This window comes from Eretmochelys imbricata, chromosome 2 (assembly GCF_965152235.1).
Source record: "Eretmochelys imbricata isolate rEreImb1 chromosome 2, rEreImb1.hap1, whole genome shotgun sequence".
Classification (NCBI taxonomy): Eukaryota; Metazoa; Chordata; order Testudines; family Cheloniidae; genus Eretmochelys; species Eretmochelys imbricata.
In genome coordinates, this window is record NC_135573.1 from 5270734 (window position 1) to 5414912 (window position 144179).

Below are 144179 nucleotides of genomic sequence, written 5' to 3' on the forward strand. Positions count from 1 at the left end.
AGGGGCTGGACTAGACGATTTCTCGAGGTCCCTTCCAGCCCAACTTTGCTATGATTCTGTGTAACTCTCCCCTGCTAGATGGCAGAAGGAAGCACATTGGAAAGCATAATCCCAACTATACATATACAATGATGGGGGCTAAATTAGCCATTACCACTCAAGAAAGAGATCTTGGAGTCATTGTGAAAACATCCACTCAATGTGCAGCGGCAGTCAAAAAAGCGAACAGAATGCTGGGAATCATTAAGAAAGGAATAGATAATAGGATGGAAAATATCATGTTGGCTCTATGTAAATCTATGGTATGCTCACATCTTGAATACTGTGTGCAGATGTGGTCGCCCCATCTCAAAAAAGATATATTGGAATTGGAAGAGGTTCAAAAAAGGGCAACAAAAATTATTAGGGGTATGGAACAGCTTCTGTATGAGAGGAGATTAATAAGACTGGGACTTTTCAGCTTGGAAAAGAGACAGCTAAGGGGAGATACGATTGAGGTCTATAAAATAATGACTGGTATAGAGAAAGTAGATAAGGAAGTGTTGTTTACTACTTCTCATAACACAAGAACTAGGGGTCATCAAATGAAATTAATAGGCAGCAGGTTTAAAACAAATAAAAGGAAGTATTTCTTCATACAATGCATAGTCAACCTGTGGAACTCCTTGCCAGAGGATGTTGTGAAGGCAAAGACCATACCAAGGTTCAAAAAAGAGCTAGATAAATTCATGGAGGATAGGTCCATCAATAACTATTAGCCAGGATGGACAGGGATGGTGTCCCTAGCCTCTGTTTGCCAGAAGCTGGGAATGGGCGACAGGGGATGGATCACTTGTGATTCCCTGTTCTGTTCATTCCCTCTGAAGCACCTGGCATTGGCCACTGTCGGAAGACAGGATATTGGGCTGAATGGACCTTTGCTCTGACCCAGTAGGCCATTCTTATGTTCTTAAACATGGTGCTGAGTACCTCTGCCCTGAGCATCCGAGCCTGGGTGGGCAAATAAGGCTACAGCGCACCCCCTGGCGGGGGCAGGGGAAGCATAGCCACCCATGGTGGAGGAGAACCATTCACATATGGCCTGGAGCTGTCCTGGTGAATGGATGGAGGAGCTGTTGCCCCAGAATTTGACATTCCTTCGCATACCCCAGAACTTGACAGTACTGCAGTCAGCCATTTTGTATGTGCAGCCACGGCCGGCTGAAAACCAAACATCACGTAGCTAGGAATAATCTTAGGCCTTTGTGAGACAAGGTCAGACAGCGGCAGACTTGCAGTTTGTTAATCAGAATGGGAGGATGGGCTAGAAAGTTATGGAGGAAAGTGAGTGAAGAGCGACCGTGGTTTTAGGTGCCCCTGACTTCTTGCTGTTATGGCTAGAAATACGAGCAATGTTTTGAGATAATGAGCAGTTTGTTGAAGTTAGGAGAATGGGTGAGCCAGTGGAGGTTATTAAGCTGACCCGCTAGGAGTCGCTATAGGTGAGGTGCTATTAGGGTTAACTATAAATGATTAGGTAAAAGTAAATACCTCGGACAGTCCAAGGGAGCTTTTCTTCGGGAAAGGAGCGAACATCTAAACTCCCGCTCCGGGAAAGAGCGCCCCTGGAAGTCCAGCTGGTGATTACTCAAAATCATCTCCGACTGTGGGTAACTATCTCGGGGATGTCCTAACCTGATTACTCATGTCTGTAGCTCACGAAAGCTCATGCTCAAATAAATTGGTTAGTCTCTAAGGTGCCACAAGTACTCCTTTTCTTTTTGCGAATACAGACTAACACGGCTGCTACTCTGAAACCTGTCATGTCTGTGTGTGCTTAATATCTAATACATTGTAGTTTTAGCTAAGAGCAAACTCACTTGTATCAATCTTTCATCAGGCAGAAAGCACTGTGTTCCCCCTGGTGTATTCCTAACCCCCCCTGGGGTGAAACAGTTACATGACCACTGCTTTGGGTTGTGAACCCCCCCTGGGTAACAGAGCCAGGCTGAGCCAGCTGTACGGTCTCCCCAGCCGAGCCCTAGCGAGGTCCCCAGTGGATTACTGTTAGGGTTTGGTGAAACTTTTTTCTCTTTTAAGTGGGAAATCGACAAAATGGATGTGTGGCTGCTGCTGTCTTGGGAAATAGTCACGTGTGCCAGGAAACCAGAACCTGAAAACACCATCTTGGGCCGAAAAAACTAAAATTAGGTTTTGGTTTTTTGATGAGAAAATCCCAACATGTCACAACTCCAGCTCACCATCGTCCCCGTTCTCTCTCCCCAGACTGTGCATTGCACAGGTGGATGCGTGGCCACTGGGCAACAAGGCACATTCAGACTGGAAACAAGGTGTACATTTTTAACAATGACAGCTATTAACCATTGGAACGACTTCCCAAGGGGCGTGGTGGATTGTCCCTCTCTGACAACTTTTAAATCAAGCCTGGCTGTTTTTCTAACAGATCTGCTCTTGGAATTACTTTCGGGCAGTTCTCTGGCCTGCGTTACACAAGGGGTCAGATGAAATGATCACAATGGTCCCTTCTGGCCTTGCAATCTCTGAAGCAATGAAGCTAAAAGGGGAATTCAGGTGTCCTGACTGAGCCTGCTGAACGCCAGTAGGACTGAGGCTCTGGTGATGTAGCCATATGTGCCACCAAGAACTGGACTGGGACTAGTGGCTCACTGGCCACGAACTTAAACCAGTTCCACCGGGGGTAACTAACACGCATGGGCACACATGGACAATAACCAGGCACCGACATGCATGCATGCAGGCCCACAACATCATGACAGGCACGTGGGGATGTACCTATGGGCACATGCACCCAGGCACCATGGACCTACACACACAGACACAAACTTGCAGTGGGAAGGAAGGCTGGCCCTTTAAGATATTCTTCTCTACCTCCTGCTATCTCTTACCTGCAGCTGAGTGACCATGCTGACCGGTGGGGATTCACTATAATTCTGCTGAGCCGCTCACATTTGCAACTGTGTTATCGACAGCAGCTCTGCAGAGTAACGTCCACGCTGCCAGACGGGAACAAACAAACAAGCAAACGGAAACACACACACACACACACCTCACTCACCACTCCGACATCACACTCAAGCACACCACACACGCTCCACGCCGACCGGTACTCTTTAAGCACACGCGTGCCCTCCACAAAACACCCCAGGACACACATGGCATCCGTCACAAAATCACACCCGCCCTGAACCACTCGCAAAAGTGCACGCCGAGAACACGGACACACAGGACAAAACCCACACAAGCCACGCCACTCACAAACACATACACACGCCTCTCATCGCTGCCAACAAACACACAGAACCACGTCTGCAATGCAGAGGCATAGACACACACTTCCCGTCCTGATCCCCTTTGTTTCTGCTGCACTGATCCACCCTCTCTTCCCAGACCCTGCACTCTGATATTAGCTGCTTAGTCCAGCCAATCCCTGGGTCTCGCCCATCTCGGACACGAAAAAAAATAATCCCCCAAAACAAACAAGCCCCCCCCCTTTCGGAGGTGAGCCGGGTGACGGGCACTGATTGATGTGGGGATCAAGGGAGGTTAGGGAAACTCAGTTGCTCTCTTCACACCCACCAGGCCGGCTAGCCACCTGGCAGGTTTTTCCCCGACTCGGCTGATTTTTCTCATGTTATTCAGGGAATTTCATGCTCGTGCCGGTGAAAGGCTCTGGATTGACAGCTCTGGAGACCCAAGGCCTCTCCATTTATCACCAAGCGAAGGCGGCCTGGGCACGGCAGGGCAAGCTCCCCTCCCCCTCCCAGCATGCTCGAACGCTGCCCTGGAAGGATCATCTTGAGGAGTTCAGTCCATGGCCCAGTCCATCCTCAGCCTCTCTGCTGGGGCTGCCAACGAGGGGCCAGTCAGAGCCGTGTTTGGGTGGAGAGCATTATGAGGTGGACGCTTACCCTACCAGGAAATGCACTGAGACCCGCCAAACTCATTTCATCCCCCAATCACCAAAGGAGTTGAGCGTTTACAAGTTGGATGCATAATCTGGGCTTGGAAACAGCCATGAGGTTATAAGAACATAAGAGCGGCCATATTGGGTCAGACCAATGGTCCATCTAGCCCAGCATCCTGTCTCTGACAGTGGCCAGTGCCAGAGCTTCAGGGGGAATGTACAGAACAAGGCAGTTTTGGAGAGATCTAACCCTCTCTACCCTTCCTGACCTCTGCCAGTCAGAGGTTTAGGGTTGCCCAGGGCATTGGATTGCATCCCTGACCATCTTGACTAACGGCCATCAATGGACCTGTCCTCCATGAACTTATCTAGTCTTTTTTTGAACACTCTTGAACTTTTGGCCCTCACTACATCCCAGGGCAGTGAGTTCCACAGGTTAATTGTGCATTATGTGAAAAAGTACTTCACCTTGTTTGTATTAAACCTGCTTCCTATTAATTTCATTGGGTGACCCCTGGTTTTTGTTTTGTGGGAAAGGGTAAATAATGCTTCCCTATTCCCTTTTCCCACACCAGTCATGATTTTATCAGATTCACCTTTAATCATTTCTTTTCTAAACTGACCAGCCCAAATCTTTTCAGTCTTTCTTCATATGGTAAGCCGTTTCAAACCCTTGATCATTTCTGACCTTTTTCCAGTTCCACTATCTTCTTTTTGAGATGGGGCGACAAGACCTGGACATAGTATTCAAAGGTGTGGGCACACCATGGATTTACATAGTGCTATTATGATATTTTCCGTCATATTTTCTATCCCTTTCCTACTAGTTCCTTCCTAACAGTCTGTTAACCTTTTTGACCACTGCTGTGCATTGAGCAGATGTTTTCAGAGAACTATCCAAGAGGACTCCAAAATCTTTGTCTTGAGTAGGGACAGATAATTTAGAAGCCATTATCATATATGTGTAGTTGGGGTTATTTTTTCCAATGTGCATTACTCTTCACTTATCAGTGTTGAATTTCTTCTGCAATTTCATTGCCCAGTCACCCAGTTTTGTCACTCCTGTAACTCTTCACAGTCCGTTTTGGCCTTGAATAATCTCGAATAATTTTGCATTATCTGAAAATTTTGCTACTGCACTGTTCATGCTCTTTTCCAGATCATTAATGACTATGTTGAACAGCACACATCTTGGTAGCGTTCCTTGGGGGACCCGGCTGTTTACCTCTCTGCATTGTGAAAACTGACCATTTAGTCCTTCCCCTTGTTCCTATCTTTTTACCAGTTACTGATCCAAGAGAGGACCTTCCCTCTTATCCCATGACTGCTTAGTTGCCTTAAGTGCCTTTGGTGAGGGACCTTGTCAAAGGCTGTCTGAATATCTAAGTACATTATATCAGCTGGATCACCCTTGTCCACATGCTAGTTGGTTCCCTGAAAAAATTCTAGTAGATTGGTGAGCCATGATGTCCCTTTACAAAAGCTCTGTTGACTCTTCCCCAACAAATGGTGTTCATCTACGTGTCTGATCATTCTGGCCTTTACTATAGTTTCTACCAATTTGCCCAGTACTGAAGTTAGGCTTACCGGGCTGTAATATCTGGGATCAACTCTAGAGCCCTTTTAAAATACCAATGTTACATTAGCCACCTTCAGGTCATCTGGTACAGAGTCTGATTTCAGCAATAGGTTACATCCCACAGTCAGTAATTCTGCAATTTCACATTTGAGTTCCTGCTGAACTCTTGGGCAAATCCTATCTGGTCTTGGTGACTTATTACAGTTTAATTTATCAGTTTGTTCTAAAACCTCTTTTATTGACACATCAGTTTGGAACAGTACCTCAGATTTATTGTCCCAAAAGAACAGCTCTGCTGTGGGTATCTCCCCCACAACCTCTGCAGTGAAGACCAATGCAAAGAATTCATTGAGCAATGCGGTGGCCTTGTCTTCCCTGAGTTATAATTTAATATATATCAAATGAACGCTTTTGGGCCTCATTCTGCCATTTTTATATGGGTGTAGCTGCTTTAACTTCCTTGGAGTTACTCTGATTTGCACTGGCAGGGGGCCGAGGAGAATCAGGTGCATTATCTCTGAATAACCACAGCAGCTGACTCATTATTGCCTTCTGTCTCGTGCAGTCATTACACCAGTGTGCAGAGGGCATAAAATGTCACTGGTGTAAATAACTTCCCAAGGTGCAGAGTGATCACAAATCAAGCTCATGAGCATTGCTCTGTCGATGTTTGCCAACAGTAGGAACAAAGTCCAAGCCAAAGTTACTTTAGCGGGGACGGAAATGGAAATGAACTGCCAATCCTTGGCTACTGGGCCTTGCACAGCTCCAGTCCGGTCTGCTTCTCAGACCTCATCTCTTATCATGTCCGCTCTGCCAATGATGCCTGCTTAGTTGCCCTGTTTGTTTCGTTCTCCCATCTCTGGGTCTCTTTGCACTCCTTGTATGGAGCGACAAGTGTATATGAGAGAAAAATGACGCCCTGTGCAAGCATGTTACTGCATACATGCTTGACAAGAGATAGGCCATCACTGGATCCCAACAGTCAGACCCTACAAAGCAGGAGCCCAGCCATCCCCGGTCCCAATCCTGGCTCTTGATGAGTGGCTAGTGATCTCCCAAGAGGGTCCCTGGATTCACAATCATGGCTTGAATTCTGACTCTGCCACAAAGCCCATTGTAGAGTTCCCACCCTGCTGGTATTCAATAGCTCCGCTAAGGATACCTCAGGACCAATTTCCTGATTAAAGCTGGTCAAACAAATGTAATCAAAACTTTTTTTGGACCAAAAGTGGCTTTTTGATTGAATGGACATTTTCTCTTTAAAAATCTCCATTGTTGTTGATTTTTTTTCTCCAGGTTTTCACAGAAAAACCAAAAAATGAAAACTCCAAATTCATGGTGTTTTCGAGGAGCAAGAACTGATTAGCTCGTTTTGTTTTCAGTAACCAAAAAACAATGCTTTTTGTTGGTTTTTCAGTTTTCAGATGAAAACCCCAACAATTCCATGAAAATTTTCATTTTCTTTGGAATTTTTCATGATAGAGAAAAAAACACATTTCCTGGGCAGTTCTCCTCCCAGTCCTGGGCTATAACCGTGTTTGTCTCTTTCTTCTTCTTCTTCTTCTTCTTTTTTTTAAATAATCTTTTCATTTAATACTTCTGAAGGACACCTACCCATTGTAGATCCCGTTAAGCTGTCCAAAAGCCACGAGTAACAGCCTCCCATTGCACAGTAATGGCCATCTGGCTTCCAATAACAACACCTCAAATGTATCCCTAAGGGGGGTGAAAATACAGAGATAATATCAGCTGTGAATCCCCTTCAGCAGGAGAGGTAACCACTTTATAACCAAGGAGGAGGATACAGGGAGAAAAATCAAATTGGAAAATGATGAGCAAAGGGAGATAGTGTAGCCACTGCATAAATACTCAGCCAGTTCAATGTGAGAGCAAGGCAGATCTGAATACCAAGAGCCCAGTTCTCCTCTGACTTACACCAGTTCAAAACCAGGGCAAACCGAGAGCAGCTGCCTTGCTGGGAGATATGCTTTAGCCAAAACACAAGCTGCTGGACTCTGTGCAGGGATGAAGGGGTGAAATGTAATGGCCTGTGGGATACCGGAGGTCAGACTCGATGATCACCGTGGTCCCTTCTGGCCTTAAATTCTATTATTCGATTAATTTCACTGGAGTCGTTCCTGATTTATACCAGTGTAAATGCTCAGGCAGCTTTCTATGCCACGGTGATGGGCACAGTGTGAAAAGCCTGCATGATTAGAATAGAATGGCAGGGTGGGACGCAGCGTGTTCCAATGAGCTTGGTCTAAGGCCAGGATTCCTGGGTTCCATTCCTACCACCCCAGTGTGGTCTTAATTGAGACACCAGGGCTTAAGTTTTCTAAAATGTCCATTTACCCTGATTTTTGGCAGCCAAACAAGAGACACCTAAGGGCCTGGTTTTCATCGATGCTGAGCCCCCACAGTCCTAGCAGGGGTCAGTGGGTACTCAGCACCCCAGAAAATCAGGTCCACAGCATCTCCAGATCAGCACCCCAAAAAAGAGACATCTGTTATTACTGGGTGAATAGGGCTTAACCCCCTCTCCGTGCCTCAGTTTACTAGACTGTAAAATGGGGCTAATGCTGTTTACGGCTCTTTGGGCTGAAGAGCTAGAAAGTAATAGCACTTTCTGGGAATAGATTCCCCCCCAATATTATAGAGTGGCTGTCAGGATGTTCTCTGTAAAGGTTCTGAGACCCTGGCCCTGGTCTATAATAGCCGGGATCATGGCACATGGTGGGACCTGGTCTTGGAAGAGAGGTAAGGGATTGAGGTACAGGCTGATGTGGAGGTGAGGGGGTGTCTCAGCATTTGCCTACGAGTTGCTGCGTGCCTCAAGGGATGAGCGGACTGAGTTTTCAATAGTTGGCAGGGTGCACTAGCCTGTGGACGGGGCCCTTTTTATTATTCCAAATCAAACCAGCTCCCTGATCACCGTGTGCTGGCAGGCACGGTGGATGCCGGTGGGTGCCGAGCCTGCTAGTTACAGAGCCGAACGGCTGCCCTAGATGTCAGCTCTTCTCTGCAGCTACAGAAGGAGGGGGAAATCGGAGGAGTTCCTATTGAGGATCCAGCCTGGATCAGAGGGGAGCAAGAGCTGGCCCCCCCACCCCTCCCCAAGGCTGTGAGGTGAAATGAGTTTGTTGGGTCTCAGCCCAGCTCCCAGTGGGCAGGTGTCCTCATCATAAAATGTTCTACCCCAACGGGCCCTAAAAGGCCACCTTATTAGCTATCCTCTCTCACCCCAGTTCTCTTGCCCCAATGGGGGATCCTCCGTGGCAGGGCTGAGGGGTGGTAGCAGGGCTGCGGGCATGCCTGCGTTCTGCCTGCTCTGTGGCCACTCCTTGATCTGGCACCTTTCAGCAGCACTCAAATCACCACCAGAAATAGGGAACCCCCAGCAGGGAGAGACATGCCAGCCACTGCCTTGTGCCCAGGGTGCTGCAGACTGGGCATCCCCCCAAGCCCTGAGCTACAGGGAGTGTACCATTCTAGGTCCACTCTATGGGGGCTCTGCCCCTCTCAGGCTAAATGCCTGGGCCAGCATCGACTCAGTGCTTGGCAATGATGTGTCAGCCAGCTCATGCTGATCCCTCTGCCTGTCTGAGGCATTTCTCCTCCCCGCCCCTCGCCAGCCCCTCTGGAGAGAGGACCAGTCGAGCTACTCACAGAGCAAGAACAAAAGAACTTCTCCAAGCGGGGCTGAGTGTGCAAGCAGCTCACTGGCAGGAGGAAAAGGGGAGAGGAGAGGGTGAGGAAGGGGTTAACAGTCCTAGGGGCTGCCCTGAGCACCCCGAGATGGGCATTCCCCCGGTTGGACATTCCCAGCTCCTGCCCAACTCCCCGGGCTGGCGCGAGGAGGCAAAGAGGGGCCCTGGGCTAAGCACACCCAGGGGAAGGCAGACTTCCTCACAGCCCATTTGTGCAGGCTTTTTCCAAGCCATCCTTTATTTACCTGTTCAATATCAGAGCAATTCCCACAGCAGCCCTAACATTACACGCTCAAGTGCTAACTCGGCAAAAGAAAACTCTCTCTTAAAGGGGAACACACACACAGAGTCTGCATATATTCCTTGTCTACACACACACACACACACACACACAGAATCTGCATATATTCCCTGTGTCCACACACATGTTGCAAACATGCATTGCATACTGCAAACCTGCACCAGACACACACCGCATACACATGCATGCTGCAGACCTGCACCAGACACACACCGCATACACATGCATGCTGCAGACATGCTGGCTCTGGAGCACTTTGCCAGAGCGGGATGGGGAAGCTTGCCCTGGCACTGCCCATACTGGAATGGTTTTGTGGGTAGATACAGCCCTTCTGACTCCAGGCCTTTCCCTTACAGGCAATCCAGCCAGACGCAGAAATCATGGACAGCCTCTGGCAGCAGAGAGAAGGGAGCTAGCAAAGAGCTAGGTCAATCAGGCTTGGCCATAAGGTGCATGGTTTGAATAAGCATCCTATAAGTGGATGTCCCCACGAGCGAAGGCTGGATCGAATCCAGCATCTCCGTTCTGACTCCCAGCAACTCTAGGAAGGATGCTAGGACATGGTTACAGTCAGCCTGAAGGCAAACTTTTTAATAAAGAATCCTCGGGCCAGGGAGCCTCTTTCATGGGGCGAGCACGTCACCTCAGGAGAGCTAGGGGATGGCCACCTGCCCCAATTTTGCTGGGAAGGTCCCCGTTTTATGGTCCTGCAGGTCTAGCTTGCAAGTCGCAGCCTGTGGTCACACCACCGCGGGCTGGGCCCTGGCCTTAGACTTGGAGACCCCTTGTGCCTTCGCTTTGCATCAGTGTGCAGCACCACTGCGGATTAGCCCCAGGGCGAACTAGCTCAGGGCTGTTTCACGGATGGCTCAGGGACAACCCCTGGGGAATTTGGCCACTATCCCACGGGCCTAGGAGATGGCGGGGCCCTGCAGTCAGACTGCCAGGAGCCCATTAGGCAATGTGACACCTCAGGAGACCTGGCAGCAACCACAGGATGCGTGGCATTTGTGGATAAAACAGGCCCGGGGAGGCGTGAGACGGAGAGGCGATTGGCCATGCTTACGGGGGAATGAGCTTTTGCTCAGAGAGACGCTCTCCCTCCCTCACACCTGCAATACATTTCACATCTCGGGCTAAATCCCATTTCCATTTCCCAGCCAGCCCCTTGATTTATTTAATTCTCCCCCTCCCCCACAGCCCTCCCCTGGTGAAGATCCCCTTGATTCCAGCTGAGCTGAGATTGGCAGCCGGGGACCAAGAAAAATCAGAGAGGAGACAGGCTTGAACTGTGGAAATTAATGCAATGGCTCCAAGGAACTTTAACTCCTGAGCGGAATAGACTTGGCTTCCTACAGGGACGTTACAGGGGGTTGGGTGTTACAGCGATAACTTGGAAATGAAATGGAGCCAGCCGGCAACTTGAATTCAGGGTGCAGCAGAGAAGAGGTGGCTGTATATAAAATACCTTATAGCCCTGCAGGAGCTCAGGTGTCTTTGGGCTGTGGTCACAGCAGTGCTTGCAAACTAAGCATCCAGAGCCTAGACAGAATATTCGTATGGGAGACTTGCAGGGGAAAACCCAGGATGCTGCATGAAGTGTTGCTGTGGATGATCCAATAGGTGGCACTTTCCCAGGTAGACGTCCTCCTCTGGGCCCTAGGTACAAGGCAGCTCATAGCTACCCTCCAATGCACCTGGGGCAGGAACTTGTCCTCAGGGCTTATGAGATTGCAAGATGCTCAGGGCAGAGAGCTGGTCATGCCCAAGCGCTGGGCATGCTGTCATAGCTCAAGAACGGATGCGTCTGTCGGCAAGACACCAGAGAAGGGTCTGAGCTGAACAGCCCTGACTGTTCCTATGAAAGAATCTGATTATAGAGCCCTCCACCCCACTGGGTCAGAGCAAAGCACCGGAGCCTAGGGGAGCCAGCCTGGATCTGAACTTTGCAGCTCAAGCCTGTGTATGATACATGTATGCACGCAGATGCACTCCTCACCACTGGCCTAGAGATCTGCTTGCCACGGAAAAACGCGGAATTTTCCTTTTTACAGAGAATCTTGAGGTTTTATGTTTTGTGAAAAAAATAAAAACATATCCAGTAACCCCATTTATCTGAGCCTCCATTACCCGGCTTGCCATATTCACCAAACCACCAGCTGCCCGGCTGGGTCTCAGGTGGTCAGCCTCTGGGTGGCTTGGGGTTCCGTTAATACGGAGAGCCAGATAACGGAGGCTCGGATAAAGTGGGGCTCTACCGTATATCAATAAAACATTGTGTTCAACTGATACCTATATATAGTGTGGCGAGGGACCCTGAAGGTCAGCGTTTTAACCGTAGAAAAATGTGGATTTTTACATTTTTTTTAGAGAATTTCAGGTTTTTTTGCCACAGAAAACACAGATCCCTGCTCATCGCATCTAATGTCTGAGAAAAGAGCAAGGCCGGGTGACAGAATGCTTCCTCCTTGCCGTCCAGCGTGGTCACAAGCCCTGGTACCACAGGAGACTCACTGCCCCTCTCCTAGGCACATCCTCCAAGGTGGTCAGGCTCTTAATTTCCAGCTGAAATCAGTGGAAGTTAGGAGCCTAAATACCTTCAGAGATCTGGGCCTGAGTCATAGACTCATAGAATCATAGAATATCAGGGTTGGAAGGGACCTCAGGAGCTCATCTAGTCCAACCCCCTGCTCAAAGCAGGACCAATCCCCAACTAAATCATCCCAGCCAGGGCTTTGTCAAGCCTGACCTTAAAAACTTCTAAGGAAGGAGATTCTACCACCTCCCTAGGTAACGCATTCCAGTGTTTCACCACCCTCCTAGTGAAAAAGTTTTTCCTAATATCCAACCTAAACCTCCCCCACTGCAACTTGAGACCATTACTCCTTGTTCTGTCATCTACCACCACTGAGAATAGTCTAGAACCATCCTCTCTGGAACCACCTCTCAGGTAGTTGAAAGCAGCTATCAAATCCCCCCTCATTCTTCTCTTCTGCAGAATAAACAATCCCAGTTCCCTCAGCCTCTCCTCATAACTCATGTGTTTCAGACCCCTAATCATTTTTGTTGTCCTTTGCTGGGCTCTCTCCAATTTCTCCACATCCTTCTTGTAGTGTGGGGCCCAAAATTGGACACAGTACTCCAGATGAGGCCTCACCAATGTCGAATAGAGGGGGACGATCACGTCTCTCGATCTGCTCGCTATGCCCCTACTTATACATCCCAAAATGCCATTGGCCTTCTTGGAGTCGCTCTCTCCTGCATGTCCCTGACAGGATGCTGGAGCCTGGGAGGAGGAAAATCCCCTCCCCAGGAAGAGAAGGCCTCTCTGTTGGTGGTGGCAGCTGTGTTAATCTGCCTGAGTCTAACACCGCTCCTCCTGGGTGATGAATGGCTCCCTCCAAAAGAAAAACATAATCTGTCAGCAGCAGGCCCCATCCATCAGCAGCTTTTCACTCGCCCAGGGGCTAGCACTGCCCACTTCTCCTTGGCTATTATCTGGCCGTGCTTGGCCCACTGAGCCATCTCTGCCCCTTCTGGGCTATCTGGCACCCTGGATGGACATTGGGCTGGGGGCAAAGAGGCGGGAGCTGCAGTGGGGAGACCTGACGTGGAGTTTGCAGGGACTCCCTCCCGCCTGGGGCAATAGAACCCAGCAACCCTGGCGCCTGGATTAGAGGTTTGGTAACTATTAAGAGAGGGACACTGGGAACAATCAGTGGGAATGGGACCCAGGTTGGCTCATTCCTCTGGTGTCAGTAGTGTTTACATGGTGAAAGCGTATTGGGTACCGCGCCTGCCAATCCGCCCCAAAGCTGGCCTATCACCCCACTGCTATTCCAGCCCTGAACTCCCAGTTATTGCCAATGGTCTCCAGTTCTGGCCCATTGTACTCCCTACTATTCCAGTTATGGTCTCTCCAAAGACCAAGTTCTCCCATGTTTTCTATTAAAGAACACGGGATCCTGTCCAGAGGACAAGTATAGAATAAGATGAGCCACAGCAAGGCCGCCTGATTTATCCCTCTGCCGGGTCGGCCGAGGGAGTCGGAAACCCTGCTCTGAAGCCCAACAGCAACGAATCTCTGTCTGTTTAATGCACATGACCACAGCTGCCATCTTTTCTGGACCTGTCCTGCTCGTAGCCTTGCTCCAGCCCTGAGCTGGCCTTGTTCCCAGCTTTGCTCCTGTTGTGCCTGTTCCGTCCCAGCCCTGCTGCCCTATGGGCTTCCTGACTCCGGCTCCATCCACTGTCTCCAGCTCCCGACTCACAACTCCTGCTGCACCCACTAGGCTTGACTGCCCATGTCCTGGTGCATGACACAAGGTGTTTGTCTGACCTGATTCAATTATAGGGATCCCACGGCCTCCCTTGGAGGGAGGGGACCTGAGCGCCGATCGCAGTGGAGGGTGAGCACTTAGCCCTAGGGGAGATTCCCCTCCCCAAAGGGGGCTGCAATGAGACCGTTCTGGATTAGGGAGACCCAGCACCCGCAGTGCAGGTGCTCAGTGCACAGATCCAGGCTGGGGAAGAGCTTGGAAACCTTCATCCTTTAACCCCTCTCCCTTCCCTACCCCTGGAGTCAGGGCTTCTGCCGTCACCTCCGCCTAGTGCGTCCTTGGGCGATAAAGCGTCCTGCTCTTTGACACCGGAGCTGAGCTGCCTGCGGTAGCTTGTCAGGCCTGGAGTACATCTTCTAGACGCACTCAAGCATCAGCGGCCTCCCTTCGCTCTCTATCATATCGCTTGCCACTGTTCCAACACGTCCCTACGTTGCTGGGTAATAAATTAACCCTTCGGTCGTGTGGCACCTGCCCATAGTGTAAACGGACTGGGTGGTGAATGGGAGCGCAAGAAAATAGAACCCAGCAGACTCGCCCCAAGCATGCAGAAGACACCTAAAATACCGTATTGCTGTATCTGAGAAAGACAGCAGCTGGCCGAACCCCTCGCCAGAGCCCTGGCGCTTGGCAGTACAAACAGTTTGATGAAGCTGGAAGATTTGCTGCTCCCATGTGCTGTTTCCTCCCGAGGAAAGAGGAAGGCCCTTTGGGTGCCTAGCAAGGTGCCCTTGTAGCCAGCAGTTGCCTCATAATAATTTAGATCTAGACCCCTTTGCCTCCCAAATGTCACGGCGTTGAGATTGGAGGGTGGGGGTGAGGGTTGATCTGGGACATTTTGCAGATTGGGGGCACCTGCAAAAATTCAGAGCCAGATCTGTGGGCAGATGCTGAACCTGCTTCGGCACTAGGGGGGTACTCAGATCTAGGGGGTGCATTTAGGCACCTCTCTACTTGAAATAAGTGTTGGGAAACTCCTCCAGCTCTGGTGTAACTCCCCTGAACTCAACTGGCCTCAGAGATGAGCTTGGCCCCATCTGTATGACCTGGGGATTCTGAATGTATGGAGATTCAGATGTGGACTCTGCCTAGACTATTAGGAGCTGAGGGACATCCACGGAGATGTCATTGCCCCACCTAGATGTGCAGATTTGACCCCTGACCTTTAAGCCACAAAGTCTCAAAAGTCACCATACAGGGAACAAACATGCAGGTGGTTGCATTGGATTTGTTTGACCATTATTCATTTGCCCACGCCAGGCTTGTTAATCTCCAGACACTGCATAGGTACGCACTCACTGTTCCCACACTGCAACGACCTCGCAGGGTGCAGACAGACGGGCACGGCAGTCATTCGCGGGGCTGGAACTCGGGACCTTCAGTTCTAGAAGACCCCATGCCTCTGCTACTTGAGTGAAAGGAGCATCTGCAGTAACTGCTCCTTGTAGCTGAGCATTTATCCTTTGCCCATGACCCACTATCAGGCCCCAGGATCCCATGCCCTTAAAGCCTGATCCTAAGTGCCTCTAGCTACTCTCCCATTGACGTCACTGTGAGCTTGGGGTGCTGAGGGCAATACACTGGCTTGGTGCATGAGATCATGGCTCTCTCTAGAGCCAGCTACCACACCCTACTCCTTACTCTCTGTTCACCGTCTCTTCTTTTTCTCCATTGGCACAAGACTGTTATGCTGGTGGTAAGTTTGAGCCATGCTATCAACAGCAGAGTCTGTACCGGGAGGGAAATGGCCAGAGTTAAAGGTATCATAGCACTTGGCAGATCCAGATCCTTGCTACCTAAGCAGATCCCTTCACAGATCCTGATTGGGCAGGAGAAGAAGCCCCGGTCTTCACTTTGTCTGGGGGCCCTTTATCCAAGCACAGGTGAGACGTCCATCCAAACCCATCCCTGCAGCTGCCCCAGGGCAATGCCCATTTCCTTACGCCATCGGGGATTTCCCGCCCTGTGCACGTGTCGCTCCCACCAACAGGGCTTTGAAACACGACATTTGTTCGTTAATCGATAAATATGAAAATAAAGAGCAGCAACAGAAGCAGTGCCCCGGGCCCTGTAAGGATAACGGATGGGGGGAACTCCAGATCACAGAGAGAAAAATCGATGGGCAAGGATTGGATGACATCATATCACCATTATTATATCATCAGGTCCTTGCCGCCAATTTATAACTTGGGTTATCACTCTCTCTCTGAATCTATTACCGCCAGCATGGCATCTCCCTCTATAGTTCCACCGTTTCTATTAACGGGACACCACTGGGTCAAAAGCTAACAGGCCCTAATCATGACCTCAAATGGGCGTCACTCCACTGATTTCCTCCTCATTCACACCAGCATGGACAAGAGGCAAATGAACTCCCATAAAATACAAGTTTCCTCATCTGTATTACACAGAAGCGCTTGGAGCATTAAAGGGGGAAGGACTTTGGAAAAAGAAATCAAATTGACTCTCCCTTATTTGTTCTGTTTGCTGTGTGGCAAATTCTCATGATTCTATTGTCAGTCTTGGAATATTTGGTGGTATTCTTACAAAATCCCAGCTCCTGGAGTCAAGTGATTAGGTGAGAATTTCAGTTTCCATTTTAAAAAAAGAGAGTAAATTTCTAGCTGTTACGGTTGCAGAGAAAAATTTGAAAACGTGACCCTAGAGCCGCCAAAGGGATCAAAAACCAGAAAGCAAATAAAAAGCAGCTAAAGCTTTTTTTGTTTTAAATTTCATGATTTTTAAGACAATCTCCTGCTGCCCAAGTCATGATTATTCACTCATTAGGGCTGGCAGAACTGTGTTTGTTTACTTTTTCTCTCCCTTGATTTCAGCACTGGGAATGGAAACAGCTTAGTCCATTTCAGTTTCGTGTAGCCTGAGTTTCTAATCAATTTCAGTTTCAAGCAGGGCCCTATTTAGGTTTCTAGCATGTCAGGAGAAGGCGCATTGGTTTATTTGAACCAAACCTCAGTTCCTGTTGGATTTTTCTTTTAAATCATGGAAATATTTCTATTCCTCTTTCGGCTTTCACCAAATTGGACAGGTCAGCATCCCTTTAAATACAACATAGCACCTTCTGTGTTGAAGGAGGTTGAGAGAATGTAAACCCGCATGCAGAATCAGGAAATTAAGGTGTTAGTCTCTACAGCGACATTAACTCGGTACCGTGACACAGGTATAGCATTTTAAATGACTGCTTATGCAATTAAACATGCACTTCAATATACAGGATGTGGAGGTTAAAAACATCTAGGCAGGGAGATGGTATCTTTTAACGCAGCGAGACTGAATACACAGTCCAGATTAAACTACCTATTAACACCACATAATTAACCAGGGAAACATCAACTCATAGCCCTCGGTAAGAACCCTGGTGTGGCGTTATTAGACAGGAAGAGTTACCTAGCAGTTAGAGGTGGCGACTGGGTAGCAGAACACCTGGGTTCTAGTCCCACCTCTGCTACTACCTAGCAGGGCTTGAGCCAAGTCATTTCACCTCCCTGTGTTTCAGTTCTCCCCACCTGTAGAATCGGGATGAGTCCAATTTCCCCCGCAGGCTGACTGTGGAGTTTAATTAATTGATGCTGGTAAAGTGCTTTGAGAACTTCAGATGTGGGGGGGGGGGGAAGAGGGATAAAGTATTAGCAGTATTTTTATGTGCAGAGGCTTCACTTCGGATCACAGCCCCATTGTGGTAGGTGTTGCACAAACATAAAGAAAGAGAGAATCCCTGTCCTGAAGAGTTCCCAATCTAAGTGGATCAGACAGGCAGAGGGTGGGAGAAAGGGGGCGTTATTATCCCCATTTTACAGATGGGGAATTGAGCCACAGAAATTATGGCCAGGATTTTTGCGTGTGGGTGTCTGTACTGAGACTCGTTAAAGGGTCCTAGTTTCCAGACAGTGCCGGACACTTGCCTTCAAAATCAGGCCCCTTTAAAGGGTCTTGAGTCTGGCACCCCAAAATCACTGGCCACTTCTGAACAATTGTGCCTTGAACTGACTCGCTCAGGGATCTCAAGTTCACTTTCCAGGTCTAGTGCAGATCTCCCGAATGCCAGGTCAGCACCTTAGCCACCAGGCCACCCTTCCTCTCATGATGTAAAACATAGATCAAAAGCAACCAGCACCTACACAGGTTCTGGTACCCTGAATTAGCCTGTCCGTCCCCAAGGCAAGTACCCCTCATGGGCGGTGCCAATGGCCGCTGATTCAGAAGTGAGTAATACCCATAATGCCTCTATGCAATGCTACATGAGGGGAAATCCCTTTTTGACCTCAGCAGCGATCAGCTGATACCCGGCAGCATGAGGTTTCATTATCCGTCTCCGAGACTGGGTGGCTGCAAACACAGACCTGTGCTCCTGGCACGGTCCAACGACCCAGCCCATTAGCACTTGTTCCTGGTGTCACTCAGGTCAAGTCTGTGGCTTAGCAGCAATGTTAGATTGGCCCTTTGGACTCCGTGCCCCCAGTGCAGGAACAGGACTTCACAAGCTGGCTAGATAAAAACCGTGCAGCTTTATTGGCTCTAAATTTACCAGGCATTAATGTGACCGAGCGACGCCTTTGTTCTTCTGTCATGGGACAGGCTCATCCGAAAGGAACCATAGTAGGAACGGATGTAAAGACCCTGTTAGATCATCTGTCCCAGCCCTGCCAATCCAGAGTGTACGAGGGGAAACAGTCATCAGAGTTCTAGCCTGTCTAATTTTAAATATCCCACGCTTCAGGGCTTTCTACGTCCCTGGACACCTGAGCAGTGGAACATTTTCCGACATGTTCCCACTCTCAGTTCCATCCTGTCCCCACTAGCCAGATCCCCTGGTGCCACCCGAAATAATTCCCCTCTCCCATTGAGGTTCACCCCCTTCTGACAGTCATCAACTGCTAGCATTTGGCTCTTTAGTTCTCTCTTAGGCCAGTGTCGGGGTGCTCGACTCACCGCCCAATGGTGCCTCCTCCTGGCCATTCGGGGGATTAGCTCTGCCAGGCCAACACCCCTTCCAGCAGTTACACTCTGCCGCTTTCTCAGTCCACAGGCCCCTCTCTCGCTCCCGAAACCGCAGCGTCCTCTTTGTGACATGGTCCTCTGGCCAGGTCACTGTGTGGTTTCCCTTTCTGGGAATGGGTATCAAAGTCCCTGCTCACCCGCAGTCTCAGGCAGTCCTCCCATTCACTGCCCCTGGTGCCACTCCCTCAGCGGCTGGCAGGGGAACCCAGCCCGCGCTCTGCTCTGGGGTCCGGCTCAGGGACCCTCTAAAGAGAAGCCATGGTGTGGTGTCCTCCTGCACCTCGCTGCCTTTCCCTGAGCCTCTTCCTTACCTCCTGGCCCTCCCCACTCCCTCCTCCCAGGGAGTAACCGTGGGCTACTTGTCTCTATAGCCCCCAAACACACCGCCCTTCTCCCAAGGAGTGACTGCAGGCTACCTCCCTGAACCCCCCCCCCCCATTCCAATTCCCTGTCTGTCTTTATACTAGCTGGCCTGTTCCACACAGGTGAGCGACCCCTAATCCGGGCTTTTCCCCCCAGGCTTAATTGCAGCCTGATTGGCTGGTTGGGCCCTTGTCCCAATTCTGCTCTTGCAAGGCTAGTGTGGGGAGTTTGCCCCATCACAGCAAGTGATATGTATTGAGCTTTGTTGGGTTTCAGTGGGGCTTAGATGAACAGCTGCATCTGATGCCCTTGATCATTCCTGATGGGATCCAGGGGCTGGACCTTGCATTGGTCCTGTTCTCTGAAGACTCTGCAGTTTGTCCAGGAGAAGCCAGGCCCTGAAAATGTTGCGCTCCAAGTCGAGTCTCACCCGAGAGAGATCAGAAGGGACCATTCACTCCGCCATGGGATGTGATTCTCTGGCTTTTTAATTCCCAGGTTGCCTCGCAAACTCATGTTCCATTTGCTCTCCAGTCTCAACCCAGGTCTCTCTCCGGCTCGCTGCTTGAATCTTTGCACCCCAAATTATTCCCCTGCTCTCTAGACCAATGTATTAGCTGGAGTTTTCTCAAGCATGATCTCATTGTTATTTCCTGTGAGCGTTTCTAGTTTCTCTGCATGTCAGTCCATCTGAGCAGTCCTTCCTCTGTGTGGTATTTGCCGCTGTGAATTTCACTAGCATGATGTTTAGTTCCTGTTCCAGAGGACTAGACAGGATGCTAAATAAGACCAGACCAAACTATTCCTTGCAGTACCCACTAAGCACATTCCTATAACATGATCCATTGATGTTAATCATCATCCTTTATTCACAGTCCTTGAGCCAGTTTTCAGCCGCACGCCATCCATCCTAACCAAGCCAACTGTAATTAATTTTTCAAGTCAGATTTTGCCAGGCGCCGTATCTAATCCCAAAATAGCACAATACAGCCTCCACTTTCCCTTCAGCCACTCATTTCGTTACTTGATTTAAAAGAGCAATCATATTTGTTTGGCAAAATGTATTTGTTATAAACTCCTCCACGCTGCTTCTTGTTCCTGGTTCCATCATCCTCTAGATATGAAGTGAGGGGTTTTTTTAGTCATCTCTGAGCCATTGTTTGACATGGGATAGGAGTTAGTCTTGGAATAGGAGTTGCCAGAAGCTGGGAGTGGATGACAGGAGATGGATGACTTGGTAATTGCCCAGTTCTGTTCATTCCTTCTGGAGCACCTGGCACTGGCCACTGTCGGAAGACATTGGTCTGACCCCGTATGGCCGTTCTTATGTACTTCAGGAGAGTAATTGCCAGGAGTACATCTCTGTCCTTTTCAGAAGCTTGGTACCACATTTGTTTTTCCTCCAGCCTTCCAGGGCCTCCTCAGTTCCCCAGGACTTTGCAAACACAGTGGTTAGTGATACACGAAACTCAGTAGTGAAGATGGGCTTGAACCAAAATCATGGATCAAAAAACCTATATGCTTTGGGGGCACTTGAAATGGGAACCTGGACCGAGATCAGAATTTTGCAAACGGATCATTAATGGGTCAGACCAAAACCTCTAATTCTAACACCCCAGTGTACAGGGATGGACAAAGTTCTGGGTCTAACTGTTTCACCCTGGTCCCATATCTCTTCATTAGCTAGTTCTCTTAACACTAGAATTCATCACCCTGATTGGGTCCTTAACAAAGCACTTTACAGCATTAATGAGGCTGAACTTAGCGTCCAGCCCTGTGTGGTAGGTCAGGCTCACGCGTCCTCTTTTATAGATGGGGAAGTCGCTCGGCTCGGATTCACAGTGAGACAATGACGGTCTGGGGAGGGGTAAGGCCTTTGCTCCTACCCCTAGACCCTGCTTCCTCCTAAACCACGATTGTCTTACTCATGCTGGAAGCCCACTCGAGACAGGAGAATTACCTGCATGAGTAAAGCGATCACCCTCTGGCCCTCGCAGAACTTATTCTGGTGCAGGATTCGCAGAGATGCCCAGATCCCACAGTGATGGGTGCCCAGATAAGAGCTCAGCCAGACGGAGTTCGTTCTGTAACTGGCATAGATGGACTCTCTCTGAGCACGCTCCTTTCCCCTTGGATCACTCACCCTCCATCTCCTAGCCCTTCCCCAGCCCTCCCATGCCCAGGGGGGAATTGCTGCTCCCAAGCGCTAGGGAGCACAGAGAACCACTGACACCTTCCCCCGCATCCCTTCCCACACGTCACCAGGTGACTCGCGTGCGCTGGGGAGCAGTTGGCCTCGGGCGTGGGGAGTCCCCTCATGCCTGGATCCGGCCCTGGGCACTTCTGTGTTTGACCACATCTCCCATGGCCTCATCCCTCCCCCCCCAGCCCAGGCTACAGCTGCTTCCACTGCCCAGGCCAACAGAGCCCCCTCTGCCAACGGGGGCAAAGCCCCCACACGCTTATCACACGCGGGCCTCCACACGCAGCACCACGCACCTCCCTGGCCTGGCCTCCGCTGGTGCCGGCGTCTATCCAGCTGCGCCCAGGCACTTGCTAGCGTGAGTAACGACGTGCGTTCCCCTGCCATGCTACCTACTGCACGGGCCTGCCCGCACCTGTCAGGCGGGGCTGGATGGGTCGACGCTGCCTGGGAATGGGGTCTTGGCTACTTCAACAGGAGGCCCCCGCCCTCTGCCACACACTGGTGGATCCTACTCCCACTGGCAGCACTCCCCGGTCTGCTCCCTGTGGCCATCGCCTGCCGAGGATTCATTTCCCAAGTGCCTGGCCTCAGTCCTCTCTTGTGGCAGGGGGTTCCAGAGGATATTTATCTATTGTGTGGAAGAGTATCTTGTTAAAATACTGGTGACACTGGTTGAGACTCTCTCCCTCTGTGGGATTCCCTGGTCAGAGGGTGCAAACCAGAGGGGGGTGAAAAGAACACCCTTAGAATATGAGACTCTTTGCTTTTCTATAGGAATTTAAAACATCTGGTGGATTGAAAATTGTGTAAAAATTTTAAGCTGTCACTTTTAAATTCTCAGGGAATTTCCTGGTCCAGCTTGCAGGCGTTGCAGGGAAGCAGGGGATCTGGATCTACCAAGCAACAGTCAGTCAGCAGCCAGCCCAGGGGAAGGTGGGGTGAACTGTGCCGCTCTGCTTCTGGGAGCAGCCTGATTTCTCTCTCTGTGCTTTTGAGTTCTTGTGTGCTACCATTCTGAATGGTCAGAAGTAAAGTCCTCTTGCACTGCAACCTTCCAGCAAGAGCCTTTGGCGCGTAACCCTTCTGCCAGGTGGAGCCAGCAGCAAGCGGGGCCGGGTTCAACATCTCGGGGTTCCTTTTCAACGATACAACACAGAACCGGCTCGAGCGGCCACCTGGAAAATTACACACACCCCCAGGGCGCCTGTGAGAGGCAATACTTCCCCTCTGGCAAGCACAGAGTTTGCGTGTAGAAAGGAAACTTTTAATGAAAGCAGGGAAGTCACCTGACATTAATGAGGGAAAAGGCCACAAGCAGGATTCATAAACCTAAAGCTGTGAGCAGGACGCCCACCCTCGAGTGCGTGGGGCAGAGCCGCTGGTGAGTTCTCCAACTCAGAGTTCCTGTTCTGTGCCCCGTCTGCTCCCTCACCGCACCCCACTCACAGTGGTTGTCCTTGGTCAGCGAGGTCCCGGGGTTCAGAGACGCATCTATGAGAGTTCCCCTCCCACCCGGGGAAGAAGGCACCTTGCTCTCTCTGCCATCTGAGCACTTGCTCTGGCTGGCCGCCCCGCCCGCCACTGTCCCTCGCCGCCTGGCCGCCCCGCCCGCCCCTCATTCCGCTCGCTGCCTGGCCAGCCGCTTGTTCACCAGCTAACTATCAGTCACCGTCTGCTGCCACCTGCTGCTCTGCTGCAACCTCTGCACATCCGTCTCTTAGTGATTTTCAGCTCTTTGCGAGCTGGGCAGAGACCCGGCCTCACCACAAGTGATTTCAGCTCTCATTTGAGCACTTTAACATAACAAAAAAGCTCCTCATGAAGCCTATTTAGCTATATCTTTGAACAGTAGGGGAGGAACAGGTTAAACCAGACTGTGGACCCTTAGGGAGAGTCCACGGCTCCTGGATAGCACACCTCTTCCCACCCTTCTTACTTTCACAGGGGTCAGGCATTCGAGTCCCTGGCTTAGCCAGTTCCTTTCAGCTGAGGGTGACCCCTCAACCAGGACACACTTGCTCAGCACAGGTCTGGTCCCTTTTAGTCATACAATGAAGATAACATTTCACTACCCCTACATTCAATACTAAAGTGATTTGTAACCCAGCACCAGCCAAAGTTGATCACTTGGAGCTACACAACTCCTGTCTGCTAGATACTTACACAGAGTTGGTGTGTTCATGTAAATACAGTTTGCTCCTGAAGTCTCTCTCCCTCCCCAACTAGCTGTCAGGGGAGAGTTCATTCAGACCCTGTTTACACCTGTTTTCATCCAACTTCTCTGTGTGCATGGCGTGAAGCAGAAGTGAGAGTGTGGAGGGCGCCGTTCTTCTGGCAGCAAAGAGCCTCCATTTTTAACGGTGCAAACCGGCTGGTTCCCGAGAAGTGGCTCTGCAGCGCACAGTCACGGCTTGGCCTGCTCTCTGCGGGCAAACCAGCATCTTGCCTAATTCCACGGGTGCACAAAGGCCCCTGAATGAAAGCTCTGGCGCAGGGGCCTGAGACCCACCACCTCACCCCTGAGCTAACAGTGCTGATGCAGCAGCGCAGACTTCGCGTGGGCCCACAAACCCGCCCCAGTTCCTGGAGCACCACTACTCCCCTTCCTGGCCCACCGCCCGAGCTGCCAGGTCTTTGCTGCTATTTTTAGCTGTGCTGCCTGCCCGAGCTGCAATCACCCCTCCGACTGGAGTGTAGACAGACCCGAAGGAAGTTACAGGCTGAGGATGCACTTAGCCCTCAGGCCATGCCCCGAAGGACTCGCAGCCCTGAAGGCAGAGACAGGATGCACTGAGCAGAGAAGGGAAGGGGAAAGGATGGTGTGAGGTGAGAGGGATTCGGGCAAAGAGAGGCCAGGGACCTGCCATCGCGGGCCAGGGGAGGAGAGGACAAAGGGAAGAGGAGGAATATCTTCATCAGCCTGCACGCACCCCCTCATTCTGGTGCCCACAATTCAAGAATGAGGTTGGTAAATTGGAGAGGGTGCAGAGAAGAGTCAGGATTAGAAAACCTGCCTTACCGTGAGAGGCTCAGAGAGCTCAATCTAGTTAGTTTAACAAAGAGACGGTGCTGGGGTGATCCGTGTCCATGTGGGGAACAGATATTTAATAACGGGCTCTTCAGTCTACCATAGGAAGGTCTAACACTGTCCAACAGCTGGAGTTGAAGCTAGACAAATTTAACCTGGAAATAAGGCGTAAATTAGGGTAATTGACCATTGGAATAATTTACCAAAGGTCGTGGTGGATTTTCCATCACTGGCAATTTTTAAATCCAGACTGGCTGTTTCTCTAACAGATCTGCTGTAGGAATGACTGAGGGGCAGTTCTCCAGTCTGCAGTATATAGGAGGTCAGACAAAATGATAACAGTGGTCCCTTCTGGTCTTGGAATCTATGAATCTCTCTCTCCCTCTTCTCTCGTCTCCCTCTGCATGCAGCCAGGCCAGGCCCGGCCCATCCCTCCTCTGCTCTCTGGCCCTGCAGGGGAAGGCGGTCTGCTGAGCCTGCAGTTTGCTAACATGACGAGCACCCTTACAGAAAGGCCTGGGCTGGTCTCGTGTCACTGCCTGTCAGGATGAGCTCTTAGCTTCCTGGCTTGCAGCCTGCCAAGGCCTAACATGTCAGAGCTTGTCTCCCTCAGCCGTCCTGGCTGGGGAATTCAGTAGGGATAGGAGGATGGTTTATCTGATGCCAGGTTACAAGGGTCCTCAGGTATAAGGGACTTGCCCAAGGCCAGGCAGTGAGACAGTGACAGACTAGAACCCAGAAGTCCAGATATCCAGTCTATTATTACACAGCAAGTCTGGTGGAGATAGGCTCATAACTTGGCAGCGTCCGGCAGAGCAAACCAGCTGGCCAGACCAGTCCCAGGCTCTTTCAAATATCCTTGTGACCTGGCCTCAGATTAACCCTCTCCATCTTAGATCATGGCAAGCACTGGAGGGACATAGACCAATGCATGCTCCACGCTACAGAAACCCTCCTGAGACCTTTCTGAACGCCCCTTTCATCTGGAAGGACCATGAGGCCACTCTGCTCTCAGCGACTCCAGTAGGAATCCAGATTAACGTCACCCGAGCGAAGCGAGTCAATGCGGATTTATACATGTGCGAAGGAGAACACACTTGGGCTCTGTAGATCCAGGGGTCTCTTCAGCCCTGGAGCAAGCACCCACTGCACCCTAGCCTAGAGGGTCTGAGCACAGTGGGAGCCGTATTGCCTAATCCCAGCTCCTGCACTTTTCATCTCTGCTACCAGGGGGTGCCAGGAGTAACGGGGTAAAGGATCCTGAACAGGGCTAAATCATTACAATTCGGAGAGTAAGCTCTTCGGGGCAGAGATGGCCATGCTGTGGTTGTACCATGCCTCTCTGCTGATCACCGGCACGACTGCAAAAACCATGGAGAAATATCATGATCCTGGGTGGAATGCAGCAGCCAGCAGCGGCCTGGGCGTGGGGGAGGGAGTTGGGGATGCAGGGCCAGGCCAGGTCCTCAGCATCAGTGGACCTGTGCTGATTTACACCCGGTGAGGTTCTGGCCCATCGTCTCACAGAGATCATTAGGGAGGCAGAATTACCCTGATTGGAATGGAGCCAGCTCACCTGCAGCACCTCTAAGTGATGGGAATGAGCGGCCCCATGAGAACCAGCAAACTCACTCCACTTGGGCCTGGCAGCCCAGTGCATCTGAGCGCTGCAGCCCTCGCCTCTCCAGAGAATCCGTAGGACTGAGGATGCAGGATCCCGCCTCCCACCCCTTCACCACCACCTCCGGAAGCCACTGATTTCCCCAAGCCCCAGCCAAGCAGGGTTTTGCATGCGCTGAGTTTTAATTAACGCAAGTGAAGCATGTGTGTTGGGAGAGGGGCGGGCTGGGGCTGGGAAATTGTCCCTCGGAGGGACAATCTCTGACAACCTTGTCGTCCCCAATTAGCGGGTAATTACCTCCATGACGTACATCTTTATTAATCCAATTAATAAAGCGGGTGGCAAGACCTCAGCAGATCCGCTGACTCAGCGCGAAGCTCACCAGGAGGGGCTCGAGGGGGAGTGGTGCAGGGGGAGAAAGCAGCAAAGGGGGGGGAATCCTAATTAAAATGATTGTTTACAAACAGACCAGCGACCGCCTGTGCTTCCTCCAACAGGCGCATCCCTGGCCTGCCCGGCAGCCACTGCTCTGCGCAGTTAGCCAAGGGGGAAGCAGAGCCCTCGCTGGTGAGATACTCTGGGAAGTTCAGCGGAGACTGAGGGGAGGGTATCGCGGGACCAGGTGGGAGGAACCAACTTAATTTCTGCCACAAATCTTGCAAAAAACTCAGCAAGGGTGGGGCTGCTGGAGTGGTGAGATCATTGCCTGGCCAGCTGACCCGTATTGCCTCATGGGTTCCTTGTGCTCCCCCGTCCATCTGGATCCACCTATCAGCTTTTGTCTTATACTTAATCTTCTCTGGGGCAGGGTCTGCCTTTTTGTTCTGGGTTCGAACAGCACCTGGCACAATGGAGACCAGGTCCAGGACTGGGGACCATAGGTCCTGCACTAACCCAAGGAATAAACAACAGTAATATGGTGAAATGGTTCAGACCAGCTCCAGCAGGCGATCATCTGTCTTTTGGAAGCAGAAACTTCTTCCACTGGGAAAAACCAGGCCTGTTCTGTTGCCAAGAGAAGACACAAAAAGACATACCTGCCATTCAGCACCTCACACTGTTCATCTGGGGCTCAGCACTGTTTGTTCCAGTCAACCCTTCGGCATCCTCAGGCCTCCTGCTGCGAGTTATCTCAGTTCTCCACAACTTCGCCTTGGCTGTCGTTAGCTGCAATGACCTCAGTATCAGTTTCCTTGGTGGGTCATGGATGGAGAGGAGCTCAGATACCACAGGTGACATGACGTGATGGGGAGGGGAGTGTACGGAGACAGACAGGAGACAGACAGACAGACAGGGTGTATGGGGATAGATAGATAGGTCAAGCGACTAAAAAATTAATCGTGATTAATCACACAAACAATAATAGAATGCCATCTATTTAAATATTTTTGGATGTTTTCTACATTTTCTAATATATTGATTTCAATTACAACACAGAATAGAAGGTGTACACTACTCACTTTATATTTATTTTTATTACAAATAGTTGCACTGTAAAAAAACAAAAGAAATAGTATTTTTCAATTCACCTCATACAAGTACTGTCGTGCAATCTCTCTATTATGAAAGTTGAACTTACAAATGTAGAATTATGTACAAAAAATAACAGCATTCAAAAATAAAACAATGTAAAACTTTAGAACCTACAAGTCCACTCAGTCCTACTTCAGCCATTCGCTCAGACAACCAAGTTTGGTTACAATTTGCAGGAGATAATGCTGCCCACGTCTTGTTTATAATGTCACCTGAAAGTGAGAACAGGCATTCGCATGGCACTGTTGTAGCTGGCATTGCAAGATATTTACATGTCAGATGCGCTAAAGATTCATATGTCCCTTCATGTTTCAACCACCATTCCAGAGGAGATGCGTCTGTGCTGATGTCCGGTTCTGCTGGATAACGATCCAAAGCAGAGCAGATGGACGCATGTTCATTTTCGTCATCAGAGTCAGATGCCACCTGCAGAAGGTTGAATTTCTTTTTTGGTGGTTCGGGTTCTGTAGTTTCCGCATCAGAGTATTGCTCTTTTAAGACATCTGAAAGCATGCTCCACACCCTGTCCCTCTCAGATTTTGGAAGGCACTTCAGATTCTTGAGCCTTGGGTCGAGTGCTGTAGCTATCTTTAGAAATCTCACATTGGTACCTTCTTTGCGTTTTGTCAAATCTGCTGTGAAAGTGTCTTAAAACTAAGATGCTGGGTCATCATCTGAGACTGCTATAACGTGAAATATACGACAGAATGCGGGTGAAACAGAGCAGGAGACATACAATTCTCCCCCAAGGGGTTCACTCACAAATCTAATTAACACATTGTTTTTTTAACACGTCATCAGCATGGAAGCGTGTCCTCTGGAATGGTGGCCGAAGCATGAAGGGGCATATGAATGTTTAGCATAGCTGGCACATAAATACCTTGCAACGGCTACAAAAGTGCCACGTGAACGTCTGTTCTCACTTTCTGGTGACATTGTAATAAGCAGCAGGCAGCATTATCTCTTGTACATCTAAACAAACTTGTTTGTCTTAGCGATTGGCTGAACAAGAAGTAGGACTGAGTGGACTCGTAGGCTCTAACGTTTTACATTGTTTTGTTTTTGAGAGCAGGTATGTAACACACAAAAAAAATTTACATTTGTAAGTTACACTTTCACCACAAAGAGATTGCACTGCAGTACTTGGATGAGGTGAATTGAAAAAATACTATTCCTTTTGTTCATCATTTTTACAGTGCAAATATTTGTAATAAAAATAATAATATAAAGTGAGCGCTGTGCACGTTGTATCCTGTGCTGTAATGTTTGAAAATGTAGAAAAACATCCAAACTATAAAATATATTTCAGTTGGTATTCTGTCGTTTAACTCTGCGATTAAACACGATTAATTTTTTTAATCGCAGTTCATTTCTTTGAGTTAATTGCATGAGTTAACTACGATTAATCATCAGCCCTAATAGATGCGGGGGGGATGTACGGGGATGGATAGATAGATAGATAGGGGGAGGGATGTACGGGGATGGATAGAGTCTCTGAGAAAATCTGGCCAAGAGAGTTTGTAGTATTGAAGCTCAATACCAACACCCTGCAATCAATGGAGCTCTATTGATTGACAGCAGTGAAAAATCTGGCCCAACATGGATAACTACTTCTGCCTTCAGCGGGGACTAGGCTGCACCACCACCAAGCTTTTACATAGTGTTCCTGGAGAGGATCCTTCTAAAGAAGCACCTCCCAACTTTCTGCCCAAGGGGCTGGATCCTCAGCTGGAGTAGCTCAGCATAGCCCTGTGATGACCTTGAAGACCACAGCTGAAGATCCGGCCCGTGGTCCTTCACTCCACACTGCAAGGGACACGGACGTAGCCCAGTTCTATGCAACACGGTGACGTCTCCAAAGGGCGGCTCTCACCAACCTGAATGAAACAGCTGGGAACGACTGGCACCTCCAGCCCCCTTCTCTTTGTAGCTCACATAGCACTAGGACGTGGGGTTCTTGCACATAAAGGGGGGGACTTTTGGGTGGGGGAAGTCCCTGGTTCAAACCTTGGCCGGGCCGGGCTTTGCGCTCAGGGCACTGGTATTTCTTCCTCCCTTCCCAGGGCAGGAGAAAGGTGGAGGCAGTGAGAGAGAGAGAGATGCTTTCATGGCTCTCCTGAGGGGTGACCTCGCCTCTCCTCCATCTCTCCCTACAGATGGAGCCTCAATTAAATTCGGAAATACATTTTTTAATAGGACTTTCACCTCAGCTCCCTCTTGGGCTATTAAAGCCATTATGGCAGAGTTAAGTAAAGAACTCGCGGCAAGGTAATAAGCCCGCGAGCCTCCTCTGCTGTCATCCCAGGTTTATGGCCTCGCCAATGTTTTCTTTATTAAAGATTCAGAAGCCATTTCCTAGCGGCTCGGTTCTGTCCCTTCCATTAAAGGCAGGGCTCCGGTGAAGGCGGCCTCTTAATGGCTGTGGGGAAAGAAGCAGGAGGACTTCTCTCTGTGTGGAGCTCGCTCTTCCCCGGGAGGGAGAGAGCAGGAATACTGACAGATTAGATAGATGACGGGGGTAAAGTCATGTCTTTTATTGGACCAATGTTGGGTGGGGGAGGAGACAAGACGAGTGCTGGGTGGCTCGAAAGCTCGTCTCTCTCACCACCAGAAGTTGGTCCAATAAAAGATATTCCCTCACTCACCTGGTCTCGCTAATAGCCTGGGACCAACATGGCTACAACCACACTGCATACGGACAGATGGGCTGCAGTGTCTTGATCTGTTTGCTACACATATCTAGCCAACCAACCATCGCTCCGTGTACTGGTGACATCCATCCATCTGCCTCTCCACCCACCCATCCTGTCTTTCCTTCTGTTGCCATTTATCCTATGTCATTGTTCTGCCATCTCTCTATCTATCAAGCTACAGTACCTCTGTCCATCTTTCTGTTCTCTCTGCAACTATCAATCCTCTCAGGTGCTTCCAAGGCACAAGGTATCTATGCGCCAAGCAGTAGCGGTGGGTAAATATTGACTGTTTAGTGGCAACCACAGGCAGAGAAAGAGGGATGAGAGAGCTAGGTATGAACAAAGCTTTCCATTGGCGGAAGTTGCGTGTAACCAATGTTTGGGAAGATGAGGTGGTTACTACCGATACTCTACCCCTGACTTTTCCACCTCTCCACATCAGACCAATGGGCCCATCTAGCCCAGTACTCTGCCACCAGCAATGGCCTGATGTTTCAGAGGAAGGTAAAACTCATCTACACTGCACCTGCATCCCCTATGCCATGCTGTACCAAAGGGAAGAAATTCCTTCCTGACCCTTGCTGGCCTGAAGCATGAGGCTAGATTTCCCTGTGTTACCAATTCACGCAGAACTACCCCACTAACTCATCTTTTTCCATGCTTCCCTCCTCCATGGCACCATCCCAAGCCCTTGGAAATCCCACAGATCCCTCAGGCCCTGCTGGGGGAGCCCTCGAGTTTCCCACCCCTTCCCCTTCCTCCTCACGCCGTCTGCGTGTGTCTCCCGCTCTCCCGCCACCACCTCAGCCCGTGTCACGCTGCTCTGGCTCAGGCCCCCTGGTTGCGCTGCTGTCCGGGCACAGGCCCTGGACAGGGGCTTTCTTACTCTCAGCCACCAAAACAGGGAATGAAATTCAAACCGATCAGCTCCAGTCTGCTCCCCCGTCTCTGACGGCGCCCGCGGCCCGCTGCACTAGGTGAATGGAAAAACCAGCCCCCTGGTGGGCAATTCTGGAACAACTGGACCCTGGGGTAGTTTCATCCCAGCCTCTGCGTTAACTAAACCCATCCCCAACCCTCCTCTCTTCCTGGGTCCTGCTGGCATCTCGCCAGGTGTCTGGCTGCCACAACCGGAGAGTGTCCCTGGGAGAACAGGGGTGCGGGTGGGTGTTGGGCTCCAGAATCCCTTCAGCCTCCTGTTTCAAAGCAGCAGGCCAGGCTGGGTGAAATGCCTCCAACACCCCCCACCCATCTTTGTAAGAAACAGCATCTGTAAAAATGAGCCAGTGGATTGAATCCCCAAGGCAGTGGGCTCCCTGTCCGGTACCTAGGCCCATGTCTCTTAACCCAAGCTCAACCAGGCACCAAGTTATAGAGAGCAACCAGAGGCAAGTGGCCAGTGAGCAAATCGAGGCCCTGGCCAGTCTGTCGCTGGCCCCATTGTACCAGACGGAGAGAGAGAGAGAGATCCAAGCTTCTCCAGTCACTTGCGTGGCCAGCCAGCCCCGCCTTTCCCCTCAGCCAGCCCCAGCCTCCAAACCATTTCTTCTCCGGTTGCTTATACACACACACGGAGCTAGGGTCATGCCTCACTTTGTCCAGACATGGGCCCACTGCGTATTCCATAGCCATGAACAGCCATTTTTCAAAGGCGTAACAAGCCAGCTCAGAGACCAGCCTGCCCGCCCTGCACGGTACTCCCAGGGCAGGTGGCTTTGCTCGGCTGGCTGGAGTTTATTCTCAAGCTGAAACGCGCCCCTCACCGCCCTCGGTTATTCAGTCTGCGTGTCGACAGACCTACCAAGTCTATGAGCCAGACAGAGTGGGTGAGGTGATCTCTTTTATTGGACCAACTTTTGGAGACCAGTTTTCGAGTTTGCGCACAGCTCTTCTCCAGGTCCTGAGGCTGGTCTCGCTCACCAACAGAAGTTGGCCTAATAAAAGATACTACCTCCCCCACCTTGTGTCTCTGATATCCCGACACAGCTCCACCAATGCCACCGATATTTCGTCTATCACTCTGTCGGTCAGTGAATGACCTATCCTATGCCATGAATCAGGACATTTATATCCCACACACACACACCCCTGCCAAATGCAAATCTGTCTGCTCTCATTAGCCATACAGATGTCTGAGCCTTTCTGGCATCTGGCCGCTGTGGTCTCTTGTGGCAGTGAGTTCCGCAGGCTAAACAGGTATTATGCAAAATAAAGTCTTTTCTTTGATCGTTTTGAAGGTGCTGCCCTTCAGTTTCATGAGACTGCCCCTTGTTCCCATGTTGTCAGACAGGGTAAACAGGAGTGTCCTGTCTAGCACTCTATCCATTCCCATTTGTTTTGTAGGTTTTGCTCATGGCCGCCCCATTTGACTCTCTATATTCAATAGTCCCAATCTCATCACTGTCCGCTCTCACAGAAGGCTCACCTGGTCTGTAGGCAGGCCATGGCCCAGCGCTGAACCCCGGCTACAGCTGCTGTGTCATTGTTCCAGACGGGGTGACTAGTCCCGCCCCAGTATTGCAGCTGGGGGCTCACCCTTGATTTGTATCTGAGCCCTTTAACAGTCTCGTTGTTACCCTCCCTTCCAGCCCGTAGGCATCCCACATTGGACCGGCTTTTCTGAGCACTGCTCTCCACTGGGAAGGGCTTTTCAGTGATCTGCCCATAATGATGCCCAAGAGTGGCAACGTGTGAATACGTCCCTCCCTCTCAAACCCCACCTCAGGGTCCGTCCGTCTGTCTGTCCATCCATCCGTATCCTTCCTGCTCTCCACCCTCACCCCCAGTCTGTGCCTGTGTCTCTAAAGCCAGTACCCTCACCATGGGAATTCACAGACCCCGTGAAGTGGCAGTCGGTTTCAAACAAGTGGAAGGAGCTCAGTCCCCAGCCTCAGTGGGTCATGCTGGCCTGCAGCAGAGTTGGGAGTGGGGGGAGGGGGGGGAACGTGGACGCTCAAGCCAGAGAGAAGTGAATTGGAGCTGGTTAGAGCAGCTTCAGGAAGGCAGGGCAGGAGAAGGGGATGGGGGCGGTGAGTGGAGCAGGGGGAAGCTGACCCTTTGGCATACACCTATGGATGGAGGGTCTGTAAAGCCCCAGTGAACTGCAGCTGAGCAAAGGGAGAATGGCCAAGGGGGACACACCTCATTCCTGTCCCGTGCCACTGGCTTCCTAGTATCTCTCCCCCAGCAACTGCATTTCAGAGCCATGCGAGGACACAGGGAAGTGGCTCAGCCTCCCACCCGCGTACACACCCACACACTCCACCCCATCGGACCCAGCATCCCCATTTTCCAGGTGTGATGAAGCGGGACTGTTCTTAATGTTTCCTCTGAATAGTGTGGGGGTGCCTCAGTTTCCCCTAGGCAGTTCTTAAGTCTCTAGGTGGGGGGATAAGGGTGTATGATCGTTGCAGAGCCCTAGAGGGCAGGTGTGTGCAGGGGTCTGGACACAGAGAATGGCCAACACCCTGTTTCCTGGCAACTGATGGCCTGGCCCTTCGCCCCTGCAAGGTGAGAGCTAAAGGGGTTGGAGAACAAAGGAATCAGGTGACCTCTTGGCCCAGGAAAGGGACAAAGCCCAGGGGAGGAGGAGCTGGAGAGAGTTTCAGTTTGGGGCTGGCCGGGACATGGAGTGAAGGGCAGACGTGGTTGTCTGACTCACTGCCCCCCAAAATGGACCTGGCTGAGGAGCTCTGTTTTAGACCATGTTCCTGTCATCTAATAAACCTTCTGTTTCCCTGGCTGGCTAAGAGTCCCGTCTGACTGCGGAGTTGGGGTGCAGGACCCTCTGGCTTCCCCAAGAGCCCGCCTGGGCGGACTCGTTGTGGGAAACACACGGAGGGGCAGAGGATGTTGAATGCTCCAAGGTCACACCCAGGAAGGTGGAAGTTGTGTGAGGTTCGTGTCCTGAAGACAGTCTGCTCACAGAAAGGAGACTTCCCCAGAGTCCAGCCTGGCTTTGTGGGGAGCAGTTCCAGAGCATCTCCTGGGGACTCTGTGACACCAGGCATAGCGATTCCCTGCCGCTAGGCTGCAGGCAGTGGGGTCGCAGAGGACATCTGCCATGCCTAGGCCAAGCCTGGCAGGTGCTTGGTCCTTGGCCCCCCCAAATCACTGGTCATGCTGGGAAATCTCAGTTCCAGTCTCCCTCCATCCTGCAGCTTGTTCTGACTGCTCAGAGACTGAAGGTGAGTGCAGGAGTGTTTGATCATCCCAAATCCAGATGCTCCAAGGTATTTATTTCAAGGAGAGTTGGGTACCTAAATCCCTTTGAGCAATCTGGCCTGAGGTGCTTGAAAGCCATTTGCTTTACGCTGGGTCCAGCTGCAGCTCCCTGTGCACGATAACCACAGTTGCACCCCCAGACTCTCAGTCTGGGAAGCTCAGCCCTTGTAGGCACAGATGCCAATACCACAAGGTTTCAAACTGGACAAATATTTTTTTTCCCCACTAGGTCTGCCAGCCTGGGAACTTCTGATTTGGTTTCGGCACATAGTTTGGCCCAGGGGAGGTGGAGAAGAGTTGAAACGTCATCGACTTTTAGAGGAAAATGAAGGCTAAATGGCAAATCCTTTGCAGGCACAATGGATGCTACCTCAGCAGGGATTGAACAAGGAACCTCCACAGCTAAAGGCAGGAACTGCTACAGCTAAAGAACCAGCCATTAATAGGGAGGGTGTAGCAAATTCATATCATTGGCAGATTGGGCACTGAGCGGGTTACAGACACTGATACAAAACAGCAGATATCAAGGTTTCATTTCTGTAAATTGAGAAAGGTGGGCGGTTTGGCTTGGGACTTTTTATCTGGTATATAGAGGTAAATCAGTTCCTTCGATTCACCCTATCTCATAATACAGGAGCAAGGAGACAGTCAAGGAAAGAAAAAGGAAGCCAAATTCTACACTGCTAAAAGGAAAGCTTTTAAAAAAACACAACATATAGTTAACCAGTGGAACTCATGGCCACATGAGAGCATTGAGGCCAAGAATTTAGTGATACTCAAAAGAAGAGGAGTCACTTATATGGATAACAACAACTAGCAGCATTATATTAGTGGGATAAAATATCTGAAAGATATAAACCCCTCAAGCGTCAGGGCAAAAACTAACCTCTGATGGATGGAGAAAGGTCTTGTGGTCAGGTTATTTCATAGCTGTTCTCAGCTGGGTCTTTTGCCCCTTCACGGACACTGTTCGTGGTGGCCACTTGGAGATGGAGATGGATCCCTGGTCCAGTCTAATGGTGCAATTCCTGCACTTCTATTGGGATGCTGCAGAGCGAGCCGATACCTCACAACGATCTCGGCAGGTATCAGTAGAGCGCCATGGAGGCCTGACAGAGGAGCAGCCGGCTCCGCTCATTCTTGCCAGGAGAGGCTGATGCTTGTAGATATTTTACCGCAGAATTAAATGTCTCGTCCCCAACTCTTGTGCCTTCTTGTCTCTCTTCCTCCCCCATTCAATAGAAACAGAGGCCAGCTCTTCAAGGAGCCACTCTTCTCCATCTCAAACCATCCGAGCCCAGGATCTCCCATGCGCTCTACCCAGCTGGGTTCTTACCCGTCCCTCATCACCACCTCGGGGGACCAGATGTCCTGTTTTTAAAGGGACATTCCCATATTTAAGCCCTTCTGCAGGTGTCCCGACTTTTTCTTACAAACAAGCAAATTGTCCCGTATTTTCTCCCCCCGCCCGCCATCAGCACTGACAGGTCCTGCTGCTGGCCGGATCCCTGCCCGCCAGCCGTCCGCTCACCAGCGGTGAGTGTGGGGGCGGGTCCAGTGACCAACGATGGGGGTGGGTGTGCAAGGCTGGTGGTGAGGCTGGCCGTTCCCCCTGCTGGTCCGTCAGCGTGGCCCCCACTGCGTGCCGGCTCTCGGCCAGCAGGGCCCCGTCCTGTTTCCGGCTGGCGCTGGCTGCGAGCTGGGGTGGCTGGTGTGTGCGGGCAGGCGGCAGCCGGTTACGTGTCACCTCTGCTGCCCACCCATGGGTCCTCTAAGTGCTCCCCCTCTCCCTCTCCTCTCCCTTCACCCCCACCGCCCCTGCTGTTCCTCCAGATCCCCCCCAGCGGGGCACGTCCCACTCCTGGCGCTGTGCGGAGAACCAGCCCCTGGTGGGAGCGCTCAGCTCAGCAGCAGGCCAGCCGGCAGGCTCCTTCCTTCCCCCACCGCCTCTGGCTGGGCTGGTGCCCCGGGAAAGCCCAAGACCCTCTGGCCCGGGGCACTGGCCAGGAGGAGCCGAGCCCTGCATGGGCCAAAGCCGCACACAGCGCTGGCATGGGAAGCCTCTCCGCCCCTCAGCCAAGCTGTGGAGTGGCAGGGGGGAAGCGATTTCCAGACTGCTTGCGCCCTGACCCTGCAGGCTCCACATCAGCCCCCTGGGCAGGTGCTAAGCACTCCTCTTCACCACCCCACCCCACCCTGGGTCCTGCCCCCAGGGAGTGCAGGGCTGCTCCAGCCCCTAGGCACCCTCTGACGCTGAGCCACCTCTCTGGCCGGCTTCGCTGAAGTCCCTGCAGTCAGGTTCCCTGGGCCCTGGTGCACAAAGCAGCCTTCAGGCTTAACCCCTTCCTTCCCACATTGGAGCTGGGGAACAGGAGGCAGCTGGGTTATGTCGATGGCCAGCAGCAGCCTGGAAGCGTTAGCTGCCTTTCAACACTGTGCGGGTAGGAAGGGACAAGCAGCTTCCAGCCACAGGGGAGTAGGGGCCAAGGGATGAGTTCTGTAAAGACACAGGCCACGTCATCCCTTCCCCCCTTGCCCTCCTCCCCTGCGGCTGGAAGCAGCTCCCGTCCCTTCCCGCCCGCACAGTGCCAAAAGGCTGCTGCTGGCCCCATTCCCCTGTGAACCCTGGCAGAAAACTGGGAGGGCATAGGACCCTGCATTCCCCCACCCCTCATATTTCCTCAGGAAGACACGATGCCAGGTACATACAATCCAACAAAATATTCCTGTCTAGCAGATCAAGACAGGTAGAATGATACCTCACAAGGCACTTTGTACAAAACATACCCTAATTACATGACAGTAGTGAATATTGGGGTGCCAGGGTGTCACAGGAAACTATTAGTAAAATTGGAGAAGATGGAGATTAATATGAGAATTGAAAGGTAGGTAAGGAACTGGTTAAAGGGGAGACTACAACAGGTCAGACTGAAAGGTGAACTGTCAGGTCAGAGGGAGGTTACTAGTGGAGTTCCCCAGGGATAGGTCTTGGGACCAATCTTAGTTAACATTTTCATTAATGACTTTGGCACAAAAAGTGGGAGTGCGCTAATAAAATTTGTGGATGACCCACAGTTGGGAGGTATTGCCACTAGGGAGGAGGATCGGAATATCATACAAGAAGATCTGGATGACCTTAAAAAGTGGAGTAACAGAAATGGGATGAAATGTAATAGTGCAAAGTCATGCACTTAGGGATTAACAAAATGATTTTTTGGTATAAGCTGGGGTAGCGTCAGTTGGAAGCAACAGAGGAGGAGAAAGACCCGGGTGTATTGGTGGATCTTGCCCACCAAGCTGCCAATGTGATTCAGCTGTGAAAAAAGGCGAATGCAGTCCTGGGATGGAAGAGGCGAGGTATTTCCAGTAGAGACAGGGAAGTGTTAGTACCATTATACGAGGCACTGGGGAGACCTCCTCTGGAATACTGTGCGCAGCTCTGGTCTCCCATGTTTAAGAAAGAGGAATTCAAACCAGAACAGGTGCAGAGAGGGACTACTAGGACAATCTGAGGAATGGAAAACCTACCTTAGGAGAGGAGACTTAAAGAGCTTGGCTTGTAGCCTAACCAAACAAGGGCTGAGGAGAAGGATGATTGCTCTCTATAAATATGTCAGAGGGATAAATACCAGGGAGGGAGAGGGGTTATTTAAGTTAAGCTCCACTGAGGACACAAGAACAAATGGATATAAACTGGCCATTAACAAGTTTAGGCTTGAAATTAGATGAAGGTTTCTAACCCTGAGAGCAGTGAAGTTCTGGAACAACCTTTCAAGGGGAGTGGTGGGGCCAAAAAACCTAACTAGCTTCAAGACTGAGTTTGATAAATTTGTGGAAGGGAGGGTATGATGGGACTGCCTGCAATGGCGTGTAGCCGATCTGCGACTGCAAGTGATGAGACACTAGATGGGGAGGGCTCTGAGTTACTACAGAGAATTTTCCCAGGTGTCTGCCTGGTGGATCTCGCCCACATGCTCAGGGTTTAACCGATCGCCATATTTGCTTCTCTCTATGGGTTGGGCACCTTGCTGACCCCTACCTCGAGCCTGTGGCCACCTCCTGAGCATGTCACCTCTTCAGCCTGGGTGGATGGCACAGGGCTGGAAATAAGGCAAATAGGACCCAACCCTCACCCTAAGCACCCTACCCCCATTCGTAATGCCTCCCAACAGCACTGGGAGCAAAGTCAAGTGCTATCCCCATTTCATAGATGGGGAAACTGAGGGAGAAACTGACCTGACAGAGTGAAGCAGGGAGAGAGCCAGGAACAGAACCCAGGAGGCTTGGCTCCCAGCACCCCACACAGACCAAACTCACTTCTGGCCATTAAAAAAGGAGCATTTCCAGAGTCCTGCCACACACCTGTGGTCCTCATAATGCAGCATACACGGGTAGCGATCAATGGCTCCATGTCTAGTTGGCAGCCGGTATCAAGTGGAGTGCCCCAAGGGTCGGTCCTGGGGCCGGTTTTGTTCAATATCTTCATAAATGATCTGGAGGATGGTGTGGATTGCACCCTCAGCAAGTTTACAGATGACACTAAACTGGGAGGAGAGGTAGATACGCTGGAGGGTAGGGATACGATACAGAGGGATCTAGACAAATTAGAGGATTGGGCCAAAAGAAATCTGATGGGGTTCAACAAGGACAAGTGCAGAGTCCTGCACTTAGGACGGAAGAATCCAATGCACCGCTACAGACTAGGGACTGAAAGGCTAGGCAGCAGTTCTGCAGAAAAGGACCTAGGGGTTACAGTGGACGAGAAGCTGGATATGAGTCAACAGTGTGCCCTTGTTGCCAAGAAGGCCAATGGCATTTTGGGCTGTATAAGTAGGGGCATAGCGAGCAGATCGAGGGACATGATCGTTCCCCTCTATTTGACATTGATGAGGCCTCATCTGGAGTACTGTGTCCAGTTTTGGGCCCCACACTACAAGAAGGATGTGGAAAAATTGGAAAGAGTCCAGCGAAGGGCAAGAAAAATGATTAGGGGACTGGAACACATGAGTTATGAGGAGAGGCTGAGGGAACTGGGATTGTTTAGTCTACGGAAGAGAAGAATGAGAGGGGATTTGATAGCTGCTTTCAACTACCTGAAAGGGGGTTCCAAAGAGGATGGATCTAGACTATTCTCAGTGGTGGAAGAGGACAGGACAAGGAGTAATGGTCTCAAGTTGCAGTGTGGGAGGTTTAGGTTGGATATTAGGAAAAAACTTTTTCACTAGGAGGGTGGTGAAACACTGGAATGCGTTACCTAGGGAGGTGGTAGAATCTCCTTCCTTAGAAGTTTTTAAGGTCAGGCTTGACAAAGCCCTGGCTGGGATGATTTAATTGGGGTTGGTCCTGCTTTGAGCAGGGGGTTGGACTAGGTGACCTCCTGAGGTCCCTTCCAGCCCTGATAGTCTATGATTCTATGCTAACCCAGGGTGCGCGCCCCCATGCCGTGTCGGTTAGGAGTATGTACGGGCGTTCACATGTATGTTTGTGTGTGTGTGGAGCAAACATGACCCCAGGCACACGCAAGCCCCAACAACCCCACAAACACGCAGGCATGGGGGCTTGCACGCCCACACCTGTGCACGCTTTGCACATCTGGGACCCACCACAGCACCCTGCTGCTTCCCTGCCACGTCCCAGCCCGCCCCAGGCTCCCGGCACAGCACAGGGACTTGTGCCCACAGGCTTTCCACCAGCTCCCGCCAGCTGGGAGTGAGGCCTGGGCTCTGTGATCCAGAGCTCCTGCCAGGCTCCGAGGGCACGGGTGTGTTTCGTGTGGGCCATCGCTGCCCTCCAGTGGCCGCTGCTGGGAGCGCACTGAGTGAAGGCCAGGCTGTGGGGGGGATGATTGATTTCTGGCAGGAATAGTGAACCTCTGGGATCAGATCCAGAGGCTCCTGGCCAGGGGATCCCATCCCAGGGCTCACAGGGATTGAGCTGAGCAAACAGCTTTTTCAGGCCCAGTTTCTTAAGCTGTAGCATAACTGCCATTGAAACACCCCGATGCCCTGCAAACCACCTGTTCAAAACCCAGCAGGGCCCCCCACTCCTTCACAAAGAGATCGTCTCAGTTCCTGGAGCTTGCTCGGGGTAGGAGGGCTTGGAGGAGACCTCAAAAAGCAAGGGATGGATCATGGGAACTCTTGCTGCATGGCTAAACGTCCTGCCCCCCTGGAAGTGGGAGCCAGCCGGCTCTGTGATCCCATTGTCCATGCCCTCTGGATGGGGGAATGTACATTGGTCTCCGTCAGCCCCTGGCAGCTGTGTTCACTTCCCCCCGTTCAGACAGAGCAAGGGCTGGCCAGAGATGAGGGTGTCCCAGGTAGCGCAGGTCCCAGGGACATTAAATGCCACAGCTTTTCACAGCTTGACTCCCTCGCCCAGGTTCCTCTGGCCAGGCTCTGACGTAGCGAGGGGGTTGCTCCATGCAGCCCGCCCTCCCAAGTGGCTGCCTGGAAGTGACCCTGAGCAGCGCTGTGGAACCCTGTGAAGGAAGAGGTGCTGTAGAAATTAGGCTACGATTAATTATCTAATGGGGAGCAGGCCCCGGGCTCCTGCACTGTCTCCTATGTGGACTAAAGGGGCTGCTGGACAACTGCAAAAGCAGCAGCTTGCCCTTTGCAATACAGACGTCTCCACTGCAGGGACACAAATCTAGCTGCAGCGGGCCCCTGGGAGGCAGGGCAGGAGCATAACCCCCCTTTTGTAACTGCGGCTGCTGAGGCTCGCGGAGGGGCAAGCTCTTATTCAGGGCAGGCTTGGGACGGAGCCCAGGAGCTCCCAGCCGCCTACTAGAGCCCGTTGCCTTTCGCCCAGATGGGAGAAAGGTGCTGGTGACTGGAGCACAGCACCCCGAGGGGGCTGGGGGTAGCAGGAGCTGCTGATCACACAGGAGCGCCAGCCGCGAGGCCTGCCATGGGCACGTGAAGAGATTCCAATAGCTTCCTCCCAGCGGGTGCCTGGGAGCCCAGGCCCTGAGGAGCAGAGGGCTCGGCCCAGCCCAGGATGGAGCAGAGAACACAGCAGTACCCCGAGATCGGGGTGAGCCAGGACCCGCCCGTGGGAGTGGAGCCTGGCAGGTGATTATGGTACAGGGGGTTAAGGAGGGATGGGGTAATAGGCTTTCCTGGGGCAGGGCCTGGGGGGCAGCCTTTGCCCAGGCATTAGACCCCCGTAGCGGCCCCGGGCACTGGTGTGGGCAGTAATTACACAGGGCTTCAGGTAGGGCCTGCCTTGCGCAGGTTCCTGCTGCCCTCCAGTGGCCAGAAGGGGGAACTGAAATCAGGGGGCACAGGTCAGGCCCAGCAGCCGATTATTGTTCCTAACAGGGGCTGCTTCCCGGCTGCGTTGGCACCTGGAGGATAAACGCCCTTTGGGCCTGCCCAGGGCCCCAGTAAATCTTCCAGCCCAGGGCCGGGCAGCACCAGGAACTGCTCCATGGAGGATGCCACCAACACCTGTCCTTTGGCTGGGGGCAACGGAGGGTGCTAGCCACGGGCCGGAGGGGCTGGCTGTAGAGAAGGATAAAAAACAAAAACAAAAAAAACCCCTTGAACACATTTGTCAGTTTTCATCCTGAACAGCTGCAGACACCAAGCTGGGCCCCAGGCTGAGCTGAGAGTAAGAGACCTTTGGTCCCGTGTGACTGCTCTGGCTCCGTGCCTCAGTTTCCCCAGCTATAAAACAGGGAGAGTAATGAACTATCCCTACCTCCTAGGTCAGGGCTGTTTGTGAGTTGTTCAGGTACCAGTGACTGGGGGATGGGGGTGGGAAGGACAGAGACCTACCTAGAGAGATGAACAAAGACCGGGTCATCCAGAGATCCTTTTAGGGGAAGATAACCCCAAAATCATCTGAGCCAGAAGCTGGAGCCAGGAAATACTGAGGTGTGATCCCAGCTGTGGAACAGATCTTGCCCCATGGCTTCGGGCATGGCCCTACCTTCCCTTCCTCAGTTTCCCTGTCTGTACTCACCTGTCTCCTAGCACTAGGAGCAAGGAGTGGTCACACAGGCAGCAGCAGACAGAGCCCTTGCTGGGTTAGTCCGAATGCAAACTCAGGTTGCTAGAGGAGGAAAGCGGGGGAGGGGAAGAAAACCCACAACAAGGAGCCTCACAGTTAAAGACCAATCTTGGCATTTCAATGGGCAGAATGAGCAGCGAAGGGGAGGGCAGGGAACTATTCAAATCCAGGCCCAGTTCGTACTGGCTCAGAACCCCATTACATGGGTAAAACCGCACTGAACCATAACAAACCACCTTAACTCTGCCCCTGCAGCCCCGCCCCTTGCTAGCCTACAGCCCAGGGAGAACACCTGCCCTACTATATGCATGTTTCCCCCAGGGGCTCCAGTTACATGCTTCCCCAGGCCCCAGTACGCCAGACTCCAGTTCACCTGCCTGCTACATTCAAAGGGACACCCACACCCGCCTCTTTCCCTCCACGCAGGGCAGGGGAGACCTAAGGGGCAGCAATACAATGAGCCTGTCCTTGCTCCTTCCTGCTTCCAACTCCAGTGCCCCTCCTCCTCCCCCAGCTGGGAGGGCAGGCAGAGCTCCAGGGCCCTACCATTACCCCCCTCACCAGTTCATTCACCCAATGGACCCAGGTCTTTAAATCAACCTCTGCCTCCGTCTGCAGGTCGGCAAAGGCACAGGCCTGGGCCAGAGCCTACAGTCACTAACGGGAGTCTTTCCACCAACCAGATGGCACATCATCCTCCCCCACTCCTTCATACAGCAGAAAGCCCAGCCTGCCCCTGCCCCTCCCTCCATGGGCTGGGCTGGCCACCCCACTATGCCCGCCCCCTTCGCCCGGGTGGCATGAGTCAGCCCCCAGCATCTGGCCACATCCCCGAGGCTGCAGACCGCAGAGCAAACGGTCACGCTCCCACAGCGGCTCAGGGGCAATGGAACCCAGGCTTGCACCCCGCGTCCTGGCCTGGGCCGCCTTGGGCATGCAGAGAGCAGGGAGGGCTACGTGCTGCAGCAGGAAGGCTGCGGGTGCTGCTGCTCTGCCAGCCCCTCCCCGAGTCCAGCACAGCTCAGAAGCACCTTCTCCTAAAGCCTGCAGCGAGGGCCAGAGCCTCAGCCGGGGTCAGTCAAGGGTGCTCCATCAATTCCACAGTCACCTTCCACCAGCCGAAGATCTTCGCCCGGAAGTGTTCCTTCCAGAGCTCAGCTCACAGCAGGTCCCGAGAGGATGGTAACTCAACAGCAGGTGCAGGAATGAAAGAGGGGAGCACAGGGGAAGCGTGTTTAGGACTCCACAGCCCAGTTCACTGCAGCATCTCAGCTCCCATCCTCCCCTGTACCTGGCCCTTGTGAGCATCAGCTCACTTGAAACCTTGTTCACCATTCAACATTGCCAGGGAACCTTGGCGTTTGATGCCTTTCTCCAAGAGCAAGTGCATTTCTTCACCCTTCTCCTGTCAGGGTCTGGAAGTGGCTATTGAAACAATCCTAATGAACAGCTGTTTCTGTTCCCTCTCTAGCCCGCTTCATTCAGGGCAGACTTGGGGGTGTCACTGAAGCGACTAGCTAGTGGTATGGGTTAGCGAACACCAAGCCTCGTTCTTTCACAAGGTTAGGGTGGAAAGGAGTTACCAAGAGAGGTTTAAGCTACAGTTTGACTCAGATTCAAATCTAGAGGGAAAAACATTAGAGACACTTCCTCTAATGGAAACATGATTGCAATCTTGACTTGCAAGATCCAGGGTTTTGCTAAAATTAAGGGCAAACCTAGAATCCAGTACCCAGCATAGCCATTGAACAGCTGCACAGGTCAAGACGAATTCACCAGGAGTTATTAGCTGCTGGCTGTTGGAGTAGCTTCAGCCCATTACCGTGAGGCTACGTATTTCCCCTGTAAACCACCAATGCCAGGGGTGACAATGGTTCCCCTTGCTGGCTGTATTGGTGGATGGGCCAAGGACTGAATGGGCTGTGAGACAGAACTCCCTCTTAGCCTCAGATGTGGACACGGTCGGAGATGCATGGATATTAGCCAGATCACATCAAGGCTCCAATGCTGTCAATCCAGGCCCGTTAGCAGCCTCTTTCCAAGCATGTGCAGCTGGCAGCTGCTTTCCATCAATTTTCCCAAGGATTTTGAGCACAGAGTCTAGATGCACAAATCGTAGCAGCTAAATTAATTCAAGAGCCTGGAATGGCTCCAAAGGAGCCATTATGGTTTATAGTGTCAATGATCCGTGAAGCAAGGAGTCAAGAATCTGCAGATTAAAGAGCACCCAGCTATGCCTCGCCGCGGCAGAGCAGAGTTGCTCCGCATCATGTCAGGGGGACGCGCATTAGACACGCGACAGGTAGTTTCTCTTACGTGTCTATTAAGGGATCAGTTGTGCACTTGACAGGGAAAAAAATCTGAGCAAGACGGAAGAGCTAATGCAGTGGCAGAGAGATTTTATCAAGTGTTACTGTAAGAAGCCATGAGAGGAGAAAAGTTAAAGCCACAAAGCCAGGAAATTCAGAGGCGAGACAATAAAACCTCTCCTCCCATCACAAACAGGATCAGCCCAAGGTGGTCTTCTGAGATGGCCCATCTAAATGCCACACTTGAAAGCGAGAATCTTCCCAGCCAGGGCTTTGTCAAGCCAGGCCTTAGAAATCTTTACAGATTGAGATTCCACCACTTCCCTAGGGAACCCATTCCAGTGCTTCACCACCCTCCTAGTGAAATAGTGTTTCCTAATATCCAACTTCGATCTCCCCCACTGCAACTTGAGACCGTTGCTCCTTGTTCTATCATCTGCCACCACTGAGAACATCCAAGCTCCATCCTCTTTGGAACCGCCCTTCAGGTAGTTGAAGGCTGCTATCAAATCCCCCCTCACTCTTCTCTTCTGAAGACTAAACAATCCCAGTTCCCTCAGCCTCTCCTTGTAAGTCACATGCCCCCAATTGTTTTTGTTGCCCTCCGTTGGACTCTCCAATTTGTCCACATCCTTTCTGTAGTGGGGGGACCAAAACTGGATGCAATACTCCGGATGTGGCCTCACCAGTGCCGAATAGAGGGGAATAATCACTTCCCTCGATCTGCTGGCAATGCTCCTACTAATGCAGCCAAATATGCCGTTAGCCTTCTTGGTAACAGGGCACACTGTTGACTCATATTGTTGGATCATATTAAAGAAGTTAGGTATTAAAATCACAAATGAGTTTGATTCCCCATAGTTTAAATTCCAGGGTATTACTAATTAAGAGGTCTCTTGGTTTTTGGTACTGTTTCTCTCCCTCTTTGTGTGAAACTTGCAAGCTGCTAATTGTGTTAGTATATTCTAAGACAGAGTCTGTTCTCAAAGCAATTCTTTGAAACAACAATTACTCACACAGGGAGAGACTCAAAGCAATACTCTGTAACAACAGAAACAGCACCCAGAGACTCCCCGCCCTTTTGTTGTATTAACAATTGTGATTAAAATAGAGATAGAGGATGTATGTGGATGGATGCTTGGTGTGGATAATAACTGAATGATCAGGGAGGTGCCAGCCTAAGAATCCAGTGTCCATCAGCTGAAGAAGGCGTCAAGTGGAAATAACCAGAGGACCCCCGGAGGGCAGACTGGAATCCACCCAACAGCCTCAAGAATGGGAGAACCAAAGAACAAGATAACATCTGGTAGCACGGAGCCATCAGGAATGTGCCATCTGCTGATTGATTCAGCAACAGCATGATGAAGCAATTCCCATAGACTGGCATAGGAAGAAATTCCTATAAAAATGGACTCTAGAAAGTGAGAACTTTGGGGTCTGATTCTGCAAACCAACTTCCAGGAGCATCAGATGAGTATCTGACAAGGCCCTGCTCCCTCCTCGTGTCCAGGCCACCTGGCCAGTGGCTTGGCATGAGCAACTCTAAGGCTGGTAACTATGAGAACAACCTTGCAGAACCTGTGTGTGTGTGTGTTTGTAGGAATGAATGTGTGAATAAATATGAGATTGAATGGAATGTTATAACTATAACTGCTTACTATGATACTTTCTGTATTCACAGTAAATGTGGCATTTTGCCTTTTCCCCTTTAATAAGATCCTGCTGGTTTTCATTTCATTGGTATAACAATATCCAGCTTCTCGCCCACTGTAATCCCCGGGTCCTTTTCTGCAAAACTGCCACTTAGCCAGTCGGTCCCCAGCCTGTAGCGGTGCATAGGATTCTTCCTTCCTAAATGCAGGACTCCGCACTTGTCCTTGTTGAACCTCATCAGATTTCTTTTAACCCAATCTTCCATTTGTCTAGGTCACTCTAGAACCTACCCCTAACCTCCAGCTCATCTACCTCTCCCCCCCTCCCCGACCATCTTAGTGTCATTCATGAACTTGCTGAAGGTGCAATCCATCCCATCATCCAGATCATTAATGAGGTAAACCCATTGCCTGTTGAGGGCTTCAGAGGGGTGGTGTACACCAGCCAGAGAACAGTTACTCACCTTATAGTAACTGGTTCTTTGAGATGTCTTCAGTGCTGATCCCACTTGACTTGTGTGTGTGCGCCTCAGGGATGCAACAGTGGAATAGGAGCGTTCACTGGGCTTGTGCTGGGCATGTCCTCGAACCGTCACCCCAGGGCAGAAAGGGCAAAGTGGCTGCAACCATTCCCCAGAGCCCTCACTAGTTCAGAATCTTGGGTAAGCAGGACTCTGATAAAGCATGGACAGAGGGCGGATCAGTGCGAGTCCCATGACACCAACGTTTGAAGAACCATGGTTACTGTACGTAACATTCGCTGAGTGCCTGGCAGTATGGATCCCACTCCAGGTGACTGACGAGCAGTGTCCCATCTGGCAGGTGGAGCTGCGGAGCGCTGAGTGACACTAACTGAACAAAAAGAAAAGGAGTACTTGTGGCACCTTAGAGACTAACCAATTTATTTGAGCATGAGCTTTCGTGAGCTACAGCTCACTCACGAAAGCTCATGCTCAAATAAATTGGTTAGTCTCTAAGGTGCCACAAGCCCTCCTTTTCTTTTTGCGAATACAGACTAACACGGCTGTTACTCTGAAAACTAACTGAACAGTGATTGGAACACTGCCCTCCTAGGCTCGGTATATGACCTGGTAGCTAGGACAAAGGCAGAATGCTGAATAAAAGTCAGGGTTACTTCATGTTACTGCCCTACAGCTTTCAGATATGGGAACGCTCCCGAAGCTTGCACATGGATGCAGCTTGCACACTAGAGAAGTGAGCTGCACTGTTTAGAAGGAGGGGGATAGCAGAGCTGTATGTACTGCATGAATCATTTTAATATCTTCTGGGAGCAGCAGAGATGGCAACGAAGAGATGAGACAACAATCTGAAGGGCTTTATTCCATCAAGCCCTGGAAATGTCCACAGCGTGGGGTTTCTTCTCTCGGGGAGCAGAATGAATGTAGGAAAGGAAACAGATAAACTGATGGATGGGTTCAAAGGAGATCTCCTAAGTTTATTCCTGAAGTGATTTTTGAAGGTCATCACCACCTGATCTCTGTGGAATGTTATGCATGTGTAGTGGTTGGAGGTCATGGACATTCCTAGCCAGTAGGATGGTGGCCAAGAGCACGGTCTAGAGTGCAAGGAACATTCCAAAAGTGGCTCAAAGAAGGGGACTCTCAGGTTTGCAAGGACAACATGAAGCTCCCAGGAAGGAGAGGATTCTTACAGGTGGGTAAACACAGTAACCCCTTCAGAAACGTGGATACCATGGGACGTGAGGAGACCTGAAGTGTCTCAGCTAGCATGGAGCTATTAGGATTAATGTGACTTTGCCCTGTCGGATTTTGCTTATCACCCCAGGAATCAGGGGAAATTAGTGGGAAAGTATGCATGAGACCTTGACTCCACAGTATGAGGAAGGCACCTTGCAATGAACCTGGGCACATGCTCTCGGAACAGAAGGCTGGACATTGTGTGTTGTCTTTGGGGGCAAACAAGTTATTCTGGGTTTTCCCCCAATGATTAAATATCAGGTTGATAATGGAGCTCTGCAGTGACCGCTTGTGACTGATGATGGATTGATGGTCTGCTTCGGAAGTCTGATAGGAGCCAGCAACAGCCTAGGAGGTGAAGAGCTCTGGGGGTTGTCCTGGGTTGATGCCACTTCTAAAGTTGATAGCTTCTTGACACAGGGTGATGAATGGGCTTGTTTATGTAGTACGCTGCAGACGTGCTCTCTGTCAAGGTCTGCACTGTGGAATTCTGCAGGACCAGCTGGAATGCCAGGAAAGCTAACTTGAGTGTTCACAGCTCCAGGATGGTTATGTGAAGGGTCCTGTCTTTCTGAGACTAGGTCCCTTATACCAGGAGAGGATTCAGGTGGGCACCTCTACCTTTTCCTAGCATGTCCTTGATCAGTATCATCATGGGATGAAAGCTTTCCCCTCTTCTGGGGTTTTTGGGATTTAACCACCAGATCAATTCTGATAGGACATATGTTAAGGCCATGATCCATGCTCCCTTGGTGCCTTGTAGGGGACTAGCTAGACCTTAGCCAGGCCTATAATGGATGCAGGTGAAGTCTGTAAGTGGCCTCAAATAAGAGCAGGCTGATCTATGGGCCAGCAGTCTGAGGCAGCTCCACACTGTAGTTGATGGGTTTGACCTGACATCAGTGATTATCAATTGTAGACACTGCCACATGTCTTCAGGAAGATAGACCTTTGCCAATTTGGAGTCTATCTTCTGTGCCAGAATGAGAGAGGCCTTTTTGTAGTTCCATAGAAGGTCCAGCTGGAGAACAGAAGGTTAGGTCAAGGAAGCCTCCTGCTGGGAGCTGCCTTTGTGCAGCCCATCGTCGAGGTATGGGGAGAGATGGATGCTCCATCTCCTCAGATGCGCCGCCACCCCAGCTAAGCATTTGTGGAGACTCTCAGTGTGAAGGACAGACTGAAGGGTTGCTCTTTTGTGGTGACAGTGATTGGGCACTGGTACTTCCTGTAGGCTGCGTGAATGGTAACATGGAAGGGCATGTTCTGTAAGTCAAGAGCCAGGAACCAATCTTGAGAGGAAGGAGAAGGAACAATGAAGGCAAGTGATACCATCCCAAATCCAAGATGGCATACGTATTTGTTCGTTCTACCCTGAAATGGAGAAGACTGAAGGCCCCCTTTTTTCCCTCTGGGATAAGGAAATATGGGGAGTAAAAGCTTCTTCCCCTGTGTCATGTGGCTTATTCTTTCACTCACTTACTTCCCTGGTCCTTCTTGCATGAACAGAGAGCAACAATACCCAAAGTCCAAAGGTGCAAACAATTCAATGTTTATTGGGGTGAACTTCCACCAAGCATGATTCCAGTTTCCTTCTTTAGTGTCCCCCTTCCCAGCTCTGACACCACAGAGCCTTACACCTGTGTCCCTGTTCCCATTTCTGCCCTTAGCTAAACATGATTCCAACTTCCCCACTCCCATTTTTCCCATTTCCCCCCCTCCACACCCACACCCACTTCCTGACTGACTGCAGATTACATAGTAAAACTTGAGTAGTGCTTAGCTATACCTTAACCAATCATTTTACTGAAATTTAACTAACCAATCCTAACATATTGTAACATGATTATGTAACCAGTACACTGCAGGGTTTGGAGGGCTGACTACATTACTTATAGGTTATCTCCATATGCAATGTAACACAAGTATTCGACACTGGTGAGGCCTCATCTGGAGTACTGTGTCCAGTTTTGGGCCCCACACTACAAGAAGGATGTGGAAAAATTGGAAAGAGTCCAGCAGAGGGCAACAAAAATGATTAGGGGACTGGAACACATGAGTTATGAGGAGAGGCTGAGGGAACTGGGGATGTTTAGTCTACGGAAGAGAAGAATGAGGGGGGATTTGATAGCTGCTTTCAACTACCTGAAAGGGGGTTCCAAAGAGGATGGCTCTAGACTGTTCTCAGTGGTAGCAGATGATAGAACAAGGAGTAATGGTCTCAAGTTGCAGTGGGGGAGATTTAGGTTGGATATTAGGAAAAACTTTTTCACTAGGAGGGTGGTGAAACACTGGAATGTGTTACCTAGGGAGGTGGTGGAATCTCCTTCCTTAGAAGTTTTTAAGGTCAGGCTTGACAAAGCCCTGGCTGGGATGATTTAGTCGGGGATCGGTCCTGCTTTGAGCAGGGGGTTGGACTAGATGACCTCCTGAGGTCCCTTCCAACCCTGATAGTCTAAGATTCTATGATACAGTTAACAATACAAAATCCACAGCAACACAGAGTCCTGACCACTGGTGAGCTATTACCAGCAGGAGGGCGGGGGGGGGGAGGATGGAGGACCTTTTGCAGTGACAATCAAGGTGGGCCACCTCCAGCAGCTGACAAGAACCTCTGAGGAACGGTGGGGGGTGGGTGGGGGGAATAAACAAGGGGAAACAGTCTTACCTTGGGTAATGACCCATCCACTCCCAGTCTCTAGTCAAGCCTAAGTTAATTGTATCCAGTTTGCAAATTAATTCCAATTCAGCAGTCTCTGGTTGGAGTCTGCTTCTGAAGTTTTCTTGTTGAAGAATTGCAACTTTTAGGTCTGTAATCGAGTGACCAAAGAGACCGAAGTTCTCCGACAGGTCCCCGAATGTCACAATTCTTGACGTCTGATTTGTGTCCATTTATTCTTTTACGTAGAGACTGTCCAGCTTGACCAATGTACACGGCAGAGGGGCATTGCCAGCACACGATGGCGTACATCACTCCGGCAGATGTGCAGGCGAATGAGCCTCCAACAGCGTGGCCAACGCGACCAGGCCCTACGATGGTGTCCCCCGAATAGACACGTGGACGCAGCTGGCAACAGGCTTTGCTATCATTAAACAAAAAACTTCCTTCTTGTAACACCACAACTGTTACTCTTTTACCATTTCCACAATTCCCAAATGTTTACTTTTCTGCAAACCCTGTATCATCAATTTTTGCAAAAGCTATTTGTAACTTTTCACTCACTTCTTTAAATCACTTACTCCTATATTTAGTTCTTTCAGGTGGTGCAATTTGTCTGTAACAACTTAGCCACCAAGTACAATTATTGCCACACAGCTGCCTTAACCTGTGCTGTCTTTACCTTGAGACTGTTCAAAGAGGCAGTAAAACATTTGTCTCCATGGATGCCCATGGATCTTTTACTTCAAAAATTCCAGTGGAATACAGCAGACCTCCCTCATACTTTGTCCAAAATAACAAAAACATCTCACATAAGTATCCAAAGTACCTTCCATTAAAACTTTAGAAAAACTAAAGTGTGGAAAGGCAGGGGGGAGAGGTGGAAAGAAACCAATTAAGCCTGTCAGGTCAGTTTAAAGTATAGGCTACCAGCAGCAAATTAAGTAAACTGAGGAAAAGAAGAAGGAAAAGAAGGAGAGGATATAGTTAGCTCTGAGCCAAGAGTAGGCTCCCTGGGTTGAAACAGTAGGGAACCCCTATCCCCAGGTTCTCATTCTGGCTCTGGGAGAAGAGTGGTGGTTGTTACCTGCTCCTGCAAACCCTGCCATTTTGCACTTTGAAATTTTTTTTTCTTCCCCTTCTTTCTCTCCACTCCCCCAGGACCAAGTCCCAGCTCCAGTCTCTAAAGGTCGTCTGTTAACTCTGCTTTTGACTTTAAATCCTGTTGTGCCAAATCATCTTTAACCACCCCTAACTAATTTACAACCCTTCAGCAGCCCTTGCTGAAGCAGCACCAAACTTGAAAGATTCCTGGCAGCTTCCCATAATGCTGCCCTTACTTCAAACCTCTCACAAGTGGACTGAAGTGCCTCCTTTCCCTGGAAGGCATTCAGTCCCCATGGGCAGGGACCTTCTTCCACTACCCATATACCAAAGAGGGTGGGCTGCTCAGCCACCCACCATCCCTATGGGTCCCCTAACACTTCCTCCATTTCCTTTTTAATCTCATCCCAGGTTGATCCCAGCACCTGGTATGGGCCCTGGTTCTTCCTTATCCTTTTATCCAAAAATTCCTTTACCCTGGCTTGCCAGAACCTGCAACTACCATCACAAGAGTTCACGATACCCCCTCCAAGCAGCTGCGCGGACTGTTGGGGAGGGGGACTTACAGGCTGCCACTCACCTATCCGATGTGATGCATCCAAGTCACTGGCACCAAGATGTTAGGGGGCTTATTCCTTCACCCACTTACTTCCCTGGTCCTTCTCGCATGAACAGAGAGCAACAATACCCAAAGTCCAAAGGTGCAAACAATCTGATGTTTATTGGGGTGAACTTCCAGCAAGCATGATTCCAGTTTCCTTCCTTAGTGTCCCCCTTCCCAGCTCTGACACCATACAGCCTTACACCTGTGTCCCTGTTCCCATTCCCCCCTTTAGCAAAACATGATTCCAATTTTCCCACCCCCATTCTCTGTTCCCTATTCCCCCCCACACACACCCACACCCACTTCCTAACTGACTGCAGACTATATAGTAAAACTTGGGTAGTGCTTAGCTATACCTTAACCAATCATTTTACTGAAATTTAACTAACCAATCCTAACATATTGTAACATGATTATGTAACCAATTATATCCCACCACCTTAATTAGTTTACACCCAGCAAAATTAATTATACAGCAGACAGAAAAAAATCACAGAACCAGACAGAGATTACACAGACAAACAATAGCAAAATGGGAACTATAATGACAAAACAATACAGAAGTGAGGATTTCACATCCCAGCTATTGATAAGTGAGTTCTTGCCAGACAGGATGCTATCAAACTAAGTTTCCTTTTATATCTTCTAGGCACTTCCCTTTCTCTGGAGACGATCGGGGTTATCAGGACAGGACTGTATCCTAACAGCCCAAGAGCACCTTCTTTCAATGTGACTAGGTTGGAATGCGAGGAGGTGACCGGTCGCTTCCCAGCTTATGGCTGCCTCTGCTGCTTAGCCACAGGCCTTAGCCTAAGAACAGGGCCTCAGACTGTCACAGTGAGAAAAGGCCTATACACTGGCAGACAGTGATTTTGATTCTTTCTTTTATACCTCTAGAACTAGCCGAGTGATAAGAATACACCTAAATTCTTAGAGTACAGGCCTTTACTGACAGGAATATCTATATCCTGAATATTTATATCCTAACACCCTGTATTATGAGGTACTTCCTCTATGGCTCCTAGGCAGCAGTAGTGATCCCGTCAATGGTACCCACATCAGTACCAGCCCTGATGTGGACACTGACTAGTTTTGAGACTGATGTCATGTCGTGCTTCTTTGGTGCCCAGGGAGACTGGGCCAGCACCATTAGCTTCCTGTAAGAAGAGGGGGCTTAGTGGCTTTCCTTGTGGAAAGCTAATGTTTAGCCTCTCCTTGTGGGAAGACTGTGTCTCAGCTCCAGCCTGCCCCACCTCTGGGAAGACGCGGCACTGGCTGATGGTGCCAGGTTTGACTTTGGTGCCAGATCTCTGACTTACTCCAGTCTCTTGCCAGTCCTGGGGGCTGTGCACCAGCTGCTCAGGGCACTGGCAGGAAGGGACTTCACGGGGGATCAGGTGTATTTTGGAGGCTGATCCTCTCTCTTCCTAGTGCAAGCTTACCCGCAGACTGCTTCAAGAAGCGGAGCTTGAAGTGGGAGTCTCTGGACTTCCATGGCCTTGTAGAGGATGAACACTGATCTGTAACATGACTCTCATTCAGGCAAAGCTAGCAATGGCTGTGGCCATAGGGGAGAGGAACTAAGCCATCACAATATGTGCAAGGTTTAAAGGTTTTGAGTCTGCTGTTTGGCATGGAAAGAAGTGCCGAGTAGCAAGTAGGAAAAAAAAATGTCCCGTCCCCCGCCCGCCTTGGAAGGTCCATATTGAAAAAGTGTAAAATAAAAGTTACCCAGGCTAAAGGAAGATAATTTGAACTTGTTCCAACTCGCTGCTACAGGTGGTCAGAGGGAATGAGGAACAGCTGTGACCACTCTGCCCTGGGGCAAAAGGCCATGCACATTGCAAGTGTGGTCCAATGGGCACTCTATGCAAACGACCGTGGTTTGGGGCATGAGGCGCATGCTGTGCACCTGATGAGAGATCCACACTGGCACATACTCGAAGGCTATGAGAACATACGAAGAAAGATGGTGTTGGGAGATTCCCTGATAACTGCATGCACTGGAAGAACTAGGCACAACAGGGACAGTTTTAGCTCCAGCTCCTTCACCTAGATTTCAAGGGGCCACCATTGCACTATAGACCTTGGGCTAGCAAAATCCATCCACTGCTCACCAAGGAATTTTAACTCCGCATTTGGGGGTTCAACTAGTCCCTTCTGGACATAGGAGCTATGAATTTATCTAGACCCAGACTCTTTCACAAGCTCATTTCACAGCCTTTGCAGAGGCACTGAGTGTGATCTACAGAAGTAGTGCACTAAGAAAGTTTAGTTTTCAAATCTGTTTTTTATAATCATTGAAAGGTGAGCATCAACATATAAACAACCACCAGTGTTAGAAAGACGCACAATGCATGTAAAACACAAACCTGATCATCTTGTGATACAAATGCGATATGCAGTCACATACATATTGCTTTAAATAAATAAGTCTCTGGCCCAGAGGCCTCAGTTATGGCAGCAAAGACAAGACATTTAAAAATTCCTACCGTTTCTAAGCTTGAAGCTCTGATTTCTATTTAAACCAACAATGGTGTCTCCCCATTAAGTTTATCACCTGGTGGCTGGGAAGTTTACCCCGGGTACTGTACTGGATGATTCAGGTCCGGTACAGCAGTTCCTATCAGACAATGGTCAGTACCAGCTGCTTCAGAGGAAGGTGCAAGGCGGCCCTTAGTGGACAATTATCAAGTAACCATCCCATGGGGAAGATTCCTAACTCCAGGCAGTTTAGTGGTTGGCTTATGCCCTGGAGTACGAAGGCTATCACCTCAATCCATGGGACGGATGGGGTCCTCAAGTAACAGTTAAAGAAAGCCATGTGGAGGGCAAATATCTGAATCTGCCTGTAGAGCAAATGCAGTTATGAGAATTGGGGGATGCATGAATGAAAAGATCTATCAGCAGCTAACGTGTTTCATAGAAATGCCTTTTTTCAGGAGAGGAAACCACTTTTTTTCTTAAATAACATAGGATCAACAGCTTGGCACATTAGCATTGCGCTACATGAAACAAAATAAGGTAAAATTCAAAGGAAGCCAATGAGAAGATATTCTGCTACCAGTCTAAGAGACATATGTGTTCAGTTTATTCCATTAAACTATTGATACAAATTATTCGTGACTTTAAAAAAGGAAGAAATAGACACCAACTATTACTTGTACAAAAATACAATTACATCTCTGAAGGGTATTTTATACCTACCAACAGCAATCAAGCACGCAGGAAGACTGGAGAGCTTGACAACCTCCACAAAAAAACCCAAATGCACAATACAGAAATGGGACTGAAAACTAACATGGTATATAATGTATATATTGATTTTTCCAGCATTGACAGTACAGATGTTAAGATGTATGCATCGTTCAGCTCAGCACCATTAAGAATGCTGGCAGCACAGAATTGGGATATTAGCAATGTGCCTGAGATCCAATACCAGGGCAAATTTTAGTAGTTTAATAATTTGGAGGAGTTATTTGCTTGGAATTTTAATCTCACACAGAAGAAGCAGGAGGCCCTTTGGCTGTTAGTGAATCCATCTCTGCTGGGGGAAAAAGGATAATGACTATGTGGATACAGCTTTTCCTTTCATAGAGAGGAGCAGGATATGCCCTGGCCAGGTGCTTGTTGAACAGCTGAAGGACAGCTATGTATCCATTACAGTAATGCACCCAGCACTGATTCAGCACAGTGCTTGAAACACATGTTTAAGTCTGTATTGGATCTTGCTTAAGTGCTTTGCTGAAGTGGGGACCGAGTCAGTATTGCTTGTGCACCCAATATTCTCAGTGACATCGACAGGATTCTTGGGTGCACAGACCAAACTCTGCCCCCCTAAACTGCACACCACTCTGAATGACTTGGAGCTTGATCCAGCACCCACTGAACAGGAGTGACACATATCTGGAGAGCAGGATATGGCTTCTGCTCTGACCAGATGGTCAGAAGGAGGCCTAGTTAATCCATTTGCTCTCGATGCACAATACTGACAACTTGAGGGCTGTGTGTTACCAATATGAAACATTCATTTCACATCCACAGATAATACTTAGTCCTGCCATGAGTGCAGGGAACTGGACTAGATGACCTTGCAAAGTCACCTTCCAATCCGACCATGCTATGACCTGTAGCAAAATGACAGCTGAGCTGCTCTGGGGTCACGCTACTGAGATTGTAAAATTTGCATCAGAAAAAGCAACAAAACACACAGGCAAAGCTGTGCTTCTGGAACATGGTCCGGAAAATCATTTGATTTGAAAATCACCACCCCTAATCTGAGCATGTAAATTCAGCACTCTGTCTTCTGTGTGCGCTCTCACCCTGCGCACTAAATGAAGCGGGAGACCAGCAGACATAGTAGGATGTGAGCATGTGCCTCAAGCCTCTGCCATGATGCTTGTGCACAAGGGGGCTCAGTTAAGGTTCCCTGTTCAACTTAAACAGTGACATTTCCTGACTTTTCAGCGCTTCACTCGGCAACCTTAACATTCCTTTAGTGTTTTTAGAAAATACACTTCGAATTTCTTCCCCAGCCCACCGCAGAGTAGCTGGAGACAGTCTCTGTTTTCTCTGCACTCAGCAGGCTGGCCTGCTATTCCTGCTTCTCCCCACCTTGGGATTGACAGCAGGCAGCTCCACTGGAATAAAAATCCTAAAACGTACCAAGGATCAGTTCGAGTTAGATCTCCATGTCTCACTCCTCATCTTTTCACTGATGACGTTCAGAAAATTCTACGCATTTCCTGCTTTGTGTATTCATGCTGACGAGCTCCTTGGCTAAGTAGGCAGCCATGAGCACAGGATTTTTACGCAGTAGATCAAGGCCTAAGAGATGGTACAGAACTTCACAGCATTTGGCTTGCCTGCTGGTGTTGACTATACCGGCACTTACTGATGCTGGTGAAAAGGCCATCTTGGTACTAGAGTATGAGCCCAAAAAAAAAAAAATATCAGTCCCTCCCCTCCCCAAACCATTCAGCGGAGGGCTTTTTACATGTAAGCTCCGATGGAGGAGCCTGCTGGTCACCAGCAACAAGAGCTCGACACTGGTCGGCCCACTCTGCTAGGAAAGAACCCAGCTCGATGCCATGCTCCACAGGCACCAAGGATCAGCTCTGGAGTCTTCTCCTTCCTCGGGGCTTGAACAACTGACTGCAATGACACCAGCGTAGCTCCCAGTGCCACGTAACTGCTGCTCTCTCCTCCTGCTCCCCAGCAACGCCAAGAGTTAACGTCAATAAGCCGGGACCCAGTCAGGCCGAGGGTTCAGTACATGGACTCGTCTCCCACAGTGGTGAAGGGAAGGCTGTAAGTGCTGCTCTTGCTGCGCTTACTCTTCTTGCTCCAGGCCAGCAGGGTGCTTGCGCTCTTGCTGTTCATGAGGCTCTTCCTGCTATTCTCCTTGTTGTTCTTCAGCAGCGCGCCCCCCGACGACATGGCTACCGACCTCCTGTCCGCCTGCCAGAAACCGAATTAAAACAAGAGCGTAAGATATAGCCCTGAGGGGGAGGAATAGAAATGAACACACAGCTTTTATTAAGGCCAATGCTGTATGTGGGGAAATGCCACTTACATATGTGCTGTAGGAACAGCGTGGCCTGGAGTACCGAACACATACAGAGACTGGTACTTCCAGAGTGCTGTACAAACGCTACGTCAATCCTCCCAACGCTCCAGGAGTCTGGGTAAGTTTCACCCCCATTCTGACCTTGCACTAGTTACACACTGGTGTGCTTCCATGCAAGCAACAGCAGAATCAGGCCCAGAGAGTTTAAGGGACTCGCCAAAGCAGCCTGGAGACCGAGCTGAGGCTGGAGGGCTCCAGGCTTGCAGTCCTGTGCTCAGACCACTAGTCAGTGCTGCTGATTATCCACTTTATTTTAACTATGTGCTTTTCCCCATATGAGGGACCATCCATGTCCTGCTCAGAATCCTGGGAATTCCTCCTTTTCTTTACAGTCCCCACTCTCCAGACACCACCATCTGACCCTAAATCTGCCTAACCAGCAGGACCTCAATCCTGAGCAATCAAGACTGGCTTTGCTTCCAAGCCCATCATCGCTACTTAACTGAACACCAGAGTGCACCCACTCTTTCCCATCTCCCCACAGCCGCCAGACCCCCAGACACTACTGGCCTAGGAAGCAAGAGACCACGATTGAAAATGGACTGTTCAATCTCCCACAGCCTGGTGCCAGAAACCAGTCTCTAGGCCAGCCCATGGAGAACGTATCAGAAGGAGAATAAAACCCAAGATGTTTCTAAAGGCAAAGCTTCAGGCCTGATTTTCAAAAGTGTGAAGTCAACGGGGAGCTGAGAGCCATGGGAGCTCAAGCACCTCTGGAAAAGTCAAGCCCTCACTCAGAGGACAGCAAAGCTTTGGCTCCCAGAAAGGTCCCTCTACACTCCCACAGGGTCACTAAAGTCTGGTATACGCTACAGAGTTAGGTCAACATAAGGCAGCTTACGTTGACCTACTTACGTCAGCGTACACACTACAGCCTTGCTCCCCACCGACGTAAGTACCCTATTACACTAACATAATAACTTCAAGTCCATGTGAGGCATAGGGCTTATGTCAGTGTTGTTAGGGTGAAGTGTAGGTGTAGACGCTGCCTTACTTACATCAGCTATTGGTTGTCATTGTCAATTTCACGGCTCCAGAAACTGACAAGAGTGTCTGAGGCTAGTAGTGGGTTCCAGCTACAGTCTGGCTGCCCCCCATCATGGCTTCCCCTCTCCCAGCTAGGCATCTGCCTGTGGTCCCTGCTCCCCACTGCCCCTGGGCTTCCAGCACCCAGCTCCCCCTCAGGGAGCAGAGAAGCCTGAGTGACTGCTCACCACTCTTGGCGGAGAGAGGGGAGGCAAGAAGAAAGGGTGGCTGCTGGGCTCTTGGCGGGGAGCAGAGCTGAGAGCCTGGCCAGCAGCTGAGCTCCTGGCGGGAAGCTGAGAGCCCCACGCTGTCCTCCTTCAGTTGGTGAAAGCGCTCCTGGGAAGGACACGCACCATCAACAGAAGGAGGACAGTGTGGACATCAGCCACCACATTAATTACTGCACTGTCTGCAAGTCGACCTAATATAGGTTGACTTAAGTTTGTAGTGTAGACATGCCCCCCTTAGGTCTCAGATGGAATCTGCCACATGATTTATTGTTTCCAGACTCCACTACCCAAAGTATCCTGAAGAGACAAAGCATCACTCAGCTTGGGTTGATCTCAGCAAGCTTCTCTTTGCCAGCCCTGGCTCTCCCTATATACATCCACCTAAGGGGCTTTTGCTAAGGTTCTGACAAAGCAAGAAGGTGAATTACAACGTTCTGTCCATCGGAACTCTGCAGGGTTACCACGCCAATGTCTACACCCTCTTCCCCGATGCTCTTCAGCAGCTGCACCACCTCAGCATGCTTGGACCACTTGCAGTCCTCGCTGTTCACAGAGACTATATAGTCTCCTTCCTTTAGCCCAGCTTCCTGCAAGAGAGTAAACAAAGGCATGTTTGGCCAAATGGAGCCTGTAATATCCCAGCATGGCTACAGAACAAGTCTTTCAGGAACTAGCAGAGACTCAGCTTTTCCTTCCCCAAAGTTCAATACAGCATGACCCTAGGACTCCGGTTGGACTATCTGAAGCATGGAGATGTTCCTAGGAAAATCCTCAGCCTGTTTAACTCAGTTTGCAGAGGCATTAAAGGAGACTACTTCTGCAAGATCTGGGGTAGGTCCAATCCAGCAAAGCACTTAAGCTATAAGTAGTTTCCATCTACTTCAACAGAGCTTAAAGCAAAGCACATGCTTACGTGCCTTACAAGACCGGGGTCATAGAGCCCAGACCAGTGAAGTCAGTGGAAAGACTCCCACTGATACAATGGGCACCAGATGAGACCAGTAGTGAATACACAGAACATTACTGGTTACCAGTCTGATCTTTCAAATAACCTATCAAAAGATCCAGTAGATAAATGTTCTTCTCCCATGCTTATTTCTGTGCGTCCTTCTATGCTTGCCCCCCGCATCCCTACCCCTCCAGAAAGCTTTTCCTTTGAGAAGCTCTTCTGCCCATTTCCCCCCAAGCTTGACCCCTTATGGCCCTTCCCTTTCAATCTGTTCAGTTTCTTCACCACCCCACACGACTCCCAGTCCAAATTCTTTTCCCAACCATTCTCAGTTCCCCCATCCCCACCCCGTTCCATCCCTCCACCCCACCCCCCACTTCAGCTTCCAGCCATCCTCTGCTCATGTTCCCAGTCTCCCTCCCTGGCCCCTCATCCAATTTCAGTATCTCTGCCCCCCCACCCCAGCTCCCTGTCTCAGTCTCTTTGCCCAGTCAGCTTCAATGCTTCCCCCACCCCTTGGCTCCACATATGACACTTCTCCCTCTCCTCCCCCTCACCGGTTCCCGAGCTTCTCTGTCCCATCCCCAGCTTCCAGTCCCCTTGTCCAGCCAGTCCCAATCTCTGCTGCCTGTCCAATTTCCCTTCCCACACTCCACTATGCCAGCCTCCAGTCCAAGCGTCTTCCCATCGCCAAGACGCCTTGTCTGGGTCTACTCCCCCGGATTCCCTGGATCCAGTTCTGGTCCCCCCTACATTCAATTCAGGTGGCTGCCCCCCTTCTCACGACACATTACCTGCGGGGGCACTGAACACAGGAAAGAGTCCCCTTGCTCTCAGTTCTGGTGTCTGGATCTAGCAGAGCCCAGAGTAGCCACGAACTGCAACTGCAGGGACAGTCCCACTAGCCCTGGGTGCTAGAGCATGCTTAGTGTGTACAGAATTTTTTGGGAACTAAGCTGACATGTTCTAGTGAGTCTCTATTGAGTATGTGCCAAATATGATTTTTCAGAGACTTGTAACTCAGCCAGATTGGGGAGGACTTTCGTGACGATGACAAAAGATGCATCCTTGACACAAAGGCCAACCCTCCTGCCAAATTTCAAGTGTCTGCTCCAAAGCATGGAGGCGCTAAAGCTTCCCAAAGAAAAAAAGTCTCCAGAATGTTTTAACGTGGGCAAACCAAAGAATTTTCCCTCAGCTCATCCTCAAAGGGCTGAATATATTTTTTGGAAGAGGGGTGGGTGTGGGGGGATTCAGTCTGAGACTGACATCCAGCATGGGAAATATCAGCCCAAACGGTTCCAGTTTGGCCCAAGTTATTAGCAGCTAAGAGTGTGCTCTCACACAGGGAAATGCCAGGCCCCCTGAATAGAGGCGGTGCTACTAACTCTGTCTGTATCTCCACCGAGGTGAGCATTAGCTACTTACGGATGCACAGCCCCCAGGTATCACTCCTGCAATCAGGACGGGAGAATCCCCTCTGAGCGTCAATCCAAAGCCATTTTCCCCTCTGGCCAGGTGAACTCGCCGTGCAGGGCACCACTTGTTTTTGACTGAAAATACTGACAGAGGGCCCTGGACAAACAGACATATGACAATGTGTTTCAGTGCAGTGGTCCTCTTGACAGTTCAGCCCTAGTCCCCTGGCTCACAGAGATCCCACTGACTGACTCATTGTTCAAGGAAGAGCGAAGCTGGATCACGTGTCTTCCGCAGACAATCCTTGGTTTGGGCCCACCAAGCAGTGTATACACTGACTAGATGTCAGAGTAACTGCAAACATTCGGTTGCCCAAAAGCCAGGGAGGTATTTTGGGGCTGGCAGTGCTTAACTGAATGACATTCAACCAATTCCTTGCAAGGAGGGAGGGCAAGATCTAGCCATCGAGAGCAGCTGTCAGAAACTGGGAGCTTCTGTCAATTTAAAGAACGTCTGTGGTTAGATTCAGACCTTCATCCAAAATTAGAAGAACACAAAGACCCAGATCTACTTACCATTAGTGCATGGAATGGACTCTTCAACTCCCTCCCTTGACAACAAAGTCCCACCACCGGGGGGAATGGGGTGTGTGGGCTCTAGCTCAAGACTTTAGTCTGGGAACTGCAATCTAGTAGCCATGGAGGATGAAATCCACCGTCTGCAACACCAGTCCAGGTGGTGCTCACATGGATCCAAAGCGGGGCACAGTGCCAGCCCTCTGCACAGAGATGGATTTCATCCTTAAAGTCAGATCCTACTGCCGATGAAATCAATGCCAAAGCTTCCCTCAGCTTCAGCAGGAGTTGCAAGTGTTCCTGGTTCCTCTGCTGTGGCTCCCCAGCTGTCTGGAGTGCAGATGCCTGTAATATTCTGCTGCTCTGAAGTCCCCCTGGAAGCTGTGTGCTACACACATCCTGGGTACCCTGCACAAATTGTTCCAGTGGAAGCTGGTCGTGCTGTGCTATTCAATTAACAACTGCAAACGGGATCACATTAGGGAATAGGGAGAAGCTGACATTAAGCGGTTTGTTTCCCTGAGCTGGGAAGTGCCCGCCCCACTGGCACAACTGCTGCTGGCCACTACTTACACCAAGAGCCTTCACTGAATCAATGGGAAGCCTTCTGGAACCAGTCTGAGACGCTAGCATGTTGGTTGACATCCACACAACCTTCATCTAGCTTTACTCTGGCTTGCTGGTGGCATGAATCTACAGGCAGCCTTGGTCTCATTTTAAATCATACTCTCTCCCTTTGCCAGGGAAGGTGCCTTCCTAAGCCTGGAAGCAGCAAGAGCATCGCTTAGTTCCCAGATGAAGTGTCTGAATGAGGAGAGGTGACAAAGACTCAAGTGTCCCCATTAATTCTCATGGCAGTATGCACTGAGCTGGCTTTGTCAGCTTCCCCCGTGACTGCTGTCTGTCTGTATCCACTTGTCTCTTGTCTTGTACATAAGTGGTCAGCTCGTTGGGGCAAGGATGGTCTTTTAGTCCTGTCTTGGTTTGTACAGCGCATAGCACAATGGATCCTGGTCCCTGGCTGGGACTCGTAGGAACAAGGATCACACAAAAAATAATTAAGACCTATTACCACAAAGCTGAGGCAACTGCATATTGTGAAACTGCTCTCAGCCCACACTGGGCCATGTTCACTATTGCTTTAGGAAACCCTCTACAGTCCAAGAAATAAAAGAAGGAGACAACATACCAAAGAGAATTAAGCCTTGTGCCACCTACTGGTTTTGCATTAGGGGTGGTCTGCACTCAGGCTGAGGACGATTTCCAGCTTGGGCAGACGAAGGCATGCTAGCTCTGATCCAGCTAACACCGCAGTGGAGCTGCAGCAGCATGGGTGGTGGGATGGGCGAGCTGCCCCAAGCACAGTCCCACCCTACATCCTTATCTGGGCTGCTGCAGCTACACTTCTGTTCTTAGCACACTAGCTCAATGAAAACTGGTGCGCATGAGTCTACCTGAGCTGGAAATTACACCTTCAGCTCAAGTGTAGCCATACTCGTGGATGGGCTGCCTAGCTCTCAGGACCTGCTCAGAGCATCACGGAGACACCTCTAGATGCTGCACGCAATGGTCCCCCCATTGCATGACCTCACAGCAATTTCATCATGGGTTTTGATAGGTATTAGGCACTGGCCCACGTGCTGGCCTGTTTCCTCTCATCACTGTTACATACCAGTCTATGGAAGATGTCTGTCACCTTCACCTGGGAGAAGTTGGGAGATTTTATTTCTGGTCTCTGATTCGTTTTGGCTAAGAGTAAAAGAAAAAACAAAGACGTTCCATTCTTGCACAAGTGAACCAGGAGCTGTTGCTTATGTATGTATCTAGGGGGGCCAAGCAGACACAGCCTATCATGCTGACCAATACTGTTTCCTTGTGCTGCCCCGTCTGTCTGCGTCCATCTGTTGCCTCTTGTCTTATACTCAGATTGTAAGCTCTTTGGGGCAAGCACCATCTTTTTGATCTGTGTTTGTACAGCACCTAGACAATAGGGACCTGGGCCACAACTTGTCTCCTAGGTGCTATGGTAACACATGATTAGTAATGTCAGGACAGCAACAGTGTATTCAGTAGAAAAAGCCCAACCCTGCTCAGGTGACAGACCAGCATGACAGGCCCAGTCTCCCAGCTGGTGTAAATCAGTCTAGCTCCATTTAAGTCATTGGAGCCATGCCTGTTTACTCCAGCTGATGGCTTGGCCCACAATTTGCAGCACCACATAACTGCGCTTCAGGAAATTGCTGCATAATACCAGAACGTATTAAACAAACCATCTGATCTGGGTGTGTCTGTGTCTAATCCTAACTCTGCCACCAGCTTGCTGTGTGATCCTGGGCAAGTCACATCCCTCCTTTGTGCTGTAGTTTCCCCCTCTGTAAAATACCTTCCAAACCCACTTAGGTGGTGGGGTAGATGGAAGAAATATAGCTTAACGTTTATGAAGTGCATCAAATTTCTTGGATTAGTAGTGCCACAAAAATACAAATTCTTCTCTCATCCTTCAGAATGGAGGAAAGAGCTAGGCTTTCACACTATGTCTGTCACCATGGTCTGCGACAAAATCTGAATCTTTAGGACATTATCAATGAGTAATAACTCTCCCAACATGGCTCCTGCAAGCGCACATGCCAATTTAATTTGAGAGGAGATAATTTAGCAGAGAAAAGGACTAAGGGAGGAGGAGCCTGAAGGACCAAAGATACCGTAAGAAGACTGTCAACAGTGCTCCCCACTTACGATGAATGTCGGGAGCATCTCCAGTTTCGAAGAAGTCTTCCTCATGATCGATTTCTGAGTATTTGCTAAGCGAGCGCTTGTGAGCGAAGGAGAGGACCTCCTGGAGGATGTCCATCTTCCTCAGGATCTTACACAGGCTGTGGATCCTCATGGCTTCCTCGTGTCGCATGATAGCTTTTTTCAAATGAGCCTTGCCTATAAAGTACAAAATTCATAACACGCCCGTCACTGACAGGACAGATAATTCAAGCAGCAGTATGTTCCCTCCAAGCCACTAGCAGATCAGCAGAAAGCAGTCCCAGTAACTTCACTGCTACTTTTGGTGAGGTAGCTCGATGAAAGCTAAGTCAGGAGGGCCTATACAGGCTGCAACCGCAACTCCCAAATGCAGCACAGACCTGCCCAAGCATGCAGTGCTCCATTTTGATCTGAGTGGAGGTAGCACCAATCATGGACATGCAGGCCTCACCTCTATGTCTCACAGGAGTAGTTGTGCTCAATGGGCCTGGGCAACGACATGGAGTTTTCAATTCAATTCTTTATTGGTATAGGGTTTCCCCCTCTGTCCCCATGCAGGGCTATTGCTCAGCCCAACATGGGTTCAGTTACGATTTAGGACGCGTCATTTAAGATCTGCTGTAGCCAAACAAGTTATTGGGCTCTTTACAGGAGTAACTGTGTGGGCTTTAGAAGTTTGAATTATATACGTGGTCAGACTAGGTCCCTAAATCCTTTCTGGCTTTAAGCCGTGAATTTATTAACACAGATGCAAAGAGTCAAGAAGCTACCTGTGGCCAGCGATAAACCACAGAATAAACAATCTTCTGGTAGCTCCAGTTTAAAGACACATGATGGGAACACAGTTCAGTAAATTAACTCTGGATTTACAAGTGTAAGAGATCAGAACCTGACATACCAGGTTCTATGCTATACGTTTCTCAGAAGTGAATATTTGTTCTGTAGGATCTTAACAAGGCAAGTATCTTTAGGCCCTGTTCTCTACTAGGAGAAAGAAATTCATTAAAATTAGTATTTTTCATTTTCTGTCTAACAGATCAATCTATATTAAAAACACACACCACTATTTGGAATTCGTAGATTCTTGATCACTGGAGTGAACTTGGTTTTGTAAGTGCTATAATGGACTTCCTGCTTTTTCCTATCATGTACAGAAACACATAGGGATGGTCTGTCTGGATTTCGTGATCAAAGGATTAGTCAAAATATAATAGCAATTAAGAAATATACAAGCCTAGGCATGTCCTGAAAAGTTCTCAGATAATTATGTTGCTTTCTAATTAATCTTTACATTGGGACATAAAAGAGTCTCCCTCCACTCCCCAGAGAGCCTTAAGTCATGTTTTAGAACTAGAGTCAACTATCTGAACTGGCATTTCTGCCTAGAATATTACTTAGTTGAAGATGAAGGTGTGCTGACTCCTGACAAGGTGGTACAACATCTTACACGGTTGGTCTAAAAATCAGTGGTTTTCAACCTTTTTTCATTTGTGGACCCCTATAAAATTTCAAATGCAGGGTGCAGAGGATCCTTTTGGAAATCTTCGACAGTCTGCAGAACCCCAGGAGTCCGCGGACCACAGGTTGAAAACCACTGGTCTAAATGCATTGAAGTTACAACCCAATGCGCCACAGATGCGGCGAGGAAGACTGCTCTTTTGTGAGAAAGGAAAGAGGGACCTTCCTGTGGATACGTTTTAACCTCTGGACCCTGGGAACATACAAGAGCAGAGACTGGGGTCTTCGCTTTCCTTTATTTATAAGGATTAACAGGGCCAGCTTGTCTTCTTGGTAGAGAAGAGCAATAGAGCCAGATTCCCAGCTGGTGTAAATCAACTGGAGCCACATACCAACTTACACCAGCTGTGGAACTGGCCCCCTAAATCTTAGCAAGACGTCATTTGGAATAGCTGGTTTGTGATGTTCTGTTGGGAACACTTAAGGTTCTCATCTGTCTCACTAGTACAATGATAAGATCTAAACCCTCTTACTTGGAACATTTCAAAACTAAACTAGGCAAAGCAGCTAGTAGGGAACAATCCAGCCTTGGGCTGAAGATGAATTTATTCCCAGCAGGTCTTTGTCTCTTGGTTTTTCATGCTTTCTAAATCATAGCAGGTTTAGATGCACAATGACCCAAAAGGGGGTGGGGAGGAGAGGCAAAGCAGATATGACAAACTAGAGCTTAAGACCCAGGCTTTCTATTGTTCCAGTCGCTTCAGGGATGGTTGTTAGAATAGAACAAAAAAACAACACACATGTAGCTGAAAAAGCAAGTGACAAAATTTGCCTTTTTTATGACAATCAGTATCAAAGGGAGCAAGAGATAGGAGTTATAGCCCCTCAGTATCCTCTGTGATCAGGTTCATAACCTGAAAACTAGGAGTCAACCTGCATTTGAAACTTGCAGTTAAGACAAATCTGCTTGGATTTACCGAGTCGCGTTTTGTTAAAAGACTTGTTAAAAGCACCACAGACCATTGATGTGATAAGAGCCATATTCAATAGCTTTTTAAAGACAACTAGGTACTTGGGTCTCTTTCCTAAACCTGAACTATAAACCGACTTAGTTTTTATAAAAAAATTCTGCTTTCGATAGATAATACTGGTGTTTACTATTAGGCACTTTTTCTATTTTTATCTATTTAAGTTTTCAGTTCAGGGACGTTATGGGACGAGTCAGACAAATTATTAAACAACAGAAGCAGGGATGGCATGGTGTTTACCAGAGCTGGTTTTTACCACTCTGTCCCACTTTAAGTCATTTTCTATTTTGAAAACTGTTTCATTAACACATACTACATTACACTTTGAATATGTAAGGAAAACTAATTGTGGTTACATAAGGAGGTAGATTCAGAGATTAAATTTAGGATTGTATGAATAAAAAAAATTCTAGTGGGCATAATTATATTGCTGAACATCAGAAGGTCTATACATTTTTGGTCTGGTATTGTCCTCAAAGAAGAAGTTATACAAGTTGTGACTCATTTCAGTTTTCAATATTTAAATAAACAAAAGTCAAACACGTTCGATTATATGAAAACAATAATGCAGAGTTGTAGGGTTTTAGTGTTGAGCAATCAGAAGCATGCCAAGTCGTAGACTAGCAGTCCAGGTCCATTTGGCCATCCTGCATTCTACAGCAAGAGACAAAATTTGATGCAGCAGATAGATTAAGCCTGTTCCTAAATTCTGAATTGATGTATTCAGAGTTTGAAAAGAGATTTTTTTCTGTGATTGCTGAACTTGCTGGACACTGATGCAATAGCACCAACAGGTCTATGAAGTCGGATGGAATATCAATATTCAGGGTTTTTTTTTTAAATCTGTGACAAGGGAATCTTTTTCCTTGATAGTGGACAAAAACACTGATTTGGATCTGAAGCTTCTTGAACTTTAAACACAAGTAAATATGGCAAAAAAAAATATCTACCATCCTGATTTTACAGGGGGGATTTCTTTATTTCTATTTACTTCTATTTTTATTAAAAGTAATTAGAGTAAATATGGCAAAAAATTGTAAGATATTACAGGGTAATTAGATTCAAAAACAGAGAACCCCTCTAGGCAAAACCTTAAGTTACAAAAAAGATACACAGACAGAAATAGTTATTCTATTCAGCACAATTCTTTTCTCAGCCATTTAAAGAAATCATAATCTAACACATACCTAGCAAGATTACTTACTAAAAGTTCTAAGACTCCATTCCTGGTCTATCCCCGACAGAAACCCAGTGTAAGACAGACACACAGACCCTTTGTTTCTCTCCCTCCTCCCAGCTTTTGAAAGTATCTTGTCTCCTCATTGGTCATTTTGGTCAGGTGCCAGCGAGGTTACCTTTAGCTTCTTAACCCTTTACAGGTGAGAGGAGCTTTCCCCTGGCCAGGAGGGATTTCAAAGGGGTTTACCCTTCCCTTTATATTTATGACAGGGTTGAAGATTTTCTTGGTGCCAAGGACATAGTGGGTGCTGAAAAGGATGTCGGCATTAGTAGGGTTGTCGGTGCTGGCAATTTTGTTGGCGCTGTGATGCCCGGAGTAGGTCTGGTTGGTACACCTGGCACTGGTTTCAGAGGTCTTGCATCTTAGTCTTTAACGTCTAGGGACAATGCTGAGGGCTGCAAATCTGCCAGAGTAGGGTCTTTAGATTGTTGGTTGACATCAGTACGAGAGGTACTCAGGTGAGACCTGGAACCATGTCCCCTCTCTGAGGATGTTGAGGCAACCGAGCTCACTGGGGATGGAGTTCTGGCACGCGGTGTCTCAGTAGGTGACGAGGGAGCCGTTTCTTTGTGTTAGAGTGGGGAGAAGATTTTATTTTGGAAAGACACAGCAAATGGGTCAGTAGACAACCTGGCAGAGTGTGAGGGCTGTAAAGGGGAAGTGTCTGGGCTGGGTTCTGAAGCTGAACACAGTGATTTCTCCATGAAGAGAAGTCACAAGCAAATGCCCCAGTCTTTTCTGGCCCTGGCAGTGAGCACACACTTTTGTGGAATATGTCCCTTCCCCAGGGAGTGAATGTACTGCTGGTGACAGTCAGTTACTGGGAAGGCATTCTAGCAGGATACGCCCCTCTTGAATCTGGGAGTGCCAGGCATAAGGGTGAGGGAAAAGCTTCCCAGTTGGGAAGGGCAGGAAGCGGGAAATGAAAACTTAAACTACGAACTAATGAGGAGGCGAAGGAGGTGGAAAAGTGGAGATTTTTCTTCTTCTTTTTTTTTTTTTAAATTGGGAGAGTCGGAAGGAAAGAACTAACAAATAAACTCCTAACAGGTAAGGCACTATCAAAGGTAAAGGAGAAGCAGGTTCTGCTGCGGATTCCATCCCAGACCAAAGGCGGTAGAGAAGGAACTGGGGGCAGTTGGAACCCACAGTGCTATATATGCACGTCCTGCTCACAGCACGAGACAGAGCAGATGCCCATGTGCAGTCCAACAGCCATGGCTGACGAAGATCTCCAAAGCTGGGTGCAGGGGGTGCTGCTGCATGCACAGTGGAGCACCCATAGGGGCATCACTCAAAGAAAAGCCATGACTCTTCCTCCTTGACGTCTTTAATTGACTTGGACCTGGCTTTCTTTTGAGGTACTTGGCAATGACAGTGCAGTATTATCAGTACCTTCATCCTCACAGTCCGAGTCTAACACTCAAGTGCATTTAACCAAAGTCATTGGTCCGGTGTCTCTTTGTTCTTTCCACTGCATTTTGCAGTCTGCCCACCTGATCACTTTTTCTTTGCCATTTCTACATCTAAGAAACTTTGCCATCTTCGTAGCTTTCTCAAAATAGCCATGAATTGGGTCAGTTGGGGTCCACTTTTGCTCAAGTTGAAATATTTTGACGTGAGTTCCTGTACTGAATGCAGCTGCAACTGCTGTATGCCAGCAGCCACATCAAGAGACAGTACTGGACCGGACAGTTAGTTTTGCAGTTTACCTCAGACTGAAGTGTTGGTATCTGGGAATTCCCTTTCTTTGTTTGGTAAACGAACATGTCATTTTCATAGCTAAACAAAGAAGGGGGAATCCCCAGATTCCAAAGTTTCAGTTTGAGGTAGCCAAGGCAATAGATTACAGTTTTAGGCTGAGGATTTTTTTGGTCTTATTTAGTTTCCTTTCATTAAAATTAAACACACCACATTACTACAAAATCATCATCAAATTGCTAAATATTTTTAGTAATGAGCATTAGTATATTCTCATAATAATTTTATTTTTTTTCCAGTTTAGACTGACATTTACCAGCGTTCTGTCCTAACCTAGTTTTCCCTGGGAAAATTGCCAACCTTGAGTAGATGCTGAGATTCAAAAAGTTAAAGCTTTATAAGCCATTAAAGCACACTGTATATTTTGACATGTGATGTTGACAAAGTAAATATCCCTAAACTCTAATAAGTTCTCAAGCAGCATATTTCTTACTTTGCCTAGCTGTAAATTGTGATCATCGTTGATGGAAACAGTCGGCAGTTTGTGTGCATACAGTGAAATCAACGTTTCCCAACATTTACTAATAAAAGTCTAATGCTTCGAAGCCTAATGCTAAGACACCTCCCGCTCAAGTTCTGGGTTCCACTACAGATTCGCAGCCCAGCCCAACTCCCATTACATCCTGTGAAAGAAACCCATTGAATGCAGTGCAAGAGGGCCATTAAAGTGAGTCCAACTCTGAAAAGCACCTACACTTAGAGCTTCTCCCGGGATGTATTCGAGTGATAACTACTGACTTCAATGTGTGAAGTAAACTTCCCTCTTTTTGCTTCCAATTAGCCTTGGAGAGCCAACCCCACTACGTTAGAGAGCTGGATTCCATCCTGGTTCATGCATCACCAGCAGTATTTGTAACTAAGTACCGAGTGCAGAACTTTTTTTGTTGGCTATTTGCAAGCCAGAAAGAGCCCTGCTTGGCTCTCTGATCCTAGGGGCACTTGCAGCATTGGCAGTTAAAAAAACTTCTTTAGTGTGTAAAATAAGCAGATACAATGCAGCGTTATTGAGAGAAGAACATAGGACCCCACAAAATGCTATTTCCTCTCACAGATACAGTCACTGGAGAATGTCTGTTACCCTGCCCCTGAAAGTAGCTGTAGTGTCTGCTTCTATCATAGAATTTCCAACCAGAAGAGTTAAAGTGACAGGATTCTCTTCATTTTCATACTGCCCTCGGGGCTCTGAGGCACTAGAAATGTCTGCAGGCTCAGGAAGACAGAGCTACATCCAGTCACGGTTGGAAGGGTCTTTGCAACCAGAAAATCTAAAACCTGTTTGTTTTTGTTTGGTTTTAAATGACAACTTAAATTTCTACAGAAGTCTATGGACTTAATTCAAGGAAAAGGTGAGGGAGTACATACTTTTTTCATGCCCTGGTCTTATCTTCAAGACATCAAAGCAGGATTGAGGTGTTGAGAAGTGAAGCAACAAACCTCCAAGACACCCTGCCTGATAAATATCCCCCCTACCTGGCTGGTGTAGGATTTATAGTTAAAAGTCTGACTATAGAAAGGAAGACACCTGGCATGTTCCAGTCACAGCTTCCCAGAAGAGGCCCCTTTCAAGCCACCACCACGGAAAAGGCAGACCTGGGGAGGGGAGCGTGTTCAACATGGTTTCTCGATACATCTTCACCATGCCCTCATGGATGCTGTCCACAGAGGGAAGTAGCGGGACTACACTGGGGCTTTTCACGAATCAAAACTTGTCTCCTGGCTAATGCCTGACGAGGTTCACTACGCTGAAGGATAGTTACCCAGTTTCCTTCGCTCCTCCTGGTCTTGCAGCACAAGACGAAGTGATGGTCCCTCCGGCACGGTGACGTGGAACTGGACAAAGGCCTTTTCGTGCTCTGGGAGGTCAGCAACAGACACGGCTGTGTGAAACAAGCAGGTATACACACGCTCAGTGGAGTATTCAAAGCATTACTCATCCATAAATAGCTGGAATTTCCCAGGCAGATGAGAGAAGAACCTGGATAGCCTGTCTGCAGCAGCACTTGGATCTACATTGCTCCAACAGCTTAAAGGGTCGGTGTTTTTAATTACACTAGAGCCTCTGTACTAACGGATCCAAATGCAGGGTAGGGGGCCTGTGTATTTAATGGGGCAGCCTACAAAATCACCAAACATATGAAAAATTTCAAGTTTTTGGCCAGCTCTAGGGTTTATGCTGCACCCATCACTGTGGTATCTGGGCACCTTCTAGGTCTCCCAATTTCCTTAGTTCCTTTTTAAAGTAGGCATGAAAATAAAAAAAAGTGTCCGAGAGATATACCACGGTCACAAATACAGAGGGTATGGCTACATTGCGATCAGGAGGGGTGACTGCAGCAAACAAACACAGTCAAACTAGCTTTGGGCTAGCTAGGGTAACAACAGCAGTGGAGCCAGGGAACCATGGGTGGCGGCATGGGCTAGCCACTCTAGTATGTGCTATGGGTCCTGGACAGACTTGTACTTGGGAGGCTGGCCCATGCCACCACTCCTGTTGCCACAGCTGCACTGCTGTTATCGAGCTAGATCAAAGCACTATCTTGGTGAGGCTGAAACAAACAAGTCTTGTCACAAGCCCTTCGAGCACCGGATCTAGTCTGTTTGTGTTGGCTTTTTTTTTTTGTAATTAGTCCTCAGCCAAAGCAGTGGCTAATCTTTTCAGGTCTGGATGAACTTCAGGATTACAGCATAAGCTCCTCTCTAGGGAATAGGAGGTGATAACGAGAGATTGGGAGGGCTCCTGAATTGAGAGAGTCCTGGGGCTCAAATGATCTGGAGCAACAGAAGGGCTTAAAAAAATAATAAATATTAATAATAAAATAATAATAATAATAATAATAAAGCCAGTGTGTTCCCAGAACACTAACTGGAAGCTCCTGCTGAAGCCTGTTTAATCTGAAGTCAGCCAATGTCATGATGGCATTATGGATACTGATTCTTTCTGTGCAAGTACTGTACCAGTCAGGGATTAATCTTGGCATAAAGAGTTTATTGATGGCTTGTTGCACTGGCTAAGGATGTGTTACTCTGAACAACAGAGCTAGATTATACCTAGGCTGTGGCATCTGAACTGCAGAGACATGCTGCTTTCCCAAAAGCCAGAATGGGCATGACGTGGCAACGTGGGGACTCTCCTGTTGATTCTTGCTTTCCCCCTCCGCCAGCTGTTACTGTTAAGACAGTCAGTGCGAAAGCCACACACCATTTGAGTGCTTAGAAAAACGCTTGCTTTGCCCCCATTGCCCTATAACGATGCCAGTCATTATATCCTCCTCACCTGCTACTCCTACAGCCTTCTCCAAGCCTTCCCCCCACCCCTCCCCATCATCACCCCCTATTCATGGAGCTTCCTCCCAACTCGGGCCCACTAACCCAGCACCCTCTCCTCATTCCGATTGCTAAAGACTCGCTTTCTTCTGAGACACCCGTGTGGAATGAGCCAATAAAGACGACCTTGGGGGGCAGGAAGAGAGAGAACAGACGACAACTGAACCAGATGCGTGCACACACCCCTGAACCCCAACCACATTGCTGCAAACCTCTTCCTTCCTCATCTTACCCCTCCCTATCACTTGTTAGGCAGTACTCCACAAGTGGGATTACAGTGTAAGCTTTTTGGGATAGAAACCAGGCCTGACTATCCTGTAAAGCCCATTGGGTAGGCCCCACAGAGATGTGCGGACTATAGGCGGGGCGGAGGGGAGGGATCCTAGTTTCAGCTCTCACCAGCTGGTGCTGTGCTGTTTCCTTGGGCCTGCAGGGGCCACTGAGGGCTAGGCTCCTAATCGCCATATTGTCAGCGCCACCCCCCTCTCCTGCTGGGCAGGAAACAGCAGTGGCAGCCTGGGCCAGAGCCAAGTGTGGAATGCACCAGGCCCCAACCCCTTGTTTATCAACATGCTCAGCTGGCTCTCTCTGCTCAGCCAGGTGGCGATCGTCATACTGGCCGTCGGTGAGACACACCCCTGGCCAAACCCTGCCAACCTGACCTGAACCAGAGCGTGTCAAGTTATTTGCATACCTGACTCAAACCCTACATTTGTAGTCGGCTCCTGTTGGTTTGCAAGGGTCTAATCCCCCGTTCAAGTTCTCCCTCTGCTTGATGAGAGGAAGGGATCTGAACAGGGATCTGCCATCTCTCATGTAAGTGCCTGAACCAAGAGAGTCACTCTAACTCTTTGTCATGCCCAATTAATATTTAAATGATCCAGTCATTTAATTAAAGTGGAATAACTTCAATAGCAGAGTGAGGGAGACCTGCATCAGAATACCCTCTAGGCAACTAGTTTGGAGACTCACCTGCAAGGTAGAAGATCCCTGTTCAAATCCCTTCTTGTCAGGCAGAGGGGAGACTTGAACGGGAGGGAGTCTCCCACATTCTGAGTGAGCACATTAACCATAGGAATAAAGGAGGTTTTCCTCCATCCCAACCCCGCTGTTTTACATGGAGTTAGGCAGCCTCTGATGAGGCTCCACATGCGACCTAGGCGACCAAATGCCGGTCTCGGTTAGTAATTCAATAACTGGGGGAGAACAGGAATTGAACTCAGAGGGGGTGGGGCTTAGAACACACCCCTCTTGTTGGCTTTGTGGACCCCATTCTAAGGTACCTATCTGATCATTCATTATATAGGCTTTGTAGATCCCAGCCTTGTTCCTGTCATTTTCTTGGCACCCCGAAGTTAGGTGTTGTGATGCTCAGTGTTGCAGTGTCTAAGCCCCTTTTGTGGAGCTGTGCCATTGTAAAAATATTACTTACACCTTGATTTTTGAAATGTATGTTTTCTGAAATCAGCTGTTTATATTACTGTACTGTCTGGAGGCCCCAAACAAGATTGGTGCTCCACTGTGCAAGGCACTGTGTATATACACATAACAGACAAGCCAGGCAGAAGGTAGCAGAAAAGAAATATTCTCCTTTTGACAGATGGGGAATGGCGACAGAGATATTAAGTGACTTGCCTCGAGACATACAGGGAGTCTGTGTCAGAGCTGGGATTTGAACTGAGGTCTCCCAAGTCCCAGACCAGGGCCTCACTGAACTTTCCTCAAGCTGTCTCTCTGTACTGTCCTTACCCCTTCACTCTGAGGGCACAGTGCACCCACAGGCAGTGCTAGGTACAGAATGCTAAGTGGAATACTTCTTATTGCAGCCTTAGAGATACCACACTGATTGGCAAGTGCTAGATCAACACTCCACGAGCCCTCTCCTCGCTGTTTACTCCCATGTCTCTGTTGCAACTCTGAAACAGAGAGCATATTGCATTCCTATTGCACTTTTTAGCCAGTGCTCTCAAAGACCTTTACAAACATTGTACAAGAAGTAGGCAGGCAGTGTATCAAGTTTACCTCCGCTGCACACCCTGTCCCCAGTTTCAGATTAAGTGAGGTTTCAAATAGTTCTGTTTATGTTAAGTGTCCCACAATGCATTATGCTTCCTGCACTGTTATTTTTGTGTCCCCCTCATTTTTGCGTCCCCCTCATTTTTGCTCATGTCCCACATTTGAACCTTGAGGGGCCAAGTGCTGAGCTGTTGCTTTGATGAATGCTACAAAAAGATGTAAGATAAACAAGCGTTTAGGTGAGAGCACAGCTGCCTTTGGGCTGCTGGTCAGCTGTAGGATTGATACTCACAAGGGCAGTCACAAAGTGCAACGGCAGCATAGTAGTGGGAGAGGGCCTTGAAATGCTCAGATTTGACATGGACCATGGTAGCCCATGAGAAAGGTACATAATCCTTCACATGAGCCTGGGTCATGGTCTGATGCACCAAGGAGTAGACTTCTTCAACCTGCAACCATCAAAACACACGTTATTAATGAGAAGATTCCAATCAGACAACAGTCTAACTGTGAGGCTGTGGATTAAGAACAAAAGAACGGCCACACTAGGTCAGACCAATGGTCCATCTAGCCCAGAATCCTGTCTTCCGACAGAGGCCAATGCCAGATGCTTCAGAGGTAATCAACAGACCAGACAATCATTGAGTGATCCATCCCCTTTTGTCCACTCCCATTTTCTGGCAATCAGAGGCTAAATAGTCTTCTGAGGGATGGGGTGGAAGCCTCATCGCTTGAGACAAAGATTAGAGTTGCCAAATCAACAGAAAACATTTGGCAGAGAACAATCCTGTACTAGCAGGGAGTGGGTCAGGCAACCTAGCAGGCTTTTTCCAGCTCTAACTTCTGTCGCACAACTACTTGTGTTTGTTACAATAAAACGCAGTACAATTAAAATCATAACAGTACGTCAAACTTATATCACATTTGTATCTCTAGATTTCAAAGACTGTAAAGATCATTATCCTCTCTTTACGCTTCGGAAAACTAAGTCACAGAGATGTTAAGTGACTTGACCAAGGCCACACACAATAAACCCCAGGTCTCCTAAATCCCAGAACTAAGGCAGTTTAGTCCCTGACTTGTTCCACCCAGTGCATTCACAGCAGCTGAAGGAACAGCATTAATAATCCCAAGCTAAGATATCATCCTGGCTTCACCCCGGGGCGTCATCTTAGTAGAGCTGTAAAACTCTTCAGAAATTAGGGAGGGCTCTATGGAGTCATAGCTGGAGAGCGAGCATCTTTTAAACAAACAATATATTCTTGGTCTATATTTAGCACCTGGATGGGAGTTTAACACCACATGTGGATAACATTACTAACTGCTGTGGTGCAAAGTGGAATGATTTAGGAGCTTAACCACTGTTTATGAAGAGAATTAGCAAATTATCCTTAAGTAAGATTAGAAAATGAAGTTATGTCACCACAGAAACATAGGAATGGAAGGGACCTCAACAGATCATCAAGTCCAGCCCCCCTGAACTGAGGCAGGACCAAGTAAACCTAGACAATCCCTGACAGGTGTGTGTCCAACCTGTTCTTGAAACCCTCCAATGATGGGGATTCCACAACCTCCCTTGGAAACCTATTCCAGAATTTAGCTACCCTTATAGTCAAAATCTTTTCCCCCAAAATCTAACCTGAATCTCCTTTGCTGCAGATTAAGCCCATTACTTCTTGTCCTACCTTCATGGCCACGGAGAAAAATTGATTACTGTCCTCTTTATAACAGCCTTTAACCTATCTGAAGATTTATCAGTTCTCCCCTTCCCCGCTTCTCTCAAGACTAAACATACCCCCCCCGCCTTTTTCCTACTATACACACACACTAAACCTTTTATCATTTTTGCTGCTCTTCTCTGGACTCTTTCCAATTTGTCCACCTCTTTCCTCGAGCATGATGCCAAAAATTGGACATAGTACTTCAGCTGAGGCCTCACCAATGCCGTGTCTGACATGACATCCCTGTTAAATACACCCCAGAATGATATTAGCCTTTTTCACAACTGCACCACATTACTGCCTCACTCAACTGGTGATCCACTATAACCCCCTGTTCCTTTCAGCAGTACTACCACCTAGCCAGTCATTCTCCCATTTTGTATTTGATTTTTTCCTTCTTAACTGTAGTACTTTGCACTTGTTTTAACTGACTTTCATCTTGTTGCTTTCAGACCAATTCTCCAATTTGTCAAGGTGACTTTGAGTTCTAATCCTGTCCTCCAAAATGTTTGCAATCCCTCCCAACTGGGTGACATCCACAAATTTTATAACCACCCTCTCCACTCTGTTACCCAGGTCATTAGTGAAATATTGACTAGTACTGGACCCAGGATCAGACCCACTAGATATGCCTCCCCGCCAGATGGCCAGCAAGCCATTGATAACTACTCTGAGTATAGTCTTTCAACCAGTTGTACACCTGCCGTATTGTAATTTCATCTAGACCACATTTCCCTAGTTTGGTTATGAGAATGTCATGTGCGACTGTTAAAATCTTACTAAGATCAAGATATATCATGTCAACTGCTTCCCCTCCCCATTCTCTAGCCCAGTAGCTCCTTCAAAGGAAGGCATTCATGCCAAGCCAGTATAATCCATTCCTTATAACCTTATTATCCTCTAGGTGCTTACAAACTGACTGTTTAATAATTTGTTCCAGTATTTTTCTAGGTATCAAAGTTTGGCTGACTAGTCTATAATTAATTCCCTGGGTCCTTCTCGTTCCCATTTTTAAAGACAGGTACTACGTTTGCCCTTCTCCAGGCCTCTGGGACCCCACTCATCCCCCCACACGTTCTCTTAAGAGCACAAGAACAGCCATACTGGGTTCATCTAGCCCACTGCCAGACACTTCAGAGGGAGTGAAGAGAACAGGGTAACTGAGTGATCCATCCCCTGTCACTCAGTTCCAGTCACAAAATTGTTTCAGCTAAGGACTCATGTGTGACTTAACCCCAATTCTTGCAGAGGATTCTTTATTTTTTGGAAATATGGATTAAGATTTAGCAATATTTACAACTGCTCAGCTCACTATTCAGGCGTGGAGTACCCAGGAAACCGATGGCTGCCCCTCCCGACAGCAGTGACTAATGGTTGCATTTCACCCAGTGGGACAACGAGTGTGCACAGCCTGCAGTGCCTCCCTTGCTCATTGCAGCAATGACGGCTCCATGTAGTCCCATACCATCCCATCGCTTCCCCACAGGGAATGCCTCATCCCTAACTCCAAGCCAGCTGTGCTTCCTCCTAGATCTCCCTTGCTCAAGGGTTCTGCTTGTCCCTCCCTGCTGGTTTTCTTCTCTTCCCGCCACACCCCAGACAGCTCTGCTAAGTAAAGCCAAGAGATATGGGCAGCTTTGCTGGGTTCAAACAGAAGCTGTGCAGTGATGTGTACCCTGGCTGCTTCTTGTGCAATCTGCAGCTGAGTGAAGAAGTCATTCTGGGTGCTGGTCAGGGTGACCTTCTCAAAGACACACTCCTGCACCTGGGCAATCATCAGTCTCACAAGCATGTTCAGCGAGGCAGTGCTCATGTCCAGGCTGGGGGCGTTGGAGAAGTTCTCCTTCAGGTAGTTAAAGGCACCTGCATGAATAGAAGCAGCTGGAGAGAGACATTGCGAAAGGCCCTTCTGCTTACAACTCTAAAATCAAGTGGAGGACTGGCAAATGTAGGTAGGAGTGAGCATCACCTCCACCACTCAGTGGGATTAGCAGAGCAGTAGATGATGGCCATTGATATGCCTGGCACTTCACATTGTTAGGACTCATTCTCAGTGCTCTCCAAACTCTGCCTGCCTCGCCTCGGTACATTGCTCCTGCCTGCCTCGACTGTGTGTGCTCTAGAGACTCCATCAGTGCTTAAGCATCTCTGAATCATGGGTGACAGCTGATTAGGATGTGCTCGTGAAGCCAAGGTCTGATTCTGGTAAATGAGTGCAGCTGTCCAGAGGGCTTAGACTAGAGGCAATACCAATCACACATGCCTCAGAATGATGCACTTTCCATACTGGTCATGAGGTTTTCTCACAGGGTCAGGCTTGAGAGACGCATTAGCAAAGCTTGGGATTTGGTGGGTTATTATTCTGGTTCTATAGCAGAGCAGGGGGCTACAGGTCAGGATTAGGGGGCATCGGCCAGGCTCAATGCACCTACGAAGCATACGCTCAACTCCAAAGTCTCTCACTCGAAATGAGCAACAAGTCCTCCTGCCATTTTTTCCTGAAAACAAAACAAAAACAAAAAATCACCAAGAAAGCTCCAAACAGCTGACTTACCGGCTGCCTTTTGAAAAGCATCTATAGCCCTGTCGATCCCTTGCAGGGTCGTGCGATCCTGCCTTGCCCCAATCTGAGTGTGCAGAGCTCCAATGTTGAAGAGCACGCTTCCCTTCTCAAAAGCCAGAGCGCGCTGATGGGAAGGGACTCCAGTTAGTGAGTCATACCTAGAGACAGAGGGGAGAAGACAAATGTGTAGCTTAAAATGCAGATTTTCCAGTATGCACTGGATACCACTGGAGCATGATTTACAAACCTACCAAAAGTGGAACAGCCTTTTCAGCAGCTTGAAAAACCACCCACTTTCAATGCCTATATTGGTAGAAGGGCTAGCCACAGAGATGAGGCCTGAAATTTCATAGATTCCAAGGCTAGAAGGGACCACTGTGATCATCTAGCCTGACCTCCTCTGTAACGCAGGCCAGAGAACTGCCCCAAAATAATTCCTAGAGCAGATCTTTTAGAAAGGTATCCAATCTTGATTTGAAAATTGTCAGCAGTGGACAATCCACCACAAAGGGAACAATGCCATTGCAGAGTGTTCCACAAGGCAGTCGATGCCTTGGTGCCTGCCAGACCTGAAAACATCCAAACAAGATTTGGCATGAACAAGGAGGCCTCTGGGGCACTGATGTTTAAAAAACACAAGCCTCTCTCCATTTATTATGCTCTGGATTCCTTTGCTGCTCACTGTGTGTTCATGTTTTGCTCAACTTGAAACACAAACTGTGAATGCTGTGATCACACTTTGCATTGACTGTACATACATCACATGCTGGAAAGGATTTCAAAGCACTTACAGACAGTAATGAGGTTACAATGCCTTTAAAGATACATGACCATTAAAATTCCCATTTTGTAGACTTCACTGAGTTTAAGTGATTTGCCTAAGGTCACATGGAATGTAGTGCTGGAACCCAACTTCTAGTGATGAGGACAGAGAGAAAAGGCCAGATTTTTGAAATACTTCAGAGGAACAAGCTCTAGAGAAGGCCTAGGGGTCTAGATCTATTTAACCTCAACCCCAAAATCAGCAATATTAAGACTACACATACAATTAGAGGTCAGAACAAAAAACCCCTCACTAACCAGTGAAAGAAGACACCCAAGTTTTTATTGGGAGGGAAGAATCTGTTATCAAGAAAGTAAAGCTGGTTGTAATATTCCATCAGAAGTTCTAGCCCCGCTTCATTCCGGCTGGGAGTCCGCATGGCCTGTGGAAGAGGAGGGAAAGGAGTAAACACATGCAGCTGTGGCTTTTAGACATCAAGAGGGGTGAAACAGTGGCAAGCGCACCAACAATTAACGTGAAACACTCCCTGCTGATCAGAGAGAGCATAAGCTTATGCGTCACTCATTGCCACTTCAGCACTATTCTGAGGGCACAGAAGTGGGATTTAAGAGGTGCAGAGGCCTTGCCTTTGGCATGGGGGATGAATTTCATCCTATATGAACACATCCGAGATTCTTTTCCCATGATAGAAAATAACAGTACACCTATACAGTGAATGAAGTAAGGATCCCAGAGGAAAAAAAAAATAGAATATGATGATGATTCAAGTCTGTGCTCTGTGCATTTTGATAAAAGAGGGCTGAAGTAAGATTTACTAGCAAAGCATCTCCTAACTTTTGAGTGCTTGACTTTGAAACCTTAAACTCCTTTTAATATAAAATGTTTGGATCTAACCATATAGGTCTATAGTTGGCACCACTTCACCCATATGATGCCTAATATGAGAGGAAAGGCAAGTGCGATAATGTCCAGCTCTGGGCTGGATTATTAAGACTGACCTCAGCAAACTGAAAGCTAAGGGTGTTTTTACTGCAGCCTTGCTGAGGCAACTACATTAATCTACCAAAGCTTGGGAAAAATAGGAGATCTGGTCAAATGCAGGTGTGGGAAGCAGCTCAAAGGTAATTTAAGGTGATAGGTTTTAATAGATATGGGGTGGAACCGTAGAGTTCCATTATTAATTAACAGATAAAAAATTAGTCTTTTTCCATTCTAGCACTTTTTCCATTCAGCAGCCTGCCATTAAAAATCGGCTCGCTTGCAGTCTTTGGCACACCTGCCATAGGTTGCCGACCCGTTTTAGATAAATAATTCTGATGGTTGAACCATGGTCCAATTTTAAACTTTGCTCACTATGGCCCCAGTCCTAAAGCTTGACTCACAAGGGCAGACACTTGCACCAACGCAGTATTTTGTAACCTATAAACTGAAGCCGCAACATTTTCAACATGTGCTCCAGGGAATTCCATACCCCAATGATATAAAGCACACACAGCGCTACAGAACAGTTCTTGAAGATAAGTGTAAAGTTCACCCACAGAAGAATTAATGATTTGCAAAGAAGCCCCGTTTTCCTCCTGAATCAGCCAAAACAGGATGGATTTTCCTTTTTAAACATGAGGCGCACAAACCTGCCGCAGCTCCATGAGCTCTTTGATTTCCTTTTCAAATGAGATGCCATCTTCTCCATAATGTTCACAGATGAGATCCTGGAAAGGGGAGGGTAAGGGGAGAGACAGGGAAAAAATATAAGCTTTTGGTTTAGTTTGTTGGGTGACTGATTTCTGTGGCTACTGAACAAGCAGCTCACCATCTCTCTTAGCAAAGGAGTAGATGCCTTTTGTAAACACATGGCAAACAATGCCAGGAGACAGCTCTGCAGTTCTACCACACCCCCTAACCCTGCAAAGCTTCAAACAAAACCATGTTTATGCACAGGGGCTCCTGGAGAACTGGTTGGGCTCCCATCCGCAACAGATTTCAGGAGAGTTTGTTGGTAGCTTTTCCGCTGCTTTCATCCCCTCTGTAAGTAAAAGCCCAGGGGATGTGATCTGGCCTATTATTTGCGAGGCTTTATAAACTGGTGTTACTGCAACACATAGGCCTTTTGGCAACGGGTCCCCTATTCTTTGCAAACAACTCATCTCAGACCTGACAAACTCACTATATCAAATACATTACTTATAGGGTATTTTTGTCCATAAAGGATAACATGTAAGGTCTCTGTTGAAAACTTGCAACTTACTGATATTCATAATCATGGCATGATGTGTGTACATTCAATATTTAAGGAATAATGTAACTATACTGAAGTTTATGCCTTTATGTTCTTAAGGTTAAAAGGAGTCAGCAGGATGACAGCTGACTCATACAGGTGGGAGGTGCCACCCCACCCTAGTCAGCATGTCAACTCAAATAACCTTAAGCAGGCTTACCTTTAATGGGGCCATTAAATCCATTTCCTTAGTCTCCTTTAGCCCTAAAGGAATCATAGGGACGCTGATAGATTCACTAAAACAAAATATGACAGACAAGCAAAGTTTATATTTCCAGTTACTATTATCTTATATGTGTAAAGGATCCTCATGCTTCAGGCCATAAGTAATCACCAGCTGGGGTCAGGAAAAAATGCTACCTCTGATTAGAAGGGCAAAAGGTGCAGTATGTGGGTTTTCACTACTGGCCGGTGTCTGAGACTAGTCGGGTCATTAATATGATCCGTTGGGGCATTTCTTATATTCTTCTCTGGCCTACTTCAATGGCAGCTCAAATGCTATAGGCCCGAGTGCCTCAGGTTAATGGTCACTTTACCACGGTCCTGATTAGAATTCCATTAAAGTTGAAGACAAAACTCCCACCTGACTTAAAAAGGACCAGGCTGTGAGGGAGCACACAGAAGCCAGACACGAACGTTCTCAGCTGTGAAGGTAGTTTTGAAAGAACTCACAGCAGGAACAGCATTTTAGTTTATGAGGGCTTTGGGCTCACCCGTAGGTCCTGTCATGATTTTCAGTGAATGGGTAAGGATCTAGTGCTTTTAGGTTGCACTTTTAAATTTTAAAAAAGCAGCCAAAAGATCAGAAGCTGTATTGGCTGCAATGGTCTAAGGTGTTTTAATGAATAGCTCTTGGGAGACAGGCAAAGATCAGGGATCCAGCAACTCCTGGGTTCCAATCCCAGTTTTGACACTGTAAAGTGACTTGCCAAAGGGGGTGGAAGTTAGGATGGCTTAGGTTCCTGCCACCTATAAAATGGGGATATAACACTGGCCTACATCACAGGATCAGTTAATGTCTGTAAAGCACTCTGAAGATGGAAAGTGTTCATTAATATGTATCTTGTAAATGGTTTACAACACCAACATTTAAAAAGAGGATTCCTGCCAAGTAGTTTAGGGCCAGCATTTCAATGCTTACAAGATAACTATCAAGCCAGGGCTGCCTTTTAAAATTTGAAAAATCTGAATTTTAATTCCGTATCTTTATAGCAGCAACAGGTCACTGTGTCTGCAGCACATGATGGCACCTTCGCCACACTGCAGTTTGGCAAAGAGACCACCCCAATCTAGATTCAGATCAGTTTGCGCAAAGCTCAAGTCTCTTCCTATAGTGGGCAGGATCTGAACACTAAAACCAAGAACTCCAATGCTGGGTAAGTTCAGATTGTGACCTGGATACCGAATCTCCATATTTGGAAGCATTTGCATCCAGAGACTTGGTTTTGCCTATTAGAGATACAGGGCCCAATTCTGCACTCAGTGCTGTAATTCCACTGACTTGTAGAGTAACTCCTAGTAACCAGGTGAGAGAGCAGAATCAGGCCCTCAAAGTACAGCGCTCGATTAGCAAGGTTTGGTTTGGGACCCTCTCCCCCATCTCTAGAGAGAGTATTAACCAAATACAAGTGTCCCTTCGAAGTCCACAGTTATATCTGCAAATACGATTCCCGTACAGATGAGAAAGCACAGCAAAGTGAGCTCCGAGCAATTATAATCCCACTTCTAGCTGCTTCAGTGATGGTCCCTTTGCGGTGTAAATCAGTAGATTGAGATTTTTCCATCAGACCTCCTCTTTTGCACATTACCCTATCAAACTACAACTTGCCTAATGGACCTACAGTTGTTTATTTAAAGTTAGGAATTTATCTAATCCTCTTTACAGGGACATGCTAGGCAAACACACAGAGCCTCCCAAAGGACTGGTTCAAAGAGGCAGGAAAGGCAGTGGAGTGAGATCTGGAGGGGGTCACACAGGGTCAGGACTATTACAATCCATGTTTACACAATAGCAGGTTATTTAACCCAGGTCTGTCATTAACACCAAGAGCTTATCAGCAGTTTCTGAAATATCACATGGTCATGAAAAATGGGGGGGGGGGGGGGAGGAGAGGGAAAGAAAAACAAACATGCACAACTAGGTCTGTTCATACTTACTCAGTCACTGAATAAACAGCCTCCTGAGAGCTATAATGAGTGTGGAAAAGGGGTTATCACTTTTTCCTCTAATGAGATTTCAGTTTGATCCAAAATGCCACAAAATAAACTAAGAGGGTTTTGTTTGGTGTTTTTTAAAACTACAGAAAACAGGGCCTTTGAGGTCAGTTATGAAAACGAAGTGGCTATGTCTACACTGGCAACTGAACGACAAAACTTTTGTCTTTCAGGGGTGTTTAAAAAAAAAACACAAGCCAAAAGACAAAACAGTTTTGCCAACAAGCAGTGCCAGTGTGAACAACGCTTTGCTGGCAGAAGCACTCTCCTGCCAACAAAGCTAACGCCGCTTGTTGGGGGTAGAAGTTTTTTGTTGGCAGGAGAGCCGACAAACAGTGGCTACACTGCGCGCCTTTTAGCAGCACAGCTGTAGCGACACAGCCGTGTCGCTAAAAGCTATGTAGTGTAGACGTAGCTTAAGGGTATGTCTTCACTACGCAGCAGCACTTTAACGTGGCTGGGTAGTTGTGGAACCAGGGCTGGGAGAGAGTTCTCCCTGCATTGTAAAAAACCCACCTCCACGAGCGGAGTGGCTCCCAGCACTGGTGCACTGTCTATACCACCACTTTACAGTGCTGAAACTTGTAGCACCGGGGGGTGGGGGGGGGGGGGTGGGTTCACACCCCTGAGCGAGAAAGTTTCAGTGCTGTAAAGTGGTAGTGTAGATAAGGCCTAGAAGTACTTGCCAGGAAGTCACGCTAGCACAGGAGCAGAACGATGTTCCCCTGCCTGCCTGGGGTGGTTAGGAATCACCTGTATCGTTTACTAATTTGGATGACTGAGTCAAGGGATAGATTCTGCAACCCTTATTCACCTCAAGGAGCTTTTATGCAAGTAGCCTCAATTCAGCTGCCCTGAATCAGGTGAGTAATCACCTGACCAAGCACTAAAGGGGGAAAAGGCTGCAACATCTGGCCCTTTGATATTAGTGGTTGCATATTACCGGGGAAGAGGAAAAAACTCCACAGTCTGATATGGTTAGCTGCATTCAGAGGCCACCACGTGGCCCCTGATGGGAGATGAGGGTGCTCAGCACATTGCAGGGGTGAGCTCACGGTGCTTCCCTACATTATTAAATCTAGCTCGTGTGTGCCCAGCATACAGGCAGGCCACCAAGTCAGACGCTGGGGGAGAGGTTCTGTTTTACTTTCACTATCTCTATAATGAGCTGCAAACTGAGAGCAGCTCATACTTGACCATTGCTTTCAGGCAACCCTCTTGGAGCATAAAACCTCCCCTCTGCTAACTTCACCCTATTCGAAACACAAGTATTAGGAAGGCCCAAGGGACAGCTACACAGGCAGCACCCGCTGAACTGCTGTATAGCGAACCAGGGTGTGCGCCTATGTGAGGGGGGTGCATGTCAAGCTCGGAGACTGCTGCAGCGTCCCTGATATTTAGACCTCAGGCAGTGCTTCCCTTCTCACCCAGATAAACAGCTCCGCTGAGAAGTTCCAGCATGCCAGCTTGCTGCTGGCTAGGGTGCTAGGACTACCTCTACTGTGAGTCAAGCAGATGAGGTTGCTGGGTAAGCATTTCACAGCAACCGGGCGCTGCAATTAATAAAAGGTCTGGCCTCTTAAACAAAATCAAATGGGGAAATAAACGCGTGTGAATAATCCAGTTCACGAGAAGCAAAGCAGCAAGAAAAGGAGGCTAAGCACGTAGGCAGGAATGTTTTTAATTACTTTCATTACACACTCAAGCTTCACTTACAGTGCAAATCATGTGCTGTGGGGGATTTTGCTTACATACCCCGCAGTTTGAGGAGAGATTATTTGATACATTTAAGACCTGCATTCCTCCTCCTGTATCAGCCTTCCATACCTGTAAAGCACCATCCATCTCAAAACACTTTACAGACATTAGCTGATAAAGCCCCAGTGTTATCTCCATTTTACAGATGGAAAAACCAAGGCAGGGAGAGAATATAAAGGACACCCTCAAGGCTACAGAGCAAGCATTGGAAGGGCTGATCCAGACCCCAGATCTCCCAACTCTCAGTCCTGTGGTACCCACTGGATGGAACACGGAAGCGAGACAACACTGACATCCCAAACATGCAAAGAGCAGGAACTGTATTAATAAGGCCAGTGCAATCTCCCCAAATCTCAGCTTCCTTGCCTGCTGTATTCCAAGTAGGTGCAGAGGTATAGTTTGTGTGGGAGAGCGTGTAGGGACCCTTGCTTGTATGGGCAGCTGTATATACAATATCTATTCACAGACCATATCCACTTCACCCATAGCCACACACCCACAATGTCTACTGTGAAGGAGGTATGGGGTAAGAAGGCCTCTCCACAACTTTCCTGAGAAATGGGCCCCAGCTTCCACTGTGCAAACATACTGAGGCTTACTGTAGCATATTGCTAGTTAGGTATTTATATTATGCCCATCACCGTGGTGTCTTGGCACCTACTTGCCCAGCGCACCTGATTTTCAAGGGCTTTGACCAGTGTTCCTTCTAATTTTTTAGATCATTGTGCAGAATGAATTTTGTTACGTGTGGCGGGGGTGGAGCCAAGGGTTCGGAGTGTGGGATGGGGCTCAGGGCAGAGGGTTGGGGTGCAGGGGGTGAGGGCTCTGGCTGGGGATACGGGGTTTGGGGTGCAGGCTGCACCAGGGCTGTGGCAGTGAGCGAGGACTCCCACCAGCCCTCTCCCCGCTGCAGCAGCCCCAGGCTCGGAGGAGAGGCACTTCTCCCTGCCGCAGCTCTGCACACTCCAACTTGTTCCCCGCCCACCCTCTACCTCTCTCTTCTCCAGGCCCCTTAGAAGGAACTTAGGCTTTGACCACTTTCTCCATTTTCCTGGGCCCTGCAACTCTAGCAACCTTCCTGCTCAACTTGGTGACCCACCCCCCCATACACCTTACCTGTCATTCTGGTATACGTCCACAGAGCTGTTCAGTTCTTCTAGTTCTTCCTTCAGTAACTGCAGATTGGAATTAACATAGCTAAGCTCCAAGGCTACTGTTTCTTTTACTTTGTGATTACTTGTGGCCCTGAAAATAAAAAGGAGACAGAGCACAGGAGGAATTGTCTTAGGAAGTGGTCCACAAAATAAAATCCACTGATCTACCACATTCAAACCACAAGCCTTCAGCTCCCAACAGAACGACATTCGCCACTTTATGCCTATAGGCCATTTCAGAGTCTCACAAGGTGCCTTCCAAACTAATGAGTTAAGCTTCCAAATACTCCAGCAAGGTAGGGAAATATTATTCCTATTTTAGAGTGAGAAACAGAGACCCAGATCTTTGAAATGAGCTAGATGCCCAGATCTCTCTCTCTGGGTCAGTGACAGAGCTGGAGAGAACCCAGGAAGCATGCCTGCTCTTGGACTCCTGCTCTAACCACTACATAATCTTTGGTATTTCCACTGAGCTTCACAAAATGCATTTTAGAACAAAAGCTTTCCAGAGCCTGAAGGCTTTCCACCTATGATCAATGATGATGGAAAGATAGGCATTAACAGGCAGAGACGGAGAGGTTAAAAGAGAAAAGAGCAACTCTTTTGAGAGAGGGCGGGGGGTCAGGAGGAAGAAAAGGCTCTGTGACACGCAGCTGGGCCTGCAGTGGGACATGGCATCCTGACTCCCTTCTGCTTCTCTTAGGAGATATTTATTTCTAGCCATGTCTCACGCCTAGCAACTAGGACAGTGCCCAGCAGCCTCAGTGGTGTGTTCTGCTAGGGACAGCAGCAAAGCAGCTTTCAGACTGCTTCCAAGTGAGGCTGCACACAATCTCAAATTGAAGTCTTTAGTTTAAAAAGTCAGACAAAAACATAGCCAAGGATTGGTATTTAACTCTGTGGGAGCCTCAGAGTTCCACAGTGTGGTCTAGGGCAGCGATTCTCAACCTTTCCAGACTACTGTACCCCTTTCAGGAATCTGACTTGTCTTGCATACCCCAAGTTCCACCTCACTTAAACTACTTACTTACAAAATCAGACAAATACAAAAAGCATCAGAGCCCACTGTTACTGAACAATTGCTTACTTTATCATATAATTATAAAATAAAATCAATTGGGATGTAAATATTGTACTTCCATTTCTGTGTAATACTTGAGCCTGGTTTTCACTTGTGAGCCTTGTCATTCGGCGGCCGGAGAGCAGCAGCTGCTGGCTGGGCACCCAGCTCTGAAGGCAACACTGCCGCCCTCACCACAAGCAGAGCAGAAATATGGTATGGTATTGCCACTCTTATTTTTGCACTGTTGCTGGTGGAGGCACTGCTTTCAGAGCTGGGCGGCCGGAGAGCAGCAGCTGCTAGACGGGGCATTCATGTTGTTTGCAGTGCGGGAGGATTATTTTTTTTTAAATCCCGCTCTGGTCCCACCCTGCAATACTCATGCCCACTCAGTCCCGCATCGTTTGTTGAATTGTTATCTTGCTCCTGCTATTATGGCAGCAGGTCCTGCAGGACCCCAGTCCTACTGCAGGGCTCTAGAGCCTGTTACAAAACTAAGCAAATATCCAGATGAGCTTATGTACCTCTGGAAAGAACTCTGCGTACGCCTGGGGTACACATACCCCTGGTTGAAAACCACTGGTCTAGGGCCACACAGTACATGGGATAGGGACAAGCTCAACTTTTTTAAAAAAAAGGAAGAAAAAGAAAGAAAGAAAATGAAGTTTCCTGACATTTTAAAATCATGCTTTTTTCCCCACATAACATCAGGTTTGAACATATGACAGAATGCAAACTGGAGGGGGATGGAGCCAGGGAACATGCTGGGTCCTTACAGATAAGTATGAAGGCATACTCTTATTATCATTAAATTATTCCTAACACACTAATGCCCAGAGTCCTCAAGCAAGATTGGGCCCCATTGAGCTGGGTGCTGTATGAAAGAAAAACAAAAACAAAAAAACACCACACTCCCTGCCCTAAAGAGCTTACAATCCAAATAGACAAGAGAGGATGGGAAGGGAAAGAGAGGCTCTGGAAGGTGAAGTGAGTAGCCCAAGGTCACAGCAAGTCAGTTGTAGAGCCAGAAACAGAACCCAGTTCTCCTAAATTCTAATCCAGTGACCTTCCTATTAGAAAACATTGTCGTCTTGTCCCTATATGCATAATTACATACAAAAATTACTAAGAGAACATTCAGGTTGCAAAGTCAAGCCCTCATGAGTTAGAAAACATCAGAATTAAGTTTGCCTGTGCCTCCTTATTTCATCCCTTTGTGTGCATGCACCATGATTAACCTTGGCAGAAGTCAATTTGTTTTTTTATAATTTTAACAGATGTGTTTATTTTTAAGCATTTTTTTTCTATTTATCAATTTAAATTTTCTTAGTTGTGAAAAATTATGGGGGAGCAGATAATGACAACTGATGTTGAGATTCAAATCTTACAACACAAACATGTTGAAATATACAAAGTAAATATCTAAGTTCAAACATTTTTTCTTTGCCTATCTCTAAATTTCTATGATTGATGGACTTTTTGCTGATGTGTGTGTGTATGGTGAAATTGACATTTACCAATAAAACCCTAATCCTTCCACATGGAATTATGAGAGTCTTTAATTACATGATCGTACACTATTTTTTCAACAGGACCCCTGCCTTACTCAGTGAACAGGATGGGCCTGCTCTGGGGATTAGTCTGTAGGACCTCTGACTTCATTTGCCGCAGTAGTTAGAAGGTGTGTGGTGAAGGAGGCAGGGGATTTCAGGAAGATAAAGCATGGTCTCACAATCAAGGCACTGAATGCTTTCCTGGAGAACTGGATTCTGTCCCTGCCTCTGCCACAGAGTTCCTGTGATACTAGACAAGCCAATATCTCCAATACAGGCTCAAATCTTATTCCACGTACACACTTTCAACCAAGATTTCACACATACACTTAAAAGAGCTAAAAATAAAGTAATTCTTAGATATGAAAAGTGCAGCTTTTCCAGTACAAATAGCAACATATTGCAGCTCAAAGCCTGTTCTTTGGTCACTCAATAGCAGCATCCTGCTGAATAGCCTGCTTTTTCTCCCATGTATTTTATATCAGCAGATGTAAACATGAAGGATGGATTTAAGCTGCAATGAGTCACCTGCTTTGATGAGACAGCTTTTCAAACCAATTGCACCTTTCTCATTGGCTCATGAGAAAAAAAACAAAAACAAAAAAAACAGGAAGAGAGAACCTGATGGCAGGGGAAAGCTGACAACACCCAAATTGTCTGCTGAAACATGTCCTAGTCTCTCACCTTAAATCAAGTTGGGCCTCTATTTAGCTGAGTGCAGTCAAAAAAAAGGACACGGCCATACTTCAGCTTGGCTCAGGGCTAAAGCCTTTTCAAGCCTCTGGCAAGTTGTGTTCACAAACACCACGATCCAGTAACAGCTAAAACAGGGGTCCGGAAACTTTTTGACCCCAGGGCCAGATCAGGGTTGCAAAACTGTATGGAGGGCTGGTAGGGAAGGCTGTGCCTCCCCCAACAGCCTGGCCCCTGCCCCCTATCCGCCCCCTCCCTCTTAACCAGGATGGATTCATAACGAAAGAGAGAGACCTTGTTTTGTGAATGAAGAATTGGTTGGGGGGGGGGGGGGGGAGGTTGGACATTTGAAAACACTTAACTCAGTTTTCACTTGCATTTTTACATCTAAATGTTTACTCCCAGTGAATTTTGCTCATAATTTTTTTCAGCTTTGGGAAAGGTCAGCCTTTTAAAAAGCCAAGTGTATAGTTTACAGGTCAGACTATATTCTGTTTGCAAATGAAATTAATTAGTTAGGCAGCAGCACTTCAGAAAGGTCTGGTATTGAATCTATCCATCTTAGCTAGGACATGGCACCTTCCATATATTGGTGTAACCCCCTAGGCAATGGCCAAGGGTTCATTAAGGGTGAAATTTACCTTTGTGCAGAAAGTCAGCACAAGGACGATGCACTGCTTAAAACAGAACTTAAAACAGTTTCTAGTTTTCATACTTGACGCTGCACAAGGGTGCATTTTGATCTCATTAAGAATATACCTTATATAACCATGAGTCTTGATCAATCTGAGGAGTTATCAAATGTTTGCTTAGTTAATTCTTTGTACAGAGATATTAAAAATATGGTTTATTGCCAACCCCTTAATCGCTTCAATTACTTTGCTGAGTCAGTGGTATTTGAACAAGACGGGAAAAGACTTTCATTGCTTAACTGTCTCAGTCAGTTTATTTATCCATCAAACAAAAGCTACTACACTGTCCAACAAAACTGCATTTTATTTCAAACACACCATTCACTGTAGCTTCTTAGGAAAGAGGAATGACGCTCCAAACAGATCATTTTAAGGAGTATGGTTCTGTCTACAATGGGAACTTGTCCTGACTCCAACAGCTAATGTCCAGCCACCCACATAGCTGAAACCCTGCTTAACAGTAAGCTCCACCAACCAGTACTAATCACAGCTTTCCTTGACTACATTTTCGGTTTGCAGTGGTAGACGAGGCCTAGAAGTCTTCAGTGCTAACCACTGGAGAACAAAAAGAAAAGGAGTACTTGTGGCACCTTAGAGACTAAAATTTATTTGAGCATAAGCTTTCGTGAGCTACAGCTCACTTCATTGGATGCATTCAGTGGAAAACAAGGTTACATCCTTAAAGCCATGGAAAAATAGCAATATTTTACTAAATGACTTTTAATTTCAGCTGATTTTATGAGTAAAGCTTTGGTTTTCCATTAACTCCAAAACTTCATGAAATCTTGGATGTCCTGGCCAACCTCTGCTGAGAGTGGACCTGTTTAATCTCAAAAACAGGCTCACCAAAGAAAGTTACCAATGGGAAAAGTGTTCAAACTGCTGATCCAAATGTTTCAGCAGCCTGAAAAAGAACATCAGAGTGTTTTGTTTTCTAACTTAGCCCAGGTGCTCCTCACACTCCCCAACGAAGTAATTAAGTTGCCTGTGTTTTGCCTTGCATTCCTTCTAGCTCCCCCACCCTTTTTGCCCTATGCCGGATTTGAAATGCCTATGTTAGGAGGATGGGAACTACTTGCTGTCCACATTCTTGGATGCCCTATGAATAGCAGGTATCATCACTCTGATTCATGATTTTGATATAAACAGCACACCTAGGCACATTCCTGCTTACATGGAACATTTCTCCTTGGTTTTATGAAGCAGGGTCGTGCAGAAAAGGACACAGAAAGATATCAAGTCTTTTAATTAGATGAGGCATAACATCCAGGAGCAGACGTAGGGCTTGTCTATATGGTGGGGTAATGAGCACTATGGGGGTGTGATTTCAACACACACTAACGTGTTACGCATTAATTGGTCTGTGTAGACCCTGCTGGTGCAGACTAAGAGTTCCCTAGTGAGCAGCAGCAGGGTCTACACAGACCAATTAAAGCACAACATATTAGTACGCTTAGAAATCACTTCCCCATGGTGCGCATTACCCCACCATGCAGAAGTGGAGAGTGAGAAGTGGCCAGAAGTTGAAGCCACCAGTAAAGCGTTATCAGGGCAGCAGCACAGCACAGGGTTATGTTCTTCCTTTCTGGTTTCTAGTCATGCTGCAAAAGGAGGTAGGGGAAAAGACGTAGCCACACCAACAGACTCATAATTAACAGGGAGAGTCTTAGTCAGTCACCTTATCTATCCCCCAATTGACCAGTATAGGAAACAATGACAGAATATCCAGAATATACTCTTCCCCTCTCCAATACACGTAGCCTAGTAACACCAAGTCACTAGTCTTTGTAAGCGAGCAAACTGACATGTTTCTAGTGCAAGTCATTGTCTCTTGCTAGAGAGGAGAATAATCAGCCTAAACCAAGAAGCAATTCAGAATGCTAGCACACAGGTGTTCTAGCATTGGAGATGGACCAGTGCTCACTTGAAGAGGTTTTCTGCCCCAGCTCGCATTCTCATCTCCTTGTTGATCTGTTGGTTAATTCGTGCGCGGCGGTGCTGCAGTTTGCTGCGCTGGGTCTGTGCAAAGGGATCGCAGCCCTGCTAAGAGAAAAAAGATTGTCACAACATATCCTGTTCAAACAGAACATCTTCACCAAACTTAGAACATCCTTTCTATCCCACCCTCCTGTACCACCAGCCTCATCTGTTTCTTTTTCAAATCTGCTCTGGAGAACCATTAATTCTGGACAGCCCACAAGCAGCGAGTCAACAGATTATAGCTTAACACAAAAGCCTCTGCTATTCTTTCCTCCAGGTTTGATCATCTTTCTTTGCTTTGTGTCAAAGTGCCGAGGACAATGACATGGCTTAATAATAAACATATATGGTGTGAAGTGTAGTTTTAGTTCATAACATGTCGACACAGCCGACGTTAAAGCGCTGCGGCTCCAGCGCTGGGAGCGCTGTCTACATTGCCGCTTTACAGCGCTGAAACTTGCATGGCTCAGGGGTGTGTTTTTTCACACCCTTGAGAGAAAAAAAGTTTCAGTGCTGAAAGTGGCAGTGTAGTCAAGGCCTTAGCTCCACTTGCACGTTATACCGCAATGAAGCCGCCCAGAGCGCTCTAACTCACTCCCCGTCCACACTGGCAAGGCATGTAGAGCGCTCCGACTCCCTGGCTAGAGCGCTGCCGATACTCCATCTCCCAGAGAGGGATACAGTTTCCTGCGTATTGGGTGAGACGCTACAGTGTCAGTGTGAACGAGGGCTTATGTTACAGCGCTGCGATTGCCCTCCAGAAAGGTTCCATAATCCCATTAACTGAAGTGGCCTCTCTTGTTTTTGTTGTGAACTCTGGCAGGAATGTGGAAGTGGCCCTTTCAAAGCTCCAATTTGGAGTGCTGGCTGCTTATCAGCTCAGAGAAAAAAAAACTAACAGCTAATGTTTGCTTTCAGTGAGTGAGAGAGAGGCAGGGAGGGAGGGAGGGAGGGAGGGGGATCTGTACTTACAAGACAGCATGCTGACACTCAACACCCCAAAAACCCACTCTCTCTCCCCCCACATACACACAACACACTCCCCCCTCCTCCCCATTTGAAAAGCACATTGCAGCCCCTTGAACGCTGGGATAGCTGCCCATAATGAACTGCTCCCAATGCAGCTGCAAGTGCCGCAAATGTGGCCACACCAGTGCGCTTTCAGCTGTCAGTGTGGACAGACTGGAGCGCTTTTCCTAATGCACTGTACGAAGGCTGGTTTAACCCAAAGCGCTCTACATCTGCAAGTGTAGCCAAGCCCTTAGCAAACTCTTGTGAAACTATCTGCTACCTACTGAATAGTTCAGTCCCCCTCCCCCTTTTCCCTTTATCTGCACCATTCTTAGAGATCTGCATCTGACCCAGACAGCAGCTGAAATATTCCAGCTATCATTTAATTACAATCACTTGCTCTCCCTTAGCACTCCTTTCTACAATACTGAATGACTCCACTTGCTGACCTCCGTTCCCTTGATACCAACACTAGCACTATATTTCAAATGCCTCATTCCTTTCAGCAAATGACAATAAGTAGTCACACTGACTATCACTACAGTAAGCCACCTACTGAGGTTATTCAGCAATTCAAGCACTCTGGGAAACAACGAAGCCTTTTGAAAATGCGTTATAGTGGTCTGGTACCATTGTTGCTTAGATTGCCTGGATTACTAGGTAGAAATCCAGATAGTTTTAAAAACATGGGATCTCTCAAGAGTGGAATAATATATGTTGTCTCCTTTACAGGACTTTATTGGATGGACACAGCATGAAAGATTTAGGATGCCAGCCCGAGGAGCCTCAGATCACAGTAAATCTATAACTGCAGCCTGGACACTAGCATACTGATTTTCCATGGGTGATGAGCTCCTGCTGAATTCAGGATTTGAGCTTGCTCAGCAACTCTGAAAATCAGGGCATTACTTTTAAATGTAATCCATTTATCACTTTTACTCTCTTCTCCACTCCCTTCCCTCCCAAAACAATTTTTTTCTTTGAGTCAGTCTCTTTATAGGCAGGGAATTGTTATGAGTTTAATCATCACTTTGGGGAATCACAAATATATATTATCTTGAAGTTTCACAAGGGGAGGGAAAGAAATATTAGCGGGTACTCCCAACAAACACTGTTAGGAGGAGGATCTCAGATTCCACAGTGACACAAAAAGCTCTACCCACACAGAAAGATTGAATTGCTCCTCACACAATAGAAAATAAATTGTGAAATGTGCTCCCTAGGAGTGCCAAGGACCTAAATAAAGAGCCCTTTTTGGAGGGGTCCAAGGCAGGGGAGTTGTGTTAAGATGGAGACATGGAAGTCTGCTATTCTTATGTTAATATCAGATAATCTGCAACAACAAAACCACCCATGCCAGCAAGCTAAATTTTAGTTTACACAAATAGGGTGAATTTCACCCCAGTGCAGCCAGCACAAGTCTTACTTCAGTTCTGCCTAGGCCACGTACTGGCCCCCAGAACCGGGACTGGGTGGAATTCACTCAAATCTCTCGTGAAGTTCTTTAGAGCAACAGAATGACCTTATTTCTAGCCACCACCTACAGCCAAAGCTTTAGAATAAAAGACTAACTCCTCTTCCTCTTTTCAGAACCTCTCAACACTTACTATAGCTCTGATTAGGTCAAAACCCCAAAAAAGCCACTACTTTTATTAATTTTTTTAAGCCACTAAAACTAGCTTACATTTGCTTCTCATGTGGCATCATCTTATTTCACTTGTCTTCTCCTGATCACCACAGGGTGGGGATAGGGACAGGGCATCATCTCCTTGCCCTCACCTAGGCAGCAGACTCTGGTGGGTAGGGAATCTGTGTTGGTCTGTGAGGTGCCATGCTTATCTGTAAAGATGGACACATTTTCTACAGCACTCATCATGGTACCTGGGTACGTGCTTGGATGATGATAAAGTTAAATTTGCATGGAGAAGTCCGCAGTGGACTTTGTGAAGTCTTGTCTCTCCTCCTTGCTTAAAGGAGGTATTGCTTGGGGAATATACGGATTATAGAATAGGTGATAATGTGCTTCTTGCTGAGAGGAGGCAGGGGTCTTATAAATGCAGGCTAAGACTGCTATGTGACCAACACAGCTGCAAGAAAGTCTCTAAGCGTATGTCTACACTACGGAATTAGGTCGAATTTATAGAAGTCGTTTTTTTAGAAATCGGTTTTATATACTCGAGTGTGTGTCCCCCCACAGAAAATGCTCTAAGTGCATTAACTCGGAGTGCTTCCACAGTACCGAGGCAAGCATCGACTTCCGGAGTGTTGCACTGTGGGTAGCTATCCCACAGTTCCCGCAGTCTCCGCTGCCCATTGGAATTCAGCTCTGGTTCAGGGGCCAATAAAAACCTAATTCTTGACTGCAAAAGAGATAATGTGGATTTGGAAACCTGCCCTAGTTAAAAAAATGAAAGATGGACAGTAAATAAGTGCAACTTATTTAGGAATGGGAAAATAATGAGATCATATTTGTTTTGATTAATAACTGAGGTGGCGGTGGGAAATGTTGCTTGTGAAAAGCTACAAGGTAATTCATAATCTATTGGGGACTAACTGTTCTGGATATTTTGAAATCATACAAAAAGACTGACTTGAGTGAAAAGAAAAGGAGTACTTGTGGCACCTTAGAGACTAACCAATTTATTTGAGCATGAGCTTTCGTGAGCTACAGCTCACTTGAGTTACTGCTATAAGCATGGACGTTTGTGATTACTGTAGAGCAAAATTCAGCCTGCAGACTAACATAGTAGATGGCATGACCTCTGTTGCTCAGCTTCTAATACTCTGATTAATGCTCAAATGTGACATATAAAGTAATCTGTGCATGCATTACAAAGATTGGAGAAAGGCAGAGAAGGGGATCATGAATCATCTGAATGAATTAAATGGGTCACTAGGACTGAAAACTAGCTGTCCCACAAGTCTCATGTGTGAGATGCTGAAAACAAATAACTCCGAGGACTATTGCGTTAAGGAGCAAATGCTGAGCTCTCAAAAGGTCCACACCCATTTTGCAGACACTCTGCTTCTTCACCAAAGTGAATTTAATTTAAGAGATTGAATCTTGCCATTCTTAGCAAGAATGAGGAATATTGCAGCCACAGAGCCCTATTTGGCGATTGTGCCAGTTATTCCAAGCGAAGATGGAGCAGGCTGGGGGACCTTAAAGGAGCATCTAGATCAGAGGTGGGCAAACTACGGCCTGCAGGCCATATCGGGCCCATGGGACCCTCCTGCCCGGCCCCTGAGCTCCTGGCCCAGGAGGCACGCCCCCTCCCCGCAGCCTCAGCTCACTGCGCCACCGGCACAATGCTCTGGGCGGTGGGGCTGCAAACTCCTGGGGCAACGCAGCTGCAGAGCCCGGCCTGACCTGGTGCTCTGTGCTGCGCGGCGGTACGGCTGTAGCGCCTCCAGCCGCCAGTGCTCCAGGCAGTGCAATAAGGAGGCAGAGAGCATGGGGGTTGGATAGAGGGCAGGGAGGTTTGAGGGGGTGGTCAGAGGGTGGGGAACGGGGTTGAATGGGGGCAGGGTTCCCGGGGGGCAGTCAGGAATGAGAGGAGGGGTTGGATGGGACAGTGGGGGGGCAGTTGGGGCGGAGGGTCTGGGGGCGGTCAGGGGACAGGTGCCTGGGGCAAGAGTCCCGGGGGGGGGCTGTAAGGGGGCAAGAAGCGGGGGGGGGTCAGATAGGGGTTGGGCCACGCCTGGCTGTTTGGAGTGGCACAGCCTCCCCTAACCAGCCCTCTGTACAATTTTGGAAACCTAACGTGGCCCTCAGGCCAAAAAGTTTGCCAGCCGCTGATCTAGGTGCTAGTCAAGTGGAGGAAAACAGAGTCACTAAAAACAGACAAGCAAGCCTCAGAGTTGATGACAATTTCTAAGAGAACCTGTTAAAAATCATCACAGCAGATTCAAGGAGACTAAAATGTCTAAAAGAAATTGGTTCAGAAGGAATGTAAGACTCTTATGGATCCCTTAAAATGGATATCAGATACTGCTACATTCATGAAAAATCCCATCCCTAACCATAAGAACTTTAATTAACCAAATCCATATGTACCTCTTTGAAGGGACAGAGGTGAGGCAAACAGAACAGAGGTGGGGATGCTGACATATATACACATGGCAAAAGGAGACCGAGCTCTAAGAAGCCCACCTTAATTGATTAGTCTCATGACAGTTGGTATGGCAACACCCATTTTTTCACGGGGGGGGGGGGGGGTGTGTGTGTGTGTGTGTGTGTAATCTTCCTACTGTATTTTCCACTCCATGCATCCGATGAAGCGGGTTTTAGCCCACGAAAGCTCATGCCCAAATAAATTGGTTAGTCTCTAAAGTGCCACAAGTAGTTGTGTTTTTTTTTTTTTTTTTTAAAAAGGAGCCAGAGTCTCAAAACATGCCGAGCACCCACACTCTTAATATCCAACCCCTTTAAGGGGTCTCCAATCAAGCACCCAAAATCGGTAGTCACTTTGGGAAACTCTGGCCTTCCTGTCTGCCTCCAGGAACATCCTAACCACAGATGTGAGATGAGGCAAGGCAGCATTAAACTTAATTTTTTTGTTATACAGCGGCCTAGGAAGTTGCACTCTTTGGATTTGCCCAAAATACTATGCCCAAAATACTATGTAGTTTCTGATAAGAAAGATGCACCGTGCTGCTCGCAGAGTCATGAGTTTATAAAAGCAAGCATTTGAACAAGCGCTCATGTTTACTGTCTTTTTAGTTGAATATTACATCTCACCATTTAAACAATCAAGTTTCTTGAGATAGTTTTTAATTCCCACCCATGCTCCTCAGTCAGAAAATGCAGTAAAATTGTACTGGAAAGATGGGTATTAAACTTGGATCATGTAGCACAGGGTTATGGGAGGGGTGGCTTAAGCACAAAAATGCAAGTCAGGATCTTGAGACTTACTGCTTTTAGGAAATTCATTTGATCTCTCTGCCTCATCTTCCTCCACCCACTGTAAAAACTGAGTAACCCTCCCACCTCCCTGTGAGATACTGAGTAAAGCCTTTTGAAGATTAGAAGTACTATCACAAAGAACCATTACTGAACAGTTTGTTAGAATGAGCACTTTGCAACAACTACAACAGGTACTAACTAAGGTCTAGATTCTAGTCTCTAGCCGCTCCTGCCATTTTAAAATGCAATTAATGTTAAACTGAAGGAAAGAAGGAAATTCTGCCAGCATTTTACCTCAAGACATTTTTACCAATGGGAAAACAAGCAGATAATCTAAAATGAAGGTTCTTCAGATTTAAAGTGAGAGAACACCACAAGAATAACTCAGTCAGGCACTTTTGGAAAAATCTTACCCGTAGTGTGCATCTCCTCGGACAGTCTGCACTAAATGAACAAAGAACAGTTGCCTGTTTCTGCTGACCAGAGTCCCTGGAGATTTAAAAGTGCAATATAAAGAAAAACAAAAACTGCACTACAGTTTTCAGTGAGGACATTTCTTCCAAAGCCCGTCAGTTACTTGGGCAAGAGGGACACAAGGGATGGCTTTTAAACTTCAGTACAAATTTTCTTACTTGATTTGCTGCATAACCTTAAACCCAATCCTGAAACATAATGAGCAACTGTAATTAAATGAAAGGTTTCCGTGTTTGTCTGTATTCGCAAAAAGAAAAGGAGGACTTGTGGCACCTTAGAGACTAACAAATGCATCCGATGAAGTGAGCTGTAGCTCACAAAAGCTTATGCTAAAATAAATTTGTTAGTCTCCAAGGTGCCACAAGTCCTCCTTTTCTTTTTGTCATTAAATGAAGTTAGTGTTAACCTCTCAGGCCTTTACTGAATATTAAAGGCATTTCCGGGTGCAGTTGCTACAGTTGCACAAGTCACATTTTGAGTGAAATTCAAGGTTTAACTCAAGATTTCTTAGCCATCCTTTGCAGTGGACTCAAACCAGGTAAGTAAACATACAGCATCTCCTCTGTCAACAGGTGTCCATAATCTTTGTTGCATGCATAGGTCAGAACGCAGAACAGATTGTATGTACTTAGAGTACAGCATGTTAAGAAAGCTATGGGAATGAATAAGATATGGGTCATTAAGTTACACGAGTTGTGTCCAGCACTGAAGTTTATTGCCTCTGACAAACCAGGATTAGAGCCAGTATTATTCTAGCAAGTCCATTCTAGGCCCCAAAAGCCTGCCAAACATTACATTCAGTGTCCAACACAAAAGGAAAACAAAGTGTTCTGCAGAAATGTGCTAGAGCTATGTTTCAGTGTTGTGAAAGAGTGAGAGGCTGGTCTCATGCAAAGTGAAGGGGACAAAAGATAGACAAGGCCCCTTACATGTCAACTGGTAACTGCTGCTGACTTAAGATTTGTCTACATGGGGACATTTACAAGCATAATTATACTTTTGTAGGTTTCAGAGTAACAGCGGTGTTAGTCTGTATTCGCAAAAAGAAAAGGAGTACTTGTGGCACCTTAGAGACTAACGAATTTATTTGAGCATAAGCTTTCGTGAGCTACAGCTCACTTCATCGGATGCATACTGTGGAAAGTATAGAAGATCTTTTTATACACACAAAGCATGAAAAAATGGGTGTTTACCACTACAAAAGGTTTTCTCTCCCCCCACCACACTCTCCTGCTGGTAACAGCTTATCTAATGTGATCACTCTCCTTACAATGTGTATGATAATCCAAGTTGGGCCATTTCCAGCACAAATCCAGGGTTTAACAAGAACGTCTGGGGAGGGGTGGGGGGGTAGGAAAAAACAAGGGGAAATAGGTTACCTTGCATAATGACTTAGCCATTCCCAGTCTCTATTTTAAGCCTAAGTTAATTGTATCCAATTTGCAAATGAATTCCAATTCAACAGTCTCTCGCTGGAGTCTGGTTTTGAAGTTTTTTTGGTTCTAATATCGCAACTTTCATGTCTGTAATCGTGTGACCAGAGAGATTGAAGTGTTCTCCGAGTGGTTTATGAATATTATAATTCTTGACATCTGATTTGTGTCCATTTATTCTTTTACGTAGAGACTGTCCAGTTTGGCCAATGTACATGGCAGAGGGGCATTGCTGGCACATATCACATTGGTGGATGTGCAGGTGAATGAGCCTCCGATAGTGTGGCTGATGTTATTAGGCCCTGTGATGGTGTCCCCTGAATAGATATGTGGACACAGATGACAACGGGCTTTGTTGCAAGGATAGGTTCCTGGGTTAGTGATTCTGTTGTGTGGTATGTGGTTGCTGGTGAGTATTTGCTTCAGGTTGGGGGCTGTCTGTAGGCAAGGACTGGCCTGTCTCCCAAGATTTGTGAGTGTGTTGGGTCATCCTTCAGGATAGGTTGTAGATCCTTAATAATGTGTTGGAGGGGTTTTAGTTGGGGGCTGAAGGTGACGGCTAGTGGCGTTCTGTTATTTTCTTTGTTAGGCCTGTCCTGTAGTAGGGAAGTCCTCTGGCTCTATCAATCTGTTTCTTCACTTCCGCAGGTGGGTATTGTAGTTGTAAGAATGCTTGATAGAGATCTTGTAGGTGTTTCTCTGTCTGAGGGGTTGGAGCAAATGCGGTTGTATCGTAGAGCTTGGCTGTAGACGGTGGATCGTGTGGTGTGGTCAGGGTGAAAGCTGGAGGCATGTAGGTAGGAATAGCGGTCAGTAGGTTTCCGGTATAGGATGGTGTTTATGTGACCATCGTTTATTAGCACTGTAGTGTCCGGGAAGTGGATCTCTTGTGTGGACTGGACCAGGTTGAGGTTGATGGTGGGATGGAAATTTGTTGAAATCGTGGTGGAATTCCTCAAGGGCTTCTTTTCCATGGGTCTAGATGATGATGTCATCAATATAGCGCAAGTAGAGTGGGGCGCTAGGGGACGAGAGCTGAGGAAGCGTTGTTCTAAGTCAGCCATAAAAATGCCCATTGCCAACTGTACCCACATATCTGTTCAGGGGACACCATCACAGGGCCTAATAACATCAGCCACACTATCGGAGGCTCATTCACCTGCACATCCACCAATGTGATATGTGCCAGCAATGCCCCTCTGCCATGTACATTGGCCAAACTGGACAGTCTCTACGTAAAAGAATAAATGGACACAAATCAGATGTCAAGAATTATAACATTCATAAACCACTCGGAGAACACTTCAATCTCTCTGGTCACACGATTACAGACATGAAAGTTGCGATATTAGAACAAAAAAAACTTCAAAACCAGACTCCAGCGAGAGACTGTTGAATTGGAATTCATTTGCAAATTGGATACAATTAACTTAGGCTTAAAATAGAGACTGGGAATGGCTAAGTCATTATGCAAGGTAACCTATTTCCCCTTGTTTTTTCCTACCCCCCCACCCCTCCCCAGACGTTCTTGTTAAACCCTGGATTTGTGCTGGAAATGGCCCAACTTGGATTATCATACACATTGTAAGGAGAGTGATCACTTTAGATAAGCTGTTACCAGCAGGAGAGTGTGGTGGGGGGAGAGAAAACCTTTTGTAGTGGTAAACACCCATTTTTTCATGCTTTGTGTGTATAAAAAGATCTTCTATACTTTCCACAGTATGCATCCGATGAAGTGAGCTGTAGCTCACGAAAGCTTATGCTCAAATAAATTCGTTAGTCTCTAAGGTGCCACAAGTACTCCTTTTCTTTTTGCGTATACTTTTGTAGTTATACTGGTATAAATCCTCACATGGACACTTATTCTATTACAGGAGCATCTACATAGGGAGATATACTAACAAGTAAATTTGGCAAAAATCAGATATTTTTAAAATCATTTTGATGGATAATATCGATGTTTACTTTTAACCATTTTTATCAATTTAAATGTTCACAGTTTGGGAACTTATGGAGGGAATCAGACAACTTAATGACAGTAGATGTTGAGATTCAAAAAGTTAAAGCTTTGTAACCATTAAAGTTCAAATTGTCATCACATCAAAATATACAAAGTAAATATCCTTAAATCAAACTAATAAGTTCTCAAGCAGCATTTTCTTACTTTGCCTATCTGTAAATTTCTATTATTGATGGATATATTTTTCTGTCTGTTTGGGTGTCGGGGTGGGAGGGCGTGAAATCAACATTTACTGATAAAAATCTAATTGTTTGAAGCCAAAGTATGCTGGTAACTTTCCTCATGCAGACAAGCCCTTATCAATGCTTTGTTTTGACATAGTCATCAAACACCATACTTTGCACCTTAATGCTTATGGATGCTTCCTAGACAACACTGATAGGTGTGGTATCAGAAAGCACACCTATGAGGCTGGTGCTGACTAACCATAGCTCCAGCTGGAGCACAACATTCAGACATGATGCGAATTCGCAGGTCTGAAGGAGTCTAAACTCCCACTTAACAGTTAAAGCGTAAGGGAGCCAATGTTAGTACAACTCAAAAAAAGTTGCCGGTGGAGGACTATAGCAATGATAATTCTACCCATGTGACCCTCTGCCTGTGAGTAATGTCAACATTAAAGTGCTGCCGTGGTAGCCTCTAAAGTGGTTTGTGTAATCGTGGCAGACCCCACCTCCATGAGGGGAATAGCTCCCAGTGCTGGTCACTGTCTACGCTGGCACTTCACAGCGCTGAAACTTGCAGCACTCAGGGGGGTGTCTTTTCACACCCCTGAGCGAGAAAGTTGCAGCGCTGTAAAGTGCCAGTGTAGACAAGCCCTATGAAATGATGCATAACGGAGAATAGGTTGCACATTGAGAAGCGTGAAGATGCATGTAGATGTTGAAGAGGAAGCCAGGATGTACACTCCAGTAAAGGTTCGAAACTTTCACCCTTCAGAAGTAATCTTCACATATCAGAGAGCAGCTTCTGAACATTTGATCATTTTCTGGAGCTCTTCTCCCAACTCCTTCCCCTCTACCAATTAGGAATAGCTAATTCTGTTTTCATGCTGCTAGATACCTGAGACTTATTCCTTACTTGAGGTCATAAATTGCACGTTTGCATCTATTATTTATTTATTTGGTGTATGCAATACAGTCAAGCCAAGGGTGTTCTTATCAACGATATTCAAGGCACAAAGACCTACAAGAAGTTGGGTCACTTTGTAGTTGTTAACAACCTGTGTCATGGTTTATGGCTGCCCACAATGACATAGTGAACTGTCTCTAAAACGCCACAGAAATTCTATGTTCACACTCCTGAGCGACATAAGTTATACTGCCATAAGTGGTAGTGTAGACATAGACCCAGACTGTAAACTCTTTAGGGCAGGGACTGTCTTTTTTGTTTTGTGTCTGTACAGCACCTACCACAATAGGGTCCTGGTCCATGACTACGGCTCTTAGGCATTATGGGAATGCAAGTCATCAATAATCAGGGACTATTAAGGACAGGTTTCAGAGTAGCAGCCGTGTTAGTCTGTAACAGCAAAAAGAACAGGAGTACTTGTGGCACCTTAGAGACTAACATTTATTTGAGCATATGCTTTCGTGAGCTACAGCTCACTTTATCTGATGACATGAGCTGTAGCTCACAAAAGCTTATGCTCAAATAAATGTGTTAGCCTCTAAGGTGCCACAAGTACTCCTATTCTTTTTTCAGGGACTATTAAGTATTTCACTCCTAAGTTTAGGTTTGAATGCAGCCTGGAGCAATTGTGACTGATGATTGTTTGGTGCCTTACAATGTATGAACTGAGGTGAACTTGTACTAACTAGCTCATTTCCTGGTGTTCACATCTCTCACTCACCCAAAAAACCTTACCAGCAGCCTCAGCAGAGGTAAAAGACTGAATTTTCCATGGAGTCTGAATTATCCTACCCTCAGAGGCCATACCTCCAGGTAAGGCTGAGGAATCTTGTGGCGCAGCACGTGGGCAATTTATATTACTGCGGGTCTTGTTTTATGCTAACCACAAAGACTTGAATCTGCAAGAATGCCAATTTAGCACCTCACACAGTAATTGAACTTACAAATATTGTGCACTTAAATCTGCAAGTTTGCTACAATAGGGCAACAATGCACATTTTGTACAGGAGAAAAAGGGTATGAGAGACTTTGAAATGCTGAACAAACATTCTGAAAACCCAATTCTCTAGTTTTTGCTCTAGTTTTTTTACTCTCTCATCAGTGATTCTGATGAGAGAGTACTGCTGAATTAAGATGGCAGGATTTAGCCACTATATGGTAAATTAGAGATAGTAAAAGCTAAAACAAATTCTGCCCATGAATAGCAACGACAGAGACAACGCTAAGTACATACTCTAAAAAGCTAAAGCTGCATTAGGTTTTTATCCGCCTGAGTTTTATTTCACTCCCAAAATACCAAAAGCAATTAGAGTATATCACTGATAAGTTACAGTATTTCAGACTCTCTCTATAAATCCATTTGGAGGTACAATAGCTAAAGATAAGTGCCACTGGGGTTGTGCCTATTTTTGCCAGGGGTGAATTTGGCAGTCTCACTGTTTCATATTTACTTCTCCAGTTTATGACAGGTTTGAGACATTTATTTTAAAAAAAATGCAAATATCTACATTACTCATATGCTATAACTCTATGGGACGAATTTCAGTATAGTGGGGGCTTTTTTTAGAAAAAAAGTCAATTTTTTATAGTCTACAGAAGGTTATAACTAGAAATGCTAGCTCAGCTACCTACCGCAGCACAAAAGACATTGCTATAATTAAATTAAACATTTTAAGTCTAGGACCCCAATCCTGCCTCTGATCCATTCATCCTAACTTTTCATCCATTCATGCGGACCTATGTACAGTTCAGGACATAGTCCAAGGCCTGGTTTAGGTTCTTATAATGCAAACACACACGGTGATGAACACAGTATAAAAACATATACAGAACAGATACATGCATTACTGTACATGAGCACAGTATAAGAGCCTATCACCATAGCATCTGGGCAGGATGGCATTCCAGTACTGCTTAAAATACTGTTCTGGACAGGGGCGCTTTTGAATTAGGGCCTATGGTAAGAAATTCAACTGAAGTCAATGGGACTACTCACTGGAATAAGCATTACTTCAGTAATGGGAAAGTGAAGCCGACCAGAGACGTGAAACTGATTATCCTACTTTTGTGCCACCAGTTGAATGAAGAACAAACTGTAAGAGCCTGAAGCACAAGAATAGATTTTAAAAATCTCTAATATTTTTAGCCCAAGAAAATCCACTTAAGGAACTACCAACATTTGAGAAGCAATGCATGTTGCGGTAGCACAGCAGATCTAACAGGCAGATCATACAGATCGATATTTTGTCCTTTTACATAGGAAAAGCTACTGACCTGCAGCAAGCTCCATTAGGTGTTTAATATAGCAAGAGGGCCTCAGACTCAGACAGCACCACATTATAAGCGAGTGCCATTTTTCTGAGGGAGGCTGCGTTACAAGGTATGCTTTACAACAATACACCATGAAAAAAGTCTATTGATAATAGCTATATCACACAATCTTTTAACAAATAAACTCATTATTAAAACTCTCTAAAAGATTCTCAACGTTGACTTATGCACTGAACAAAAGAAAGGATAAATAAAAAAAATCAAGTCCAAATGCTCCAACCTGTAAAAAGTTACTCTGATCGTGGGGATATAGGGGGAGGGGGGAGAAAGAGTGTGGGGAGGGGGAGTGAAATCACTAAAATGAGACATGGTGGTGCAAGCAGAGAGCAGTCTGCATGTCACAAAAGCGAGGGCAGACGACCATTTCTGTGCACAAGTAGGGAACAGATGTATCAGAGCCTCAGCGACAGAACGTTAGCGTGTAAAGAAGATAACCGTTACTCTAGTATCTGTAAAAAGAAAAGGAGGACTTGTGGCACCTTAGAGACTAATCAATTTACTTGAGCATGAGCTTTCGTGAGCTACAGCTCACTTCATCGGATGCATTCCTAGTTTCTGTGCTTCTCCACACAACAGTAAAACTATAGCAACCACACCTACTCAGTTCTCTTCCTGAGAAATGAGTGCATTACAGTTACTGATTCTTCTTTCAAGAGACACCATCAACTTGTAGGGGTAGCTTTTTTTGTTTGTTTTTTGTTTTTTTTAAAGTGTCAAGTCATTAGAGGTGCTCCAGTTGTTCCTGAGTTCTCAGCTCAGTTTTTGTGGTTTTACAACCATGTTTTCTTACTTCAGATATTTCTCTCCTGCCTGTTGCTGTCAGAGGACCCCATGCACACAGTAAATGGACTCCCTTGCAGAAGAGAAACAGTGAAACAAACTGTAAAAGTCAGCTACAACAAAATACACACACTTTACTAATCTTTTGTTATAGGTAGCACCTGCAGTTATAAATACTGCAGGAAAATTCTGAGACAAATGTGACTTAAATTGACTGTGTCCCTTTAAATTAAATGAGAAAGGTTAAAAATACTTAACTGAAGATTCTTTATTGATCTTTACCTAGAAGAGGCTGTGGATTCAAACCTACAGCCCTTACTGAGGAAAAACATCTACTGAACTAAATGGGAGATTTGTCTGAGGAAGAGCTGTTGATACACATCAGATTACAATGACAATTTACACCAAATTAGCAAACAAACTTTCAGGACACAGAAATTGGCACACTTCACACAGTTTCGAAAACTGTTATTTACCCACCTTATGGTGGTTTTACAACTAGTGTTTGTAAAATACTTTGAATGTAAGGTTTCAGAGTAACAGCCGTGTTAGTCTGTATTCGAAAAAGAAAAGGAGGACTTGTGGCACCTTAGAGACTAACCAATTTATTTGAGCATAAGCTTTCGTGAGCTACAGCTCACTTCATCGGACAGGGGGAGAAATGGGGTAGGGCGCCCTGGCACGGGGACGGGAGGGAGGGAAGGGCGCCCTGGCACGGGGACGGGAGGGGGAAGAAGGGAGGAAAGGGCACCCTGGCACGGAGGAGGGAGGGCGTAGGGGGACGGGGGAGAGAAAGGGGGTAGGGCGCCCTGACTCGGGGGGGGGGGGGAGAAGGGGAGGGCGCCCTGACTCGGGGGGGGGGGGGGGGGAAGGGGAGGGCGCCCTGACTCGGGGGGGGGGGGGGGAGAAGGGGAGGGCGCCCTGACTCGGGGGGGGGGGGGAGAAGGGGAGGGCGCCCTGACTCGGGGGGGGGGGGGGAGAAGGGGAGGGCGCCCTGACTCGGGGGGGGGGGGGAAGGGGAGAAGGGGGGAAGGGAGCCCTGGCACGGGAGGGGGGGAAGGGGAGAAGGGGGGAAGGGAGCCCTGGCACGGGAGGGGGGGGAGGAGGGAGAAGCGGGGTAGGGCACCCCGGCTCGTGGGCAGGAGATGGGAAGAGCGCCCTGGCACGGGGGGGCATGGGAGAAGGGCACCCTGGCTAGGGGGGACGTAGGGGGATGGAGGGGAGGGGGCGTAGGGCACAAGGGGGGGTAGCGGGCCCTGGCTCGGGGAGGGGGCGGAGGGCACAAGGGGGGGTAGCGGGCCCTGGCTCGGGGAGGGGGCGGAGGGCACAAGGGGGGGTAGCGGGCCCTGGCTCGGGGAGGGGGCGGAGGGCACAAGGGGGGGTAGCGGGCCCTGGCTCGGGGAGGGGGCGGAGGGCACAAGGGGGGGTAGCGGGCCCTGGCTCGGGGAGGGGGCGGAGGGCACAAGGGGGGGTAGCGGGCCCTGGCTCGGGGAGGGGGCGGAGGGCACAAGGGGGGGTAGCGGGCCCTGGCTCGGGGAGGGGGCGGAGGGCACAAGGGGGGGTAGCGGGCCCTGGCTCGGGGAGGGGGCGGAGGGCACAAGGGGGGGTAGCGGGCCCTGGCTCGGGGAGGGGGCGGAGGGCACAAGGGGGGGTAGCGGGCCCTGGCTCGGGGAGGGGGCGGAGGGCACAAGGGGGGGTAGCGGGCCCTGGCTCGGGGAGGGGGCGGAGGGCACAAGGGGGGGGTAGCGGGCCCTGGCTCGGGGAGGGGGCGGAGGGCACAAGGGGGGGTAGCGGGCCCTGGCTCGGGGAGGGGGCGGAGGGCACAAGGGGGGGTAGCGGGCCCTGGCTCGGGGAGGGGGCGGAGGGCACAAGGGGGGGTAGCGGGCCCTGGCTCGGGGAGGGGGCGGAGGGCACAAGGGGGGGTAGCGGGCCCTGGCTCGGGGAGGGGGCGGAGGGCACAAGGGGGGGTAGCGGGCCCTGGCTCGGGGAGGGGGCGGAGGGCACAAGGGGGGGGTAGCGGGCCCTGGCTCGGGGAGGGGGCGGAGGGCACAAGGGGGGGTAGCGGGCCCTGGCTCGGGGAGGGGGCGGAGGGCACAAGGGGGGGTAGCGGGCCCTGGCTCGGGGAGGGGGCGGAGGGCACAAGGGGGGGTAGCGGGCCCTGGCTCGGGGAGGGGGCGGAGGGCACAAGGGGGGGTAGCGGGCCCTGGCTCGGGGAGGGGGCGGAGGGCACAAGGGGGGGTAGCGGGCCCTGGCTCGGGGAGGGGGCGGAGGGCACAAGGGGGGGTAGCGGGCCCTGGCTCGGGGAGGGGGCGGAGGGCACAAGGGGGGGTAGCGGGCCCTGGCTCGGGGAGGGGGCGGAGGGCACAAGGGGGGGTAGCGGGCCCTGGCTCGGGGAGGGGGCGGAGGGCACAAGGGGGGGTAGCGGGCCCTGGCTCGGGGAGGGGGCGGAGGGCACAAGGGGGGGTAGCGGGCCCTGGCTCGGGGAGGGGGCGGAGGGCACAAGGGGGGGGTAGCGGGCCCTGGCTCGGGGAGGGGGCGGAGGGCACAAGGGGGGGTAGCGGGCCCTGGCTCGGGGAGGGGGCGGAGGGCACAAGGGGGGGTAGCGGGCCCTGGCTCGGGGAGGGGGCGGAGGGCACAAGGGGGGGTAGCGGGCCCTGGCTCGGGGAGGGGGCGGAGGGCACAAGGGGGGGTAGCGGGCCCTGGCTCGGGGAGGGGGCGGAGGGCACAAGGGGGGGTAGCGGGCCCTGGCTCGGGGAGGGGGCGGAGGGCACAAGGGGAGGTAGCGGGCCCTGGCTCGGGGAGGGGGCGGAGGGCACAAGGGGGGGGTAGCGGGCCCTGGCTCGGGGAGGGGGCGGAGGGCACAAGGGGGGTAGCGGGCCCTGGCTCGGGGAGGGGGCGGAGGGCACAAGGGGGGTAGCGGGCCCTGGCTCGGGGAGGGGGCGGAGGGCACAAAGGGGGGTAGCGGGCCCTGGCTCGGGGAGGGGGCGGAGGGCACAAAGGGGGGTAGCGGGCCCTGGCTCGGGGAGGGGGCGGAGGGCACAAAGGGGGGTAGCGGGCCCTGGCTCGGGGAGGGGGGCGGAGGGCAGAAAGGGGGGTAGCGGGCCCTGGCTCGGGGAGGGGGCGGAGGGCACAAGGGGGGTAGCGGGCCCTGGCTCGGGGAGGGGGCGGAGGGCACAAGGGGGGGTAGCGGGCCCTGGCTCGGGGAGGGGGCGGAGGGCACAAGGGGGGGTAGCGGGCCCTGGCTCGGGGAGGGGGCGGAGGGCACAAGGGGGGTAGCGGGCCCTGGCTCGGGGAGGGGGCGGAGGGCACAAGGGGGGTAGCGGGCCCTGGCTCGGGGAGGGGGCGGAGGGCACAAGGGGGGTAGCGGGCCCTGGCTCGGGGAGGGGGCGGAGGGCACAAGGGGGTAGCGGGCCCTGGCTCGGGGAGGGGGCGGAGGGGAGAAGGGGGGGAGGGGCCGTGGCTCGGGGAGGGGGCGGAGGGCAGAAAGGGGGGTAGCGGGCCCTGGCTCGGGGAGGGGGCGGAGGGCACAAGGGGGGGAGGGGCCGTGGCTCGGGGAGGGGGCGGAGGGCACAAAGGGGGGTAGCGGGCCCTGGCTCGGGGAGGGGGCGGAGGGCACAAAGGGGGGGTAGCGGGCCCTGGCTCGGGGAGGGGGCGGAGGGCACAAAGGGGGGTAGCGGGCCCTGGCTCGGGGAGGGGGCGGAGGGCACAAAGGGGGGTAGCGGGCCCTGGCTCGGGGAGGGGGCGGAGGGCAGAAAGGGGGGGTAGCGGGCCCTGGCTCGGGGAGGGGGCGGAGGGCACAAGGGGGGTAGCGGGCCCTGGCTCGGGGAGGGGGCGGAGGGCACAAGGGGGGGTAGCGGGCCCTGGCTCGGGGAGGGGGCGGAGGGCACAAGGGGGGGTAGCGGGCCCTGGCTCGGGGAGGGGGCGGAGGGCACAAGGGGGGTAGCGGGCCCTGGCTCGGGGAGGGGGCGGAGGGCACAAGGGGGGTAGCGGGCCCTGGCTCGGGGAGGGGGCGGAGGGCACAAGGGGGGTAGCGGGCCCTGGCTCGGGGAGGGGGCGGAGGGGAGAAGGGGGGGAGGGGCCGTGGCTCGGGGAGGGGGCGGAGGGCAGAAAGGGGGGTAGCGGGCCCTGGCTCGGGGAGGGGGCGGAGGGCACAAGGGGGGGAGGGGCCGTGGCTCGGGGAGGGGGCGTAGGGCACAAGGGGGGTAGCGGGCCCTGGCTCGGGGAGGGGGCGGAGGGCAGAAGGGGGGGGAGGGGCCGTGGCTCGGGGAGGGGGCGTAGGGCAGAAGGGGGGAGGGGCCGTGGCTCGGGGAGGGGGCGTAGGGCAGAAAGAGGGGTAGCGGGCCCTGGCTCGGGGAGGGGGCGTAGGGCAGAAGGGGGGGAGGGGCCCTGGCTCGGGGAGGGGGCGTAGGGCAGAAGGGGGGGAGGGGCCCTGGCTCGGGGAGGGGGCGGAGGGCAGAAGGGGGGGGAGGGGCCGTGGCTCGGGGAGGGGGCGTAGGGCAGAAGGGGGGAGGGGCCGTGGCTCGGGGAGGGGGCGTAGGGCAGAAGGGGGGGAGGGGCCCTGGCTCGGGGAGGGGGCGTAGGGCAGAAGGGGGGGAGGGGCCCTGGCTCGGGGAGGGGGCGTAGGGCAGAAGGGGGGGAGGGGCCCTGGCTCGGGGAGGGGGCGGAGGGCAGAAGGGGGGGGAGGGGCCGTGGCTCGGGGAGGGGGCGTAGGGCAGAAGGGGGGAGGGGCCGTGGCTCGGGGAGGGGGCGTAGGGCAGAAAGAGGGGTAGCGGGCCCTGGCTCGGGGAGGGGGCGGAGGGCAGAAGGGGGGGGAGGGGCCGTGGCTCGGGGAGGGGGCGTAGGGCAGAAGGGGGGGAGGGGCCCTGGCTCGGGGAGGGGGCGTAGGGCAGAAAGGGGGGAGAGGGGCCGTGGCTCGGGGAGGGGGCGGAGGGCAGAAGGGGGGAGGGGCCGTGGCTCGGGGAGGGGGCGTAGGGCAGAAGGGGGGAGGGGCCGTGGCTCGGGGAGGGGGCGGAGGGCAGAAAGAGGGGTAGCGGGCCCTGGCTCGGGGAGGGGGACGGCGCTCGCCCCGCTCTCACCTTCCGGACGCTGCCGCTCTCCGGGGGCCGCAGCAGGAGGAAGCCGCCGTCTCCCGCCGCGTCCCCTGGGCCGCCCGGGCTGCCCTCCGCGGGCACCATGGTGGCGGGGGGGTGGCCGCGCTCCCCTCAGGCAGGCCGGCAGCCCCGGGCCCCCCAACGGCCGCTCACCGCCGGCCCCAGAGAGGGGCGGGAGACTGCGGCCGCCCCGGCCAATCGAGGGGCGGGTTGCCCTGGAGTGAAAGCGCCGATGTCCAATGGCAGCGAGGACGAGGGGTGGGGCCAGGGGCGTCACCGCTCCGCTCCCTGCCTCCGCGGTGCCCGAGGGGAGGAGACCCTGTCGCCCCTAGCAACGGTGGGAATTAGAACGCCGAGGACGTCACGGGGGCGGGCCGCCTGGGCACGGCCTTGCCTGGAGGCGCGCGCGGGGAAGGCTGCACGCGGCCTCTGCACCCGCCCTCTTCTAGCCCGGCCTCACATCTGGGCCCTTTTAACCCTCTCTTCCCCCGCCCCTGCCGCACCTGGGGCAGCCCCTCGCACCCCGTTCCACATCTGGGCCGCTGCACCCCCTCTCTTTCCCCACCTCTCCAACATCTGGCCCCTGGCTGTCTGGGGGGAAGGCACAAGCAATGCAAAATGCAGGTAAAACCCTTGTCTCCGGGGCACTGCGCTGCCCCTTCCCTGCAGCAATCTGAGCTGAACCCTCACCTCAGCCCTGTCCCAGTGGGAATTTACACCACCTCCACCCCACTGTCACTGCAGTTTGTGGTGCATTTGTCTAAGGGCAGGTCTGCAGGACAGAATTACTTCCCTACAACTATGTTGCTCGGGGGTGGGAATCCACACCCTTAAGCGAAGTAGTTATGTCAACCTAAGTGTGGGTGTAGAGCATGCTAGGTCAGCAGGAGAGCTTCTCCTGCCAGCACAACTACTGCCTCTTGCAAAGGCCCATTAACTACACCAATGAGAGAGCTCTCTCCTGTTGATTTAGAGCATCTTCCTTAAAGCGCTACAGTGGTGCAGCAGTGCCATGTGCCATTTTAAGTGTAGACCTGCTCTCAGCCAGGAAATCCAGTTCACCTTGGACTGAGGTAGGAGCAAAACCTGTTCCTCTTGTGCTGCTCCTCTGTTGGCCTCTTATGTCATAGAATCATAGAATATCAGGGTTGGAAGAGACCTCAGGGGGTCATCTAGTCCAACCCCCTGCTCAGAGCAGGACCAATCCCCAACTAAATCATCCCAGCCAGGGCTTTGTCAAGCCTGACCTTAAAAATATCTGAGGAAGGAGATTCCACCACCTCCCAAGGTAACGCATTCCAGTGTTTCACCACCCTCCTAGTGAAAAAGTCATGAAGTCCCTGGCTTTTTAAGAGCATATTCTCTTTGAAACAAGCAAGTGCTAGGCAACTCTATCAAAAACTACAATAGAGAGATTTCAGAGTAGCAGCCGTGTTAGTCTGTATCTGCAAAAAGAAAAGGAGGACTTGTGGCACCTTAGAGACTCACCAATTTATTTGAGCATAAGCTTTCGTGAGCTACAGCTCACTTCATCGGGTGCGTGCCTATGCTCAAATAAATTGGTGAGTCTCTAAGTGCCACAAGTCCTCCTTTTCCTTTAACAGTGGAGAGAATAGAAATTGTGTAGAAAAGCACTCAAGAGTCTGGAAATGCCATACTTAAGGCTGCATGCACCACACTAATTACTTCCCCATCTATATCCTAATGTATACAGTTTGAGCACTGGTCTATACTTAAAAGTTAAATGGACCTAGCTATATCACACATGGGTGGGAACAAAATTCTCCCTTCTGAATGCTGTAGTTAAGCTGATGTGCCCTCCTACGCCGCCCGCCCCGCTCACCGGCTGGACGTAGCTAGGTTGATGGAAGAATTCCTCCCTCAACCTAGCTACCGCCACTCAAGGAGGTGGATTAGCGTCCTACATCAATAGAAAAACCTCTGCTGTCAGTACAGGAAGCAACTACGCTATGGTGCTACAGCAGCCCAGCTGGTCCAATAAAAGATATTACCTCACGCACCTTGTCTCTCAAACTGTCAGGCAGTGAGAGTACTGAGGCTGCTGTTTACGATACTAAATAGGATTGTTTCATTGTTACCTTGTCCTCCTCTCTTTCCCCGAGTTTATTGTAACCACCTGTAGACTCATAGCATATTTGGGAACAGGGAATGCCTTTTTTTATATGTGTAAAGTAGTGCACCTAACATAACAGGCTCTTGAGTCTTCGTTAGGAACTCTAGGTGCCACCACAGTACAAATCTAAGCCTTTACTTACATGATCACCTAATATTTCCACAGGGGCCCTGCCTCATTCAGCATGCAGTCTGAAGGTGCACAATTAGATAGGAGTGCACTCAGTTAATAATGAAGGTCAAATTCTTGTATTAAATATTAAACTTTTGTACTATTAAGTTAATAAAAGCCTATACACTAACTTATCCCCACCTCTGCTTTTCCAGTACATCCTCTTGCCATCTTTTTCTATTGCAGGCTCTTTAGGGCCAGGATCATACATCACATGTCATACAGTACAGAGCACATTGTCACCATCACCCATTTAAAAAGGGGTACATCTTATTTGGTCTCCTAACAGGCACAAATTGGCTCAACAGCAGCAGGGAATTTAGGAGAAAGGTGGAGAGGGGTATCAAATCATAATACAGGATAGAGACTGAGATGCCCTGCATTAACATTTAATCAGTATCTTAACTCAGACGTAGTAGCTTATTTGCTATTTGGTCTGTTTCTTTTTTAAACCTAGGTTTAGGACAGGGAAAGGGCTCAAAAGTGACTTTCCTTGGCTCACATAGATCCATTCAGAGCTAGAGCACTATTGGTTCGTAGCTCTTTGCTGTGACAGTCCAGAGATCCCTCAGCTTCCTTGGGGACAGGTTTAACTGTCTGACCACTTGACCAGATTTATAGATAATCCATTGTGAGCTGCAAGCTCATACCTAATTTATTATTTGCATCACATGTCCAGTCCCAGCTTTCCCTAGATCCTTTACATTTCCAGGAGTCTGCTGTTGTTCTGGGGCTGCTGCCATTTTTTTCAGGCAGAGTTGATTGATATAGTCCGTGTTACAAAGAAATCCTACACTGTACTCTCTCATCGAGATTATCCAAATGGAGCCATTGTACTGAAAGGACAAAGTTGCTTTAAGTATTGGGGATGGTGGTAGTTCTCTTTCTGCCTATCTCTTGAAGCGGTCTAACGAGCAAGTGCAGGATTTATGTATCACTATGTTCTGCAATACCTGCAGCCGTGGCAGAGTACATCTAGGAACAAGGAACCCTAAATGTCTTGTCTACACCTGCATGAAGCTCCAGCTATTCTGGGTGCTTTAATGCAGAGACTCCTGCTGCTCCTGGTTCACTTTATGCCGATTAGAAAGCTCTGTTAAAACTGATAGTCTGAGTAGCATTCATCACAATCACCAACATTACAAACCAGAGCACTTAAGTCAAACACTGATACTGCTAGACTGGCTGCACTCTCGTTTGCTTTATATCTATCCGAACTGCACTGAGAGATCTGGATTCATTAAACAACTTTGGTGTTCTGGCTAGGGGATCAGTGACCAGCCAGTGTGCTAGACAGAGATGGTCTTACCCTAGCTAGGAATACCAAGAGCTGTTTTGCCCAGTACTGACCTCCTTTGTAAAGTGGTTTGAGGTCTCCGAAAGAAGCTAGATATTAGTGATTAGTGGAGCACTGCTGCTTGCTATTCCTTCAGTAGCCCTGGCAATAACAGAAGGGCAGAATAGTGCCCAGAGAGTTATGTTATGATGAGACTTATGCTGGCTAAATCCAGTTTGGGTTAGGAGGGAGCTTTCGTGGCTCATCTAGTCTCATTTGATGCATTATCCCCAAGTCATTCCTAATAATACACGGGTGTCTTGACTAGCCTGGAATATCTCCAGTGACGGGGTCACCAGCTGGACAACAGGATTAGGTTTATCTAGATGGCAGCCCAGGCAAATGCAGCGGGGGGGTGGATAAATAAAACAAGCATATGGAATGCCCCATAACACTAGTTTTTACAGCATCTTGCTATAACTCTGACTTGCAGAATAAGCCTGAAAGTTTACTAGCCAAGACCCAGGAAGCCTCCTTGCCAGCCCTTTACCCTGGTGATTGCTGTTCATGGGGGGGGGGGAATGGATTCAGTGATTATACTCACCCAGCAAGAACAGTCACTCCGGCTGTGGGTGAGATTTTGCAAGCCTGCTGCAACCAGAATCAAACAGTTCCCCCAGGGAAGTTGTCCAGGAGGAACCAACCCTATTTCTTAAAAAGAAAAGGAGGACTGGTGGCACCTTAGAGACTAACAAATTTATCTGAGCATAAGCTTTCGTGAGCTACAGTGAGCTGTAGCTGTAGCTCACGAAAGCTTATGCTCAAATAAATGGGTTAGTCTCTAAGGTGCCACAAGTCCTCCTTTTCTTTTTGCGGATACAGACTAACACGGCTGCTACTCTGAAACCTATTTCTTAAGAGTTTAGTTAATGTTCAAGAGCTGACAACGTGTTTCACCTCGAAGGAAGAAATCTAGGAACACGCTGACCCAGTCCTGCTAGTTACAATCTCTGGGCCCAATTTTGCTTCACATCATACTTGCCTTTAACTTCATTGGAAGTAATGTTAGGCATGGAACGTGCCAGCTGAGGTCACTCTACATTGTTGCTCCAGGTTTTCTGTGTATCTCCGGTTATTTAGGAGACCTCTGGCTGGAGCAGTGCCAGTCCGTGGGCTAGTTTGTTGTGTCTAATTACAGCCAGTTGCAGGGCGTGGATGGTGGTCCAGGAAAACAGAGAGCCACACCATCTGCATCAAGTCAGGGGGAGGAAACTACTACCTCACCCTCTCAGGCTTGCCAGGTAAAGGAAGGATCGATGGGCTCAAAGTACGTTCCCACCCTCCCACAGCCATTGCACAGCCTCCGTTGGTAGCTGGGTTCAGTTGTTCAACTGTTTCTAGAAGCGATGCCTAAGGTAGAGAAGGTTGGCTATGCAAACATGTTTGCAAAGCACTAGACGCTTGCAAGGAGCAGTGTAGCAGAGAGCCTGTTTGCCCCCTTGGAGATCTCTCCCCGTTTTTACAGCAGAGAGTTGTCTGGTGTTGCTTTCCCTAGAAATACTAGCTTGCATTCTTTCCAGGTCGCATGCTCACTTCTTTCTGGGGGCCACCTCCCTTCTACTGAATGTGTGTAACAAGGGCCACCTCCCACCCGCTGGAACAGCATGAAACCTGGAAGGACATTCAGAAGCAGGGTTTATTAAGCAATAACTCCTGGTTAAGTATGTGCATAGAAAGCTGCTCCCTTTAACTCGCTCGCTGGAAGGTACAGCGGAGGCATGCTACAAAATATGAGTAGAATGTGCTACCAGTATACTCCTTACTGGTTTATTGAAAAGGCACTGAGAAGGAAGTGGGAGTGATACAGACAAGCAAAAGGGGTACTGGGAACTAAGAAGGATTCAAAGAGTTTGGGGAGAATGGTTTGTTTCACAGCTTTGGGCAGAAGGGACCAGGGGCCTGCAGAGCTTGGCACAAGAGAACTCTCTCTAGGCCAGCTTTTAACTAAAAGTCATGCACATTAAAAACAGAACTCTTATAAATGAGGGCAGGAGAAGCAGGGAAGTTTTTAGGAGCAACTAACTAAGGTTGGAGCCAAGCTCCTGGGAAAAACCAGTGAAGCCCCCCAAAGGCAATATCTACAGCACTGGAAAATTCCTAAGACCCTATTTATTTCTTGGCTATCTAGTCATAAAAAAGTCACCTTACCACCAGCTTCGTGGAGAAACACAATACTCTCTTATTACAAAATTGATAAAAATCAAAACCACAGCTCAAGAAACAGATGTAGTAGCACTGACAAAATACTGCACTTACATCTCCCCACCCATGATAACAGTTACTCCATCCACTAGCTAGCCCAGGACTAGTAAAGTTAATATAGGTAAACTGAGGACCCTTTTATATAGGTGAATTTTCCCAGAACCCCCCCAAGGCTTAGACAGCCTCTTTCTGCTGGTTTAACTTTGATTTTAAGACTACATTTCCCAGAATGCTCTCTGGGCTGAGTATCTTCCAATCAGGGATGAATGGGGGCTTTAAATCAAGCTCCTGCAAGGGGGCACTTCCCTAGAGAGGAAAGCAAGGAAGCTATTCATGAGGGAATCTCTTCTTAACCAATGTTATTTAGCCGGGTGTTACCCCAACCAGGTGAGCTACCGCCAGCAAATATTCAGTAGCATTTAAGATCATATAATAAAAGGGCTTGCAAAGCATGAGGCTTTTAACAGAAAGAATTGTCTTATTGCCTCCAAAAATTTGCAAGCCCCTCATTTTCCCTCCCATTTGTTTCTTGAGATGAAAGAGCCAAGTTTCTGTAGGAAAGGGGCTAACTTCCTTCAGAGAAAGGAAGCGACCCAATGTCATTCCATTCACACTTTGGTTGCATTATTTGCATCCAGTATGGACTTGATTTTTTCCAGTCCTGTTCTGCCTAAAGTTCTTAGGGCTTTCATGGGCAGATGGAGTTTGTCAAACTCTCTCTTTCCCTCTAGAGGGGTCTGTTTTCTCAGTGTGCTTTGTTTTATTTTTCTGCCCCTGTCTGGTGTTCACTCACTTCCTGGTTGTCCAGTAATTGATAAAGTGCTGTAATGAACTTGCTGCTAATTCTGCACCTGGGGTTAGTAATACAATAAAAGCATAATCAGTCCTGAATGCCCACTGTGCCCCTCTCTGCAACCTGCTACATTCCTGCTTAGGTGTGAAAGGTGATTTTGTTAAGGGGCAGAACTAGAAGTTGGGGGAGGAGGGGAATCTAGATTTTATTCCCAGTTCTGCGTAGATTTCCTTTGTGAATTTGAGCACACTTTCAAAGGAGCCTATAATTTTAGTTGCCTCCATTTTTTAGTACTTTACTTTAGAGTCTAAGGCCAGGAGCTTCAGAATTATTTACCCCTTGTTTCAATGGGAGTTACAGAAGGGAATAAATACCTTTGAGGATGTGGCCCTGAAGGCCTGATTTTCAGTGGAAGCTGGAGGTGCTCAGATGTCACTAAGAGCTGTGAGCTGAAGGTAGGGTATGTGTAAGCCCCTTCGTTTTCAGTTTAAATTGATTTTTAAAAAAAAAAAAAAGAAATCCTGAGTTTTACAGAAAGTATTACTTGTTTTTTTCTGATTTTCACCCTACTTTTGTGTCATTTGAATATACAAAAAATAACTTGTTTTATTAGGAAAATACAATACATTAGCCTGTGTAGATGCAAAATTGCCTGTTGAAGTAAGGCTATGTATTAGTAGAAGATGCACAGAATAAACAGGCACCAAGCTCTGAAGTGTGTGCGCATTGGAACATACTGATGAATCTCACGCCCACCACAAACGCATTCCAAGCTGTTAGCAGATAACAGTTTAAAGATCTGACACACTAAAATGGAAAGAAAACAAAAATCGGTGTCAGAATATGTTTCAGAACGCAAGGAAGTGTTTGAAAGTTTTAAAAAATAGGAGAAAAGGGTGAAATTGAGTGTATGCTCTGCAAATGGTGTGGCCCAATTATTAAATGTAAATATTTATTGGCTAATAGTTCTAAGTCTAGACAGTAAACTGTTTATTCAAATGCAAAGTTTTATTTAGGGATTAGAGACGTACTGTTTTCTTAAACTCAGAGGTGGCGTTGTGTTTTGAGTTCTTAGTTCTGCAGCAAACCACATTAATGCTTTGATGAATGGAATTCAATCTATTAAATACTTTTCCGCCCTGTCCTTCCATCCACCAGAATAAACCCCAATATTTATCCAGACAAATTATTAATAGTTTTTTTCCACCTATTTTTACCTGGTTTTTGTTGTTGTAGTAATAAACACTGAAAAGTAAGTAAAATAAAAATGGAAAACAAAGGGCCTTAGGTATGTGTAAGGGCCAGATCAGCTGAGTTCCCAACTAGTCACCTGAATAAGAGCCAGATTTGCAAAAGTGCTCAGCACCCAACATGCAGAAAAGCTCTTACGAAAAGCTGGCCTCAGATGTCTAACGTTAGGCCCCCGGGACTGGATGCCAGGTTTGAGAATTTGGGGTTAACCTCTTTGTGCCTCAATTCCCTTATCTAGAAAGCAGGTAGTAGTTATTGGTGCCTCCCTTCCTGCAGTGTTGTGAAGCTCAGTTCATTAACACTAGAAAGTACTTCAAGATCCTCTGATGGCCAGTAGTATAGAATTCCAAGGTGTCTTTATTATAAACCCCGTGTGTCAGTCCACGGGACAATGCTTTTATTCAAGCCCATTGGAACGATCTAGTCTAATGAAATTTCGTGAGGCACTGGAGGTTTCATAGTCTAGTGGATAGAGCATGAAGCTGGAAGATCCAGGTTCTATTCCCAGATCCAGGTTCTATTCCCATCTCCACCACTGCTCTGCAGTGTGACTTTGGGCAAGTCACTACACCTTTCTATGCCTCAGTTTCCCCCACCGCTCTTTCTTTGTCTTGCCTATATAGATTGCAAACTCAGTGCCTGGCACAATAAGGCCCCAGACCTGGGGCAGGCTTCTCTGGGCTACTATAATGAAAACAATCAATAATTAAAATACCAGTAGCATGTATAATCTGTTCTCTGTATCCACTAATTTTATAGCCGGATAAGAAAAAACATTAACAGTCCTGTTTGACTTTCAGGCTTTGTTCTGTAGGAACCCACGCTGTGTGTTGCTGCTTGATATTCTAGATGTGCACAGAGTTTTTCTTTTATTGCTTGGTCCGGTATTTGAGGATAAAAATGCATTTTGTTTGCGATGCTTCACCATGTTCCTTGTTGAACTAAATACTGAGCTTGTGTCCCATGCATGGTACCTGACTTAAAGATGCAGTGATGCAAGTTCACCTGGGCGTTGTCTTTGCAACCTTTATGCAGCCAGCCAGCTCTTCTTCTTAACAGCAGTGGTGCTGCTTTATACATTTGGTTTGTGCAGCTCTTTTCTTTGCAGATGTGAATTTGCACCATGATGGATAATGAAGAGTTGGCAGAGGAGAGGGCCATTGGGAGCCATCACAAAACTGACCAGACAGCATCTTCATCAGTGAAGACTAAGAATAACAGTAACAGGTAGGTGGTTTCCAGCGACAGCAAAAATACACCGTAACTTCGTGAAAAATGCGTGCATTGAATTGATGGTATTAGAGCTATGGACACCAGCTGTCCAACGTCTCATTGGCCCTCTCGACCTTTTTGATGGTGTCGTATGTTCATTTAACTATTATTAATCGTAGGTCTGTGATTTCCAGCGTCACTAGTATAAAATACCCTAGCTCGTGCTACTGTCACCTTCTGCTTAAGAATGTAAATGCTCAAAAAGTAGGAAATGCGAAAAAATTAACATTGAATGTGCCACCTTGACGCTACCTCTTTGTGCATCTGTGTGGTGGTCCTTAACGCTGTGATCACGCACTGTTCCTCACATACAGGTGTTGCCTGGAAAAAGCATTTTCTGGCCATTTGAAAGGTTCTACTAGCATGAGAGAAACCCTGAACTTCATATAGGTAACATGGATAAGGCTGCTAACATCTTACCAGCCAGTGAAGTGTGTCTGCTGTTATCAACAATATGTAGTATGTAAGGGTCTTTCCAGCAACAAATAGTGTAGAAGGTTGAGAGGGTCACCAGCATGGAAGGATGGTCTGGTGGTTCCAGGACCAGCCTGGGATTCAGAAGACTCCATTTCCTGCCATGACACAGACTCTTTGTGTGACCTTGGGGAAGTCACTTAGGGTATATCTTCATTTCAGCTGCAGCTAAAATTTCCAGCTCAGCGTGACGTACGTGTGCTAGCTTTGATCGACCTAGTGTGCTAAAAATAGCAATGTGGTGTGGGTGGCGGGCGGGACTAGCCGCCCCAACTATAATGCCATCCGAGACCCTAGGTACATACTCAGATACTAGCCTGTCCCATCACCCATGCCGCTCTGGCTAGCCTGCAGTTTTTAGCAGGTATGTGTGTCAGTAACCCATCTGTTAAAATAGAACATAAGAATGGCCATACTGGATCAAACCAATGGTCCCTCCAGCCCAGTATTATGTCTTCTGACAGTGGCCAATGCCAGGTGCTTCAGGGATAATATTCCCTCCAGAATCCCAGGGGTTTTGTGAGGATTAAAGATTGTGAGGGATTCAGCTACTATGGTAATGGAGCCATCCAAGATGGATATCAAACTTTTACCCAAGGCGTGTTGCTAAAATGGCTCAGAGAAGCTCCAGTTATTTACTGTTTTCTTGCATTCTGGCTGTGTTGGCCTGGCTGGCATGTCTGAGTTTCACTTCTGCTTTCCAAGAAGATAGAATTCATGCCAGAACTGTTGAAATAAATTCCTTCAAGGGTTGTGACCTCCGAGGTACTACCCTCTCTTGAAATGCTTCTGCGTTTACCAGGAGTGGGGCCTGATCCAAAGGCACCGTGAAGTCAACGGGAGGAGAAGGAGGAAATGCACTCTAGGGCTGGACTCCTGACCATAGCCTGTGCAAACGCATTGAGCCTGTAGCTTAGCATAGCTTGGAAAAGAACATCATGGTTTTATTTCAGTTTTTACTATTACACGTAATGCTGTGAGGTTGAACTTGATATTCCTAACAATTGTCATCTTCAGTGTGCTGTAGAAAATAGCCCCAGGTGAGTTTAGCAGCCATCCACACTGATTGCAATAAATAGGGTCATTTCATTTTCTGGGAGGGTATCTAGCTCGCTACAACTTAGGAAGGAGAATAATGTGGGGCAAAGGTGCGTATGGTCTTTGTTAGGAAGCTAGCTGGTCGCATTAACAACAAGAAACCTAACTGACTACTTTGATTTGTCCCTTCCCCATCACATGGAGGATTTGTCTTCCTTTTCTAAGGAAAAGGAAGAACGTCTCTGAGCAGAAGGGACAAGAACAAGAGAAGAAACCAAGAGCAGACGCTCTGAACAGCCAGTGGGAGGAAGCTCAGCGAAAGGACCAGGTAGGAGGGAACTGGCCTTTCAAGCAAGAACTGATGCGTGTTTTGTTTTTATGCGAGAAATGGGCAGCCCGAGATCGTGACCGCTTACAGCTTCTCAGCTGTGCTGCGCCTTCTGCTCTTTGTTTACTCATCTTTATAAGAGAGGTGATTTCTCCCAAACTATATTTGTTGCCGTTAGACTAAAGCAAGTCACTTAGTCTCTCTGTGCCTCAGTTCCCCATCTGTCATATGGGGGTAACAGAACTGCCGTGCCTCACAGGGGCACTGTGTGGGTGGAGAGTCCAGATAGTTACCTTTGTTCTGTTTGTTTTTTCCCCGACTTAGAACAGGGTAGGGAGCATTAAACAGTGGACTCCAAAAACTCACCCTCCCAGCTGTGGGAGGGAGTGCGGCTTATTGGTTAGCTCAGGGAGACTTGGAGATAGGATCTGACTGACGCCAGCAGTGTGACTGTGTGAGGGTTATGGGGAGTTTGGTGTCAGCTCCCGTGGACTTCAGTGAGAGTTTTGGATGCCCAACGCTTCTGAAAAATGGGCCCTAACCTATTGGTGGGTCAGTTTCCCACTCTGTAAAATGTGGATACACCTTAAACCCAGCGGCGCTGGGGCGTTGCATTGCTTTCTGTAGAGGGCTTTGAGATCCTCAGCATGCGAGCGTTACCCTCCGCTCAGCCTGTTGTGGCCTCCTGGTGCAAATTCATAAATTGTAAGGGCAGAAGGGAGCTCAGTGATCAGCCGGTCTGACCTCCTGTACAGCACGGGTTGTAGGACTTCCCCGAATTAATTCCTGTTTGAATGCGAGCAGATCTTTTAGAGCCATGACGAATCTTGATTAAAAAATTGCCAGTGAGGGAGAATCCACCACAGTCCTTGGTACGTTGTTCCAGTGGTTAAGGCACACATTTTTAAGTACTTATTTCTAGTACGAATTTGTCTAGCTTCAACTTCTGGACAATGGAACTTGTTTTACCTTTGTCTGCCAGATTGAAGAAACCCTCTGTTACCACATTTCTGTTCGCCATGTAGCTCCGTATAGACTGTGAACGTGTCACCCCTTACCCTTTTCCTTGATGAGCTAAAGAGCTGGAACACCTTGTGTAGTCTGGATGGAGAATAATGCCATTCTGTTCTGCCTCTTCACAGCATCTCCTTGTGGGACAGGGGCAATGTTTAGCTCTGGACACATTTTGCCCTTCTAAACTGGGTGTTTTACCAAGTTGTTTTCATGCTCTTTTTTTCCAACATGTAGCCCCCTGCGTTAAAAGAGAAGACGAGGCCGCCGAGATCCAAGGAGAAGCCGTTGCAAGAAAACGTCATAAGCAGGTAACTTTTTTCTTTTAATTAACTTGTCCCGACCTCCTCTGAGGGCAGGAGATGGAGCTCTTAGACCAATAGAATGCTAGATTTGCTCTGAAGCGGCCTCAGTGCTCATCAGTTCTTGCCCTTGTCATATCCTCTCCACCCGCTGTAGTTCCAATGCCCAAGGTCTAACCCAGCAGTTCTCAAACCGTGGCTCGAGACCCCAAAGTGGGTTGCGACCCCATTTTATTGGGGTCACCAGGTCTGGTGTTAGACTTGCTGGGGCCCGGGACTGAAGCTGACGCTCAAGGGCTTCGGCTTTGGGGCTAGGGCTTTGGCTTTGCCCTCCTCCCTGCCCGGAGCAGGTGGGCTCAGGCTTCGGTCCCCCCTCTTGTGGTCATATAGTAAGTTTTGTTGTCAGAAGGGGGTTGCAGTGCAATGAAGCTTGAGAACCACTGGAACCTCTAGCATTCTCCAACCCTGCAGTTCTTTCCTTGCTTTCTCTTGAGCAGAAGGCTACAAGTTGGGCTGAATTTTACAGTGGATTCTGAGATGTGAATTACTTTTCCACAAGGGGCTAGGATGGAAACTACTTCATTTCTATTTGTGATCTCCGCTGGATTTGAGCCCTCTAGCATTGGGGATGACGCCAGCTTTCTCCCTCTCATTGGTTGCGTCAAGGAGCGATCAGCTCAGCTTATCAAGCGCTGCCAGATTCAGAAAATGTCTCTTTGTTTGGCTTATAGGCGAGGTTGTTCTACTAATGAATCTGCAGGTTAGCGATGGGAGGTGGATGCTAGCACAGCTCCAGAGGGTCCTAACCTTTAATCTGGTGGATCAGCAGAGAAGATGACAGATAGTTGGGGAGTTGCCTAGGAGAATAAAAATGTCTCTTTCAATTTCTCTTCTTCATTTATTCAAATGCAAAATGGCCTGCTGCTAAAACCTGCTTTCCCGTCATTCTGTCTCTCTTTTTGCTAAGAAGCTCTCTAAAGCAAGAAGAGGCTGCTGAGAATGAAGCCTCCAGCCAAAAACTGGAAGAAAAGTACAAAGTTCCAGAAGAGGAGACGACCAAGCACAGACAGGTATGTCTCAAAGACTTTGGGAACCCCACGCCTCTTGACATCTCTTCCTGCCCTACATTTCTCTGATTCTAAGTGCTGCTCTAGGGAAATCGGCAGTATGAGATTCAGGGGAGAAGAGTGACATTCCCAGTGCAAAGCTGGCAGCCGCTGGAGGACGTGATGTGTGTACATTGATATAAATATACAGTAAGTCCACAATACACAGCGGAATGAGTATGTTAATGAAGTGTATGGAGTTGTATCACCCGTGCTGGGATCTTGGCAGATCATAGATGCTTGGCAGGGTTAGGCTGAGCCTGGTCCGTACTTGGAGGGAGACCTGCATGGAAAATATAGGAAGTGACATTAGGCGCTAGAGAGGAGAGCACTCTGGGAGGGTGTCAAGGTTCCTCCCCCACTCTGAACTCTAGGGTACAGATGTGGGGACCTGCATGAAAAACCTCCTAAGCTTATCTTTACCAGCTTAGGTCAAAACTTCCCCAAGGTACAAAGTATTCCACCCGTTGTCCTTGGACTGGCCGCTACCACCACCAAACTAATACTGGTTACTGGGGAAGAGCTGTTTGGACGCGTCCTTGCCCCCAAAATACTTCCCAAAACCCTGCACCCCACTTCCTGGACAAGGTTTGGTAAAAAGCCTCACCAATTTGCCTAGGTGACTACAGACCCAGACCCTTGGATCTTAAGAACAATGAACAATCCTCCCAACACTTGCACCCCCCCCTTTCCTGGGAAATGTTGGATAAAAAGCCTCACCAATTTGCATAGGTGACCACAGACCCAAACCCTTGGATCTGAGAACAATGAAAAAGCATTCAGTTTTTTACAAGAAGACTTTTAATAAAAATAGAAGTAAATAGAAATAAAGAAATCCCCCCTGTAAAATCAGGATGGTAGATATCTTACAGGGTAACTAGATTCAAAAACATAGAGAACCCCTCTAGGCAAAACCTTAAGTTACAAAAAAGATACACAGACAGAAATAGTTATTTTATTCAGCACAATTCTTTTCTCAGCCATTTAAAGAAATCATAATCTAACACATACGTAGCTAGATTACTTACTAAAAGTTCTAAGACTCCATTCCTGGTCTATCCCTGGCAAAGACCAGCATACAGACAGACACAGACCCTTTGTTTCTCTCCCTCCTCCCAGCTTTTGAAAGTATCTTGTCTCCTCATTGGTCATTTTGGTCAGGTGCCAGCGAGGTTACCTTTAGCTTCTTAACCCTTTACAGGTGAGAGGAGCTTTCCCCTGGCCAGGAGGGATTTCAAAGGGGTTTACCCTTCCCTTTATATTTATGACACGCCCCCCAAATCTCAGCTAGGGTGAAACACTGGCTGGGATTTCTTCCTGGAGCTCTAGGAAAAACAGAGTTAATAAGACACATGCATCTCTAAATATACTACCAAGTACATAAAGACTAACAATATTTTCCACATCTCAAGGACGATTTTAACCAGTTGATTCTGGGAAACTTTCACGGGAGAGTGCATCAGCCACTTTGTTAGAAGCTCCTGAGATGTGTTGGATGTCGAAATCAAAATCTTGGAGAGCTAAACTCCACCGAAGAAGTTTTTTGTTAGTTTCTTTGACGGTGTGAAGCCACTTTAGTGCAGCATGGTCGGTTTGCAGGTGGAAACGCCGTCCCCAAACATATGGGCGTAGCTTTTCCAGAGCGTAGACAATGGCATAACATTCTTTTTCAGTGACTGACCAGTTGCTTTCCCTCTCAGACAGTTTTTTGCTGAGGAACACTACAGGGTGGAATTCTTGATCAGGTCCTTTCTGCATTAAAACTGCTCCCACACCACGCTCGGATGCATCTGTGGTTACTAGGAACGGTTTGTCAAAGACTGGGGCCCTTAGTACAGGGTCAGACATGAGTGTCGCTTTAAGCTTGTTAAAGGCCTTCTGACACTTTCCGGTCCACTGAACAGCATTTGGCTGTTTCTTTTTGGTTAGGTCTGTCAGTGGGGCAGCGATTTGGCTGTAGTGCAGTACAAATCGTCTATAATAACCGGCCAAGCCTAAGAAGGATTGAACCTGTTTCTTTGACTTTGGGACAGGCCACTTTTGGATAGCATCCACTTGGGCCTGTAGGGGGCTGATAGTTCCTTGACCCACCTGGTGTCCAAGGTAAGTCACTCTGTTTAGGCCTATTTGACACTTCTTAGCCTTAACAGTTAGTCCTGCCTCCCTTATGCACTCAAGGACTTTTTGTAGATGTTCCAGGTGGTCTGCCCAGGAATCCGAAAATATGGCCACGTCGTCAAGGTAGGCGACTGCATATTCTCCTAATCCCGCTAGGAGACCATCTACAAGTCTTTGGAAAGTGGCGGGTGCATTTCGCAGCCCGAAAGGGAGTACATTAAATTCATACAGCCCGAGATGTGTGATGAAGGCTGACCTTTCCTTGGCAGATTCATCTAGCGGTACCTGCCAGTACCCCTTGGTTAAGTCCAAGGTAGAGATGAACTGGGCCCGTCCCAGTTTCTCTAATAGTTCATCTGTGCGGGGCATTGGATAGTTGTCTGGGCGAGTTACAGCATTTAGCTTACGGTAGTCCACGCAAAAACGTATTTCCCCATCTGGTTTGGGAACTAGAACCACTGGAGATGCCCATGCACTTTCAGAGGGGCGGATTACACCCATCTGTAACATATCCTGGATCTCCCGTTCTATAGCAGTTTTAGCTTGAGGAGACACCCGGTAAGGTTGGACCCTAATTGGGTGAGCATTACCTGTGTCAATGGAGTGGTATGCCCGTTCAGTCAGTCCTGGGGTGGCTGAGAACGTTGACGCGTAGCTAGTGCACAGCTCCTGGATCTGCTGTCGCTGCACACGCCCAAGGGTCATGGAGAGGTTCACCTCTTCCACACCACCAGCACATTTCCCTTCGTAGTAGACACCTTCAGGCCACTCAGCATCATCTTCTCCCTGGGCTGTAAACTGACAAACCTTTAATTCTCTGGAATAAAAGGGCTTTAGAGAATTAATGTGGTACATCTTAGGCTTTCGGTTGGAGGTGGGGAATGCTATGAGATAATTAACAGCTCCCAGGCGCTCCTGGACCATGAATGGCCCTTCCCACGATGCTTCCATTTTATGGGCCTGGAGCGCCTTTAAGACCATGACCTGGTCTCCTACTTTGAAGGAACGCTCTCTGGCATGTTTATCATACCAGGCTTTTTGCTCTTTTTGAGCATCCTGTAAGTTTTCTCTAGCAAGGGCTAAAGAGGTTCGAAGGGTGTTTTGTAGGTTGGTTACAAAGTCCAGAATGTTAGTTCCTGGAGAAGGTGTAAATCCCTCCCATTGCTGCTTCACCAACTGCAATGGCCCCTTAACCTCACGGCTATATACAAGTTCAAATGGGGAAAACCCTAAACTGGGATGTGGTACAGCTCTGTAGGCAAAGAGCAACTGCTGCAACACTAGGTCCCAATCATTGGAGTGCTCATTTACGAATTTACGTATCATGGCCCCCAAAGTTCCATTAAACTTCTCCACCATGCCATTTGTTTGATGGTGGTAAGGAGTGGCAACCAAGTGATTTACCCCATGAGCTTCCCAAAGGTTTTTCATAGTTCCTGCCAGGAAATTAGTCCCTGCATCTGTGAGGATGTCGGAGGGCCAACCTACCCTGGCAAAAATGTCTGCTAGTGCCTGGCACACACTTTTAGCCCTGGTGTTGCTTAGAGCTACTGCTTCCAGCCATCGGGTGGCAAAATCCATGAAAGTCAGTATGTACTGCTTTCCTCTGGGTGTCTTTTTCGGAAAAGGACCCAGAATATCCACAGCTACTCGCTGAAATGGAACTTCAATGATGGGGAGTGGCTGGAGAGGGGCTTTGACCTGGTCTTGGGGTTTTCCCACTCTTTGGCACACCTCACAAGACTGGACATAGGTAGAAACATCCTTGCCCATTCCCTCCCAGTGGAATGACCCCCCCAAACGGTCTTTGGTCCTGTTCACCCCAGCATGGCCACTAGGGTGATCGTGGGCTAAGCTCAAGAGCTTGGCCCGGTATTTAGTTGGAACTACCAACTGTCTCTGAGGATGCCAGTCTTCCTGGTGTCCACCAGAAAGAGTTTCCTTGTATAAAAGTCCTCTTTCTACAACAAACCTGGATCGATTAGAAGAGCTGAGAGGCGGTGGGTTGCTCCGTGCCGCCGTCCAAGCTCTCTGGAGGCTTTCATCTGCTTCCTGTTCGGTCTGGAACTGTTCCCTTGATGCTGGAGACATCAGTTCCTCATTGGATTGTGGACCTAGGCTTGGTCCCTCTGGAAGCGATATAGGGGATGGAGCTGTTTCTGTTGACTGTGAACCGCTCTCCGCTGGTGCACTATGTTGGGATTCAGGCTCCAGCTGAGCCTCTTGGGTCGGGTTATCGGCTGCTGCCAGTTCAGGTTCGGTGGGGCCCTCTGGTGTTGAGGTTGCAAGTACTGGATTCAGTGCTGACACGGGGTCTGGTGTTGGTTGTTCGGCTGGTTCTGGTTCTGGGACTGGTTCCGTCTGGGTCTCTGGGACTGGATCCACTACTGCTGTTGCAGACATTGGCCTGGGGTCTGGGTCCATCACCTCTGACCGGGCCCTGATAGAAGTTTCCGGAACAGAGCTAGGCCTCACAGCTTGTTTAGCCTGGCTGCGGGTGGCCATTCCCACCCTCTTGGCCTGCTTCACATGATTGGCCAAGTCTTCCCCCAACAGCATGGGGATGGGATAATCATCATAGACTGCAAAAGTCCACATTCCTGACCAGCCCTTGTACTGGACAGGCAACTTGGCTGTAGGCAAAGTGAAAGAGTTGGACTTGAAGGGTTGAATCGTCACTTGGATCTCTGGGTTGCTTAAATTGGGGTCCACTAAGGAAGCATGGATAGCTGACACTTGTGCTCCAGTGTCCCTCCACGCGGTGACCTTCTTCCCACCCACACTCACAGTTTCCCTCCGCTCCAAGGGTATCTGGGAGGTATCTGGGCCTGTGGACCTCTGGTGTGATTCCAGTGCAATGAACTGTAATCTGTTGGGGTTCTTGGGGCAGTTGGCCTTTACATGCCCCAGCTCGTTACATTTAAAACGTCGTCCAGCTGACGGGTCACTGGGGCGAGGAGGTTTTGCTGGAGAACGGGGTGGCAGGACGATAAGGGGTCTGGAGGGTTCTTTGGGAGGTAGGTGGGGCCTTGGGCGGCCCCCGGTAATAGGGTGTGGTCTGGGGTGGTCCCTTCTGGTCTCTGCTCCAACTGCGACCAGTTTTCTTCTTCTCTGCCACCTCCACCCATCTGGCTCCAATCTCTCCTGCCTCGATTACAGTTTTGGGTTTCCCATCTAGGATGTATCTTTCTATTTCCTCAGGAACACCCTCTAAGAATTGTTCCATTTGCATTAGGAAGGGCAAATTTACTGGAGATTCAACACTTGCTCCTGATATCCAGGCATCCCAATGTTTCACAATGTGGTAGGCATGTCGGGTAAATGACATGTCTGATTTCCACCTTAGGGCTCTGAACCTCCGACGAGACTGCTCGGGTGTTATCCCCATTCTGACTCTCGCCTTGGATTTAAACAGTTCATACTTGTTCATGTGTTCTTTAGGCATTTCAGCTGCCACCTCAGCTAAGGGTCCACTGAGCTGCGGCCTCAGCTCTACCATGTATTGGTCAGTAGAGATGTTGTACCCAAGGCAGGCCCTTTCGAAGTTTTCTAAGAAGGCCTCAGTATCATCACCTGCCTTGTAGATGGGGAACTTTCTGGGATGGGAAGTGGTACCTGGAGAAGGATTGCTAGGGTTTGTTGGTATATTCTGCTGGGCCTTTATCCTCTCCATCTCCTCCACATACTTCCTCTCTTTTTCCTTCTCCTCCAGTTCTTTGTCCCTTGCTTCCATAGCTCTCCTGTGAGCAGCCGCTTGGTGTTGTTCTGCTTCTCTCGCTGCCTCCCTTTCTTCTTCCTTCTTCAGCCGCATGAGTTCTATCTGTCTTTCATGTTCCCTTTGTTTTTCCTCAGCCTGAAATTTGGCTAATTCCAGCTGTAGTCGAGCTGAGGATTTGGTCATTCTAACCTCTCTGTTTTTAACTAACTTTACACCCGAGGTTTAGAAATAAACAATCAAAACTTGGCTGTAAAATTTTGCTGTGCTGGAATAGAATACCTATTCTCTGATAGTGATTGTCAGCCTACAGAAAAAGACAATTCCCTTGTCTCTGCTCTGGGCCCAAATTAAAGCAAAAAACCTCCAACTACTTGGAAACCTGCTTACCCAGCCCAAAGAAAAAGCAAATGGGTAGAACACACACCCCCTATTTACTTTTAGGAAGAAAGAAAAAAAAACTCTGGGTTGGAAGACTGTGAATTTCCCTGCAGGAGTTAAGTACCCTGCCTCCAGGCAAAGAAAACCTGCAATTCACAAAGATAATCCCCTTTTGTCTCTGCTTGGCCACAAAGCAGAGAAAAAACAAACTGCTTTCTGGACTTCCTTTCCAAAGGAAAAAAAAATTTCCTTTTTAAAATCTGTATTTCTAGTTCAAAAAATCTCAACTGGATCTCAAAATGATTTCAGGTTAATCCCACCACTATGCCACCATGTCAAGGTTCCTCCCCCACTCTGAACTCTAGGGTACAGATGTGGGGACCTGCATGAAAAACCTCCTAAGCTTATCTTTACCAGCTTAGGTCAAAAACTTCCCCAAGGTACAAAATATTCCCCCCGTTGTCCTTGGACTGGCCGCTACCACCACCAAACTAATACTGGTTACTGGGGAAGAGCTGTTTGGACGCGTCCTTCCCCCCAAAATACTTCCCAAAACCTTGCACCCCACTTCCTGGACAAGGTTTGGTAAAAAGCCTCACCAATTTGCCTAGGTGACTACAGACCCAGACCCTTGGATCTTAAGAACAATGAACAATCCTCCCAACACTTGCACCCCCCCCTTTCCTGGGAAATGTTGGATAAAAAGCCTCACCAATTTGCATAGGTGACCACAGACCCAAACCCTTGGATCTGAGAACAATGAAAAAGCATTCAGTTTTTTACAAGAAGACTTTTAATAAAAATAGAAGTAAATAGAAATAAAGAAATCCCCCCTGTAAAATCAGGATGGTAGATATCTTACAGGGTAACTAGATTCAAAAACATAGAGAACCCCCTCTAGGCAAAACCTTAAGTTACAAAAAAGATACACAGACAGAAATAGTTATTTTATTCAGCACAATTCTTTTCTCAGCCATTTAAAGAAATCATAATCTAACACATACGTAGCTAGATTACTTACTAAAAGTTCTAAGACTCCATTCCTGGTCTATCCCTGGCCAAGACCCAGCGTACAGACAGACACAGACCCTTTGTTTCTCTCCCTCCTCCCAGCTTTTGAAAGTATCTTGTCTCCTCATTGGTCATTTTGGTCAGGTGCCAGCGAGGTTACCTTTAGCTTCGTAACCCTTTACAGGTGAGAGGAGCTTTCCCCTGGCCAGGAGGGATTTCAAAGGGGTTTACCCTTCCCTTTATATTTATGACAGAGGGCTTCCCCTCGCCGTCTCCTGGTTCTTGTCGCGCAGACAGAAAGCAGAAGGTCAGAGTCCAAAGGGCAGGCAATGGGGTGTCTAATTAAGCAAGCAGAGCTATAGCTCTGTACACCAGTAGAGCCTTTTCCCCACCTCCTCCTCCATATCAGGCCTAATTATACCTGTCGTGCAGGCCCCTGCTCCCATCCCTGACAATTTATGGTCATGTTCTGGTTTGGAGTGTTGAGTCTGGGGGCTTCGGTCCCACCTCTTTTGTATCCCAGGCGAGGGGTAGGGAGTGAGGTTGTGTACTGGCCAAGGCCACCTTTTCTTTGGCTTTTAGTGTTTCTTATACCTCTCCCCCATCCCTCTTGTGCCTCCCAGCTGGTTGCTTGACCTTGTCTTGGGAAAGGAGTTGTACATTCAGATGTCAAACTGCAACCATATCCAGCAACATGTTAGCTCTATTCCTTATCTTTCCTCATTATGCTGTAAGCCCTATCTGGCTGTGGGCAGATGGAACACCCAGTGTCTTTGTTCAGACATGTTCGTAAGGATGTAAGAATATCAAAAGTCAAATGGGCAAACAAAACCCACAATTCTGTCTCAGGCAGGCCTGAATGCTATATTCCCATCACTAACACACACTACCTTCTGCTAGTACTGCCCCATGGCCCCAGCGTAGTGACCAATGTTCCCTCTCATTTTTGACAGGCCGTGTGTGCAAAAAATTTCTTCTGTGCAAATTTTTGTGCCCGCGGTGTTTCGCTTTGTGCACGGGGTTTAGGATCTGGGTACACGCGCACAGCTTAGAGGGAACAGTGGTAGTGATCCTCTTCTTTCGTATGGCAGTAGTGGAACGGTGAAAGCAACATGACTGCAGGTGGATCTTAAGGTCTCTGATCCAGTCCGGGGCGGGGGAGCCATTTGAACGGCTGCGACACCTCCAGGATGAGCATAGATTGGGCAGTCGTCTGTGATGTGCCTGACAGTTTGCACTGCGCCCCAGAGCGGGTAGTGATAAGAAGAGCTGTGCTGCTGGACGTGCCATCTTGCAACTAATAGCTAAACCTAGGATCCTGACCGCTTGTGCCACGAAACTTTTCCTGCTGCCTTAGAGTGCTCTCCAAGACCCTAGCCGCATTCCAAACTGGGGTACCTCACGTGTTGTAAATGTGCCCTGTGCTTGCAAGAGGATGAGCTGTGCGTGGTGAGATAAACGGAGCTGCATCTGGTTCGGGGTGTGGTTCCGAAGCCAATCGGATAAAGGTTTCCTGAGTCTCTGTGTCCAGTGGACACAGTGTGTTCATCTGAAAGTGTGATCACTTGGGGCTTGTCTACCCTTAACATGCTACAGAGGCACAGTTCAGCTACTGCAGCGTAGATAGTGCCTACGCTGATGGGAGGGGTTCTCCCATCAGCCTAGGTAAGCCACCTCCCCGGGAGGCCGTAGCTAGGTTGACGGAGGAATTCTGTCTACATGGGGACTGAGGTCGGCTTAACAATGCTGTTCAGGGAGGTGGATTTTTCACACCCCTGACCAACGTAGTTAAACCAACCTAATCTTCTACTGCAGCCCAGGCCTTGGTCACTATTTTTAAGCAGGAGAATCCAGACGCTCCCTGGGTTACGCAAGACCTGACTTATGCGAATTCGCATTTACGGAAAAAGCTCCGTAAGCTAGAAATAGGAGCTATTTTTTGGTTTGTTTTTGGGGTTTTTTTGCGTAATGGTTGGGTATACGTTTCCGACGTACACGAAACTCGAGTTATGCAAGGCGTTCTGGAACGGAATGATTGCGTAAGTCGGGGAGTATCTGTACTAGGCTAATGCAATGTTATGATAATTTGATCTATACAGTGCCACTTGCCAAGTCACCCAGCCTTTGCCTTCCCCCCCCTGTTTTTCTCCCCCTAGCGGTATGAAAATGGATACGGATAGTGTTAGTAGCTACACTCACAATTGCGTTAGTTGCTGCTTGTCGTCAGCACGTTCAACCTTGTACAGAGTACACGGTGGACGGGGCCCCTGCCCTGAGGAGCTGACAGCTACAGCTCTGATCCTGCAGTTGGATCAGTGCTGGGAGAGCCTTGTGCCTATGCAGCGTCCTGTTGATGTCAGTAGGGCTTTGTGTGGAGAAGACTGGAGTCTGGTTTGTAATGGTGGTGTTTCCCACGTCAGGGCCTCGGAGGTGCAGCCCGTTGCTTCAGAGACATGTGGCGCTGTCAGCTTTCTGGTGTTGCTTTTCCTTCCCTTCCTCAGTGCAACCCCAGGTTGTGGTGTTTGCAGGATTGCCACGGTACGTCAAAATGTCTAAGATCTCTCCTCAGTCAATGTGTTTGACTCACTGTTCGCACCAGGAGCTGGGCTACAGTCTCTGAAGCATGGTAGTTCATTTTCTGCTTATGAACATTCACCGATAATGTTATTGTATCGATGCTGTCATAAATATAAAGGGAAGGCTAACCACCTTTAAATCCCTCCTGGCCAGAGGAAAAAACCCTTTCACCTGTAAAGGGTTAAGAAGCTAGGATAACCTTGCTGGCACCTAACCAAAATGACCAATGAGGAGACAAGATACTTTCAAAGCTGGAGAGGGGATGGGAAAACAAAGGGTTCTCTCTGTCTGTGTGTTGCCTTTGCCTGGACCGGAGCAGGAATGCAGGTCAGAACTCCTGTAAAGGGTTAATAAGCAATCTAGTTAGATATGCATCAGATTCTGTTTTGTTTAAATGGCTGATAAAATAAGTTGTGCTGAATGGAATGTAGAGTCCTGGTTTTGTGTCTTTTTGTACCTTAAGGTTTTGCCTTGAGGGATTCTCTGTGTTTTGAATCTGATTACCCTGTAAGGTATTTACCATCCTGATTTTACAGAGGTGATTTTTTAACTTTTTCTTCAACTAAAATTCTTCTTTTAAGAACCTGATTGCTTTTTCCTTGTTCTTAAGATCCAAGGGTTTGGGTCTGTGTTCACCTATGCAAATTGGTGAGGATTTTTATCAAGCCTTCCCCAGGAAAGGGGGTGTAGGGCTTGGGGGGGATTTTGGGGGGAAGACATTTCCATGTGGGCTCTTTCCCTGTTATATTTGTTAGACGCTTGGTGGTGGCAGCAAAAAAGTCCAGAGGCAAAAGGTAAAATAGTTTGTACCTTGGGGAAGTTTTAACCTAACAAGGTAAAAATAAGCTTAGGGGGGTTTTCATGCAGGTCCCCACATCTGTACCCTAGAGTTCAGAGTGGGGAAGGAACCTTGACAGATGCATATCTGTGTCAGTTGCAAATATCTGTATGACCATAATGCCTAGGGTACCCAGCCCTGGATCAGGACACCATGGTGTTAGGTGCTGTACAAACACAGGACTAAAAGACGGTCCCTGCCCCAAAGAGCAGAGATCTCAGCTGTTCATTCCTCCTGAATTTACCACCATCTGATTGTGATATTACAGACTGAGGAGTGTGAATTCAAGAGTCAGTGTGTTTGTAGGGAATGACTGATCTTGTTTGCCTACAGGTATCTTAACTAATAGGCAGAAATTAAAAATATGGCCAATAAGCAGAGCTGTTTCTAAGCAAAACCATGTTCAGAAACATCTGAGTTTGGCAGCCTGTTCAAGTCTTAAAAGAAAAACCTGGATGAGTTGAAATTTGTAATTAAAGACTTCACCTTTGGCAGGTGGTGTGTCAACGGGACTGCTTGCATGACAGTGCCGAGGTGTTTGTTTTGCTATGGCACATTGTGCAGAAATCGGCTTGAGACAAACGAAAGACCAGTTTCTCTCATTGAAATGTTGAATATGAAAATACAACAAAGCTTCATTTTCCCCCAGGGGATAAACATTTAGGGCCACATTCAAGCTGAGCAGCATCAAGTTTTTGTATTCAAGGCCCTAGGCTGCCGTGCCCTGGCTTATGTATCTATTTGTCTCCTTTTCAATCTTCCTCCACCTCTACCTCTGTCCTCCCTAGCTCCTGCTTTGACCGCGTCAATCCCTTTTCATAATCTGTTTCCAAGCTCTCACCAAAACCACGGCTCAGGCTCCCAATCCCTGTTCCCCAGGCCAACGCCCTGCTCTCATCCAGATCTCTCCTAGAAGCTCGCTTCATCTCTGTTGCCTACAAGAAGGGTTTGCCTGCCCTTAATGGAATGTCTTAAGATATACATGGACCATAACTCGGTTGCTACATTATCGTATTTCTGTAGCCCTGGAATGTAGCTCATTTCATTCTTGATCGTCTGTCCCTCCGACTCGTTGCATCACCTCTGACATTGGATTGTAAGTTCTTTGGAGCAGGGCCCCATGTATTTGTTCTGGAAAGCATCCAGCACACTTCCAAAGTCTGTATTAGCCAAAACAATCTACATTCCAGGCAGAAACTCCCACACACTGCAGGTGCCTCTGCCCTTTTGAAAATCAGGTCATTTATGTAGGCACCTAAATGTGAACTTTTTAGGTCCCTTTGCTTGAAAATGTTGGTCTGCCTGAGAGTTGAAATGGGTAAACTTGGCTACAGGGTGCGGGGAGTATATTGGGTTCTGTGCCCCAGGCTTTAGCTGAGTGGCATCTCTGGTGCTGGGAACATTGTAGCTAATGGTCTCCTTTTCCAGCTTAAAGAATGTGCATTGCTTGGATCCCAAGGTAATAAAATCTCTTTCAGGTGGAGACTGAGCCCATCCCAACCAAAACTCCAGCTTCAGGGCCAGCGAGCGCTCCCAGGTGAGAAATGAATGGTTCGGCATGTGGAGGGGTGGGGAATAGACCATTGCGCAAGTGGACAGGAGAGGCCGTATGTGCAAACACGCTAAACTCACGGAGCAGCTGTTTGCCACAGATGTGTCTACATGGCTGCTGGGAGCGCACCGCCCAGCCCGGGTAGTCAGACTCACGCTAGCTCAAGCTGAGCTAGCTCGCTAAAAATAGCAGTGTGTCGTTATGGCAGTGGCTCGGGCTAGCCACCTGAGCTCAGATCCTCCTGACTTTCCTTGAAGATTTCTTCCAGTGGTATGCAGGGAAATGCTGGTGTAGATCGAACACTGATTTAACCACCACTCAGAGCAGCGCTGGATAAAACGGTGGTAAAAATGCGACTAGCTACTAGAGCTTGCACCAGTGGTAACAATGATGGGAGATTTTGAGTGGGTGGGGAGGACTCTAGTGTAGACAAAACCTAAGTGTTGATTCCTAGAGGAACGTTGAAAGAAACTTACCCTTTGACAATACTCTGGTTTGTAACCTGGGTTTCACCTACCCAAGCTTCTGATGAGACTTAAGCTTTCCATAATCTCTGTGTATTATTTCCTTTCCTATGTTTTCTGCACTGGGAGATTTTTCATATTCTTTGTGGCCTCAGATTTACCAGGGAAATGTTGGAACTTTGCTGCTCTGCAATTTTTATACAAATTGCAACTGAACTGAATTGATTTTTTTCCTCCCTATGATAAGAAACTCTCACCACTCACTGTGGCATTACTCTGAGTAAAGCAAGGACCTGGCTACTAAATTATCACCTCTCCTTTACCTAGGAAAGCAGGGCTAAGACATCAATTTTCAATGTAATCTTTACATACAGCTTGGGACCTGATCCAGCACCCACTTTAGTATCCACTTGATTTCAGTGGGCATTTGATCAAGCCCTTAATCCTTTGCTTCAGAGCAGCGAGAAGTAAATATTGAAGGGGACTGTTGATTGATTACACGTACTTAGTAATTACAGTGATGGGCTTTATAGAAAACACTAAGATAAGACAATACGCATCTGAAGTCCAATAGGTTTGTATTTTCTATACATTGCTACGTATTGAGGTTGCACCATGATCTGAAAGGAAGGAGTTAATGTGAACTTGGCTAATTTTCACTTCCCTCATTTTAGGGTCAGTGACTTCTCCAGTGCCTCTTGCTGGGAATGAGAGAGCTGGTGGAGGGGGAGTTAAACCCCTAAATGTTTGCAGGGGAGTCAAAATGATTTTCTGTACCCCAGCGTGCTCTTATTTTAAGAGGAGGTTGGGTAATGAGTCAACTCTCAGCCGCTCACGTGTTGATTTACACAGACCCCAGCTCCCTTTAGACTTAATCAGATTTTAGGAATTTGACATATTTTACGGAGTATGTCAGTTACTTGCTTAATGAGTTTAGCTGAAATTGTGTAACTCTTGGGAAAAAATCCAATACATGTCCCCTGTCTTGATCTGCAGAATACGCTGAAGACCATAAGGGAGCAGGGAACTCCGAACCCAGTGGTGGTGCTGAGGGAAAGTCAATTGTGAATAATTTATTTATATTACCCCAGGGCCGATAGGTTCCAACTGAAATTGGGGCTCTGTTGTGCTTGACACTGCATGCACATTTAAGAAGAGACAGTCCCTGTCCCAAAGAGCTTATAGTCTAAACAGACACGGCAAGGAAGAATTATCCTCTTTTTACATACGGAGAAATGAGAGCAGAGTGACTTCCCTAAGATCACACAGGAAGTCAGTCACAGAGCAAGAGTTTGAACCCAGCTCTCTTGAGAATCGCAATCCATTTCCTTAACCACCAGCCCATTCCTCTTCTGAGTATTAATCCTAGGTTTTACTTACTACAAGTATTTGTCTCTGTTCTGTCTGTGGTGTGGGGAGAGGCCGGGGAGTGGGAGAGGGGAGGGAAATGATGCGCAATGAATTATAGAATATCAGGGTTGGAAGGGACCTCAGGAGGTCATCTAGTCCAACCCCCTGCTCAAAGCAGGACCAATCCCCAACTAAATCATCCCAGCCAGGGCTTTGTCAAGCCTGACCTTAAAAACCTCAAAGGAAGGAGATTCCACCACCTCCCTAGGTAACGCATTCCAGTGTTTCACCACCCTCCTAGTGAAAAAGTTTTTCCTAATATCCAACCTGAACCTCCCTCACTGCAACTTGAGACCATTGTTCCTTGTTCTGTCATCTGCTACCACTGAGAACAGTCTAGATCCATCCCCTTTGAACCCCCCTTTAGGTAGTTGAAAGCAGCTATCAAATCCCCCCTCATTCTTCTCTTCCGCAGACTAAACATCCCCAGTTCCCTCAGCCTCTCCTCATAACTCATGTGCTCCAGCCCCCTAATAATTTTTCTTGCCCTTCGCTGGACTCTCTCCAATTTCTCCACATCCTTCTTGTAGTGTGGGGCCCAAAACTGGACACAGTACTCCAGATAAGGCCTCACCAATGCTGAATAGAGGGGAATGATCACGCCCCTTGATCTGCTGGTAATGCTCCTACTTATACAGCCCAAAATGCCGTTAGCCTTCTTGGCAACAAGGGCACACTGCTGACTCATATCCAGCTTCTTGTCCACTGTGACCCTTAGGTCCTTTTCAGCACTGTATCAATGGCCTTTTCCTTCCTGACCACATCAGACATTATTAGCTGGGAGCTTTCAGGGGACACTTAAAGCCCGTCTCTGGAAGCACAGACGTCACTGAAGGATGTCAGCGTGGCTTTGTCTACACTACGCAGCTTGCAGTTGCCACAGCTGTGCTGCTAAACGTCATGCCGTCTAGCCGCTGTTTGTCGCCGCTCCTGTTGACAAAAAACTTCCACCCCCAAGGAGCGGCGTTTGAGAGCGCTCCTGCCAACAACGCGCTGTTCACACTGGCACTTGTCGAGGCAAAACTTTTGTCTTGGGGGGGGGAAACACCTCTGAAAGACAAAAGTTTTGTCGTTCAATTGCCAGCGTAGACAAAGCCTGGGTGACTCCCAGTGCCTCCGAATAACGTACCCCATGCCGTGAACAGCTGTTAAATAGAAAATTAAGCCCTAAGCCCGTGTTCTGGGCTCTTCAGCTCACACTCCCTGCTGCGTTTCTGGAGGAGAAAGAGAGCAGTTACCAATGTGTTGTCATCCTCCCCGCCTCTAGCTTGTCTATACGAGCTAGACCTTGGAGTTGCCAGGACCAGTTCAACAAGTTCTTTGCTGTTATCCTCTCCAAGCCCAGCACGCAGGCAGAGTGAAATCCCGAACCAAACTGGATAGACCTATTGCCTTGGGTGTCAATGTTAACATGTACCAATTGGAACTTCGCTTGCGGCCTCTAAGCATTAGTCAATATACGGAGATAGCAGACACGTGACTGCCTTGCTTCCTTTGCTTGAGAGAATCAAGCGTGTCACTGATGGATTTTGTTATGATCATCTAATTTGACCCTCTTGTATAACACAGGCAATAGAGCCTCACCCGGTGATTCCTGTAGGGGGCGGCGTTCTCCTTCTTTGTTATGGGACAATATTGAACCCAGTAACTCATGACTAACTCAATTATACCTGCTTATGTGATGCCAGTGAGCCCAATAATGCATATGACCAATTAGAGCATATCTTTTAGCAAGACGCCTAAAATCCCTTGTTCCAGGCAGAAAACATCCAGGCCAATGGGGCTTTTGTTAAAGACCGAGCATTTTCTGTTCTCCCGCAGCACACGATTATGCCAGCGTGAGTAATGTCCAGCAACACTGGCTTTGTCCCTTTGAATAGCCAGCTGTAATTGAAACCCCTTGAGTGAAACTGATCTATTTTCAGAGCTGCTTCTGTATTTGTTTTTCCAAAATTTTGGTGGCATCAGGTAACCTGGCAACACTTCACAACCCCCTTGCATCCAACCTCCTCGCTTTGGAAAGCAGTTTGTTCCGAGACTGGAATTCTGGCCCGGGGTATCTCCGCTTGTGACCCTACTTAATTTGTTTGTGGTTGCTGCAAAGGCTGCTAATATTCAGTGTGGATGTTTGTAAAGCTTTCTCCCTGCCCTCCCTGGTGAGAGTTCAGATTTAACAGATCCCACTAATCTGTATTTGACCTGCATGTGCTCCGGGAATTGATGTCAGAGAGAGAAGTGGCAGTCACTGTATCAAATAAGCAGAGGGGAACCAATCCAAAGGGAAACAGCTCCGCTAAGCGCAGTTATAAGCTCTTATCCTGTGTCCTAAGAGAAGCTAAATAATTGCTGAAGGATAATTGCATCTGAAGTTGTGCTTGCATCTCTTTCAATACTGGGGATGAAATTGCATCAAGCCTTAAGCAGCAGGGGATGGTTGTCTGCTCTCTGACATTTCAGTAAAAAGAAAAGGAGTACTTGTGGCACCTTAGAGACTAACCAATTTATTTGAGCATGAGCTTTCGTGAGCTACAGCTCACTTCATCAGATGCATACTGTGGAAACTGCAGCAGACTTTATATATACACAGAGAATATGAAACAATACCTCCTCCCACCCCACTGTCCTGCTGGTAATAGGACAGTGGGGTGGGAGGAGGTATTGTTTCATATTCTCTGTGTATATATAAAGTCTGCTGCAGTTTCCACGGTATGCATCTGATGAAGTGAGCTGTAGCTCACGAAAGCTCATGCTCAAATAAATTGGTTAGTCTCTAAGGTGCCACAAGTACTCCTTTTCTTTTTGCGAATACAGACTAACACGGCTGTTACTCTGAAACCTGACATTTCAGTGTGGCACGTGCTGCAGGTTAACCTCATGCAAGAACCTTTGGCTCTTTCCAAAGTGACTAGTATTTAATTACTTGGTGCCCAGCCTGACACCTTAAAGAGGCTGATTTCCAGAGGGCAGGAGCTTGGGACATTCAAAAAACCAGACCTCTTAATGTGCCCCCTGCAAATCAGTTATCACTCTTGAAATCTTCTCTCCTGCATGCAGCAGGC

At 48.4% G+C, this 144179-nt stretch overlaps 1 protein-coding gene across 2 annotated transcripts; it reads right to left on the bottom strand.

The window, feature by feature from the left end:
* Positions 1 to 55673: 55673 nt before the first annotated feature.
* Positions 55674 to 113791, bottom strand: RHPN1 (rhophilin Rho GTPase binding protein 1). Of its 2 annotated transcripts, none has more exons than XM_077809718.1 (15): positions 113622 to 113791; positions 94405 to 94520; positions 88445 to 88573; positions 83517 to 83592; positions 82713 to 82790; positions 81378 to 81502; positions 80289 to 80455; positions 79410 to 79597; positions 76306 to 76462; positions 72431 to 72550; positions 65169 to 65363; positions 64105 to 64181; positions 61867 to 62013; positions 59918 to 60076; positions 55674 to 58064 (listed from the first exon to the last, which is right to left on the bottom strand). In XM_077809718.1, exons 1-15 carry the CDS (start codon positions 113718 to 113720, stop codon positions 57873 to 57875), a joined length of 2025 nt encoding a protein of 674 aa, XP_077665844.1. In that variant the 5' UTR covers positions 113721 to 113791; the 3' UTR covers positions 55674 to 57872. The 2 variants fall into 2 exon arrangements, with proteins under 2 accessions (XP_077665844.1, XP_077665843.1); XM_077809717.1 differs by having other exon boundaries at positions 94405 to 94523.
* Between the last annotated feature and the right edge of the window lie 30388 nt (positions 113792 to 144179).

What these genes read in the sequence shown, in the direction of transcription:
- RHPN1 (XM_077809717.1), bottom strand. Translation starts at nt 113,720, where the DNA reads ATGGTGCCCGCGGAGGGCAGCCCGGGCGGCCCAGGGGACGCGGCGGGA. An exon ending in ATTTAATGGCCCCATTAAAG is followed by an intron (nt 82,791 to 83,516) that starts GTAAGCCTGCTT and finishes TCCCCTTTCCAG; the next exon opens with GATCTCATCTGTGAACATTA. An exon ending in TGCACTTTGTGACTGCCCTT is followed by an intron (nt 72,551 to 76,305) that starts GTGAGTATCAAT and finishes TGTTTCACACAG; the next exon opens with CCGTGTCTGTTGCTGACCTC.